Source organism: Pogoniulus pusillus, chromosome 7, assembly GCF_015220805.1.
Source record: "Pogoniulus pusillus isolate bPogPus1 chromosome 7, bPogPus1.pri, whole genome shotgun sequence".
Taxonomy (NCBI): domain Eukaryota; kingdom Metazoa; phylum Chordata; class Aves; order Piciformes; family Lybiidae; genus Pogoniulus; species Pogoniulus pusillus.
Window position 1 is genome coordinate 1611143 of NC_087270.1, and position 141027 is coordinate 1752169.

A 141027-nucleotide genomic window follows, 5' to 3' on the forward strand; every position below is an offset into this window, starting at 1 on the left:
GGAATTGATGGCAGGATTTCATGGCCAAACCAGCCTGGCTGCTGCTTTGCCAGAAGCTGCTTGGTGATGACACTTCATCTGCCCAGCCTGACCACTGCTGCTGCTGAGCTGTGAGTGCCAAGCCCATGTTGATGCTCCTTCTGTATTCCAACACTCTGACTGCAGAGATGTGCTGCTGGAAGCAGCATTCTGGGTATGCATACATATGCTGCTCGGGGTGGGCTGGCATGTTTGATCTTTATCTCCTGTAAGAGATCAAGAAGAAGAAATGCATAAAATGTACATTTCTAATTGGGTATGTTTTGGAATAGAGCAGCATTTACATGTGGCAAGCCCCCTGTGCTTTTCTGCTTCTGCTTGCTTTGTGAAATCCACGCTGCCATTGCTGTGTGGACATCACAGTGGTTGGATGACTCGGGTTGCTTCATGCATTTTTAATTTTTCTTCTTTTTAATGCCTTTTATCTAAAATTAAGTTCATTAAGCATGAGATTTCCCTTCGAAGGGAGAAACCAGGGGACATATTAAATAATAGTAAAAAAAAAAAAAAAATCTGTTCATAATTATGATGAAGTTCAAAAGCAAAAACCCAGCACCCCAATTAAACTCTGCTGTGAAGCATCTTGGAATGCAGGCAACAGGCTTTGGTCCTGGGCCTTCAAAACAACTTTAAAATGGTAACAACGTACAGTTTAAGAAAGCAAGCCTGCAGCTCCTGAAAGAAAGGCTTGAAAAATGAGAAGCTCTCCTTGCAGTGTCTGCTCGTTTGCTTCGTCTCACAGTTTGCAGTGTGGCGCTGGATGTTGCAGCAACTGGATGCTCAGGTGTAGGACCTGGGTGGGTGTGTGACCAAGCTGATGTCATGCCAGACAGCTAGACTCAAGCTAGACTTACCTGGAGGCTCTGATGTCTTCCTCACTGTGCAGGGGTTTCTGTGCCTGTTTGATTACAGGGAATTTTAGGTGAGGGCTCCTGTGTTCCCTCCCTTCAGTGCTGTTGAGCTGACTCAGCCTTGGCCAGAGAAATAACAAAGGTCTCTCTACACTTCCCAGTTTTTACTGCTCAGACTCCCTGTGTCCTGTGGGACCTTAGTCCTGCAGAGAAGTCCCTGTGGTGTGTGCTGGGCAAGTTGGTCAAGGGACATTCAGAAAGAAGGCAGGCTGTGGTGGACCACCAAGTAGGTTAAGGGGTTCCTCAGCAGTCCTCTAGCAGCATGTCAGAGGCTTATTTCCTTTGTGTACTGCAGGCTCTATGTCACCCAGGAAGACCTGCCTAGAATCACAGAATGGTTTGGGTTGGATGGCACCTTAAAGATCATCCAATTCCAACCCCCCTGCCATGGACAGGGACACCTTCCACTAGAAGAGGTTGATCAAAGCCTCATCCAACCTGGCCTTGAACCCTTACATGGAAAGGGCATCCATGACCTCCCTGGGCAACCTGTTCCAGTGTCTCCCCTCCCTCACTGTAAAGATTTTCTTTAATCTCCAGTCCAAATCTCCTCCAGCTTCAATCCATTCCCTCTCATACTATCAGTACAAGCCCTTGTAAGAAGTGCCTTCCAAGCTTTCTTGTAGGCTCCCTTCAGGTACTGGAAAGCTGCTCTAAGGTCTCCATGGAGCCTTCTCCAGGCTAAACAGCCCCAACTGTCTCAGCTTGTCCTGGTAAGGGAGAATCTCCAGCCCTTGGATCATCTTTGTGGCCTACTCTGGACCTGCTGAAGCAGTTCAGTGTCCTCCAGACCTAATGTCTGAACCCACCATTTGAGAGCTGGGTCATTGCTCCATGCTGTTTTCTTCTGCTAGTGTCCTAGCTGTGGTGATTCACCCTTCATGGTCCCAGTCATCTGCTAAATCTGAGTTCACCACTACATGACATCACTCCACAGACCATCACTGCATGATTTTTTGGTGAATGTCAGGCCAAGAAGTCTCTCTCACAGCCTGTGCTGCTCACTACCACTTCATCAAATCTCCCCTGCCTTTGAAGTTTTAAGCTCCTCCTGAGTAATTTTGGGTTCCTGACATCAGCCCACTTTACATCTCACATGACATGAGGCACCCATCAGCAGTCTTTGGTGCTTTCTGTTCCCTCAGTCCAGCTCTGATGCAGTCATGCAGCTCCTGACAGGTGACAGCTTCTGCTCAGGCAGTATCTCCCTTTTGGTGTTTCAGTGATAGCCAAGTTCCTCCAGAGCATTATTTATTGTACTCTCATTGTGCACAGGCTCATTAGATGCAAAATGTTCTGCCAGTCAAATTCATTCTGCTCCTTCACAGTTGTCACCCTGACAGCCCAAAGATGATGGCAGATAATGATGATGGACAGGGGGAGCATGATCAATACAGCTGTAACAGATTTCAATCAGCATGCCACTCATCTCTGGAAAACACCCTGAGGAAAAACTCCTGTTCTGCTGTGTGCAACCACTCAGCACGTGTCACATGCACGTTTCACTGAGGTGAAACCTTGGCTTGTGCCCCTCATATGGTGACACAAAACAAGTCAGCACAGAAGGGTCACCAAAAAATGCAGGGTGAGTGCTGTTACCTGGTGAGCTGAAAGAGAGCCTGCCTGGCTCTGAGACCCTGCAGAGAGAAACAGAATTGTTTGAGTTGGAAAAGCCCTCTAAGAACATCAAGTCCAACCATCAAGCTCGCACCACCACTGCCATTAAATTAAACCACATCCCAAAGTGCCACGTCCATACCTTTCTTGAACACTTCCAGGGATGGTGATTGCACCACCTTCCTGGGCAGCCAGTTCCAGTGCCTGACCACTCTTGCAGGAATGAAATTTTTCCTAATCTCCAACCTAAACCTCCCCTGGCACAATTTCAGGCCATTTCCTCTCATCCTATCATCCAATACCAGAAAGAAAAGACCAAACCCCACCTCACTCCAACCTCTTCTCAGGGAGTTGTAGAGAGCAATAAGGTCTCTCCTCAGCTGCCACTTCTCCAGACTAAACAATCCCAGTTCCCTCAGCTGCTCCTCCCCAGACCTGTTCTCTAGGTCCTTCACCACCTTTGTTGCCCTTCTTTGGACCTGCTCCAGCACTCAATGTCTTTATTGGAGTGCGAGGCCCAAAACTGAACTCAGTATTTGAGGTGTGGCCTCACCAGTACTGAGTACAGGGACACCTTCACTTCCCTGCTGCTGCTGGCTATACCGTTTCTGATCCAGGCTAGGATGCTGTTGGCCTTCTCTGCCACTTGAGCACACTGTTGGCTGTCCTCAGCACAGCTGAGGGAGCAGGGAACTGGGGAAGCCGATGGAGCTGCCAGGCACAAAGATCATGCTGAGGACCAAACACATCCCCCACTCCAAATCACACCTTACCCTGAAACCATCACTGCTAGCGAGGTTGTTTTTCTCTAGAACAGTGCAAAAGAAGGCTGTGTGTTTCTCAGAATCACAGAAAACAGCTGCCTGGAAGAGACCTCAAAGATCATCCAATCCAACCCTTGACACAGCACTGAAGGATCAATACCAAATCATGTCCCTAAGTGCCAAGTCCACAGGCTGCTTAAATACCTCTAGGGATGGTGAATCCATCAGTGCCCTGGGCAGATTATTCCAACGTTTGATGACCCTCTCTGTGAAGAAACCTTTCTCAGTTCACTGGTGCACACCTGCCTGCTCGGCTGCCTCTGCCCTGCCTATTTCCTTCCTCACCGTGCTGTGTTCTAGCAAGTACCGAAGGTTTCCAGATTAGAAGTTTCTGTGGCATGAGTTTTGCTTTAGGATATTTATAAAGGTTTGGGGTTTGTTTGGTTTAATTGACTTCTGAAGAAAGCGTTTACCAGAGTATCAATTGTTTTTTTCAGCACTTGTTTACCCAAGTAATTATGAGATAAGATGATCACACTCCATTTGCATTTGCTAGTGCTGCTGTCTTGTGTTTTCTTTGGCATTATCAGAATCAAACCCCACAACTGATTGCCCATAAGTACAAAAAAAATGCTAGTACTAAGCTGCCTCACTCCATGATAAACTCCAAGAGCAGAAGCTCCAAGATAGGGAACTTCAATTGGAGGATGTTTTGTTAAGGACCAGATAAAGGGCAATCTTCAGCCGATACCACAGATCTGGTGCCCACACCAAAGTTGCTGGGGAAATTTATTCAAGTCACAGACTTAATAAGAGGAGTGACAACAGAAAAAATGGCTTGACAACAGCTAAGTGAGGCTAAGAATAATGAGAAATACAATATTGGGTTAATTTGTCTTACAGCCAATTAGCAAGGCAGCAAAGGTTCCTCCCCCCTCCCCAAACTGGCAGCGGTGATTCAGTAAGCAGTGCAGAGATTCTGTCATTTTTGCTAATGATTCCCAGGCTGTTTTTGGTTCGTGTCCTTGCCCCCACGGCTGCCCTCCTAATGAAGTTGGTGTACAGTGGTAGGACACATCAGAGCACAACGTCTCCCCTGTGTTAATCCCCTTTAATACTCAAAGGTTTAATTCCATTTTAACAGCGGCCAGTGGCCAACTTAATGGTGTTTGCTTATGCACCGGGCACAGCGGTGGGACAGGGTTGCCTTCTGCTCCGTCTTGCCACTGCCAAGCACTGCACAGAGCAATTTTTATGCCTGCTGCTTCTGTCAATGTCCCTTCATCTTCTGCTGCTCTTCCACCCTCTTAATGTCTGCTAGCAGATCCCTCTCCTTCCCAAAGAGAAAAGGCACCTTCCAGAGAGCCAGCCCCTCACTCTGTCTCCAGACTCTGGAGACAGGCTTGCTGGAGCAGACAGCAGCCCTGCCCAGCAGCCCTGCCCTGCATCACCTTGTCCTGAGGCTTCTGTCTAAGCCATCCCAAGCTCTTTTTCACCTAGGGAAGTTTTCACACACAGCACTGAGAACAAGGACAACTTGGTGTAGCCTCAAACGTCAACCTGGTCTTAGGGTTTTCTGTTGCTATCATCAAGGAATGGTTTAGATGGGGAAGGACCTTTAAAGCTCATCTAGTCCAGCCCCCTGCACATTAAACAAGGACATATGCAACCAGAGCAGCTTCCTCTGAGCCCCAAATACCATCACCTGGAATGATTTCAGGGCTGGGGCATCTACCACCTCTCTGGGCAATCTGGGCCAGTGTGTCTCCACCCTCTGTGTAACAGATGTCTTCTTCTCTGTAGCCTGAATCTCCATCTTTTAGGGTAAAAACATCACTCCTGTCCTGTCACAACAGGCCCTGTCAAAGTCTGTCCCCATCTTCCTCATATGCCCTTTTAAGTGCTAAGAAGCTGCAGTAATGTCTCCCCGGATGCTTCATCTCTCCAAGCTGTACAACCTGAAAGAAGGTTGTAGCCAAATAGGGTTGGTCTCTTCGCTTGGGCAACCAGCAATGGAACAAGAGGATACAGTCTCAAGTTGTGCCAGGGCAGGCTGGACGTTAGGAGGAAGCTCTTCCAGAGAGGGTGGCTGGCATTAGAACAGGCTGCCCAGGGAGGTGGTGGAGTTGCCATCGCTGGAGGTGTTCAAGACAAGACTGGATGAGGCACTGTCCCGGGTTGAGGCTACAGAGTTAAAAGTTCTCTGGGGACTAGAAGGTTGTTACTCAATCCAATAATTCTGCTGTCTCCTTATAAACTCACGAGGTCAGTTCGCTCTTCTTTCCTCCTCCTCCTGCCCTGTGCCTGAGAGGAGCCACTTTATCAGACAGAACAGGTAAGCAGTAGGCCTGTTTTGGTGCCTGCAGAGGCACTGGGGTGGGGGGCAGGGAGGACTGGAGCAGTGGGGGGTATGAGTTATTTTGGGTTGGGGGAACAATCCAAGTGGGTTTGCCAGGGAGGCAGTAATCGCTTTATAATGTCTCGCTCTGTATCTCTCCCCAAATGTAATTCTGTGCTTTTGCTCCAGCTTCATGTGAGAGTCTAATTTCTGTCCCTAAAAGCCACGGCAGGCACTCAGTGCCACGGCCTGGCTGACTGGCAGGGCTGGGTGCTAGGTTGGACTGGATGATCCTGGAGGTCTCTTCCCACCTGGTCGACTCTAGGATTCTATGACCCCAACTCTCTCAGCCTGTCCCCACAGCTGAAGTGTTCCAGGCCTCGCATCACTGTTGTGGCCTCCTCCTGATGCGCTCCAGCACGTCCCTGTTGCGCACTGAGTGTGCCAGTGCTGAACGCAGCACGGCAGGCAGGGGCGCACCGCAGCAGCCTCCCGCAGCGCCCAAACCGCCCCAGCCCCGCCCCGCCGCAGCCCCGCCCCTCCCTCCCTCCCCGCCCCTCCCTCCCTCCCCGCCCCTCCCTCCCTCCCGCCCCGCCCCGCGCCTGCGCAGAGGCCGCCAAGGCGGCCCCGCCCCGCCCGCCCCTCACGTGACTGTCCCGCCCCGCCCCTGGGCGCTCGCTCCCCCCACAGTGCCCCGCGCTGCCCTTTGCCCCCGGAAGTGCTGCTGCCGCCGCTCCTCCTGAGAGCTGCGGCTCGGCCCCCGCGCCTGGCCGCCGCCCCGGCCCGCCATGGGCGTCCCGGCCTTCTTCCGCTGGCTCAGCCGCAAGTACCCCTCCATCATCGTCAACTGTGTGGAGGAGAAGGTAAAGCGCGCTTTTCTCCCCTCCGGGCGTCCTGTCCTGTGCCGGGCCGGGCCTGGACCCGCGCCCTGCCAGGGCCGCCCCGTGACTCCATGTGGGCTGTAGGCCAGGGGCGTCCCGGAGGCGAGTTAGGGCGGTCTGGAGAGCCTTACTCGCTGGGAGTTGGCGCCTGCCGTGCCGCTTCCAGACTCCTCCTTGGGCTCTCGGGATGCTTTCCCAGGGCTCTCGGGGGCCGGTTTGAGGACGAGGTGCTTTTAAACTCACCGAAAGTAGGCGGTGTTGCAGGGAAGTTAATTTCCCTGCTGGGCGAGGTTCAGCGGCTGGGGAGGAGTGCGGCTTTGGAGAAAGGAATCAGTCTGTTCCTACGATCTGTTAGTCTTCAGGAGTTGTATTCAAATACGGGCTCATTCTGGCGTGGTGGTCTCTGCCTCTGTGGTGTTTCAGGAAGAAAAAGTAGGTTTCAGCGGGGTGTTTGGTGAGCAGTAGGGCTTCTTCTGTGCTGTTTCTTGTGTCTGTGTATCTGCCTCATAATCCCTGCTTTTCAAAGACTTCTGTTGAGAATTGCAAGCTGCAACCAGCTTTAGCACTTGTTGAAAGCCGAAGTGAAGCTGTCCTGGAAAAAGTAAGGAAACGCAAGTGTAACGTGGGTCTGGCAACGTCTGTTTCTGTGGGATCACCCTGGGTGTAAGTTGATCGGCATGGAGATGCTACTTGTGATGTGGGCTCAGGAAAGCCGAAGGTGGTAATGAGACATTCGAGGTGAAACTGGGCTGTCCTTCATAGCTACACGGAGTTGATATAGGAACAAACCAGTGTTATGCTGTATGTATGGTCAGACCCTTCTTTGGCCTTTCCTTCCCCTAGCATTTGAATACCTCACAGTTCTATACTTTCTGCATCTTACTGTTGTCAGAATTTTCTTCTAGTCTAATCTTTCAAGGTGCCAGTAAAGTTGAAATGAGCTGGGCCAGCACCCTGTCAAGCTGAGTCTTGAAACTGTCCAGTGTAAGGGAATCTGCTACATCCCTTGGGAGATGATTTCAATGCCTAACTGTTCTCACGTTGAAACACTTTCTTCTGGAGTCCAATGAGAATCTCCCCAGCAGCAACTAATTTCCCCTTGTCTTTTCCATGGGACTCCTTGTACAAAGGGAGTCTCCATCCTCCTGGTAGCTACCCTTTATGTACCGGCCCGTGGTAATAAGGTCTCCCCTAAGCCTTCTCAAGGCTGAAAAAGCTCATTTCTCTCAGCCTTTCCTCAGGTGACAGGTCTTCCAGTCCTCTGAAATATTTGTGTCATCCTAAAGGACATGATGGGAGGTGGAATGGAGGTGTCTCCTTCAATGACAGCACAGGCATGTGCTGGATCTGAATAGATGCACCGTGGTAGCAGTGAACATGGCAAGTTGCTCTCCTCTTAGCTAAAGCTTTTCTGAGAAGACAAACTCCTGAGATCATGCTTCTCAAACTGTGTTTCCTATGTGCTTTTCCACATCATTTGTATCACTTTCTGTCACGTTGTACTGGCTGCATTCTGGTCTTTTTAGAATTCGATGGGTTTTCTAAGTTCATGCCCTTGTGCTTTGACTTTTACCTCTTGCCACTTCTTCTCCTTCCCTATGAGAGACTTTCCCCGTATTTGGGAAACAGTATTCTGGCAAAGATGGAGGTGTGTGGGCAAATTGGAGAAAATAAGGAGGGGAGAGCGTGTGGTTGAACTACTTACTGACACTGTTTTCTTTTGCCTGCCTTCAGCAGCAAGATTTCAGTGTATGTGTGGCAGGCAGAGCAGGTTTAGTGTTCAGTTCTTGTTACAGCTTTTCAGGGGCAGGCAGTGAAACAGAATCCCAGATTTGAATTAATCAAACATTGTTCAGTTTAAACTGTGAGTTGTTTCTCTGTGATTCTACTATGCTGTGGTTTCAGTTAGCCTCTCTCAGTATGATGTGTCACATGTGTTTTACCTGAGGCTGAGAGCAGTGGATTTTTTCACTCCAATGGGTAGATAAGATTTGAGGATTTATCTGCCTTGGGGAACTTAGAGAAGGAAAGTAAAAAGTGGTTTGTGGCTTTATGAGTGTAGCTTAACCACTCATATGAATGCTTACTCAAATCAGCTGTTGGCAGCCAGCAGTGGTCATTGTGGTCACTGTAGCAAACTCTTGGGTTCTTAGTGTTATCTCTGATCACCTTCTGGTGCTCTGGGCAGCCTGATGTCTTCAACTCACACTGGCTGATTTACTTTATTCCCTCAGTAACTATGAGGTGCAGTTCAGTTGTGATGTTTTCAAGCAGTGTCCTCATGAAGAGAATGCAGATAGAACTTTGACAATATAAAGCAGATTCTTTGGTATGGGTTTTTGGTTTTGCCTTACAAGTTTGTCCAAGTGTTTGTGGATACTGAATTAAAATTGATGGAACTTCAGCAGCAAATATATCCACAGTCTGTCACAATTAAATTTTCTCAAAGAGAAGACAGCTTTTTCATCACATTTATAAACATTCATCTATATATAATCAAATTGCTCTAATGTTTAGCTCAAATAAATGTTTGCATAGTCTTGATCCAACTGAGCTTGTGATTGTGTCCTTTTTTGTCTTCAATAATTGAGCTTGTAAGAGCCAGTGTGGGTTTTTTAATGAAAGGAAATGGAAGGGTACAACAAATTTTACTCTGCGCTGGTGAGACCTCACCTGGAGTACTGTGTCCAGCTCTGGAGCCCTCAATACTGGAAGGACATAGAACTGATTGAGCAGGTCCAGAAGAGGGCCACAAAAATGATCAGTGGGTTGGAGCACCTAAGCCTCAAAGACAGTCTGAGGGAGCTGGGGTTGCTCAGCCTGGAGAAGAGAAGGGCCCAGGGAGACCTAATAGCAGCCTTCCAGGACCTGAAGGGGGCATATAATAGGGATAGAGAGGGACAAAGGCCTTTGGTGATAGGACAAGGGGCAATGACTTCAAACTACAGAAGAGCAGATTTGGATTGGATGTTAGGAACAAGTTCTGCACCGTGATGGTGCTGGAACATTGCAGCAGGTTGCCCGGGGAGGTGGTTGTGGCCCCATACCTGGAGGTATTCAGGTTGAACCTCGACAGGGCCCTGAGCAACCTGATCTAGTTGAGGATGGCCCTGCTGACTGCAGGATGGATTAGATGACCTTTGGGGGTCCCTTCCAGCCCAAACCATTCTATGAAATTCCATCAGGCCAAGTTAGATTTAGGAATCTGAACTGTCAGATCTTGATACCCTCATCCAAACTGGTCTGTTCCAACCTCGGAGCACGTGGTGATTGCAGTAAGGACAGCACATGGATAAATCCTCTTCATTACAGCTTTTTTATATTCAGATCTGGTCATACATTTGAGAGCAAACTAGGACAGTAGGGAGAAGCTGTAGTTTGTCTTCCTGTAGATGAATTTAAACTTCTCTCACAATATAATGAGCTCTCTGTGTGTTTTAGGATTGCTACAAATCTATCTAATCAGAAGTTTTGTATCTCCTGGTGGCTTCTCATTGAAATATTAAAAAGTTGATCTTTGTTCTCTTACCTTGCTAGATTATTTCTTTTTTTTTTTTTCTTAAGTCTGACTTACCTTCTTCTTAAGCTGAGCAGGAAGAATAAGAGGGAGATCTCAAAGTTAATATAAAATCCAGGAGAGAATATTCTTAATCAAATTCATGCAAATTAATAATGCTACAACTAGAGTATCATATTTAAAGATCTGTTTTCAGTGGTTTCAAAAGAGGCTGTAGATTAAAAATGAACATTAAGTTATGTCACAGGAGATATCACTGCCAGATACTTAAACCTTTTTTAAAGCTGTTACATTAAAAACTTGATAGGTTTGTGAGGATGTGGTGGTGAAGTTGCTGACATAGCAGTATGCAGATGCCAGCTGAATGGCTTTTGAGGAGATCATGCTTATTTGGCTTTACCTTCAAGACTGAAAATAAGCTTGGTGATGAGGGCAGGTTTATTTTCTATATCACATAGTTATTGTAAGCCTTCTGAGTCACTGTTTGCTCTGGCAAGAGGTTTGATGGAAGATCAAGTAGAACACAAGGTGAATTTCTCATCTTATCTGATGTGGGGCAGAAGGAATGCTCCCTGTTAAAATTATAGGGCTTGGCTGCCCGGAGTGACCTTACTGTTATTTCACCACGAGCACAGTCAGACACAGGTATCATCTCCCAAGGGAGCGATGGATTCCCCTACATTGGTCAGTTTTAAGGCTCAGCTTGTCAGGGTGCTGGGCCATCTTGTTTCAACTACAGCACCTCCTAGCAAGGCTTGGTGTCCCTTCCAACCTGGCATTCAGCAATTCTGTGTGAACAGTGTGTGCACCTGACAATGTGTTTCTGCTAAAACCATGTGATTTTTGTGTATGTTTGTTCTAGAAGGTTCAGTAAAGGAAACAATCAGTAGCCAAGATTTTATCTGTCAGGATTTGATTCATTTGTATAAACAGTTTGGAGGCTGGAACTAAATGATCTTCAAGGTCCTTTCCAAGCCAAACCATTCTATGAAGCTATAAAACAGTCGGTTGCATTTGCTTTAAAGAAGAGAAATAGAGGGATTTAGTGTTCAGTTAGTTAAAAGTGATCTTAGGAAGTTGCCCTGAAAGAATTCTGTAAATGTGAAAAAAAGGAAATGTTGAATGCAGAGCTACTTTGCTTCAGAGGTTTTCATTTTCAGCTTTTAAGAGCAGGCTGAGTTCAGCTGCTTCTGCTACAGCTCTGAGCAGGAAAACTAAGCGAGTTGATGATGTGATCTCTAAGATTTGGATTTGGGTTTTTGCTTTTGCTGTGTTTTGATTTTTCCTTTTGAATCTGATAGTTTGAGCTCTGTGTTAGAGATGTGGAAAGTTTATTTCATGAGTAGTGGGCAGCGAGCCTGCATAGAAGTTAAGTGCTTGGTGTTGATTCATCAGCTAATGCGAAGCACCACGTGAATGAGAACCAGAAGTACCACATTTCCTTTTCTTGTCTCATGCAATCCTGTGGTCAAAGCTTTCCCATAATAACATAGTATTAATTTCTCCAAATTTCACTTTTTGCTGGGCTACTCAAGGGTACACTTCATGCCAACTTTGTGGTGTGTTACAACCCTTGAGCAGCTCATGTCTCGTCCATCACTGATGCTCTTGGTGTTTGACACAGTGATTTACATATTGGACAGGTAGCATTGGTTTGCCAGGTACAATATGAGGTTGCTTACAGTTTTCTTTACCTGGATAGTTACTTGTCACTGACATGCATAGAATACCATTGCATTACTTCTTTGTATTCACGGGTTGAGCTTGTGTAGCTCTTTTAAAGTGCTCAGGAATGTTGTAGTAGTACAGAAACAGAGGTGAGTCAGGGCAGTTTTGGTTTCACATTAAGTTTATCTGCACTATGGCCTGAGTTTAATGTTTGTTGGGCAGCAGCCTGGCAGTAGAGAAAGCATTGATGTAGAGAAAGAGCCAAAAGTTTATCATAGAATCAGCCAGATTGGAAGAGACCTCCAAGCTCATCTAGTCCAACCTATCACAGAGCCCTGTCCAATAAACCAGACCATGGCACTAAGTGCTTCATCCAGGCTTTTCTGGAACACCTCCAGGGATGGCTACTCCACCACCTCCCTGGGCAGCCCATTCCAATGCCAATCACTCTCCCTGGAAAGAACTTCCTCCTAACATCCAGCCTAGACCTCCCCAGCACAACTTGAGACTGTGTCCCCTTGTTCTGTTGCTGGGTGCCTGGCAGAAGAGCCCAGCCCCACCTGGCTACAGCCTCCCTTAAGTTAGCTGCAGACAGCACTGAGCTCTGCCCTGAGCTTCCTCTTCTGCAGGCTGCACACCCCAGCTCCTTCAGCCTCTCCTCACAGGGCTGTGCTCCTGGCCCCTCCCCAGCCTTGTTGCCCTTCTCCAAACACCTTCCCGCACCTCAACATCTCTCTTGAATGGAGCAGCCTAGAACTGGACACAGCACTCAAGGTGTAGCCTGACCAGTGCTGAGTACAGGGACAGAATAACCTCCCTTGTCCTACTGGCCACACTGTTCCTGATGCAGGCCAGGATGCCATTGACTCTCTTGGCCACCTGGGCACAAAGCTGGCTCATGTTCAGCTACTATCTGCCAGCACCCCCAGCTCCCTCTCTGCCTGCCTGCTCTCAGCCACTCTGGCCCCAGCCTGTAGTGCTGCTTGAGGTTGTTGTGGGCAGAGTGTAGAACCCTACACTTGTACTTGTTCAGTCTTATCCCACTGGCCTCTGCCCACCCATCCAGCCTGGCCAGGTCCCTCTGCAGGGCTCTCCTACCCTCCAGCAGCTCCACCCCTGCTTCTACCTTGGTGTCATCTGCAGACTTATGATGGACTCAGTTCCCTTGTCTAGATCATCAATAAAGATATTGAACAGGACTGGGCCCAGCGCTGATCCCTGGAGCACATCACCAGCTGCCAACTGGATGTGGCACCATTCCCCACCACTCTCTGGGCCCAGCCCTTCCTTGATCCAAGCCATGAGCTGCCAGCTGTGCTAGGAGCTTGTTGGGGCAGACAGTGTCAAAGGCTTTGCTGCAGTCCAGGTAGACTCCATCCACAGCCTGCCCCACATTCACCAGGCAGGAACCTGATCATAAAAGGAGATCACGTTGGTTAGGCAGGACCTGCCCTTCTTAACCCCATGCTGGCTGGGCTTGATCCCTTGGCCATCCCACAGGTACTGTGTGATGGCACTTGACCCGTTCCATGCCCTTGCCTGGCACTGAGGTCAGGCTGACAGGTCTGGAATTTCCTGGCTCCTCCCTCCATCCTTTCTTGTGGATGGCATCTCATTGGCAGCTGCCAGTCTTTGGGGACCTCTCCAGTGAGCCAGGACTGTTGATAAATGGTGGAGAGTGGCTTGGCCAGCTCATCTGCCAGCTCTCTCAGCACCCTAGCATGGATCCCATCTGGTCCCATGGACTTGTGAGGATCCAAGTTACTCAGCAGGTCCCTTACTGCTTCCTCCTGTATTACGGGAGGGGGCTACACTGGTCCCTGACTCCATCTGCCAGCTCAGGAGGCCACTTGTCCTGGAGACAACCTGTCCCACTATTGAAGATTGAGGCAAAGAAGGTGTTAAACACCTCTGCCTTTTGTTACTATAGTCCTCTCTGCATCTAACTGGAGGTTGTCCTTTCCCCTTCTTTTGCCATTAATATACTTATAGAAACATTTTTGTTCTCCTTACTAGCAGTGGCAGCCTAAGTTCTAAATGGGGTTTTACCTCTCATTTTTTATCTGCAAGACCTAGCAGCATCCTTGAACTCTTCCTGGGATGCCTCCCTTTTTTTCCAAGGGTGGTACATCCTCTTTTTTATCTTTAATTCCTTCAGAAGCTCCTCGCCCATCCAGTTACCTATTTTCAGAAGTGGAAGATGAGGAGCTGGTGTAATTTAGCATTTGACATATATCCACAGACTAACTCAGAGACAGGAGTTGTACAGTCCGGGGGTCTGAGCATTTCAGTGTCTTTAGTAGTCATGAGGAGCTGCAGTCAGGAAAGGCAGAGGTGCAGGTTTGTTTGGATGAGTCAGATCTGGGCAGCCAGGTGTCTAAAGCAGAGGAATTTGGATTCTTAGAGTCATAAAATGGCCGGGGTTGGAAGAGTCCAACTCCCCTGCCAGAGCAGGATCACTTAGGGAAGGTCACATATGAACACATTCAGACAGGTCTTGAATGTATCCAGAGAAGGAAATTCCACAACGTCTTGGGGCAGTGTGTTCCAGGGCTCCATCATCCTTACAGCAAGGAAGTTTTTCCTCATAGAATCATAGAATGGTTTAAGTTGGAAGGGACCTCAAAGATCATCTAGTTCCAACTCCCTGCCATGGATAGGGACACTTCCCACTAGAGGTGTCTCCTCCAGTGGGAACCTCCTGTGCAAACCAGTTTGTGAACATCTCAGTGTTTACTATGTGAGTGTAGGAAGCCATTTTAAAGGGACTCTTTCTGGTGTTCCAAGCTCTCTTTTAGCAGATTTCTTCTTAATCTTCTTGCTTATCTCATTGTAGCATCATATCATAGAATCAGTGTTAGGGATTGGAAGGGACCATCATATAAAAAACTTTGAAGTTCATTTGCTGAATACTAAAAGGATTAGTATGGTCCTGGCAGCAGAATAAATTAGTTTCTTGAATAATATGAGAATACTTTCTAGTCATCTTAGTTTGTAAACATCCTTAAAATCAAGCAGTGCTATTTTAATAGTGCAAGCATGCATCTTCAGGTGGTTATGTGAGGACCTCATTGCTGTCTTTATTTCTACTACCTTTGAAAAAGCAAACTTCTGTAAGTCTGTACATTAATATCTCTGTTGGTTATTTGTGATACTTCTCTAATCAAGTACTGAGATATTTGTTTCAACTGCATTCACAGGCCAAAGAGTGCAATGGTGTCAAGGCTCCCATTGATACCAGCAAACCTAACCCCAATGAAGTGGAGTTTGATAACCTGTACTTGGATATGAATGGTATCATTCACCCCTGTACACATCCAGAGGACAAGTAAGGCAGTTTTCTCTCTCTGTACAAATAGAATTTATTGGTGGCATTTCAGATGCTGAACTGAATGCTCTACATTTCAGGCCAGCACCCAAAAATGAAGATGAAATGATGGTTGCAATTTTTGAGTACATTGACAGGATCTTCAACATTGTACGGCCAAGACGACTTCTTTACATGGCTATAGATGGAGTAGTGAGTATTGATATTTTAGTTCCCACTAATGGCTCTTTATAGTTAGAGCAAGTGCCATCTGCAGGGACATCTGAGGCTGAAAGCTTGTTTTTTACTATCCCTGATCCTCATCTCCATGTTACATCAGGATCTAAGGAAAGACTTCTATTGATCCCACAGGAGGGCTGGAGAGGGACTTTGGAGGTCGCTTCCAACCCAACCTATTCTGTGATTTTGATACCTTTTATAGGCTCCACGTGCAAAAATGAATCAACAGCGGTCAAGAAGATTCAGAGCATCCAAGGAGGGCATGGAAGCTGCTGAAGAAAAGAAAAAAATAAGACAAGAAATTCTAGCAAAAGGTAGAACTGTGACCATATCTGAAGTTTTTCAAGTGAGAGTCATCTCTTGGGTTTGAATGCTCCATTCAGGTCTTCCTTAGTAGATATCTGTATTACTAGGAGGACTGGCAAGCCTTTCCTTTCCAAAGTTAAGAACTAAGATAAAATATTGCTTGCTGCTGCTTCTGTCTTTTGTCTGAAATGGATTTGTGTTGAGTACTCTTAATCCCTTTAGGAAAAAAAAACAGAACAGATGAGCAGAGATAAAGGTGGTAGTGGCAAACTAACCAGAGCTCTTCTGAAGGAAGTACAGATTTGTAGGGCTTGGTGAAAAGAGAGCTGGGGATTAAAAGGCAAGGATCAAATGAAAATACTGCTGTACAAGAGTAATGAACAGTGAGCAAGAGTAGTCTTTTGACAGTGGAAATTCTAAACTCGGTGAGGAAACAGAGTCAGTGCAACTTTCAGAGTGTAACAGTGACATGATTTGAGTGAAAGAAGTGTGTGTAGCTGAAGGGTACAGGCTGGGCTGGAGCAATTAGCTGTGGTGACTGTGAATGCTGTAGCCCAAGTGAGAGGGCCATTGTCTAACCTAGGCAGAGATTAAAGAGGGAGGACAAAGGTTTTTAACATGTTTTCCTGTAGCTTTTCTAGACTATGAAGACCCTTTATGAAGCTCAGAGATGAGAGAAGTTGGTGTAACCCTGTTTGTGAGCTCAGGTGAATAGATAGTGAAAGCACAGGGGAGAATATGTAAGAAAATAATTTTTCCTACTGATTTATTTCATTTAGCAAGCTTAGTTTCCTTGAGATTTCTTTCAGTCTTTTGACAGAACAGGCAGTGAAATCACTGTTCTGAGGTAACAGCATTTGTAAAGTTACTAACACCTTAAGATGGAGTTAATTTAGTGGTAAGAGCTGGTTTAGTTTTTCTGTTTTTATTTTGTCACTAATTTTCTGTAAGTGTTGATTTGCTATCAGGGGAGCCACCTGGGGTTTTTGTCATGTAAAAATGCTTTTAATGTTCCCTACTGATTTCCTTCTGTCGAATGGTTTTATTGCTCTAGGTGGCATTCTTCCTCCAGAAGAAGTGAAGGAGAGATTTGACAGCAACTGCATTACCCCAGTAAGTAATCTTGCACTTCAACTAGCAATTGCCAGCATCTGAATGAAGGTTTAATTTATTTTCCTTCCTTTCCTTTTTTGTTAGGGAACTGAGTTTATGGACAATCTTGCTAAGTGTCTCCGCTATTACATCGCTGACCGTTTGAACAGTGACCCAGGCTGGAAGAATTTGACAGTAAGTTGCACAGTTAGACACTTGAGGAAAATTAAGGTGCTCTATTAGGCTGGGTTGGGGTATGATTGAAGAGTATAAATTTACCAGATTTGTCTCATCTTCTGGCACTGTGCTTTTGTTAATAATGGACCAGCTGGCATGTTCTGCTGGGACCTCAGAGCTGACATTTCATCCTAATAACCCAATCTAACAGCACCATTTGTTTTTATTTCCTTGAAGAGATCTGATAGTAGGAGCCACAATTTGATATAATGGGAGACAGATTTAGGAATATCTTTTCTTTCAGGGAAAAGTCTCAAGATATAATCTATATGTATTCTTTTCACCATTTCTTTTTCTACTTGTTTGCTACCTCAGGTAGGTTGCGTTTTCTCTCTTACTCCCAACAGTGAAGGTCAGTCGATAACAGGCAACAGAAATAACAAGCATCAGCTTTCTTTTCTTTCTGGACTTGGCAGTTCTCCCATTCCTCAACCACTCCACTCTCACTCAGTTTTGTTTCTGACAACCCTATGTTTGCCCTATACAGGAGGACAGAGCAGGCACTGCTTTCAGGTGCACCTATCTGGTTTGTTTTCTGCAAGTTAACTGCTAGCGTGGGTGAAATACAGGACAGCTGACTCTGCTTATTTAGCTCCATCAGACATCAGTTTTATAAATGCCAATCTGGGCATCAGTGTAAGGAACTGTATAATGTGATCATGTAGTAGCCTACCTATGTGCTCAGAAGATACCAGTGCCTGAAAAGGGCCTACAAAAAAAAAGCTGGGAAGGAACTTTTTACAAGGACTTGCAGTGAGAGGATGAGAGGAAATGGATTGAAGCTTGAGGAGGGCAGATTAAGACTGGAGATTAGGAAGAAATTCTTTGCAGTAAGGGTGGTGAGACACTGCAGAGGTTACTGTGGGAGATTCTGGATGCTTCTTCCCTGGAGGAGTTCAAGGCTCAGTTGGGGAGGGCCTTGAGCAGCCTGGACTAATGCAACATGTCCCTGCCTGTGGCAAGGGATTGGAACTAAATGATATTTAACGTCCCTTCTGACCCATACTATTCAGTGAATCTATGAAGATCAACAGGGGAGTGGGCACATGTCTGCTTTCTCTCTTAGTTCTCTGGGGAGAATTTTGATTGCCTTGATGATAATTTATCAAGAGACTTCAAGTGTTAATTAATGACCTGATGATTTTATTGCTATTTGGATCAATGTCAGCTTCATCCTAGAATTAGTAGAGCAGCATGAAGGTCTGTTCATTGGTTCCAAACTCTTTTTAACCATCGTATTTTAATTAAAACTACAAATTAGGATTTCAGGTAGTGATAATTCAGATAAAATATTCAGTGTATAAACTACTTTATTTTGTATTTTAACTGTGGCAGCATAAATTCTTGAAATGTTTTGCAGGTTATTTTGTCTGATGCTAGTGCCCCTGGTGAAGGTGAACATAAAATCATGGATTACATTAGAAGACAAAGAGGTAAAATCCAAGTAAACATGAAAGGTTTTGTATTAAATTAAGATGTGGTCAGTAATAAATTATTATACATCACTTTGACTAAATGTAATTTTCTTTTTGTATAGCTCAACCAAACCATGATCCAAACACTCATCACTGTCTGTGTGGGGCTGATGGTGAGTTCTCTTACTAACGATTATGTCTTATAAGGCTTTCTTGTGCAAGGCTGCATCAAGAGCATTGTGGCCAACAGGTCAGGAGAGGCAAGTCTTTGCTCTTGACAGACCCCACGTCAAATGCTGCATCCAGTTCTGGTGTCCCCATTGTAGGAATGACATAGAACTGTTGGAATGAGTCCAGAGAAGGGCCACAAGGGCCAGAGCATTTCTGCTGTGAGGATAGGCTGAGGGAGCTGAGCTGGGGATGTTCAGCCTCGACTCTAGTGGAGACCTTGCCTTCCAATACCTGGAGGGAACCTTACAGGAAGGCTGGTGAGGGACTTTTCGTGAGTGTGTCTAGAGACAGGACAAGGGGGGGTGGTTTTAGGTTGAGGGGAGAGTAAGTTTAGAGTGGCTCTGAGGAAGAAGTCCTTTGGTACAAGGGTAGTGGGACTCTGGAATAGGTTGCTCAGAGAGATTGTGGGTGCTTTGTCTGAAGGTGTTCAAGGCCAGGTTGGCTGAAGCCTTGTGCAACTAAATCTATTGCAGGGAGGTAGGAGTAGGTGAGCTTTAAGTTCCCTTCAACTCAAGCTATTTTGTGTTTGAGTTAGGCTCTGGTTCTTAGGCTTTAACCTGGTTTTGGGTCAATAATCCAGTGTGTGTGTGTGGTTAGTTTTGGGAAGCTCTGTGTCACATCTGGGGAAAGATCCAGCACTGCCCGTAGCTGAAGGGCTGACTTTTGCCAGGTAGCCTGTGAGTAAGCACACCTGTATGCTTACAGTTGCTTAAGGTAGAATGTGCTTTGCTCTGAAACTTCTTGCTTTCTAAAAGCAAAGTTAAGTAATTATTATCCTTCATTATATTTTATTCTTCTCTTTTGATTGGTAGCTGACCTGATTATGCTTGGATTGGCTACACATGAACCAAACTTCACAATCATTAGGGAAGAGTTTAAACCAAACAAACCCAGGCCGTGTGCTCTTTGCAACCAGTTGGGTCATGAGGTTAAGGATTGCCAAGGTTTGCCCAGAGAAAAACAAGGAAAGGTAAGAATTCTTCCTTGTTCTGGAATTTTTTTTGTCTCTGAACTTTGTTTTAATGAGATCTTCAAATTTTTCTTGCTGTTGGTTTTGGCTGAAACAATGCACATTTTATTACTGGAATTTCCTAGCTTTCCTCTTCTGTTAGTAAGTGCAAACTGCAGCACATAAATACTATGCCAGGCCTAACATCCTCACTTGTGGGGTTTAGTGAGTTGTTTTCACTGGCAAGAGAAAGTGATGAGTAACTTAACAGACACACAAAGCAGCAAAATTGATGTCTGTAGATGAAAAAATTAACATGAGCCAGCATGTTCAATTGGGTTTTGGCAGCCCAGAAGGCAGCCATGTGCTGGACTGCATCAAAAGCAGTGTGACCAGAAAGATGAGGGAGGTGATTCTCCTGCTCTGCTCTTGTGAGACCCTACCTTGAATATAGTGTCCAGTTCTGGTGCCCCCAGCATAAGAAGGATATGAAATTGCTGGAGAGGTTCTAGAGGGCTGGAGAACATCCCCTATGGGGACGTGCCGAGAGAGTTGTGGCTGTTCAGCCTTGAGAAGAGAAGGCTCTGGGGAGGCCAAATAGTGGCCTTTCAGTATCTGAAGGGAGCCTACAAGAAAGCTGGGGGGGAACATTTTACAAGGGCTTGCAGAGACAAAATGAGAGGGGATGGACTAAAGCTTGAGAAGGATAGATTTAAACTAGAGATGAGAAAAAAATTCTTTCTAGTGAGGGTGGTGAGACACTGGAATAGGTTGCTTGGGAAGGTTGTGTCCCCTCCCTGGAGGTGTTCAAATCCAGGTTGGATGAGCCTTGAGCAACTTGCTTTAGTGGACGATGTCCCCACCCATGCCAAGGTGTTGAAACTGGATGATCTTCAAGGTCCCTTCCAACCTAAACCAGCCTGTGAACTTAACAGACACACGGAGCAGCAAACTGCTTGCATGGCATAGGAACTAGAGAAGCTGAACTTGTCCATCCCTTAACTCCTCAAAGGAAGCCTTTGAACTTGTTCTGGAGAAATTTTGAGGTGAGCCTGAACGCAGCTCTTCCCTTTTCTTCCAGCACGATCAATTTGCTGACACTCTGCCCATTGCCGAGCAAGAATTCATCTTCATCCGATTGTGTGTTCTGCGAGAGGTATATTGAAGCAGTTTCTTTCTGCTTTAGATAAATGATATTTAACACAATGCTTTATAGTTTCAAACCCCACACCTGCTGCTTTCTGACCTTCTTTCGTGTGTGCATTGCAGTATTTGGAAAGAGAACTCACCATGGCCAGCTTGCCTTTCACTTTTGACTTCGAAAGAAGTGTCGACGACTGGGTCTTCATGTGCTTCTTTGTGGGAAATGACTTTCTTCCCCATCTGCCGTCTTTGGAGATCAGGTAGGTGACAGTAGATGTGGTGTTCTCCTGCAGGCCTACCTGCTGTGGTGTGAAGGCTGAGAGGGGATCTGATCAGTGTCTACAAATATCTGAGGGGTGGCTGTCAAGTGGATGAGGCCAATCTTTTTCAATTGTCAGCAGCGATAAGACAAGGAGCAATGGATACAAACTGGAATAGAGACTGTTGCACCTCAACACGAGGAGAAACTTCTTTACAGTGAGGGTGACTGAGCTCTGGAGCAGGTTGCCCAGAGAGGTTGTGGAGTCTCCTCTGGAGACCTTCAGAACTCTCCTGGGTGCATTCCTGTGCGGACTACCCTAAGTGATACTGCCTTGGCAGAGGGGTTGGACTGGATGATCTCTGGAGGTCCCTTCCAACCTCTAAGGTTCTGAGATTCTATGAAATAGTAACCATCTCCTGGCCTTTTTCTCTTTGTTTTTAGGGAAGGAGCAATTGATCGCTTGGTTAACATCTATAAAAACGTGGTGCACAAAACTGGGGTAAAGTTACTTTTTGTTTTGCCTTTCCCTTAATGATAGCTGGGTGTTTGCTACCAAAAAATGGACTTGTTTTTTCAACTCTCTATTTTCTGATTTGCAGGGCTACCTGACAGAAAGTGGTTTTGTCAACCTGCAGCGGGTCCAGATGATCATGCTAGCTGTTGGAGAAGTTGAAGATAGTATTTTCAAAAAGAGAAAAGATGATGATGTAAATTTTTCTTCTTACATTCTTGGAGTTTGGTTTTAATCCTTTGCATTGCTCTCATGCTGTGACACTCCTTGAAGAGAATGAAAAACAACCTTTTTTTTTGTTATATTCTCTCAGTAGTCCTGGGTGTCCCCTCCTTGGAGGTGTTCACGGTCAGGTTGGATGAGGCCTTGAGCAACTTGGGCTAGTGGAACTGGTCCCTGTCTGTGGCGGTGGTGTTGAAACTAGATGATCTTTAAGGTCCCTTCCAAGCCAAACCATTCCATGATTCTATCCTATTGCATGCTTCCAGTTGATTTTCTTTTCCTGGAATGCAAGACCTGTTTTTCTGATTGCTATCCCAAGTAAGAGTAAAATGAAAAGTCTGTGAGTTCTGCTACTGCCTGCAGCTTCTTCAGTAGCTGCTAGGACAACTTAATTGTTTTAGAGTTTCCTGCAACCTATGGAAATGCAAGCCATGAGCAGGGCTGAAATACTCGAGGTGATCCTGCTCTGGCAGCGGGGTTGAACTGGCTGATGTTTGGAGATCTCTTCCAACTCTGTTACATTCTTGCATTGCAGTACCTCCCTGCCACGGGTAATATATCTGTACACTGACCTTTTAATCTGTCTCAGCAGTCTGTGCAGCTTTCTTGCAGGTATATTCCAGTTTATTCATTAAGCAGAGAGCATAAAGCACCTTGTGAATGAAGGAGCAGTTTTGTGTTTCCAGTCAAAAAATACTGTGCCAGAGCAGTCTAAATCATAAAAATGTTTTGTTTGCTCTAGCCTGAACTTTTGTGAACTGGAAAAAACAATTTGATGATCAGATTTTCAGTTTCCATGGCCCAAGAATAAGAAGTAACTCATTATATTATCTTACCAGTACCTCCCAAAATTTTTGGGCTTTAATTACACAGCTACTTTTTTTTTTCCCTTAGAGAGTTTCAAGATAGAGTAGAGAATTTTATCCCATTTCTATTTACAAATACAAGAACTGAGCTCTGTCTTATTCAGAACACTGCATAAAAACATTATGGCCTTCTGCTCAGTGGAGGATTATAATGAAATGTTTTTCCATGGAATCTGTGGATAGCTGATTTCTTTTTTCTCTTTATTCTCTATTTAGGATAACTTTAAAAGACGACAAAAAGAGAAAAAAAAAAGAATGAAGGTAAGTTAATTCCTTTCACTGTGCAGAAAACTAGCAAGAGCTAAATGTGCACTAGAACTTTTGGCAGATGTGTTGGCTGAGACTGCAGTTGTAATTGTGGCATTTTTGGCCTGTGTAGACTATTTTTGTTTTGTGGGTTTTTTTGCCATGGTTTTTTGCAGATTGGAACTTTGAAAGAAGGTTTCTCATAAGGGAAAGGAGGAGAAGTGTGAATGTTATGAATGGTAGCCCTGAGTTTTAGCCTTCAAAAGTGCTTAAATCTGTACTTCCATGATTATTTGGTGATGCTTCAGCATGGTCGCTGTTACAGGAATAGTTTTGTCCACGCGTTGATAAAAGTCTCCTCAGCCTCCCTTGATATCAATCCAGGCTGGAGGATGACAACACTGAGAGCATCCCTGTGGAAAAGGACTTGGGGTTGCTGGTGGATGAGAAGCTGGATATGAGCCAGCAATGTGCATTTGCAGGCCAGAAGGCCAATGGCAGCCTGGTCTGCGTCGGAAGAAGTGTACCCAGCAGTGGAGAGAGGTGATTCTACTACTCTGCTCTGGTGAGACCTCACCTGGAGTACTGTGTCTAGCTATGCAAACCCCAACACAAGAAGAACATGGACCTGCTGGAGTGGGTCCAAGGGAGAGACACAAATATCAGAGGGCTGAACACTTCTTTTGTGAGGACAGGCTGAAGGAATTGGGGCTGTTCAGCTTGGAGAAGAGAAGGCTCTAGGGAGAACTTTGACCTACACATTTCAGTATCTGAAAGGGACCTACAGGAAGGCTGGGGAAAGACTGTTTAGAAAGGCTTGTAGTGATAGGATGAGGTGCAGTGGTTTGAAATTAGAGAAGAGCTGATGTAGATCGGATGTTAGGAACAAGTTCTGCACCATGAGGATGATGGAGCACTGAAACAGGTTGCCCAGGGAGGTAGCTGAGGCCTCATCCCTGGAGATACTCAAGGCTAGGCTCACCAAAGCTCTGAGCAGTCTGATCTAGTGGAGGATGTCCCTGCTGACCGCAGGGGGATTGGACTGGATGACCTTTGAGGGTCCTTTCCAACCCAAACCATTCCATGAAATCTCACTTCACCAAAACCTGCCATTCAGCCCACATAGAAAGAACATGCAGAAATTAGTTTGGATTGTTTTTAAGAGAGTGTAAACATTTCTAGGGATATTAGGGTCTCACTTGTGTCATCTTGTGTCTGGTTGACATTGTTAAACATGAGTAATTGAAGCTAAACTCTGTAAATTATTCCTGCTTTCTAGAACATGCTCATCTGAAAGCGGTGAGAGCACATCATCACACTGCTGTGGAGATTACACAGCTTTGCCAGTAGTCTTGTCTCTGTTTATCTTTTAGAGGGATCATCCTTCTTTTATTCCTGGTGGACAATTTTCCCCTCAAGCTCTGGGAAATCGATCTAGCCCTCAGGCAATCAGTAACCCTAGACAAGCTGCCTTTGAGATGAGGATGCATGACAGACAGAATCCTGTAAGTAGATGTTCAAAGGTATTTACCCACAGAAGGAGAAATGATTACACCCTTTGTTAATCTGGATGCCTTTTTCTCTGCCCCATCAAGTTTTCTTGAAAAGCAGGCACTAAAAATGATATTTTTTGAGGAAGTGGCTTTTAATAACCAATTTTTGTGAGGTTACTTGGATAAAACTGTGTTCTTTAATGTTATGATGTTGCTTGTTAAAAAAGTCTCACAAGGCAAGTGTGAGGTAAATGCATCCTAGTCAGATATGGTGACTCTTCTGTCCACACTGGTTTGGTCCTTAGGGAGTCAGGTTCAGGAACTTCCTCAGTAGGCTTGCAAGAGACACAGAGTGCCTGAGCTGGGGGTCATTTAATGTTCCCTTTGGCATATAGGCATAGGTATCTGTATTTTGGCACCTATGTGCTTGCCATCTGCTTTTACTTTTCAGAACATTGCTTTTCACTGGGAAGAGGAGAAGCTTGAGTGAAGTTTTTGGAAAGAGTTTAGAAAATGAGAGAAAAGTGGCAATAAAACAAGTGCTGTATTAGGAATCATGATTGTTAATTACAATTAGGACAAATATTTTCTTTCTGGGTGTACATCTTCATACAAACAGTGAACAAATTTAAGGTCTTTTCAGTCATAAAGATTTGTGATGTGTCTCTTGAGCTGAAATAAATGCAGTGTAATTTTTAAAGTATAATTTCTGCTATTCTTCCCTTTTAATCTTGAAACTTTTTTGTGTGGGCTAAGCAAATCAGTTCTTGTACAGAATGAGAGGATTTTCTTTTAGGCTCTATAGTGTTAAAATAGATATATATAAAAATGGTTTAAAAGTTGTGAAGAAACCTAAATAGGTTGGACTCAATGATCCTAGAGGTCTTTTCCAACTGGTTAATTCTGTGGTTCTGCAATATTTCTGCCAATTCTGATTTCCAAGCTGTGTTTACAGGCTGAGGTATCTGGAGTTGTTCAGCCTGGAGAAGAGAAGGCTCCTAGCAGACCTAGGAGGGGCCTTCCAGTACGTGAAGGAGGCCTACAGGAAAGCTGGGGAAGGTCTGTTTAGAAGAAATTGTAGTGATAGGACAGGGAACAATGTTTTCAAATCAGAGAAGAGCAGATTTAGATTGGATGTTAGGAGTATGTTCTTTTCCATGAAGGTGGTGGGTCTGGTGAAGAGAAGACTTAGAGGAGATCTAATCACTGTTTATAAATATGGGGGCTGGGAGTCAAGAGGGAGATCAGTTATGCCCTGTAATAAGACAAGGGGCAGTAGGTTATAAACTACAGCACAGGAAGTTCCACCTCAACATGAGGAAGAGTTTCTTTACAGTGAGGGTCACAGAGCTCTGGAAGAGGCTCCCCAGAGAGGTTGTGGAGTCTCCTTCTCTGGAGACTTTACAGTCCTGTCTGGATCCTTTCCTGTGTGACCTGAGCTGGATTCTGTGGTCCTGCTCAGGCAGGGGAATTGGTCTCAATGATCTCTGAAAGTCACTTCCAATGCCTAACATCCTGTGAGGCTGTGACACTGCAACAGGTTGCCCTGGGAGGTGGTGAAAGCTCCATCCCTGGAGATACTCAAGATCAGTCTCAACAAGGCTCTGGGTAACCTGATTTTAGTGGAGGATGTCCCTGCTTGCTGCAAGGGGATTTGATTTGGATAATATTTGGAGGTCCCTTCCAAGTCAACCCATTTTATGATTCTCTATGTGTTTTCCACTGTTGCTATGAAGTTAAGCTGTTACATAAGCTGCAGGACTAGAGAAACAGTTTCATTCCAACATGGGAACATAGCAATTGGAAATCTCTAATAAAAACACATGTTTTATCAGTTTATGCCATATTGTGTTTTGCACCTTTTTTCTTCTCAAGCACCACAAACTTTTTTCCTGCCTTTTGATGCAAAAATACCTTCTTTTCTTCTGCTACTTGACTTAATAGATCAAGGATTGCATAGCTTGTGCCTTGAGGTTTTTGGGGGAGCTAGGAATAATGCATGTGATTATCACAAAGCTGTTAATTCTAACTTGAATTCAAGATGTCTAACAAATCCTTTCCCCTCCCTATTTAATCTGTAATAATTCTGACCCTAGACAACTCCATCTCCAAACACCAGCTTCACTTCCGACGGCAGCCCATCCCCGGCAGGAGGAATTAAGCGGAAAGCTGAAGACAGTGACAGTGAACCTGAGCCAGAGGATAATATCAGGTGAAGCTATTTTTTGTAGCACTTGGTTAGCAAATTGCTGAAATAGATGCAGTCTAATTAATGTCATTTAGCTTAGAGCAGAAGCGCCTTCAGATGCTTTTCTATGATCTTTTTATCCACCGGTAATTAATATGGAGAGTTAGAATATTCAGCAAATTCCAGTGAGATGTGTAAGCTATAGCTGTTAAATCTAAGTATCTAGATTAGTATGCGTGGAGGTTTTCATCCTCCAAGCCACTACTCCCTTTGAGACCAAGCACTAGATTGGCTAGACAGCCACTGTTCAGCTTTTGATTATGTGAGCTGAATGCTATTGGTTTGCAGTCGAATTTTTGAGCTGTTTAACCCATAAAATTCAGTTACCTTCACATGTGCACGTGATTTATCTTCACTATCACAATATGCTTTCCCCAGTAATTTGGTTTTTGGGTTTCTTTTTAGCAGGCCCTGGTTTTGTCTGTGATAAGTTCTTTAAATGGCTTAAGATGGCTGAAGCCTGGATGATTAAGGGATAGGCATTTTGTGGGAATTAACTGCCAGTCAATTATCAGTGAACCTGCATTTAGCAAAGGTGTAAATCAAGCTATTGCTCCATAAGTCAAGGGTGAGGGCCCTTAGTATTTTTTATTCAAGGTTCTGCCCTGATAAATGCAAGCAGTAGGATTTTGTTTCTGTAGAGTTAGAGTATGTAAGCGGGCCTGAGAAAACAAGGGTTAGCCAAGGAGAATCACATGAGATTGAGTAAGGCCAAGTACAAGGTCCTGCTCCTATTTCAGGGCAACCCTCATTATCAATACAGACTGGGGGATGATGAAATTGAGAGCAGCCCTTCAGAAAATAACTTGGGAGTACTGGGGGTGAAAAGGTGGATGTGAGCCAGCAGTGTGCACTTGCTGCCCAGAAGGCAAATTCCTTCCTGGGCTGCATTGAAAGAAGTGAGGCCAGCAGATTGAGAGGTGATTCTTACACTCTGCTCTGGTGAGTCCTCACCTGGGGTACTGTGTCCAGCTGTGAGATGCTCAACACAGAAGGGACATGGACCTGCTGAAGTGGGTCTAGAGAAGGGCCACAAAGGTGATCAGAGGGCTGGAGCAGCTCTCCTGTGAAGACAGACTGAAAGAGTTGGGGCTGTTCAGCCCAGAGAAGAGAAGGCTTCAGGGAGACCTTAGAGCTACATTTCATTAGCTGAAGGGGACCTACAAGGAGGCTCTGGAAGGGCTGTTTAGAAGGGCTTGGAGTGATAGGATGAGATGCAGTGGTTTGCAACTGGAGCAGAAGATTTAGGTTGGACATCAGGAGGAAGTTCTTGACAAAGAGAGTGGTGAAATACTGGAGCAGGGAGGTAGCTGAGGCCTCATCCCTGGAGACCTTCAAGATCAGCCTTGAAGTATTCCTGAGCAGCCAGGTTTAGTTGGTGTCCTTGCTACCTCCAGGGGAGTTGGATAAGATGACCTTTGAGGGTCCTTTCTGACCTGATGCAATCTCTACATCTGTAAATTGTGAAGTACTGATCAGTAGTGTCCAGCACTGTCACCTAGCCTGTCGCATCTTCCAAGATCGCCTATTTGAGTTCTCATTTCTTACCTTCTTCCCATTATGCACAGATCTGAAGGGATTGATTTTTCCATTGGTGGTGTTGTGATGTTGTTGGTTTGGTTTGCTTTAATCAAGCAGGCAAAAATTTTATCTAAAATCAAGATAAATTTTCATGCTGTAGCAACTGATGTGAGTGTACCACAGTACCAATAGTTTTGACAGGGTTGGTATTGTCCAGCAAAAGGAAGTGCTACGTTTGTCCACAGTTATTTAAGCTCTTTTGTAGCTCAGAATTTTTACTCAGATCCTTTTCTGTGTGGAAAATTATTTTATTCTCATTGTAAGTAAACCCAAATGCATAATTGCCCTGCAGCCAGCAAAGCTGTGTGCAAAGCTATGCTCTGTATTTGGAAAAACTTTAGAACAAACAGTTTTAGTCAGCTAGCAGATTGAGTTTTGTTCTCTTACAGAAAGGGTTCCTGAAATGTATGCAAGTGTCTAGCTGCCAGGGAGCTCCCAGGGTCAGATGCTCATAGGCTGCAGATGTTCTTGACTCCTTCAAGACTTCAACACAAGTAGCTCTGTCTTTGTTTTGTCCTGGCTTTCTCAAATCTTAAAAACATCTCTCAGTTTCTCAACCTCCTGATCACTTGGAATAATCTTCAAACGAGCTCAGGTCAGGTTTAGAAAGTAGCTCTGTACTGGACAACTAGCTAAAAGCAGATTCTGACAAGTGTCAGTTTAAGGTGACCTCACAGGTGACTGGTGCTTCAGATTCTGCATGGAATTTAAAGTGGTCACAGACTTTGTGGAACAGGAGCTTATGTGCTGTGCTCATCAATGCCAAGCTTTCAATTGTTAACATTAAAGTTCTAATTAAAAAAAATCACTATAAAGAGGTGATCTGATTTAAGCAGCTTCTAAATCAAATTTGTAGCTTGCTTTAGTTCACTTGAGTACCAAAATGCCTGTGAACTTTGGTTAAAATGTGTACACTATGGTGACTAATAGGTTTAAACTAAAAGTAAACAAAACCCACATCAAAGCCAACCAAATAACCTAAACCCAACCCAAATAGTTCTTTTGAGGAAGCCAGTTCTGAAGCTTATCATGACTGAACTTAATGTTAAGTAGAGCTTAATAATTCCATTACTTAAGCTACCATTTCAGATGGCAGTCTCTGAACTGAACTAGAATTTCTCTTAAAATTTCATCATGTCTGATAAGAGTAACAACTTGAAGTTTGATGTGCTTATTAATAATTTCTTGCTTGTGGGTCAGCTGTCTCCTCAAAATGGACATGGAACAACAGGGAACAGAGCAAATGTGGTGAGCAAATAAAACATCCAAGGAAGGAGAGCTCTAGAGTTTGTAGGCTGCAATTCCTGTTGCTGCCTGTGGCCACCACAGCTGTACTCATGGAATCGTAGAATGGTTTGAGTTGGAAGGGACTTTAAAGATGCCTCATGCCTTGTCATTTTGTCAAGGAGCCTACAGTCTGTGCTTAACTTATATTCTTCACAGAATCTTTGTTCATGAAATGTGGCACAACAAAGCACATTATTCACTTTCTCCCTGACCTCCTCCAGTTGAGCCAAAGTATTCAGGTGCTTGTCAGTCAAAGATGAGCAAGCAGTTGTTACCCCTGCCCCATCTGTAGACAGACATAAGGGGAAGCTGTGTACAGTGAGGATAAATGGTGTCTGAGATGGCTTTCTTGACTCCAGTATTCATCTCTGGCATTGGACATCTGTGTAAAAGGGAGCTTGTCTGACGCAAGTCAGCAAGCACATGGTTCCTGAGTCTCAGTTCTGCTAGTAATCATAGCTTGTCTGAACAGCAGCACAAGAGAATCTAACTGCTGCTGATTATTTGTTTGCTTCCTTCTTCCTCCGAGTAGCAGGGAAACTAGACCACTTTTCTGCTTGAGAGGGGTGTTAAGAATAAAGGAATGAACTAATGAACTTGATGTGAGAAGATATTCCAGTGAGAAAAAGATTTTGACCTGCGGTAGGTAAAACAGAATAAGGAAGGGGAAGGATATGTTTACTTGTTAGTGGTTGGAAGAGTTAAAGAGCAAAGTTCAAATGGCAAATTTGGTAGTAAATTCCTGATGAGAAAGAAGAGATTGCCCAACTAGGAACAACACTGTTCTGAAAAACCCTGACAACAGCAGACATGGATTGGAAAATTTACTCTGCTCCTAACAAAGCCTTTGAAGATGTTTCTGAGGCTGGTAGCTTCACACTTTCATCTGTATTTGCTGTGATGCCAATCATCAAATGTTATTCTCCTGCACTTGACTGCCAGTTTTTATGCTTTCATTTAAATTGTATCAAAATGGGAATTGAAGTGGCAAGTGACTTTGGCTTAGATTTGAATGCAGATGTGTCAGGGTGCATATATTAACATGTATTGACATCTATTTGTGGTGGTGTGGGCTTTTTTTTCCTGCAGGTTATGGGAAGCAGGTTGGAAACAGCGCTACTACAAAAACAAATTTGATGTTGATGCATCTGATGAGAAATTCCGTCGCAAAGTTGTGCAGTCCTATGTGGAAGGGCTTTGCTGGGTTCTCAGATATTATTATCAGGTACTTCAAAATTTCTCCTCTGAGATTGCGGTTCTCTTTTGTGTCTGCACCCTGTTTTATTTAAGCTGACAGTAATCGTCCCTTGCTTGGGTCTTATTTCAAAAGCAGTGAGGTTGCTTTTAAGCCTTTTGCAAGGCTTTTTACAGGGTGCCTTGCAAGCTCCTCCTAGAGAAACTGACATGTTATGGCCTAGAGAGGTCATTTGTGTGGTGGGTGGAGAACTGGCTGAAAGGCCTTACCGAGAGGTTGGCAATAAATAGTTCTCTCTTAACCTGGCAACCAGTCACAAGTGGGGTCCCCCAGGGATTGATGCTCGGCCCAGCACTGTTCAGTATCTTCCTATGTCATCTGGTGCATGAAGGGCACTTCAATGAAGTTTGCTGGTGACACCAAAATGAGTGGGGAGGTTAACACTCCAAAAAGGAGAGCCATCCTCCAGGAAGACCTGGACAGGCCAAATGAATGGGCTAGCAAGAATCTTATGAAGTTCAGTGGGAACACATGTAGGGTCTTGCACCTTGGAATACATAACCCAGGAGTGCAGCTCAAACCGGGATCCACCTGACTGGAGAGCAGCCCTGTGGAAAGGGACCTGGGTGTCTTGGTGGGTAACAGGTTCAGCATGAGTGAACAGCGTGTTGCTGCAGCAGCAAAGAAAGCTAGCAGGATGCTGGACTGCATCAACAAGAACATTACCAGCAGAGATGAAGAAGTCATTGTCCCATTCTTCTCAGCACTTGCAAGCCACACCTGAAGCACTGTCTGCAGTTTTGGTCCCTTTTGTACAAAAGATGTGGACAGGCTGGAAAGTGTCCAGAGAAGAGCCATGAGAAGGATGAGAGGACTGGAAGCCCTGCTGTGTGAGGAAAGACTGAGAGAGATGGTTTTGTTCAGTCTTGAGAAGAGAAGGATTAGGGCAGACCTTATTAGCATGGACCAGTACATAAAGGGTGACTGCCAGGAGGATGGAGACTCTCTTTTAATAAGGAGTCGCAAGGAAAAGACAAGGAGTGGTGGATACAAGTTACTCCTGGGCACATTCCCATTGGACTCTAGAATAAAATGTTTCCCCATGAGAACAGCTAGTCTGGAATAATTTCCTAAGGGAAGCAGTGGATTCCACCACATTGCTGTTGTTGGGGTGCTGGGCTAGTTCATTTCAACTACATTATCAGCTAGAAAGGTTGGAGCAGATGATCCTTGGGATCCCTTCCAACCTGTCCCTCTGTGATTCCATGAAGGTATCCACTCAGCATGTGTCCATTCTGTGTGACACTCAAGGTTTGAATGCAGTTTTTGTTTCTCACGTACAGTCACAGCATTTGTTAGCTTATTCAGGGCTGATGCCTACTTTTCCTTTGCAGTAGGTAGCCATGCAGAGTGAAATTGCAGATGACTAAATGAGTGAACAAAGGACAAAGCCTGCAAGATGCTAGTAAGAATTCGAAAGGAACAGAGTTGTCATTCTCCTCCATAGATTGTAATGATGTTCTATGAAGTGTATTGTGATTGAAGTAATATGTGTCTGATTTAAATCTTTTGATAATTGAGATGTCAGATTGGCAAGAGATTATTTAGGCATTGGGGTTTGTTGCACTGATGGTTAATAACTATCTCCGTGCTCTGAAGACAAAGTAAGATAAATCTTGTGTGTGACCTGGGAGCAGAATGTGCTCAGGTTGCTGAAGTCGATCTCTCTCAGCAGGCTTTGTCACTTGAACACTGTAGAATAAAAAGGGGGTATGTCTGTGTGCTGTCCCCCCTTCCCCATTAATTAGTTGAATTTGGGATCCAACTTCCCTGTTAATAGTGGATGAAAATTGGGTTAAAGGTTTTCAAGTCTGTTGCAGTTGATCTGCAGGGGATCTGAGGTCTCTGCATCCCTGAGTAGCTCCCTTAGCAAAGGGCCTGTGTAACCTGGGCACCTTCATAAGTGAAAATTCCAGTGATTCACAAGTTGCTTCAGGTTGGAAGGGACCCTGAAAGGTCATCTTATCCAACACCTCCAACTGCATCAGGCTTCCTAGGGCAACATGAACTTCGATCATGAAAGATCTCCAGGGATAGGGCCTCAACCACATCTCTAGACAACCTGTTTGGGTGTTTTGCCACTTTATGTAAAGAATTACGTGGAGTTAAGGTGTGTTGTAAGCAAACCATGTCCCTGTTAACCATGGCAAGGTTTGTTCCTAGAGCTCTGTGTACCCATCTGCCTCCAAGGTGTCTAAATGGATTTAGCTGGAAAACTGTCAATGTGGCTGCAAAATTCTGTGTTTTAAGTAAGACTTCAGCTTAAAGAGAGAGAGTTAAGGCAAAACTGAGATCATGTTGATGAAATGACCAAACTGTTTATACTCATTTGAAGTACTTGAAGGGAGCCTACAAGAAAGCTGGGAAGGAACTTTTGACAAGGGCTTGCAGTGATAGGATAAGAGGGGAATGGATCAAAGCTTGAGGAGGGCAGATTGAGACTGGATATTAGAAAGAAATTTTGTTTAGTAAGGGTGATGAGACACTGGAACAGGTTGCCCAGGGAGGCTGTGGATGCCTCATCCCTGGAAGTGTTAAAGGCCAGGCTGGGTGAGGCGCTGAGCAACCTGGTCTAGTGGAAGGTGTCCCTGTCCATGACAGGGGAGTTGGAACTAGATGATCTTTAAGATCCCTTCTGACCCAAACCATTCTGTGAGTGTGAATATTGTGAAGTTATATTTGTTTTTTATCCAAATAAGTGTATGTGGGTTATGTGTTCATTGCTGTGTGATTGGTGACTGGCCTTGTGCAGACATCGCTGTGTGCTTTTCACACTGTTCCAGCTGGAGCTCGGTTTGCAGATGCCAATTCTGTGGCTTTAAATGTATAGGAGCTCCAAGAGAGGCATAGAGCAAACCTAACTCCATATGGGCAAGTCCCTCTGCAGCGCTCACCAGTTTGGCTGGTAAAAAACCCACTTCAGTTATTGAGGTTTATGTAGGTGAGTCCTTGTCCTTTGGAGTTTGTAGATGTTCTGGCTGAAGTGACTGAGGCATACAGAAGTGGTAGATGATTTCAGTTGCAAAGAAAATAGATCAGTGAGGTTAACAACAGCTTAAGGCAGAATCCTAGGACTCTCAAGAAAATTGAGGAGGAGTGCCACGAAGACCTCATGGAAAAGTTGCTGTGCAGAACATATTTTCTGGTTTAGAAGTGTTCCAAGAAAGAAACTTGGTGGAAGTACACAGATATTTAGATGTTCAGTACAGAGTCTAGTTGGAAGCCTGTACCCACTGAGTCCTTCAAGGGCTGGTGCTGGGATCAGTATTACTCAATATATTTCTCAGTGACCTGGATGGAGGCATAGAGTGCACTGTCAGCAGGTTTGCTTATGACACCAAATGGGGAGCAGTGACTGACACCCCCTCAGGCTGTGCTGCCGTTCAGTGAGACTTGGACAGGCTGGAGAGTTGGGTGGGCAGAAATTCAATGAAGTACAAGGACAGGTGTAGAGTTTTGCATCTGAGAAGGAACAACCGCATGGACCAGTATAGGCTGGAGAGCAGTGTAGGGGAAAGAGACCTAGGGATCCGGGTGGACAGAAGGATGATCATGACCCAGCAATGTGCACTGGTGGTCAAGAAGGCCAATGGTATCCTGGGGTATATTAGAAGGGGTATGGTTAGTAGGTCAAGAGAGGTTCTCCTCTCCCACACTACTCTGCCCTGGTAAGGCCTCATCTGGAATCTTGTGCCCATTTCTGGGCTACTCAGTTCAGGGAGCACCTGAGGGAAGTGCTTCAAAAAGTCCAGCACAGAGCCACAGAGGATGAAGGAAGTGGAATATCTGCCTTCTGAGAACAGGCTGAGGGAGCTGGGGCTCTTTAACCTGGGGAAGAGGAGCCTGAGGGCTGCCCTCATCCGTGTTGATAAAGATGTGCAGGGTGGTGTCAGGAGGATGGAGCTAGGTCTGCTCGGGGATACAGGACAAGAGGCACTGGGGGCAAGCTGGAGCAGAGGAAGTTCCACATGAACCTAAGGAAGAACTTTTTCATTGTAAGAGTGACAGAGCTCTGGAGCAGGCTGCCCAGAGTGGTTGTAGAGTCTCCTTTTCTGGACCTAATCAAAACATGCCTGGATATGTTCCTGTGTGACCTACTCTGTTCTGGCAGGATGGTTGGATTGGGTGATCTTTCAAGGTCCCTTCCAGCCCCTAACATCCTGTGATCCTGTGATGTTTAGGTTTTGGTGTTGCTGTTTTGCCTCACATTCAGATTGCTCAAGAAGGCGTCAGTAAGCCTCTCTCTAGGCCTTCTGCAAATTGCAGACTTAAACCAAAATTAAATACTTGCACACTCTACTGTTCACCCTGGTATGGCAGAGCTGTGTAAGCAAGATGCTGCAACCTGCAGGATGTGAGCAGTCTGTATCAGTGTGGAGCAGCAATCAAATGGAGTCCTGCCCATATGGAAGTTAGATTGGGAAGCTATTGGGCTGGGTGGTTTTAAAATAGGTTTGCTTGAGGGGCTTTTGGCTACCCATTGACACCTTATGCACAAAACTTCTGACAGAATGCATTATGTGCTTTTCTGTTCTTACAAAAAGCTAACACTGCAAAGCATGTTCAGTGGTGGAGACATCTGCTTGGAGTGGGGGAAAAAAAAACCAAAACAGAAAGAAAAATAAAAAAGATTAATCCACCTGGCTTTTGAAACATACTGAAACCATCTGAAGAATTGCATCTAATAATTATAGTCTCTGTAATTTTATACCAAAAATATCACTGGAGGAGCCTCATTGACATTTACTTGTTCAACATTGGAAGTCAAAATAGGAGGGCTTTGTTTCGAGTGGTGCTGCTAAGAAAAATAGCTGAGGAGGGGAAAACTTGACTTAGACCTTCCTTTACAAAGTGCATTGTGTTCTGATGTGTTTTGAGTTTGCTTTATTTTCTCCTTTTGGAGGGTTATTTTGCCTCTTTCAAGTGAAGGCACTTTAGATTTCCCAACATTCAACAAAGAAGAATAAGAGAGGGGGAAACAAAATGCTACTCAAAGCTTGGATTTGTGCTGATATTGAATGGAGAAGTGACAACTAAAACCAGAATACTTTTTAACCTGCACCAAATACCATTCACACTTTCACACCTTCTGGAGTGTGTCATATCATGGTTCTCTGATACCCCGTATCACACTACCACAGGTTACATTGGATTGGAAGGGATCCTTGAAGGTCATCTTGTCCAACATAGCTGCAGTAAGCAGGGATGCTTCCAACTACGTCAGGATGCTCAGGGCCACATGAAGTCTAATCTTGAAGGTCTCCAGGGATGGGGCCACAACTACAACCCTGGACCACCTCTTCTAGTATTTCACGACTCATATTGTAAAGAACTTCCTCCTCCTGTCCAGCCTGAACCTACCCTGCTCCAGTTTCAAACCATTATCCCTCATCCTATCACTACAGGCCCTTCTAAACAGTTCTCTGTCCTTCCTGTAGGTGCCCTTCAGATATTGAAATGTAGTTATAATGTCCAGGCTGAAGAGCTCCAGTTCTTTCAGAGAGTCATCCCAAGTTAGTGGTGCACTGCAAAGCACTAGTGCAGATTGCCTGCCCATAGAAAAATGCTTCTCTTCCTGAAACCCTCTGTAATGGCTCTCCATTTGGTGTGGTTCTGACCAGCAGAATGAGGGAATGCTCTGCTCTCCTGTGACCCACCTGGATTACTGCATCCAGTTCTGGTGCCCTCAACATAAGAAGGACAGAACTGCTGGAGTGAGTGCAGAGGAGGCCACAAAAATGATCAGAGGGACTGAAGCACCTTCCCTATGGGGACAGACTGTGAGAGTTGGGGTTGTTCAGCCTGGAGAAGAGTCAGGGGAGACCTTAGGCCTTATAGTAGCCTTCAAGTACTTGAAGCAGGGTTACAAGAAAACTGGGAAAGGACTCTTGTCAAGGGTGGTTGTGATAGGATGGGAAGGAAGGGATTGAAGCTTGAGGAGAGCAGATTTAGCCTGGAGATTAGGAAGAAATTCTTTACACTGAGAGTGATGAGACACTGGAACAGGTTGCCCAGGGAGGTTGTGTATGCCCCCTTTCTGGAGGTGTTGAAGACCAGGCTGCATGAAGCCTTGAGCAACCTGGGCTAGTGGGAGGTATCCTTGCCCAGGGCAGGGAGATTGGAACTGGATGATCTTCAGGTTCCCGTGATGATGCCAGTGGCCTGTGAACTCACTCCAATTTGGCCATGAAAAGCCAAATCCCCCACTGAAGGCCAGAGCAGCTTTAAAGACATGCACTCTTCTGTAGTGGGAATCCTTTTTTTTAATTCTTTTGTCCTGCTGGCCTGAGTGGTCTCATCTTCAGTGACTGGGCTGTAAGACTTACTGTTTTCTTGTCCTTTTCTGATTTGTCTGCTCTCATTTCTCTCCTAGGGCTGTGCTTCCTGGAACTGGTATTACCCTTTTCACTATGCTCCGTTTGCCTCTGACTTTGAGGGTATTGCAGACATGCCTTCAGATTTTGAGAAGGGCTCCAAACCGGTAGGGCATCTTTCCTCTGTTGATGATTTAACAGCTTCTTAGAAGTGTCCTACATCTCCTTGTTTCATTTCAACAGTTTAAGCCTCTTGAACAACTTATGGGAGTATTTCCAGCCGCAAGTGGAAATTTTCTGCCACCAACGTGGAGGAAACTCATGACAGATCCAGTAAGAATCCTTGTTTTCCTCTCTGTAAGGTTGTGATGTCTTGCAGTTGTGTGAGCATGACTTACTACTGCTTACTTCAGGCAGAAAAGTGATGGGGACCAGGAGGAGATGGTTTGGGTAGGTTGCAGAGATTCTTTGAGATTCAAAGATCCTTGAAAGTGATTCTCTGATTTCAGCTGTTTCAGTGAGAAACGTTACTTTGTGACTCTCTTACACTTGAGGAAGATTGTTTACTGCTCTTCAGAAACCTTGCAAAACTTAACTGGGGAGCAGATACCTTAACCCAGTTATCTGTAATTATACACAACAAAGAACTGCTGAAGTGAGTCCAGAGGAGGGCCACAAAGATGATCCAAGGGCTGGAGCATCTATGATATGAGGATAGACTGAGGGAGCTGGGGATGTTCTGCATGGAGAAGACTCTCAGGGGATATTATAGCTACTTTCCAATACCTGAAGGGATCCTACAGGAATATTGGAGAGGGACTTTTCATGAAGGTGTCTAGCAACAGGACAGGGGGGAATGGTTTGGAGAGAGTAGGTTTAGACTGGATCTTAGGAGGAAGCTCTTCAGTATGACGGTGGTGAGACACTGGAACAGGTTGCCCGGAGAGGTTGTGGATGCCTCCTCCCTGGGAGTGTTCAAGGCTAGGATGGATGAGGCCTTGAGCAGATGAGAGGTGTCCCTGCCTGTGGTGGGGAGGTTGGAGTAGATGATATCTAAGTTCCCTTCCAGTATGAGCCATTCTATGATTGATTCTACAATTCTGTCCTGCTTAATTTCTTGTTTTGATACCATGAGTAGTGGAAGTGCCCTACCACACTTTGCATTTAAATGGCTTTTCAGAAACCATGTTAAGGCCCTTTGCATCCTCTTTAGCTGTATTTGCTCACCCTCTGTGCTGTACAGCACGAGATGATATTCTGAATCAATTTCATAATTGACTCTTAATGATTTACTTTTTATTTTCTAAACTGCAGGAATCAAGCATAATTGACTTCTACCCTGAAGACTTTGCTATTGATTTAAATGGGAAGAAATATGCTTGGCAAGGTGAAGTTTCAACTTTCTTTTGGGTTTTTTTGAGCTGTAGTAGCCTGACCTTAGTCAACCTATGTGAAAACAGGAAGAAAATGGGAGATTATCATAGTGAGATAATGACACAAAGTCACACAGGCAACTTGTGGTGCTTGATGTGGGGGAGAAGTATCTTGCAGCAGGTGTATTTTGGAAAAGAAATTAGGAGGAAGAACAAATTATGGTCCAGTAACTGCTTTAGGATTGGCAGTGATTATTAGCAATTTCAGCAGTCATTCTAGATTTTTTTTTAAGTTGTCCTGAACTAGATTAATAATTTGTTTCTATTTTTATCAGCCTTTACTGTGTAATTACCTTTTGTCCCCTTTGCATTTAATTAATGGATCTTTCTCTGTTCAATCAGTGGCTCATTAGTACCTTGTGAAAAATGCTTTGGGAAATACAGAAATACTTGGATGCATACAAAGAGTGAAAAACCAGCTGCAGTGTTTCATACAGCTGCTTCTTTCTTTAGAGAAGGATAATTGTAAAGGCCTGTCAAATTTTGAGGCTGATTACACTGTTTAGCCAATAGTGCCACATCTCAGTTGTAGCTGTAATTAGCTGGGCACAAAATAGAACACAGGGTATTAGAGAGGTGATTCTGCCCCTCTGTTTTGGTGAGACCTCATCTGGGGCACTGTGTCCAGCTGTGGGATTCCCAACATGAGACACATGGACCTGTAGTCCACAGAGGAGGACTACAAAGATGCTCAGAGGGCTGGACCAGCTCTGCTGTGAGGACTGTTCAGCCTGGAGAAGAGAAGGCTCCAGAGAGACCTTAGAGCTACATTTCAATATCTGACGTATAGCTACAGGTAGAGGAAGGAGGGGGAAGAACTCTTTAGAAGGGTCTGTAGTGGTAGGATGAGAGGTTTGAAAATGGAGTATGGGAGATTTAAGTTGGACATCAGGGGAAGGTTCTTTACAATGAGAGTGGTGAAGTACTGAAAGAGGTTTCCCAAGGACATGGTTGAGGCCCTACTCCTGGAGACCTTCAAGATCAGCCTTGAAGTATCCCTGGGCATCCTGATGTAGTTGGAGGTGTCCCTGCTGCCTGCAGTGATGTTGGATAAGACGACCTTTGAGGGTCCTTTCCAGCCCAATGCAGTCTGTGAATCCTGCTCATGAATGAGGCAGATGTGCAGGTTGCTGCAGGCCTGTGCCTACCCAGGACTGGAGAGGAGTATGAGGATGGAGGGGTGCTTGGAGACAAGTTTCCTTTTCATCCTGCACCAGCACTGAGCTATTCTGTGATACAACCCTGAAAACTTAAGGTTTTCTCTGCCTGGTGCCACAGTTGTTTCTCGAGTCTGTTAGAACTTTCTGTGGTAGTGTCTTTATTTTTTGTTCCAACATGTGTGAGGGGAAAAAATAACAACTCATGCTTTGGTTTTATTAGGTGTTGCCTTATTGCCATTTGTTGATGAGCGGCGCCTTAGAGCTGCCCTGGAAGAAGTCTACCCTGACCTTACTCCTGAAGAAAGTAAGAATTACAATTTGATTTACCTTGAAAGACCACAGTACAACAGACATTTGATTCTTGAAGTTGTGGCAGGCAGTAGCCTTTTCTCCATGGATGGTGCTGGTGATTAGAATGATCCTTGGCTTTGATTTTGTAGTTCTTTCACTTTTCTTTTACTCAAGTAGACCTGCAGAAGACTTAACCTGAAAATTAGATGGCAGCTTAATGGTATGAAAAGCTTCTACCAGTACATACTATAAAAATAATTATGAATTACTATATTGCCATCAGAAGAACAAACTATTTCCAAGCTAGAGTTGAAGGTAAACCTTGACAGGTATATTGGCTGTTCTGACCTGCAGCTGGCTGTGTCCAGTTAGGATATGTGAAGCTTCTTGTTTGACTTAGATAAGCAAAAGGATGTGTTTCTTTCTCCATTGTACAAAAAATCATAGCTGGTTCTTGTAGGGAGACTGCTGTGAGATGTATTGGGTTTTGGGGAGTTTTATTTTGTTGGGTTTTGGTTTTGGGGTTTTTTTTTTGTTTTATTTTCGTGTTGGTTTGGTGTTCTGTTTTGTTTTTTTACCCAGCCTGTTTGTATTTTCAACATGACTCAGTTCTAAATTCACCATTCCTCCTGTTAAGCACAAGATACAACTTGTTTTCACTGTCTGCCAACTACCCTTGTGACCAATGACAGCTTGCTCTAGGCAGACACCCTTTCTTTCCAGCCACTCTCCAAGAATGTTGAAAGCATTCTCCTAAGTGACAGTGGAGCTTTTCTTTTGTGGAGGTGCCAACAAGACAGTGTGCTGGTGTGCTGTATTTCTTCCTTCCTTCTCTCTGCTGAGCTCTCACTCTGTTCTCTTCATCTCTTCTAGGCAGAAGAAACAGCCTTGGTGGTGATGTTCTCTTTGTTGGTAAACACCATCCTCTTTGTGACTTTATTGTAGAACAGTACAAGACCAAAAATACAGAGGTAGGTTGCACTTTGTTCTTAAGGGGTTGTGTGTAAATGCTGAAAGTGGAAGTCCAAGGGAGTGCTTCAGATGTGTAATTATTTTTTCCACAGCCAGTGGATATGCCCCCAGAGCTGTGCCATGGAATCCAGGGAAAGCTTACACTGAATGACAATGCTGTTCTTCCAGATCAGTGAGTATGAGCTTGATGCTAAAGGACCTCTCCTTCTACTATGTCTGCATTTAAATGAAAGTGTCTTTGTGCCTACAACAAGAAACCTAAAACTGACAAGGCAACATGTTTGGTTCTGAGGCTAAACACCTTTTCCATAAGGTTACATAGGAAGTAGCCTCATCTAGTTGGAGATGTCCCTGATGACTGCAAGGGGGTAGGACAAGATGACCTTTGAGGGTCCCTTCCAATCTAATGCAGTCTGTGAGGTATCTATTAGCACCAGCATATGCACAAAAAAGCAGTATATTTCAGAACTAGGCTTTTAAAGCAGCATCAGCAAACTTTAAAGCACTCCTAAAGTGTGTGGGTTTAATTGCTGATGAATTTTTGTTTGGCATTGCATCTATGGAAGCTGACTCATATTTAACAGTGCTTGAACTTTAGTAGGCAGATACTTTTAATATATAACTGTAATATATGTTATATCTTGATTATTATATTACAACAATGTGTTATTATGTTGTTATTATTATAGTATTACAACTTCACTATTATAGTAACATTATCTTCTAACTTTTGTATAGTAGAAGTGGCCTTGTTCACTAAAGCTATGTTGGCTTAGCCTCTTTGCTGTTGTGTAAATGTTAATTTAATGCAGTCTGCACTTGAAGTAGTGCCTGGTGTTTAAAAGAACAAACCAACAATCATTTTTTCATGCTTCTTTAAAAATCTTAATTTCATTGAAGAAAAATCCAGCTAGAGACACATTCTGCTGTTTTCCATATAGTCTGTGGCACAGACTTCAGAACTGCTAGCAGCCAGACATACAAAAATGCTAATATTTATTGTTTTCTAGATAATGTCTGCAGTTTGAGATGTTATCAATGTGATCTTCACATTGTGCAGTATGCATTCATTTGTCTACCTTTGCTTGGAGGCATAAGCAGGTGTTCAGTAACTCATTTGTGTTAAATGCACAGTCTGAGTTTGTTGGACAGATAATGTATCCTAGGTCACACTCACTAATATACACTTCTCTATTCTTGTCGTGGTTTGTGAACAATATGAGCAAGTCAGAGCTGTCATTGGAGTAGCACCGCAGGAAAAAGAAAACTTGGGGTGTTTTCTTCCTTAGGGCATTAGAAAATGGGGTTGGTTTGTTTGTTTCTTTTTTTACTTGAAGTAGTTTGCTAGGGATTCTGTGAAGGTGAGCAGGATTTGGATTGCTACTTCAAAAGAAGTCTGTCTTTGAAAACATTTGGCTCAAACTCAGTGCCAGCACATTGTACAGTTTCTGACCTCGTTGTGAAATGTGAGTCCGTAATCCTGCTCTAGCAGGGGGGTTGGACTAGATGATCCTTTGAGGTCCCTTTCAGCCCCTGACGTTCTGTGATTTTGAAGAAGCTGAGCAAAGAAATTTGGTTTCTAAGTGTCATTTTCTCAAGCATGTTGTTCGTCTGCATGAATGGAAGAGGAAGAGTTTTCTGGAGGGAAGCAGGAAAGCATTAAGATGTAACTGCCTGTCAGCCTATTAAATCTCGTAGAAAGGAGACTCATTAAGTGTTGCATAAAACACCCACCAGATTTGTTTTTTACTTCAAAGACTTTTCCTTCTTAGCAGAGCAGTTTTGTGTCCTCAGTGTATGCACTTGTGTCTGTCTGTTTTTTCCCTGCCCTCTTAAAACCTGTTGGCTTGCTACAAGCACACCCTGGCAGTACGTAGAGGTTGACAAGGTGCATGGTACTCAAGTTTGTAAAGAGGCTGCTGGGCAGTGGGAAGTGTGTGAACCCACTGTTCAACACCAGAGAATCCACAGATCAGCCACAAAAGGAATAGCTTTCAGAAATAAGGATTCAGTAGTTCCAGTGCTTACAGGAGTGTTTGGTTTAGGGGAAAGGCAGGTTAATTTTTAAATCCCTCTTCTGGCATGCAGGCTTGGTTGACAGAGAAACAAGAGTGGTAACAACAGAGAAAGTAGAGCAAATAGTGAGAAATATAATGGTTTGACAGAGGTTTTTCTCTTTTACCAGGACGGTGATGTCTCCTGTTCCAATGCTGCGTGATCTAACTCAAAATTCTGCAGTCAGGTCAGTAAACTCTGGGCTTTAATGCAGTACCACACAAAATACAGCAATCGAACCTCAGTCTGTTTTGTGTCATTGAATGTGCAGCAGAATCCATCTCTTAGTAAAACTGAAGGTTTTACTTGAGGCTTCTCTGGTTTTCTGTAAGAGCTGAATCCCAGGTACGATGTTGTAACATACCCAGGGCTTGGGTATGTGTGGTTAAACAGAGAATGCCTAGCAGTGTACCCTGCAGGCTTGTCCAAAATGGTCATTTCACTCTGTTGGAACATCTGGGTCTTTGGCAAACAAAGAGCCACACCTACAGAGCTTGAAGTCTGTATCAAGCCTTTTAAGTACATTCAAATGTTCATAAAAGCAAGCCTCCCAGACAGAACTGGGTGTTGAGTGAAAGCCCTCCAGCTGTGGAGTTTTGTCTCTTGGTTTTTTATCAATTTTTATTCCTAGCAATTCCCGCAGCATGCCTGAGAATATAAAGTTTCTTGTCGTTAAGAAGTAAAGGAGTAATTTGGCTTGAGTGTAATGTTTGGGAGAATGATAAGAAACTTCATAATGAATAATAAAAACCAACAATGCAGACTCTCCAAGAGTAACTTTTGTGGTCACAGTAGATGTTAATTACTCTTGCACTGGACCATACGTTTGTGTTGTGGGTTTTATGTCATTCTCGTGTGCGTAGCGCTGGATCCTTTCACTTCTTGAGCCACATAAGACACTTGAAATGCTGAGAACCACCTCTGATCTGTCTGCGTCATTTTTTTGCCTCCACCGAGGAGGTGTGGCTTGGTTCAGCTAGAACTGTCTGTGGGCAGTAACGAGTGCCAGGTTGTGGCTTGTCAGGATGTTGTAGAAAGGATGTTCTGAAATGGGGATTTAGTTACTCTTGAGTGATGAGTTAAAGGTAGTTTGTGGCTTTTCATCTGCCACTGACAGGGGAGTTGAATTGTTTTTAGGCTTCTATCCCTTTCTCCACTGCAAGGATTTTTCTTCCTGTCTTTCGAGGTAGTATGAGCAGTCATGATTCTGCTCTTCAGTTCCTGTGACTTCAACTGGATATTTCCAAAGAGCCATTATTCTCTTTCCTTTGAGCCTCATTCATTCTCTGTGCTGAACAGCAGATGCATTTCAGCTGGAAGAGCGAGATGGTTCTGTTTAGCTGTTTGTTTTTGTCTTTCCTGGCCTATGAGGACAGGCTGAGGGAGCTGGGGCTGGTCAGCCTGAAGACTCTGTGGGAGACCTTGTAGTTACTTTCCAATACTTGAAGGGAACCTACAGGAAGGCTGGAGGGGGACTTGTCATAAGAGTGTTTAGTGATAGGACAAGGGGGAATGGTTTTGAGCTGAAAGAGAGTAGGATTAGACTGGATCTTAGGAAGGAATTCTTCAGTATGCAGGGGGTGAAACTCTGGAATAGGCCACCCAGAGAAGCTGTGTGTGCTTCCTTTCTGGAGGTGTTCAAGGCCAGGTTGAATGAGGCCTCGAGCAACCAAGAATAGTTGAAAGGTGTGCCTGCCCATGGCAGAAGGGTTGGAGTAGAAGATCTATAAGGACCCTTCCAACCTAAGCCATTCTGTGGTATCAAATGGTAGGTAGTGAGAGAACAAGTGGGTTAGTGCTGTGTACTTCAAACGTGTGCCTGGTGGGACCTACCTGAGACCTGGATACTTAAGTCAGGAGTTTGGAATTACTAGGAGGGTGGATGAATTTTCCTAGAGCAAACCCAAACTGCTGTGTGATGTACTAGCAGGAATTAAGCTTTCAGCCGCTTTTTGCTCTATTATTCTTCAGTTTGTCTAAAACTGAGGTTCTTCCTGTCTGTGCTGTGGTGGCCTGTGAACTTAATCAAGTGTAATCAGTGCTCTGACTGGAAGATTTGTACTCAAGGGTGTGCAGAAGGTACTTTAATTATCATACATGGTTTTCTAGACATTAAACTTTCTTTTGACGGGCTGTTGATACATAGGAGGAACAAGGTCACCCTTTGGAAAATGGAGACATCCAAGTCCAATATATGGCCAGTGTATCCACATGTGGGTTCTTGAAACGTTCATTTTACTGTTGTGTGCATCACTGTTAATAAAGCAGCTTTAGTCTTAATTATCAAGCAAAACTAATACTCAATTATTGTCTCTTAGTATCTCTTTCAAAGATCCACAGTTCGATGAAGACTTTGTTTTCAAGGCTGTGGTGTTACCTGGTGCAAAGTAAGTAGCAGTTTCTGTTTTCTTTTCTTTCTGTAACCTAAGTATTTGCTCTGATAAATATTTATGGAACTATTTTTAATGTTAAGGAAACCTACTCCAGTTCTGAAGCCAGGAGACTGGGAGAAAACCAACAATGACGGCAGGCCGTGGAGGCCACAGCTGGGTTTTAACCGAGACAGAAAACCAGTCCATTTGGACCAGTCAGCCTTCAGAACCTTAGGGTAAGACTGCTGTCACTGCTGGCTTTGCAGAGGTGACTCTGCTCCTTTATTCCTTTTTTTAAAATAAATCAAGACCAAAGGTGATGGGGATGGACTGGCAGAGATTCAGTGCTGTCATTCTGTGATGGAACCTTTGGCAAGTGATATTTAAGTTCTGTATTGATGAAGACTCTGTATTAGGGTGATTTTGCTGCCCCATTTACTCTGCTCTCGTGAGACCACCCCCTGCAGTACTGTGTGCAGTTCTGGAGCCCCCAAAACAAGCAGGACATGGAACTGTTTGAGCCAGTCCAGAGGAGGCCACCAAGTTGCTCAGAGAGATGGAGCAGCTCTGCTATGAGGACAATGAGAGCTGGGGCTCTACAGCCTGGAGAAGAGAAGGCTTCCAGGAGACCTTGTAGTGGCCTTCCAGTATCTGAAGGGAGCTGCAGAAGGTCTGGGGAGGGACTGTTTACAAGGTCTTGTAATGACAGGGTAAGGAGTAGTGGGTTTAAACTGGATGAGAGGAGGTTTAAATTGCATGTTAGGAAGAAGTTCTTCAGAGTGAGGATGGTGAGACACTGGCACAGGTTGCCCAGTGAGGTTGTGGCTGCTCCCTCCCTGGAGGTGTTCAAGGCCAGCTTGGATGAGCCTTTGAGCAACCTGTTCTAGTGGGAGGTGTCCCTGCCTACAGCAAGGGGTTGGAACTGACTGAGCTTCGAGGTCCCTTCCAATCTAAACCATTCCATGTTTCTGTACTGAAGTTCAGTATTGATGAAGACTCTGTATTAGGTGATTTTGCTGCCATATCTTGCCTCCTCCAAGTTTGGTTTCACTGACTTCTGTTGGGTTTTTACAAGTCGTTTGATGGCTGTTTGGCTGAAGTGCAGAAGGTACAATGAGATTACACACAAGTGATAATGAAAAGGAAGGCCCCAAGGCTGGTCTGGCTCTAGGGTGAGCAGCAGCAAGGCATGCTGGGAGTTGGGAGCAGCTCAAGAGTGGGGGGCACAAAGCATGCTGGGAGTTGGAGTTGGCTCCAGAGTGGGCCATGGGACCTGCTCTGGAGTTAAAAAGCAGCTCTAGATTGGGCCCTGGGGCCTGCTGGGAGGTGTACATAAAAACCCAACTGCCCAAAAAGAGAGCAGGGAGGTTTGGAGCAGATGACCTCTGGAGATGCCTTCCAATTCAACCCATTCTATGATTATGAAGATGACAATAATGTCTTTTCTGCTTTTAAAAGAAGGCCTTAAGGCCCTTGTTCGAATCCCTGCTGTTACACCCTACAATCCACTTGGTTCAGCATTTTTCAGGGCATTGTCACACTCAGTTTTTATTGAGTCTCCACATAATGTCCTGCAGCACTGCAGTGTAAAATGCTGCTGAGTGCAGGGTAAGAGAATGAAGTGGGCTTATGTATTCTAGATAAATGGAAATTCCTTTCCTTAGTGGAAAAGGCAAGGAGCCACACCTCGAGCAAGGCCAAGAGGTAGGGTATTTGAAAGGAGGTAATCTTGCTAGCAAGGAAAAGTAAATTGTGAGCAACTGAACACTAGGGTCTCTTTAGGAAGCAAAAATACCTTCTTCATTTTCTGACTCTGAAGGAGCTGGAAGAAGAAAAAGCAGCAGTCTTTCCTCCATTTTTGTGTTGGAAAGTGAATTCTTCTGCACTTGTCAGCCATCTTCTGTTCTCATATGTCACAGGCTGAAAATGAGAAAGTGTAGCTGGGTTACTATGTCTCCTTAAATCTCTGCCCAGGGTGACAGTATCACACAGTATCCCAGTATCATCAGGGTTGGAAGAGACCTCACAGATCATCAAGTCCAACCCTTTACCACAGAGCTCAAGGCCAGACCATGGCACCAAGTGCCACGTCCAGTCCTGCCTTGAACAGCCCCAGGGACGGCGACTCCACCACCTCCCCGGGCAGCCCATTCCAGTGTCCAATGACTCTCTCAGGGAAGAACTTTCTCCTCACCTCCAGCCTAAATCTCCCCTGGCACAGCCTGAGGCTGTGTCCTCTTGTTCTGGTGCTGGCCACCTGAGAGAAGAGAGCAACCTCCTCCTGGCCACAACCTCCCCTCAGGTAGTTGTAGACAACAATAAGGTCTGCCCTGAGCCTCCTCTTCTCCAGGCTAACCAATCCCAGCTCCCTCAGCCTCTCCTCGTAGGGCTGTGCTCAAGGCCTCTCCCCAGCCTCGTCGCCCTTCTCTGGACACGCTCAAGCATCTCAATGTCCCTTCTAAACTGGGGGGCCCAGAACTGAACACAGCACTCAAGGTGTGGTCTAACCAGTGCAGAGTACAGGGGCAGAATGACCTCCCTGCTCCTGCTGACCACACCATTCCTGATGCAGGCCAGGATGCCACTGGCTCTCTTGGCCACCTGGGCACACTGCTGGCTCATGTTCAGGTGGGTATCAATCAGCACCCCCAGATCCCTCTCTGTCTGGCTGCTCTCCAGCCACTCCAACCCCAGCCTGTATCTCTGCATGGGGTTGTTGTGGCCAAAGTGCAGCACCCTGCACTTGGAGCTATTGAAGCCATCCCCTTGGACTCTGCCCATCTGTGCAGGCGGTCAAGGTCCTGCTGCAGAGCCCTTCTGCCCTCCAACCCAGCCACATCTGCCCCCAGCTTGGTGTCATCTGCACACTTGCTGATGACTGACTCCATGCCCTCATCCAGATCATCTATGAAGATGTTAAAGAGGATGGGGCCCAGCACTGATCCCTGAGGGACACCACTAGTGACAGCTGCCAGCTGGATGTGGCACCATTCACCACCACTCTCTGGGTCCGGCCCTCCAGCCAGTTCCTAACCCAGCACAGAGTGTTGCCATCCAAGCCATGGGCTGACAGCTTAGCCAGCAGTTTGCTGTGGGGGACAGTGTCAAAGGCCTTGCTGAAGTCCAGATAGACCACATCCACAGGCCTCCCCACATCCACCAAGCAGTCACCTGATCATAGAAGGAGATCAGGTTAGAAAGGCAGGATCTGCCCTTCCTAAACCCATGCTGGCTGGACCTGAGGCCTTTGCCATCCCTCAGGTGCACCCTTATCACCCCTAAGATAACCTGCTCCATCAGTTTCCCTGGCACTGAGAAACTGATGCCACAAGCATCAGAGTCCTAACATGAATGTAGTAGCACAGAGGAAAACCAGCCAGGGCCTGGCAGATGTGGATGTGTCTCTGTAAGCCAGCTCTTGTGCTGCAGTGGAGAAGGCTGAGACATTCCATGACTGGAGAGCAGCTGTGCTGTGAGGTGGAGTTGATACAAACACCCTATTCTTTTTCTTTCTCCTTTCTTCTATGTAACAGGCATACGATGCCAAGGGACAGAGGGATGCCAGGAATGTATGCCAATACAGTGCCCCTTGGAAGCTACGGGAGCCCATACGCCAGGCCGCTTATGGGTGGGCAGCAGCAGATTCCAAAACTCCTCTCAAGTAAGTGGTTCTGCTTCCTACATGTCCCGGGTTCAAAAGGATCACACTTTCCTCTTTGTTGCACTACCACAGACTAAAAATGGATGCAGGCATCCATGTTCATTAGCCTTGTGTTGCCCTTCTCTTTTAGGCTTCCTTGAGGAAATTACTGTGGTGAAATATACTAAACGTTTATCAATACTGATGTCAATATCAATCCAGATTGAGGGATGATGAATTGTGAACTGCCCAGCAGAAACTGACTTGGGAGTACTGGGAGCAGCTGGACATGAGCCAGCAATGGGCACTTGCAGCCCAGAAGGACAATGGCATCAACAGAGGTGGTTCTGCCACTCACCCAGGAGGTGGTGGAGTCACCATCCCTGGAGGCATTTAGAAGACTGGATGAGGCACTTAGTGCTGTGGTTTAGTTAATTAAAAGGGTTAGGTGATAAGTTGGACTTGATGATCCTAGAGGTCTTTTCCAACCTGGTTAATTCTGTGATTCTCTCCTCGCCTCTGATGGCACCTCAGTTGGAGTACTGTGTCCAGCTGTGGGACATTCTCAGCACAAGAGGGTCCAGAGGAGGGCCACAAAGATGATCAGAGGGCTGAAGCACCTCTCTTATGAAGGCAGGCTGGAAGAATTTGGGCTGTTCAGCCTGGAGAAGAGAGGGCTCCAGAAAGACCTTATAGTAGCCTTTCAATACCTGAAGGAGACCTACAGGAAGGCTGGGGAAGGACTGTTTAGAAGGGTTTGTAGAGGTAGGACAAGGGACAATGGTTTGAAACTGGAGCAGAGGAGATTTAGGTTGGACATCAGGAGGAAGCTCTTGACAGTGAGAGTGGTGAAATACTTGACCAGGTTGCCCAAGGATGTGGTTGAGTCCCTGTCTGCAGAAACATTCAGGATCAGCCTTGATATGTCCCTGAGGAGCCTGGTCTAGTTGGAGATGTCCTTGCTGACTGCATGGACAAGATGACCTTTAAGAGTCCCTTTCAGTCCAGTGCAACCTGTGTATCTATATTTACGTGCCTCTAAGTGGGATATTTTGGATACTGCACCCAGGATTCAAATGCTGTTTGTGTAAGGGTTCATACTATCTGTTACCCAGAACGTATTCAGTGTGTGACTGAATCTCAGTGTCACCAGCATCAGCAGACTCATTACAGATGTGGTGCTTTGTGGTTGAAGAGAACAAGAGAAGGATGCTGACCATAGAAAATAATGCATGAGGCATGGTGGCAGGTCAGCAGAGATTGTAGGACTGACAGGAGGGAGTCCAACAAGGCCTACAAAGGTGAGGAGGGTTAGGAGACTGGAGCACCTCTCTTCCAAGGAGAGGCTGAAACACGTGGTGATGCTGTGACAGAAGAGCTACGATTGGAAACACAGATAGAACTGAAATTGCTAATTCACAATCCTATGTCAGATTCCCCTGCCTGTGTAGTGTTGCAACTCCAGACAGAGGTGGTTGGAGATGGCCAGGAAGTCAAGGATGCCACTGCTATTGGCTTGGCAAACAAGTGGGTCACTGGAAGTGACAAGATGAATCCTGTGTGGCTTAGTGGAATTGCTTGTGCAAAGGGCTTCAAAAAAAAAAAGAAAGATGCTAGATGCTCTTGTCTCTTGGCTGTGATTTGGAGCTGCATTTCTATAATGATGGGATAGAGACAAGAAATTTGGCTAAACTGCCTGAAATGGTGCTGGAAGTAAGAAGCTCTTGCTGTTCAGCTGAATTCTTGCAGTGCTGAATTATGTAAGTGTTTGAAGCTTCAACAGCTGACAGATAAAGCTTGAGTTCCAACATTTTATCACAGATGGAAGACCAGGTTACTTCATAGTGAAGCTGTCAGCCTTTTCCTACCTGCAGTTTTACTGAGAATAAATACTTGTGATGGCCACTCTCAATTAGACTTACTGGCCAGCCCCAAAGTAAATGAAGTGTGGTTGAGTGGTGGGTGCCGAAGCTTTATTGTAGAGGAATCAGATTGAAGTGGAGAGATGGATCAAATATGAGAGCCTGGAGGCTATGATTAGAGGAAAACAAGGGGGATTTTTGAACAAAAAACATGATCTAGAGAGAAAAGTGTGGGGAATGGGAAAGCAGAGCCACCAGAGAAATACCAAATTTTTCATTAATCTCCAGAAAGAGAAAGCCTGTGTGGTTTTGGGGCTAGAAAAAGTATTTGTGAGCCCACTATTCAAATTCTTTGAAGGTTTGGTCTTGGCACTTTGTGGGAAATGCTTGTTTCAAAGCAGTTTTCTCTGCCTGACATGCATAGAGCTGATCTTGCCAATTAGGTACTTAGAAAGCTCTCATCCTCATGGCATCTGAGCACCTTGTGTTGTATAGGAGGCACTCCACATGCAAATATGCCCCAGTGCCATCGTTCTTTCAAATTGAGGAGGCTTGAATCCACTGATCAATATGAAATCCCAGTCCATCTGTTGGCCTCAGAAGAGCTGTCTGGTGGCTTTCTTCCACATGTCCCTTCCTTACCCTCAAATTGCTTTAGGCATCTCCAGTTGCTGTTCTGCAGGTGTGCCTGGCAAATCTCAACACAAGGTTTTGGGTGTTTTGTTGGGGTTTTTTGTCTTCTTTTTTTTTTTCCCCTTTGGCACCCTCCTTATGCTGCTTTTCCCGTTAGACAGAGGCTAATGGGAAGATGGTGTGCTGCTCCTGTTCCTGCAGCAAAAAGAGGTGACAGGTTAGCCTGCTGGTCCCTTCAGCCACCATAGAATCATAGAATCAACCAGGTTGGAAGAGACCTCTAAGATCATCCAGTCCAACCTATCACCCAGCCCTATCCAATCAACCAGACCATGGCACTAAGTGCCACATCCAGGCTTTTCTTGAAGACCCCCAGGGACGGTGCCTCCACCACCTCCCTGGGCAGCCCATTCCAATGCCAATCACTCTCTCTGTGAAGAACTTCTTCCTAACATCCAGCCTAGACCTACCCTGGCACAACTTGAGACTGTGTCCCCTTGTTCTATTGCTGGTTGCCTGGGAGAAGAGGCCACCCCCCACCTGGCTACAATGCCCCTTCAGGTAGTTGTAGACAGTAATAAGATCACCCCTGAGCCTCCTCTTCTCCAGGCTAAACAGGCCGAGCTCCCTCAATCTCTCCTCATAGGATTTGTGCTCCAGGCCCCTCACCAGCTTTGTTGCCCTTCTCTGGACATGTTCCAGCACCTCAACATCTTTCTTGAATTGAGGGGCCCAGCAGCAGTTATCTTGCAAAAGGCAGTGCAGGGACTGTGTGCCTGCTGTTACTCTGAGGCTCTTCATCCCACAGTGGAGAAGATGGCTTCTGGCACTCTCCATTTTTGTGGCACACCACAGTGCAACAGGCTGCAAATGTCTTCTTTGTCAGTTAATATTTTTTAGTTCCTCTAATACTAACATACCAATCTGTCCCGAGAGATTAGTTTTAGACTCTAATTAACTTCTGAGTTAAAATGACTGCAATGTGAAGGCTTGACAACCAACAACAGCAGCAGCTGACTCAGTGCCAACTGGCCACATGTGTCTTAACCCCTCTCTTACCAGGCAGAGATCCTGGTTCATAGATTCATAGAATGGTTTGGTTTGGAAGGGACCGCAAAAGATCATCTAGTTCCAACACCTCTGCTATGGGCAAGGACACCTTCCACTAGGCCAGATTTCTCAAGGCCTCATCCAACCTGCTCTTCCAGCATCTCCAGGAAGGGGACATCCACCAACTCCCTGGGCAACCTGTTCCAGTGTCTTACCATTCTCACTGGAAAGAATTTCTTCCTGATCTCCGGTCTACCTCTGGCCTCCTCAAGCTTCAATCCATTCCCTCTCATCCTATTACAAGTCCTTGTCAAAAGTAATTTTCCAGCTTTCTTGTAGGCCCCTTTCAGGTACCGTGAGGCCACTATAAGGTCTCTCCAGTGCCACCTTTTCTCCAGGTAAGAGGGTTAAACTATTGCTGAAACATCTTGTTAGAAGAATCTTGCCTCCCTCAAGTGTCACAGCCCAAGATTTCTGCTGAAATCAGTCTTTCTGACATCTGTGCTGAAGGGAGGCTTTGCAAGTGGCGCCACACCTGGACACTGTAAAACATCCTGGAATATGGATTGTGTGGGTTGAACATGGAGCAAACTTGTCAAGATAGGAGCAGGCCAGCAACTCTGTGAACCTCACTGCACTGGGTGGTGGTCATCTGTTTGATCAGGAGCCATCTGCATGAACAGCTGAAACATTAATAACAGATATTAGGATGAAATTATTTACAGTAAAGGTAGTGAGATACTGGAACAGGTTGCTCAGGGAGGTCATGGATTCCTCCTTCCCTGGAGGTTTTCAAGGCCAGGTTGGATGAAGCCTTGAGCAACCTGGTGTAGTGAGAGGTGTCCCTGCCATGGCAGGGGGCTTGTAACTTAGATGATCTAAATTTAAGGTCCCTTTCCAACCCCCAAACCATTTTATGAATCTATGAAGCAGTGTGTTTGCTCTGATGGAAATTTGAGGTCAGAAATGAGCAAATTTCACCCAGCATCTAGAAGTACTAAAAAACGTTCCTGGATCTGACAGCACAGCTCTCTTCTTGCCTTTTGTAGTTCTTCCCTTCAGTTCAAGCACAAATGTCTCTGTCAAAGCAGATAGAATCATAGAATGGTTTTGGTTGGAAGGGACCTCAAAGATCATCTAGTTCCACCCCTTCTGCCATAGGCAAGGACACCTCCCACTAGAACAGGTCACTCAAAGCCTCATCCAGCCTGGTCTTGGACACCTTCAGGGAGGGAGCAGCCACAACCTCCCTGGGCAACCCATTCCGGTGTTGCACCACTCTCACTGGAAAGAATTTCTTCTCAGATCTCTTCAATTGGGAAATAAAGTTGTAATGAGAAGGCCTAGCCTCAGTTTTCTTAATGGTCCAAGTTATCTCTTGTGTCACCAACTGTGTAATTGAGAGCAGCTGTATGCTGTGGTATGATTGGATTAGAAAGTATCTGGAAGTCACCATCCTGAAGAACTAAAGCTGATGTGCTTAAAAAATCCCCATTTTGTGAGATAGATGCAAAGCAACTTTTGCTTTTTATGGATGATGTTTTTGTAATAATGACTAAGTGAAATTAGACTCTAGAAGGGCAATGTGGTCAACCCAAGTGCCATCTCTCCTTCAAGAGCCTGCTGTGGGCGTTCCTTACTGTTGTTCTCTGATTTGACTTTGATGTACCAATTTTCAGCTGATGAATAATTGTCTGTGCTGATAACTTGGGGAGTCAAGTGCAGCGTGGCAGTACTCTGTGAATGGCATATTTGGTTTCTGCAGCGCAGGGGATCTGATTTCTGACTTTTCCAGTCAGTAAACTTGTCAATTAGCTGCATTTGAAAAAGTGATTTTGATTAGTGCAATCAGTAAACACAAAAATCTCGTCTTTGATTGCCACACTGATTAGATAAATTGTTACTCGAGGAGCTGCTGTAGAAAGCAGTTTATTTGGCCTTATAGCTCTAGGAAATGCCCAAGTTTTGAAGACTGAAGAAAATACTAATTGTCATTTCTTCTCCTGGTTTGTTTTTGTTGGGGTTTTTTGTCCCTTTTTGAAGTGCAATTCACAGCTCCAAGCTTTCTCCCTTCAAAGATTGTTCTTCTGTCAGAGCCATACAAATGAATAGTAATAAGGTGGCTTTAAATGGCGATTTCATTAAACTCTTTTCATAAACTGTTCCCTAGAGCTGCAAAAAAAAGATGTGGTTTACAGCAAGAGAGCTGGGGCCTTTCTTTTTCAGCTGCAAAGAATGCGATTAAGTAGGACACATGTTTTTAACTAACCTTTAAGCAGGGGTCTGTATGACTGGGAAATGCTCTACCAGGGTGAGACCAGCATCACCTCGCTTGATTTCTCACTAGAGCACCCTTTGACCTTGGCAGTGGGATGGAAAATGCAGTCATAAACTTCAATTAGAATGTGAGGCTCTGACCAGGGAGGAATGAGCTGTATTAGTCTGTATAATTGTCCTGATATTTGGGGGTCTTGCCTAGCTCAGTGTGTGCAGAGGAGAGGGCTGGGGGAAGCATCACCATTATTCTCAGTGGAAAATGGGATGTTTTTATGGAAGGTTGTGTCTCCTAGCAAGCAGAAGAACTGAGATACGCTTAGGTGACCTGCAAATCTGGTTGTGGTGACAGAGGCAAAACCCAGCCCTCATCCCAGTGTCTGCACATGTTTGGAGCTACAGATGGAGAGGCGGTGAACATCCCAGTTTGCTGATGATACCACTCTGGGAGGAGTGGTTGACAGGCCAGAAGGCTGCACTGCTGCTATCCAACCTGAGAGCTGAGAGGAGAGAAATTCAAATGAAATTCTCTAAGGGCAAGTCCCAGTCCTGCATCTGGGAAGGAGCAGCCCCGTGGATCAGTACAGCTTGAGTACTGACCTGTTGGAGAGTAACTCTGAGGAAAAGGACCTGGGAGTCCTTGTAGACAGTAGGATGGGCATGAGCCAGCAATGTGCTGCTGTGGCCAAGAAGGCCAAAGGCATCCTGGGATGCATTCAGAGGAGTATGGCCAGTAGGTTAAGGGAGGTTTTCTTTCCCCTCTCTTCTGCATTGGTGAGACCTCGTCTGCAGTAACGTGTCCAGTTCTGGGCAGTTGAACTGGCAGCACTAGAGGGAGGCCTGGGTTTTCTTGTTGCACTAATCAAGAGCAAACCCCCCACCACTGAAGCAGGCCCAGCCTGTTCGTGAATGTAAAAGTCCCTGTGGTTGGCAGACTGAAAGTGCCACATACACCTCTTCAGTCCTTGTGATGCTTTAGACTAGCAGTGCATGTAAACAGGTAGAGCTTATCATGAGCATCCATTGGTGTGTATATCTCTGTGTGTGTATTTCACAGAATCACTGAATGCCAGGTTGGAAGGGACCCCAAAGATTACCTGCTCCAACCTTTCTAGGTGGTAGTGGAGTTGAAATGAGCTGGTCCAGCATCCTGTCAAGCTGAATCTTGAAACTGAGCAGTTTAGGCAAATCCATTGCTTGCCTTTGGTGATGTTTCCAATCTCTGTTCTCAGGCTGAAACATTTTTCACCTGGAGTCCAATGAGAGTCTCCCCATGAGTAACTCTTACCCATCACCTCTTTTCCATGTGACTCCTTTGTCATCCTGGTAGCCATCCTTTATGTACTGGCCCATGGTAATAAAGTCTCCCCTAAGCCTTCTCTTCATAAGACTGAGAAGCCTCTGGGGAGACCTTAGAGCAGCCTTCCATTACCTGAAAGGGCCCTACAAGAAGTTGGGGAAGAACTTTTTACAAGGGCATGCAGGGATCAGATGAGAAGGGAATGGATTGAAGCTTGAGGAGAGCAGATTTAGACTGGAGAATAAGAAATTCTTTAAGTTTGGTGAGACATTGGAACAAATTGTACAGGGAGGCTGTGGATGCTCTCTCCCTGTTGATGTTAAAGGCGACCTGGGCTAGTGGAAGGTGCCCCTGTCTGTGACAGAGGCATTGCAGCTAGATGATCTTCAAGGTGCATTCCCACCCAAACCATTCTGTAAGGACTAAGTTCTCTCAGCCTTTCCTGGTCTGGCAGGGCATGTATGTTTGGGGCAGGAGTGTACATGTAACGTTCAGTCTAGAAATTAAATGTAGCTCAGGCTGCTGCTGGGCTGGGTTAGCTCTGCCCAGAGGATGCCTGGGTGAGAACAAGGAGCTGCTGCTAGGGATCAGAATTTATTTCCCCTGATGTAAAGGATGTTCTCTTCAGTGGGGGCTGCTTGTATCCTCCCCTGCATGCTCAAGTGCTGCCCTGGAAGGTTTCTATGGGGCTCAGATGGTTGCAGCCTGCAGACCATCCAGACTGAGTTAGGAGAGAGGCACAGATTTTTTCTCTGTGGGTGTTTTTTTTTTTCCTTTCAAATTCTTGCAAAGCCTTAGCATCCTTGCAATGTTGGCAGTTTAACAGGACACTGCTGTCCCATCACAGCACATTATTAGACAACTTCTGGAACCAGCTGTTGAAATTAGGTCACACTTGAACACCATTCAGAAGAATCAAAGGTGTCACTGAAACTGAAGCTTTTGATTGATGCACAATTCAAGTGTTTGGGCCAGGCTGGGGGGAGCTATTGATTAGCTGTTTCTTTTATCCTGTTTACTGCCCAGTTTATTTGGAAGGACAACACCCCTTTAATTGTGGGGTCTGTTAAAGCAACGTTGTTACTGCCACATCTTTGTGAGGAGTCGATTTGGGTAGGAGAAACAATTGAGAAGTGGGTGGTCCTCCTCCTTGCTGCTTCCTACAACTGCAGTGCTGAATCTCTGGCCAAATTCTTAGCCAGAAAGGCTTTACTACAATCTGGTGACTGATCTCTGAGAGATCATGAATCAATTATTTTTTATTGTCATAGCATTGTTGTATTATTACTGTCCAAGTTAACTTGTAAAATATTTTTTGATGTCTTTAAATGTAACCTGGATGTAACTTTGCATTTGCATTGGTGACTGATTTCTGAGAGATCATTAATAGATTTAAACAATAATTAATAATAATAATATATTGTTATATTTTATTGTTATTGTCTAGGTTACCTTATGAAATATTTTTTACTGTCTTCAAATATAACCTGAATGTAGCTACGCTTGCAGTCTGATGTCTGATCTCTGAGAGATCATTGATAGATTTTTATGATGATGATAATAACAATATATTGTTAAATTTTATTATGTTATTATTGTCTAGATTAATTTATGAGTTATTATTTACTATCTGTAAATACAACCTGGATGTAATTCTGTATTTTGCAGTCTGGTGACTGACCTCAGAGATCATTAATAAGTTATTATTGTTATTACTGCTATGGTATTTAATTGTTTTATTATTGTCTGGGTTAACTTTTAAAATATTTAATACCTTTAAGTGTAACCTGAATGTAACTTTATGTAATATAAGCTATAATTTTTAGTTTATATTTATTTATAGATACTTGTTTCGTAGTATAGAGAATATAATTGTATTAATTCTACTTACAAACATAACCTTTATATTTCTATAAATATAATATTATATTTCTATAAATATATTCGTTTATATAATATAGCTATTTATTTGAAGGTGAAGGAAGTGGAGCTATTTGCTTTATCACTTGGTCTGGACATCCTTTTAGCTTGCTTTATAGAATAACTCAGCCTAATCAGAGGGGAACATGCACATAATTTGACTATTTATTGCTCACAAAGATGGTGTGTGGTGATGATGACACAGCAGTGTGTGTATATTTTTGGTGTGTGTATATTTTTTGTGTGTGAAGCAGAGTGCTTGAAGAACTTGGAAGAAGTATATGCATTAAATGAAGTCTTCAGTTGTTATGGTGACAGACATGGGGCTGCATTTTTAAAAACTCAAGAGAAGAGCCCAAGCACTGACCAGTGCTACTTGCAGCATTTAAAACCCATTCTTCTGACTTGAAGCTTAGCAAAACAAAACAAAAAGAAGTCACCTTTTTCTTAATTAATCTTGAGCTTGCTACTACTGCTGGCCACAGGGACTCTACCAAAATCAGCAGCAGTAACCCAGGGCACGGTGAATTGTGTTTGGTGATGCATAATCCAGTTTGAGCTTGTCTGTTTAAAACAAGTTCTCAGGCACCTCCAAGAGTAAGCAGAGCACGGTTCTTTAAGGAGCTTTGCTCTTTTTAATGCTAACATTTTTGTTTACTCTCTAGATCTTAGACCCCAGGAGGCTTGGCGAGGTCCTACACCCTTGTTTCCACAGACTCCACAAAGGTAAGTTGGGGAGGATGAAGTTGGGTAAAACATGGCCAGGAGGATGTACTTGGTTCTGCCAAGCTTCACAACTGGCTTTTTAATTTGGGTTTTTGTGTTTGTGTTTTGGTTTTTTCTCTCTTTGGTTTTGGTTGTGTCTTTTCCCCCTTTGTTTTAGTTTGGTTGGGTCTCCCCCCCACCCCCTTTGTTTTTGTTTGTTTGCTGTTTGTTTTTTCCTCCTCTTCACTTTTGGTTGTGTTTTGTTTCTTTTTTTCCTCCTCTGTTTTTGGTTGTTGAGCTTTTTCCCTTTTATTTTGGTTGGGTTTTTTTTCTCTTTATTTTTAAGTTGTGGGGTTTTTTTTTTCTTTCCTTTTTTCTTTCCTCTTTTCCTCACTGGTTTGTTTTTTTTTTTTGTTTGTTTGTTTCTCGTGGTTTTTTTTTTAGTTTTGTTTCTTAATCCTTTTCATCTTAAAAATCTTTTTTCTTTGCTTTTTTTAACTCCTATTTTTTTCTCTTTGTATCGAACTTTGCTGTTTAAATTTATTGCAACTGCACTGTCCAGCAGGTGTTTTAAAGTTAATTAATGTTCATGATTTATTTATATTTTGTGAGTGCACCATGTTTATCCCTTAAAAGGCTTGAGTACTTTGTATTAAAAAAAAAAAAGGCAAAAACACTTTCCATTAAAACTCAGACTTCAAAATTAACTTTACTGTTGGTGCTTTGGTACCGTTCTTGGTTCTTTGGCCTTTATCTTATTGAAGCTTTTGAGATGCTATGAAATTGAACACAGAGAGCTTAAAACTGCATTAGATTTTGGACAGGCTAAACAAATTTCTTTTTAAGGAGGGCTGTGGAGCTTAATGAGGCATAACTAATGGTGTTCCACTTTTATCATTCCTGTGCCGCAACCGCAGCATTAGTACAGACCAGCCATTGATTCTTGCTACAAACCTCTTGAAGTCCTAATCAGCTTCTTTGGTACAAGTTTTTCAGGCCTGACAAGCCTATTGTAGGGCAGTGTCATTGTAGGTCAGTAGTTATTAGTTGCCACTGAAAACAGTTTCTTTAACTACTTAAGGCTGAACTGAATTAAATGCAGAAGGGACTCAGGGAAGGATTATGGAATCCGCAGTCCAATAAGTGCCATCGAATAGAAGGAATGTGACATGGTTTGATAATAAGGGATGTTTTACGTGCCTTCCTTCATTGATAGGTTGTACATCCTTAAGTCAGATGGACTTTATACCTGGGAAAGCCATGAATAATGATATTTATTTGTATTTATGGAGGAAGCAGAGCCTGTGCGAGGTCTTGGAAGTTTCTCTTTTGAGGCACAACTTTTTTTTGTTTTTCTTTCATGGTTTTATTTGCAACTGTTAACCATTGAAAATATGAGCTTTGGGGGAATTTATTGAGCCCTCTGTAGGTTCCATGGCAACCATTTTGATCCCTGTTGAAATAAGTCCGGCTTCCTTATCCTGTGCCACATCTCGATGGAATATTGCATTCATCTTGCTTGACAAACTTTAATGTGACTTTGTCCATGGGAGTTGCTATTCCCACACCTTTTAAACTCATTTTATATAGCACTATTTTTTGTGAAATACTGCTACAGGGCTGCAGGTGGTCATTATTTGTACAGTGCTGTTCTTGAATCCTGTTTACCAGGCTGTTTAGTTTTGCTAAGCAGAAGAATTTGTCATTGCATGTACAAACAATTTCTTTCAGCCAGGAGTTGTGTTTGTTTCTCACTTAAAACACATGTTTAGTTATTTTTTATTTACTAACTAACTCTCAAGTCAGAATCCTATCACAAGGTAGTGTTCTTGGTTTGCACTGGTATTTTCAGAAGTGACCACGTATTGCCCAGGTGTTTCAAATCGTTTTTGCAGGTGAGATAGTGTTTGTCATTCTACCTAACCTGCCAGCTGCTGTTGTGTGAGTGGCAGCACTCTTCTGCGCCAAAACTGAAGGCAATTGGTGTCCCCTGAGGTGACTTTCAATTGAAGATGTATTACCCTCACCTAGGAAATAAACTTTAGAGATCTTTAGAGAATGCTGTAGGAGATTTTGAGTCTCTAGGGCCTGGAGAATAAATCTTACGAGGAGCTGGGGCTGTTTGGTTTGAGAAGGAGGAGGCTGAAGGTATCCTGGCTTGTATTAAACATGCTGTGACCAGCAGAAGCAGGAAGCTGACTGTCTCCTTGTACTCAGCTCTGATGAAGCCACACCTTGAGTACTGTGTTCAGTTTTGGGCATTGCAAAACAAGAGAGATGTGGAGGTGCTGGAACGGGTCCAGAGGAGGGCATTGAAGCTGGGAAAGGGCTGGAGAATAAATCTAATGAGGAGAGACTGAGGGAGCTGGGGATGGTTAGTGTGAAAAGAGGGGAGACCTCGTTGCTGTCTACAGCTGCCTGAAGGGGCATTGTGGAGAGGCTGCTGCTGGGCTCTTCCCACAGGTAATTGGAGATAGAACAAGGGGGAATGGCCTCAAGCTGAGGCTGAGGAGGTTTAGATTGGACATTGGGAAGAAGTTTTTCAGGGAGAGAGTGGTCAGGGACTGGAATGAGCTGCCCAGGGAGGTGCTGGAGTCACCCAGCCTGGCTGTGTTTAAGGGTGGTTTGGATGTGGTGCTTGGGGCTGTGGTTTAAGGTGAATCTTGTAGAGTAGGGTTCTAGGTTGGACTTGGTGCTCCTGAGGGGCTTTTCCAACCCAATGTTCCTGTGATTCTGTGATAGTGTATTTACAACGCTTCCTCCCTCTGGTGATCTGCTGTGCCTTGAGTGGTGTGTGAAAACCACTAACTTGTGAGTTCCAGTGCTGAGGAGAAGCAATTTTGCCGTGTTCTTGGAAAGTGTTTGGTTTAGGAAGCCAATCAACAGATGCTTAGAGCCAGTGTTGACTTAGTGGCCATGCAGAGATAGAACCATAAAATCCTAGAATCATTTTGGTTGGAAAATACCTCTAAGAGCATTGAGTCCAACCATCAGCCTAGGACAACCATGGCCATTAAACCGTGTCCCAGAGTGTCACATCCACATGGTTCTTGAACACCTCCAAGGATGGTGATCGTTGAGTCCAACCATTCTCTAACTCTACCAAGTCTGATGCTAAACCATGTTCCTCAACACTACACCTCTCTGTCTTTGAAACATCTTCAGGGAGAGTGATTCAACCACCTCCCTAGGTATCCTGTTCCAATGTTTTGAGGATCCTTGCAGTGAGGAAGTTTCTTCTAGTATCAAACTTAGACCTCCTCTGGTGCAACATGGAGATTTAAGCAAAAGTTTGAAAAGAAACATAGAGAGGTTTGGTCCATGGTAAAATGGCTGAATCTGTTGACCTGAAATCTCCCACAGAGGTTTTTAGTTTCCTGGTTAATTCCTTGGGAGCTGTGAGGTTCCTGCTGCCCCCTGGGCTGTCTTTGCTTGCCAGTGCAGTTCTGGGAGTGAAGAATCTTTGCTCTCCAGCACCTCTGCCACTGAGAAGAAAGTAATTGCAAGAAGGGCCACCCCCTGCTCCAGCCTTTTCAGGTGAAGTGGTTTGCAGGAGATTGTGGTACCCTTGATTTCCAGCATCAAGCAAGGGATGAACAAGGAACTCTGCCCCTGCCAGGAAAGCAAATCCTTTTGTTTAATCTTCTCTGGAAAGATATTTCCAAAGAGCCTGAGGTTGCAGCACAGAAATGTTTTGCTGTATTAAGTTTCCTGAAACTGTATTTTAGCTATCCCTGATTTAGTTTGGTCATAAGTTATTGCAGCTCTGGACAGTGCATTTGAGTAACTCATGTTCCAAGTAGCACAACTCTTCTTTGTCACTCTTTGCTGCATACAAATTTCCACCCTCAGGTAACTTGCACCACCAGTTAATAGTGGCACTAGATGAACATGAGGTCAAGTGCTATAAGGACTTGAATTTCTTGTTTGCCAGGCAAAAATCTGATTTTTTTTGTTTTATCCTCTAGCATATATATGGGTTCTAACTGAAAATCACCATATTCACTCTTTCACAGGTCCTCAGAGCAAAAAATGCCCCAACATTGTAGTGATGTTTGTGCTAATGTATTGAAATTAAGTATCCCAACTTTTCACTAATCACAAAATCACAGAATTGTTTTGGCTGGAAAAGTCCTCTGAGATCACTGAGTCCAACCATTGACCTAACACTAGCATGGCCATCAAACCATGCCCCAAAGTGCCATGTCAATGCATTTCTTGAACACCTTCAAGGATGGTGACACCACCACTGTACTGGTTAACCTTTTCCACCTCCCTGGATTCCAGATCAGCACTTTAATAAAATAAGAAGTTGAAATTCTTTGCCAAGTGCTTATGAATGTCAAATGAAATTGGTGTGGAACTCCCATTCCAGGCAGGTAGGAAGTGTTAGCTTGTGGTCATTGGGATCACAGATGACAGGATGTTTATTACAAGCAGCCTTATAGAGGCAGTGACTGTTGATGGAAATCCTACAGCTGGGGTAATTTACATAATTCTGTGTGGTTTTCCTCAAGGCTGAGCAGTGTATTCTTGCTGGAGGATGCTGTTGTCTGGGAATAATGGGAAGAAAAAACATTAGTACTCTAAAGAATATCATACTTAGAATAGTGATGTTGGAGTGTTTGGTCCCTGAAAGTGTAATATGCCTTTAGTTTAAATCCAGTATTGCTCCTCCTAAGCAATCATTTGGGTAACATTGTACATTTCTAGGCTTACCTCTGAAGGTAGAGTTAAAACCACACAGTTCAGTCGTATCACTGCTCAGATTTAGTGCATTGACTGCACATCACCATTTACCGGTTGGATACTTATCAGGTAAAGCTCATATTTTATACACAAGAATGAAGTTAGTTCCTTTCTGGAGGTGAGAGGAGTCTTCATTGCCTTTCTGTATCGTAAAATGGTTTGGGTTGGAAGGGATCACCAAAGTTCATCTACTTCCTCCTCCCCTGCGGTCAGCAGGAACATGCTTCACTAGATCAGGTTGCTCAGAGCCTTGTTGAGCCTGACTTTGAATAGCTCCAGGTATGGGGCCTGAAGTGTACCCCTGGGCAACCTGTTCAGTAAGTTCAGGTAGGTCTCAATCTGTCCAGGTCAAGCAACTTCAGTGTGTAACCAAAGGCCATTTGCATCCAAACCCAGGAAGCCTTCAATTTCAGAATTCCCCTTTTCAGTAATTTTAATCTTAATGTACTTCGATTCCTATTTTGCCTCTGCCCCAGCTGGCAAAGTGTGTGTTTAAGTCCTCCCTCTCCTGCCACCATTTCCTCAGTTGCTCAAAGCTCAATTTGTCCAACACGCTACAGCTGCTGAGTTCTCCCTTTCTCATGAGAGTCCTCCATCCTTCCTGGTGTTTGAAAGAACATCTTTCAGCCCCTGGGCAGGGTTACTCCTCCAAGGCTGAAATACCATCACTTTAATCCAGCAAATCTAGGCAGTAAGTTTGAGTTCAGCAGTGCCACAGGTAGAAATGAGCTGCAACACTCATGCTTTCTGCTATTCCCTGCCTCTCAACAGCCTGACTGCACACCCTTCAACTGATTCTCTCTTAAACAGGGGTCAGAGAAGATTAACCGTCTCAACCATCCAGTGGGTTGGGGTTGTTTTTTCCCTTTTACAACAGTATATTGTACTGCAAAACACAACCACTATGAATTCTGTAAGGAACTGTGCACTACAGCCGTGCTCAGCTTTAAAGACCAGATCATGGCAATAGCATTTTTCTAAATATTTTTAATCAAACAATGATTGGCTGCATTATACCTGTTGCTTTTATAATTGTAACCTTAGAATAGGTACTTGAAGGCAATTAAAACATTTCTTGCTGTCAGTAATCTGGCAAACTAGGTTATAATGGAGGTTGAATTTATGTTCCCATATAAACTGTACACCAAATGTCAGTCAGTCCATGCCAATTAGTGCTTATGTTGCTAGGTCACCGTGGTCAATTGAAAACAGCATCAATAGAACTTGAAAAGGTTTCTTCCTGATCAGACCTTCTGACATATTGAGCAGAATAATGGATGGGAAAAAGCAGCCAAGGCCCCTACCCTAGATTCAGAATACTCGCCATAAGAATTCATTTGCAACCTGCAATTAACTAGAAAGAATGGACTCCCAGAAAGAGTCTGGACATTTAGAAAAGAAAGCCTCATTCTGCCCGTGTCCCACATGTTTACACTCTGGATGGTGTGTTACATTTAGCTCACTCGGGGATATCTGGGGTTTAATCTGCCTTCACCGGTGCTGCTCAGTAAACTGGCAAATTTGTCCCCGAAATAAAAGAAGGAAGGAATCCCTCCAAGGGATGCAAAAAGTTTCTGATTTGCAAAACTGAATTTGCTGCCTGTGGTGGTATCTGGTTCTGTAGCTCTCAAGCTGTGATGAGGGAAGCGGTAAGTGAATATGGCCTTTTGGGCAGAGAATCTTGGCAGATCTTATCCCTTCCCTGACAGTAGCACCACAGGCAGTGGATGTGATGGTGTCAGACTGTGGGACAAATCAGATCGTTTATCATGCAAGAGTATGGAAATGTGGTGGTTGTGGTGTGGTGAATTTAGCTCTGGGAGCTAAATTCATGCTGCAGTGTGTTTCTTCTTTGCAGAACTGCTGGGGCCGCTCCTCTTCTTGCCTGGAACCGCATGATGCAATCCCCAAACCAGTATCCACCAAACCAGTACCAGGGGCTAGGCGGACCCATGGGTTACCCACAGAGACCTGAAGATCGGATGGACAGGGGAAGACAGGTATGGAGACACTGCCCCATTTTGCATGTTTTGTTCTCCTCCTGAGTCAAGCTTCCTTCGTGTGTGGCTGTGAAGAGTGCATACAGTGTAGGGAAGTGTTTCTTACCCTAGAACTGATGTCACCAAGGATAGCCCTGACATAAGCTTCACAGCCTTGTCCACCCCCTCCATGTGAGAAAAGGCCTGTGCCATGACCATGCCACCACTTAAAACTGAATCAAGTGTGCTGCCAAGTCAAAACACACAGAGAAAGCATTATATGAAGGCAAGTATTTCAACCAGAGTCACCTCCAGCCACACATTTTAGGGGTACAAGGGTTTCTCCCCACTGTGTTTAAAATATAGGTGCTTACAACTTCATCTGTTTTTCACCTCTAGTGTTTATTAGTTCTTAGCTGAAAAACTACTTAAATGCAAGTGTTAGCTTCTGGTAGGCAGTGAAATAAACACATCTGTGAAAATAGCTTTGTGCAGTTAAATGAAATCAAGTGATGGTGATAAGAAAACCTCATCTAAAATTAGAGGTGACTTAGTCATCAGTTCATGAAAATGCCACAGAATGAAAATGCTTCTTGAAAACAGCAAAGGATTCTGCTTAGGTGATTGTTTGGTTTTGTGTGTGTGCTGTTAGTGAAAACATGATCTGCATACACTTTTGTACTAGATATGCAAATATTTATGGTGCCTTACTTAGCTTAAAGAACATTTCAGATGCTTGTATTAAACCTCAAGTTATGGTGCTGTTTGGGTAAGTTAGAACTCGACTGTGGGAAAGGTTAGTGACCACTGCTGGGGAAAGAGGAGGAATCAGCTTGGTATCAGCGCTATTTCCAGGTCCTCTGTGTGGAAACTAAGGCACAAATTGGTAGAAATGCACCTCCTGTTCAGTATTTCTTAGAAATGCCTTCAAGGCAAGTAATTTTTTGGTGTATGGTTGTAGTTTTCCTTTCTGCTCCCCTGCCTAGTGCAGAGCCTGTTGTGTCACCAGCACAGTCTGTTTCGGGGTTAGGTTGCTGGGGCTGTTTCTCCATGCTGTTGACAGCAGAGAATCATTTTCATGTGGGTATAAATTTTGTGTGCTCATTGGACTATTGCTTACGTACCAGGGGCTGCAAGTACAACCCATTGGAACTGTAGCATGTGTGAAAGCCTTCTTGCAACATATTTACCACTTCCCTGATTCTTCGTCCATTTTCTGTTTCCCTTTTCTGTACAGAGTGGGAGGCTCAGGTAGCGTAGCAGTCACAGCCACTTCTGCACCGTGGTATTGTTTTGGTGCAGGAGTTTGGAGGCAGCTAACACAATAAAAACATGCACTAGCAACCCAAATTGGGACGAGAAGAGCCTCTGGCCTTTGCAAGGAAGGTTTTTTTTACAGTACCTTGTGCTTTCTGTGTCTGATTCAGGACTGAAGCCCAGCAGAAACAGCCTGTGAGCTGCTAATACCACTCTCAGCATTGTCTGCCGACAGCAGGATTACAGGGTGCTGCTGAAAAGCTCTATAGCCAGCGAGCAGTCTGCCTCAGTGCTCCCAACTCTTAAACCCTGGTTAGCAGTGGGCAGACTCTCTGCTTCCACCCCCCCAGCTCCCACCCTCAAGCATTTTTAGTATACTGGAGGCTTTTGAGACTGAAGTAGGGATTGCCTGTAGCTCGTTCTGTTGTCACATTGATGTTGCAGTAAGAAGCAGAAGAAAAAAGGGACAAGTATGCCACCATGCACACTTCTTCCAACTATAGTGGGGAAGCATGACCAGTACAAATCTTTACAGGACTGGTTTTGGCTGTAAGCAAAACTACACAGTGTGGGTTATGATCACGCTAGGCTTAATGCCCTCATTAAGTGGGGAATAATAGTAGCAGTGAGATTCAAATGCTGGCTGTGCTGCACAACTAGTCCCCAGTGTGTTTTTAGGTGTATTTCAGACTTGGATGAGGGTTATTGATAGCATCAGTTTTCAAAACTTTCATTTTGTCTTGCACAGATCTCCTTGCACTGGAGATAAAGGAGTAAATGCATAATAACACTGATCTCTGTCAGTGGAGGATTTTGATGCTGGATGTTATTTGATGAGAGCTGGTAAATAGGTGCTTGAAAGAAATGTCGTCCTGCTCCTGTGTCCTAGCTGGTGCAGGTGTCCCTGCCCATGGCAGTGGAGGTTAGCACTAGATGATCTTCAGGATTCCTTCCAACCCAAACCATTCTGTGAATTGCTTTGCTGTGCTTAAACTAGTCCATTCCTGACCTTAAGTCTTCACGTGAGACAGCTACACTTGGGATCCTGAGGGTAAGCTGAGGAAAGTTACAGTGTGGGCTCAAGGGAAACGAAAACATATTCCCTGGTAGTTCACCTTTGGAAAGCCACCTCCTAACTAGAGGGTTCTCACGGCATTGCATGCATCTCCAAGCCTGGCAGGGACAGGAAGCCTCTGCCCTCACAGCTCTCTGTCTCTTTGCCACCTGGGTGGTTACAGAGAAGCTGTGGCAACAGCACAGTCTTTAGTTCACCTCGTGAAACCAAGTTAGAAGTGGGGGGTGGTGATGGTTTAATGTGTGTTCACATCCATGATGGTTATTAAGGACAGCTCTTTCAGCTCAGGTGGATTTCCTTTAAAATGTCCTTTGCATTTCTGTTGTTTTCTGACTGGCTTTTATCTCTCTTTAATTTTTTTATTTGGGTTTGGTTCGTTGGAGGTTTTTTTGTTTGTTTTCAAATGAACTTTCCAATGTCATTATTTCCTGGGAGCCGACAGCGCTGGAGTAAAATTAGAAGCTACCTTAAAGGGTTTAGGATGCGAAACCAATAATTGAATTTCACGTTGCTGCCTGTAAATTTCAAAGCTTTAAAGCCTTGAAAAGGGATTCAAGTGGAAGTGGTGACACATAGCAGCATAAATAATTATCTTTGCTCCCTTTCACCTCTGAATTCTTTTTTTACAGCGCACAGAACATGGTCTGAAGAGGTTAATAAAACCCCTGCTACGAAGTGCTTACAAAATTAATGCAACTGCCATGGATAGGGGCTGTTCTCTGGCAGTGGGTCCAGAGAACTGAAGAATAAACTTCATTCTCTTAGGACAATTTTCTGTCAGTCTGTTGTAGCATGCACCCCAATATCCAGATAAATATCTTGTGAAGCTGTCACATCTCTCACTATGCAGGGATTGCTGCTGCTTTTGTAACTGGACCTTTTTTTGCCAAGAGATGTAGTCTGTTTGTTTCCATTTTTTATTGACAGCAATCAAACCTGAAACCAAGCATAAAGAAAATCAGAGACTAACGAACTGGTTTCTGCTCAGAAGCACTTTCTAGGTTGCCTGGCATGAGCAGGCTGCAGCAAACCCTCCCCAATGAAGGTTTACTCACTTTCATCCCCCTTAGGACAGGGCAAAGATGGATTTCCCCCTGAAAGGAAGAAAAAGGGAAGCCACTCTTATCCTGCCCACCAAAAAACTCCAAATAAGCAGCAGACAAAAGCCCTAGAGCCGTCGTTAGTGCATCCTGTTTAATTAGCTGCCTGGTCGCTGCACTATATCCCATTCTGAATGCATTTTATATGTTTCATGGGATCTCTGACAGATTTTTTTCCCCCTCTGGATAGCTGATGTACAGAGTGCCTCATCTAGATTGAAATGTCAGAATTTACCTACCAGGGAGTCATTTCCAAGATCAGATTTGGACATCTTTTTCCTGTAATTTAAAACGAGTACTGAAAGATGCTGCTTCTGCAACAAATACTTTGCTGCAAAATAATATATAGACTTTTTTTTTTATCCTTCAAAGACTAATCTTGTAAATATATCTGCCTGACCTTAGCTTAAAACGAAAGGAAAAAAGCTGCTAGTGGAGGGAAGTAAAAATTAAAACAACAGACATGCTTGTTAATCCTACATCTTGCAGCGATATTCCAGTCCACAAAAATTACCTTTGTCTCATCACTGTTAGTGAAGTGTGTGTGTTTATGTACTGCAAAGTCTCTGTTTCTTTGGGAATTAACAATTCTCTTCTCGAATCTGCCCTTCAGAGGTGTGTGTGTGTACATACACAGATATTTGGCTCTAATATTTTGTACATCTCTGCTTCCCGTGTTGCTGGGAGCGGGGAACACAGAGGTACTGCAGTTTGGATGTTAACTCATCCCCTAAGCGCTGTCTTTTGGTGGATTTAGTCCCGGTTTGGAGACATTGCTCCTATCCCCTGGTACAGCTGGGAGGTGGGGATGATGCTGAGCACAGAAGTGCTCTCCTTCAGCGGGAGGTTACAGGCTGTTTTGAGACAGGGGCTGCAAACACCACCCAGAGCAGGTCAGCCCCAGCCCGCCATCCCTTCCTGCACCAAGGGTGTATTGTTCCGTTTCCGTGTGGCGCCCACAGCTCCCTCAACGTGTTTACTGTGATGTTAATCCAAAAAATAAACCCTTGCTTTTGTTTCTTTGCAGGCATACGGCCCTGGGAGGCCCTACCCTCTGCCACCTCCCTCAGGAAGATACAGCTGGAATTAGCTCCTCTTGGATTTTTTTTGTTTGTTTTTTTTAAGTCTAGAAAATATTTGGGCTTTTTTTTTTTTCTTTTTGTTCTTTTATTATTTGGGGGAGAAGACAACAACAAAACATGAAATCCTTTAAAAAATAATCTCTGTAGTTTTTAAACCCTGATACCTGTTTTAAATGTGCACATTTCTTACTGATTATTCTTTCTAGGCGGGGGTTATGTGGCTCGGAGAAGAGCGTATGGCAAAATCCAAGTCAGCTAGACTCGCTGATTTGCCCGCGAGGCAGTTGGTGAGGCAGGAGTGCTGTCTGTCTTTAATATGTGTGCAACCTCTGCTGAGCTCCAGACATCCTTTCCTTCACCCAGAAGAGCCCAGGGACACTTATGAGTTTGGAAGAACACCTCAAAACCAGGATTGTGCCCACTCCTGGGTCCAGTCCCAGCGGACAGCCTGTGGAGCACAGCGTGTGAAGACAACGCTGTCAGTACTCCTGCTTGGATGCTCCTCGCATTCCTCACAGAGAGAGAGATTATTTTGGACTCTGAAGCAAAGCATTTCAACTTTTCTAACTGGTGCCTGTTTTTGACTGGGTTTATTGTAATTGTAAGATAAGCAGGGGCAGTGTGTTTTGTCTGTTTTGATATATAATTTAAACCAGCCGTGGAGTCCAGAGTTTCCATTCCTTTTTAGCACTCTTTCTAGGGCTTTTTCCATGTCAGTGTACCAAATCACTAAATATTTTTATTTGCTTTATAAAAGTGGCTTTTGAAATTCTGACCAGTAGCAGGTGCTTTATTTCCCCCCATCCCTCCTCCAAAACGCGTTGTTATAAATGTGTGTACGCAGATACAAGACATTAATTTTGGGGGAATTAATCTTACAAAAATACTTAAAATCTTTGTTTAATCTAAAGGGAAAAAAAAAAGACAAAAGCACTCGAGTGAATGAGCAGTGCTGAAGCTGCTACTGGACCAACTTTTCCTTGGGCTGCCAATAAAACCTCTTTTCCTTGTGCCGCACTTGGACTTTTCCCTTATGGAGGTGCTTATTTTATACATGAGTGAACACCGGGGCTTGAAGAAGGAGGTTACAAGGCATGGTGGTTTTTCAGCCCCTACCCTCCAGAGCCCAGATGTTAATTGCCAGCAACAAGGGGGACCAGACTGGGGTAACCTTGGGAGAAAGAAATCATGAAACTAGATTCATTATTTTCAAGTGATTGAGGGTGGAGCAGAATCTTTCATTGTAATGCTAAAGAGTTGCCATCCTGCCCGGAGCTGGGAACTGCCACCAGCCCTTGCCAACAGCCTTCTCCCTTGGCTGGGGAAATATTTGAGTCTCGGAAAAAGTAATTTTGCTTTTTCTGAGCAGAACAAAAAGTGAATTTTCATGCAAATGCAAGGGTTGAGTGCGGGACTGGAGGAAGAAGCCGTGTGGTTCATCCTCATACTTCTGAGGATGAGCCTGGGGTGCTGGTGGGCTTTTATCCCTGCTCCCGGTGTTAGGGGTATAAAAATGGGGATGGATAAACATTCTGAGACTGCAGTGTGCTTGTTGCTGTAGAATACCACTAGCCCAGGCAGCAAGCTATGAGCCCCAGCTGGCTGGTGCTCCCAAACAGCACTGGGACCCAGATCCTCAAAGCAATACTTGGAGCACCGTGCTTGGACAGGAGCTTTGATTGCTCTGCTCCACCGCGAAGGGATAGGAAGCTGAGCCTGATTGTGGAGCATCACCTCTCCCTGGGCCGTCTGTATTTCCCTGCTCAGGCTACATCCCCGTGTACCCTATCATCCAGAGCCACTGAGGTATCTGAGGATGGCCCTTGGGAGCAGGATACCTGCGTGAAGTTGTGAAGCTGCTCGATCTCTATATGTGTACTTTGCTGGCTGGAGCTGATTCTGATGCTCTTGGGGGTTGTAGCTTCAACCCTTCTCAAGGTTCATCCCCATCCTGCCATCCGCCGTGAAAGCGGGGATAGACTTAAGGGTCCCTACACATTACCCCGGGAGGCTAATGGTCCGAGTCACTCCCTTCGCAGCCCCGGGGTTGTTCCCTGAAATGGGTTGTTTTCCACGGCAGAATCGTTCCTGCACGGCACGGCCCAGCCCTCGAGGCTGGGCAAGCCGGAGGGGCTGGGGTTCAGCGGATCCATCCCGAGGGTGGCAGAGGAGGAGGGAGATGGAATGAAATCTGGAGGAAGTGGAAAAACGAGAGGGTTGGCGTCCAGGGGCAGTCAAACCGCATCCGTAGGTAGAATGAGAAGGAAAGAGCTAAGTCGTGAGAACAACGTTTCCTTTTATTGTAAAAAAAAAAAAAAGGGGGGGGGGGGGGGGGGGGGGGGGGGGGGGGGCGGGATGCCGAAAACTTCCGATAAGCGTTTCCTCGGGAATTCCCTCCGGGATTTAACAGGCGGGGGGACAGACCCCGCTGCCCTGATCCGTCCCGCCGCTTCCCGACGCCGTTCTTCCATCCTCTACGAGGGGCCCGATCCCCTCCTTTCCCGGAAGGGAACCGCTGTCCAGTCCCGGGAATCCCGGGAATCTCCATCGTCTCCGCTGCTCTTCGGATGTTCAGACAAGTGCCGGCGTTTGCGGCGGGGGCGCAGGGCGCGCATCGTGCCCGTACATTCATTTACTAAGCAATAATTAACGATAACGATAAAACCAGTTTTCCCCCTTGAATTTGCGTATCGGCGTCCGAGAGCTCCTCTGCCAAAACTCCCTCCGCCGCTGCCAGCCTTGGATTTGGTTTATTTCGGTTTATTTTCTTGCTCCGGCCGCTCCCCGTCCTCCAAAAGGCAGCGGCCGCCCGCCCCGCTCGCCGCCTCCTCAACCTTGAGTTACAATTCAATTTACCTTCAATCAAACAATAATGAAATTGCACTTCAGGGGCACCCTTATAAAATTAATTCTGCTGAGATAAGTTGCACTTCAGAAGATTTATTGTTTGCCTTCAACGGGACTGTAAGGTGTATGGGACCCGACCTGCCTCTGGGTTTGGCTGCCCGCAGGAGACTTGAGGCCGGAGCGGGTCGCTCCCCGCCCCCAGCACCCCCACTGTACCCTCCTGGGTCTTCCCACACCCCGCTGGGCCGGCCAGACGCCCCATCGGCATGCCTTTCCCGGGCGAGCCTCCTCAGGAAGGTAGACGGGACACGGAGCCACGGACACGCGTGTGCATACACGCACACATGCACACGTCCATGCACACACTTACACACACACACACGAAAGTGGCGGCACAGCCTCACGCCCACACGTGGCCACGCTCCCACGCCGCGGCTCTGCCTTCGGGTCCAAGCTTCAAAAATGCCCGGAAAGTAAAAATCAAAATCACGAAGAGAGGCCAGAGGGCCGGAGGAGGGTGGGGGTGAGGCGCGGACCCACAGGCCGCTGTCGGGGCTCCCCGCAGACACCTCACCGGGCCGGGTTAAGCGTCGGGACCAGTCCTGGAGAGCGAGAGTGACGCCGGGGCAGGGGTGGGGAGGACACACGGACAGACAGAAGGATTATTACCATGTCCTGCCGTAGAGCAGGTTGGGGCTGACCATGCCGCCGTTGTAATCGACGCCGGACGAGTCCATTTGGGCCAGGGCGGGCACCTGGCCGTGCAGCGCCGGCGGGCTGGGCGAGAGCTCCTCCAGGTCGGCTGCTTGTCCCAGCGAGCCGGGATGCGGGTGGGCAGCGGCGGGGGGAGCGGCGGCGGGCAGCGACGCGGCTGAGGAGGGGGCCGGGGGCGGCGGGGCGGGCTGTCCTGGGGCCGGGGTGCCTGCTCCCGGCGGCGGGCAGGGTTTGCCGTCCTTCACTAGCACGGGTACGGCTACGCGGCGCGGAGAGTGCTGCTGGCAGAGGCCGCTACTGCCGTCGGGGTGCAGCTGCTGGGCGGCTGCCTTGTCCTTGGCCTGGCGTTTCATCTTGTAGCGATGGTTCTGGAACCATATCTTCACCTGGGTGGGGGTGAGGTGGATCAGGCTGGCCAGGTGCTCCCGCTCCGGCGCCGACAGGTATTTCTGCTGCTTGAAACGGCGCTCCAGCTCGTAGACCTGCGCCTGGGAGAAGAGCACCCTCCTCTTCCTCCTCGGGGCTGTGTGAAGCGGCACGATGGCCTTGGCACCCTCGGCGATGCCGCTCAGGCCGCCCATCCCGGCCACGTTCATCCCTGCTGACGGGCCCATGAATCTGGAGACTGAGTGGAACAAGCGACTCAGTGCCTGCTGCCGCCCCGTCGGGGACAGTGGTTCCTCCACCCGCCCCTCGCCCACCTCTCACCCACTGCCCCTCGCCCGCACTTACTGCTGGAATAGCGAGGGTCACCGCCGGCTCCGTACCAGCCGCCTCCCGCCGCTGCTCCGCTGCGCATCCCCTCAGGGTAGGCGGGCAGCTCACCCATGTTGGCCAATCCGCCGTTGCAGTAGCCCCCGACGGCACCGTGCGGGAACTGGGAGACGCCGTGGGGCATGTGGTAAGCGGTTGCCCCGGTGGTACCGGCCACGACGTGCTGCGGGACGGCTGCGGCTGCGGCCGGGGGCACTGGCGGCTGGCGATAAGGCCCTAGGGGCGCGCCCAGCCCGCCCGCCCCGTCCATGCTGCCGAACTTCTTGTAGCTCTCTTCCATCGGGCTCAGGATGTCGGTCACCGAGAAGGGCGTCGTGTGCTTGGGGCTAAGCGACATGGCGCGGCGGGGAGGGACGTGCCGGGATGGGGGAGCCGGGGCCGGGCGATGCCGCCGGCACCGGCGAGCCGTCCGCGGGCGAGGCGCGGCACGGCGGCCACCAGCCGCGGCCGCCGGTATCTCGCCGTTTCTTTTAGCCCGGCGCCGGGTTTACGCCAGACACGGGGGGGCGGAGCGAACAGGACCGGCGGGGGAGAGCGGCGGCGGGCAGCCCCGTCCCCTCCCCGCCTCCTGCCGCCCTCGCCGGCCCCCTCCTCCCCGGCCATTGTCCTGCGCCCGCCGGACGCCTCTTAAGCCCGGCCGCCCCAGGGCAGGTCAGGAGCGGCTCCGAGCGGCCATGAGCCCCGCTGCCCTCGCCCGTAAGTACTTGCCCGCTCCCCTCCTCCCCAAATAAACTTCCCCCGGGGCAGTGCGACGACTGCGGCGCAGAGCGCAGCCCCGACAGCTCGGTCCCGACGGCAAAAGACAGGGAAATCCCTCTCTCGGCCTGTTTCCTGAGGGCGGGCAAGCTCCGGCCGCTTACGGCGGCGGGACGAAGCTCCGGGACCACCATTCCCCGAGGCCGTCGCCCTCGGAAGCACTCCCGACGAGGTTCGGGCCCGGGTAGGCACGACCACTGTGCCAGGTGCCCTTTCTGGGAGGATGCTTAGTTGGCGGTTTGGTTTTATGGTTTTGGGGGGGTCGTTGTTCGTTCGTTTGTTGATTTTGAGACGACGGAACGGTCCTTAGGGGCTGCCCGTGACCCCAGCCGAAGGCCGAGTCGGACGAGGCGTGCTCTTCCCCGGCTACGGTGGGGGCCCGTGCCCGTAGCGGGAGCAGTTACCGGGGTCAACTTCTGCCCGTCCACCGCCGAGACGGAGGCAGATGACAGTCCTTTGCAGGCTGAGAAAAAGGGCACAGCCGCCAAACGTTCTCTCTGTCCCTCCAGGGCACAGAGAGACCGTATGGAGAAGTGTCTGGGGGTCCAGGGGATGCTGCGGGCCGTCCCTTGCTCTCATTCTGAACCGGGGCGATTCGATGGGCGGCAGGGGTGTGCCGACCCCGATCTCGGTGCTTTGCGAAGATGCAGGCGCTCCGGCTATACATCGCGCTACGTGCGTACTCGGAGGCACAGCTGCGAGCCGCGGGTGCCCTGGGGTGCCAGCCCCCCCGCCCCAGGGACTGCTGCACCCATCGACGCACCGCCTTCGGGGGTTCGGTCAGGGACGGGACAGCAGCAGAACTGAGGTTTCCCTACCAATAGAGCAAACTCGGTGGGAGCGACGAGCAGCGTCGGCGCCGCACTCCTCCGGTGTACATCTCTTCCCCGAGGGGCACCTGCTGCCCTCATGCTCTGTGCCGGGAGGGTCTGAGGTCTATTTTAGGGAGCAGAGAGTGTCCCACACCTCTGGTCCGGACCCTTTCCCGAACCCCTTATGGTTTTGACCACTAGGCAAAGCACCTCCAGCTTGGATTATCAAAGACAGCTAAAAGATAGCAAACCAAAGAGAGGACACTTGTGCTGAAGTTTCGGCCTCTCCTCGCCAAAAGCTGAAGACCCCTGGTGCAGGGTAGCAGTGAAACAGACTTCTGCATGTGCCGCTGCTTTTGTTCAGCTCCTCCAAACTTCCACTCCCCACCAATTTTACCTGCATGGCTTTATCCAGATGCAGAATTCATTCTGCAGTTCAGACAGAATTCCTGGTGCTTGGATTTTTTTTTTTTCCTGTGCCGTTTTCACTCCTCTTTCTTCAAACCCCCCATTTTTAACCCACTCCATCACTGTCTGCCCTTGGGAGCGTCACAGAGGGCCTGCTGCTACACCTCTCACCATGCTCCATCCCTGTAGCTGGAGATGACTAGCGAGTGACAGCCTCCTACCCATCATGTCACCCTGGGTGGGGAGCACAAATCTCTGCCCTCTCATTCTTGAGGTACAGAATCCTGCAGCACAGGTCCAGGAATCCCAAGCCTACCTACCCGGGGATTTCCAGTTGCTAGCACTGCTGAGCATCCACTGATCTCAGTTCTTCGTTAGAATCTTCCTCAAAGGCTGAGAGTTACACTCGTTTGGAGTTGTTTTTGTTTTAATTTTTCTTTTTGTTTATTTGGTTTTTGGGGGGGTTGTGATTTAAAAAAAAAAAGTTTTATTTTTATTTTATATTTGTTTTTCTGAAGAGAGTTTTCTGTCCCTTTCTGAAAGTCACAATCCAGGAAGGAGCTGCTGAAAACTTCATCCTCCCCAGATTTTTGGCTGTGCTTTTGTCATCAGAGCGTCACTCCAGGTGATGTGGAATAGGGTCTTGAATTTCCCCAGCCAGTTGGGAGGCTGGAGGGGTACTCTTCGAGAGAGCTTCCCTGGGGTTACCATGGACCCCGCGGCAGCCTCGGGTCTATGCGGGGGAGGCCCCCGGGAGGCACCTGGATGGATGGAGATCGGCTAGGAGAGGCGGTGAGGGGCGGTCCTGCTCTGGGTAGGAGAGATGCTGCTCCCGGGGGCCTTGGGATGGTTCCCCAGCAAACTGTCAGGGCAGGGAGGAGGTTTAAGATCTCTCTGAGCCTCGGAGCTGCTTTGGAGACAAAACAGACGGGAAAAAAACGAAGGGACAAACGTGACTGGCCATGTATGTGCCTGTGAGACTAGCAGAAGTGACCTGGGCTTTGGGGGTCTGTCACAAACCAGGTGGGCCACAAAGACTCAAACAATCGGCCTGGTTCCAGGCTCTGCATGTTGAACTGGGGGATCTTGCACACAAACAAGGGGTTTGCTCAGCAGGAGAGCTGCCGGGGAAAGGGTGAGCTGGCAGGAAAACAACCCAGAACATCACAGACAAGACCCAGCTCCTGCTTGGGGAGCTGACATAAGGAGTGATGCAGAGTGTCTCGGCAGTGACAGGACCGGGGATATGGGTTCTCTCAGGGCTGTGGTAGGTCTTCAGGGTGCAACAGGCATTGAGACATTTCCTGCGCCTCCGAAGACCCCGGGGGACAGAAACTACTTCTCCTTACGACCCCTCATAAATCAAAGGGGAAGCGCAGCCCTGGAGGGGAGCTGAAATGCATGCAACCATCAGAATTCCACACTTTGATTTTGCACTAAAAGACCCCAGAATTTCCTCCACAGCAGTGTCAGGATTTTGTTTTGTTGTTCTTTATAAAAAACATGATATTGTGAGGAATGCTTTTCTTCAATCAGATATTGTTGCTTCCCTGAAACAGAGCCTTTTGGCGGGGTCAGGAGCAAATATTTGCTCCTCGTCGATGGGAAGCATCACGCTGATTTTCCTGCTTTGCTCCAGCAAAAAGCCAACGTGCTCCTTTTTGTGTCAGTTAAACTTCAGTGGTCTGATGGGGAGGAGATCACAGTATCACAGTATCACCAAGGTTGGAAGAGACCTCACAGATCATCAAGTCCAACCCTTTACCACAGTGCCCAAGGCTAGACCATGGCACCAAGTGCCACATCCAACCTTGCCTTGAACTGCCCCAGGGACGACGACTCATATTCCATCTCGTTAGAACACGCTGGACTGGTGGTAAAGAAAATCCTGTTGGTATGGCAAATGTTCCACCAAAAAGAACAACAACAACAACAACAACAAAAATCCCTTGAAATCATCCTTGTTTACAGAACTCTGTATTTTTTTCCTGACTTAATCAGTCATTACCTGCAAGTGCCAGATAAAACCACACCATGTCCTTCCACGGCTTGGGAGGATCAAGCTGCACATTTCAATCAAAGTAATTTCAAAAGCAGATTTACAGAGACACAAAAGCAATAAAGCCAACGGTGATGGGGAAGAACCTCCCGAGAAGTCAGAATGTTAGGTCTTAATTTTATTTTAACAACACCCGCCCCCCCCCCCCCCCCCCCCCCCCCCCCCCTAGATTCTTTCCCTGGCTTCTTGCCCATTCTCCTTTCACCAAAGGTCACCTGAGGTGCTTTCAGTGTGGGGGGGGGGGTGCAGATGCGATTTCAGAGATCAGTTTGGCTTCCAGCTAATAATGACATCTTTTGGCGGCGCGGCTCATTTCCGCACGCAGGTTGTTCTTGCCGTGCCTATTACGGTGAAGATATTGACCTTGGGGAGGCACAATTGACACAGAGATAGAGGCTGATTCTTTTTTGCTGTTGTTTTTGGGGGGGGAGGGAGGGGACGGATGGACGACTGCTTTTCAATAGCCCAGTATAAATGCTAATTCATTTCGCTGACAGCTTGCCTAAAAGCAATAGTTTCTTCTAAATCATCAGCGATCGCCGCTCATTGCCCAGCCCCGGTGTTGCGATCGCAGTTGATGGCAGTTTGCCTTGATTCGTCTCTCACCAATAATTTGCAGAGATTAAAAGGGGTCTTGGAAATGGAGGCTTGAAGAATTGCTTTCTAAAGACAGCCTTAGATTGGAAAAGGAACCTGGGGGTTTCCAGTGCGCTCCGAAATCATTGCCACGTAAACCCCAGACTTAGTAGTTTTAAGTGATGCTAAATGGCCTCGCTCCCGAGGAGGGGAAGATAAAGAGATCTCTGCTGCTGCTGCAGATGTTGGCTTCGCTGCTCCTGTCTGGGAGGATACACATCTCCCTTTCCAGGGGAAATCGAGCACTTCACAAGTAATTGTGGGCAGGAATTAATGGCCGAGGTGTTTGCTCAAGGGGGTTGGTGCTTGCTGGCAGAGGTGCCTGAGAGATGTTCTCACAGGTCCTTTTGTTTATTTGTTTTTTGGGTGTGGGGGGGGCTACTATACCAAACAAAGTCAGTGGCAGGGGTGTCACTCTCACTGCGCCTGACATTTGCCCTCCCTTGGGGTTCCCTTCATCACACACAATGACTGCTCCCATCAGTCACCACTTCAGATATTGTTTTTCCTTGTGCCTGTAGGTTTTCCTTGTGCTGTTTTTTGGTTTTTTTTTTTGGTTTTTTTTTTTTTTTTGGGGGGGGGGGGGGGGGGGGGCGGAAGTCCCTGACCACACAGACTTCTTAAATCCTTTCCAGAAAGTTCTGCTTGCTAGGGGCATACTTTTGTTTTCCTAAGGAGCCTGTCTCATAGAATCATAGAATTGTTTTGGTTGGAAAAGACTTCTAAGAAGGTTGAGTCCAATCATGGACCTAACACCACTGTGGGCAGGGTGTCTGTAGTGCCCCACAGATGCTGCATGTTGGGCTAGAATCTTCTCCTAAGCTTCTAACCATCCATCCCATTGCTTGCTCCTCCCAGGAGGTGCATGAGGACATCTCTCCCTGTGTCTGTCCTGTCCTCACTCACGGCTTGGGGCAGGTCCCATTACCTGTCTGAGTGCTGACTGTGCCCTTTAGGGTTCATCCTTCCTCTGTCCGTCCCTGGTGCCCAGGCACAAGGATGCTGTGTTTGAATGCATTCTATAGTCACAGAATCACAGCATACCAGGTTGTAAGGGACCCCGGGGATCATCTGCTCCAACCTTTCTCGGGGATGGTGGAGTTGAAATGAGCTGCCCCAGCACCCTGACAAGCTAAGGCTTAAACCCCACATAACAGGAATCCACTGCTTCCCTTGGCAGATGATGCCAATCTCTGACTGTTCTTATGGGGAAACCTTTTCTTCTAGAAATTCCTTTCACATTTTCTTCCAGACAGCTGGAGGAGATGTGAAGCAGCACAGGAGACCTCCAGAAACACCCCGAGCTTGGCAAGGAGTGCAGCTATCACCTGAGATCAATCCTTGACCCTGTTAATGAGGGTCACATTGATTTCACCCAGCACCAGTTGTGTGCTCAGTGACTCTCTTGGGTCTGGGTTAGGCGATGTCAGCAGTTACCTCCACAAAACATCTTTTGCAGTTGTGGGAGTAGTGGCAAGATTTTACCTCCCAGTGTGTTTTACACATTAACAGGCTGCTGTCAGCTCCTGATGCTTCCATTTCTTGCCTGTTTTTCATACCCTACTGTAGCAGGAATCACTCAGATGTGGGCTGTTATTGGGAATATTGATTGACTCCTGAGAGATTTATGAAGCCCCAAGGGTAGGTGAGATGCTGCTTAGAAGCTGACATGAGTTTTGCCCTGTTTCTGCTATGCCTGGCACAGGGCTTGGGTGGCAGCTTCTGTGGCCACAGGAGGACAAGGTAGCTTTCCCCTTGCTTGTGGAAGGGGTTGTTTTCAGCTGTAAAGATCTCAGGTAGATGCCTTGTACCCTTAGATATGGCTATGGAAGGTTTTTGGCAAGAGAAACATGGTGGTGTGTGGTGGTATGAGCAGATTTGGCTCCTCTGGGGTTCTCAGGTCCTCCCAGATAGGTGAAATTTACAACTGCTCGACGGGAGATTGTAGTGAGGTGGGGGTCAGTCTCTTTTCTCTAATATTAGCTCATAGAATGAGAGGAAATGGCCTGAAATTGTGATAAGAAAGAATTAGGTCTGCTCTCGTGAGACCTCACCTGGGGTACTGTGTGCAGTTCTGGAGCTCCCAACACAAAGACATGGCACTGTTGGGGGCAGTCCAGAGGAGGCCACCATAAGATGCTCAGAGGGATGGAGCAGCTCTGCTATGATGACAGGCTGAGAGAGTTGGGGCTTTGCAGCCTGGAGAAGGCTTCCAGGAGACCTTGGAGTGGCCTTCCAGTATCTGAAGGGGGCTACAGGAGGGCTGGGAGGGACTATTGACAAGGTCTTGTAATGACAGGATAAGGAGGAATGGGTTTAAACTGGCAGAGAGGAGATTGAAAGTGGATGTTAGGGATAAGGTCTTTGCAGTGAGGGTGCTGAGACACTGGCACAGGCTGCCCAGAGAGGTTGTGGCTGCTCCCTCCCTTCAGGTGTTCAAAGCCAGGTTGGATGAAGCCTTGAGCAACCTGTTCTAGTGGGAGGTGTCCCTGCCTAAGGTGGGGTGTTGGAACTGGCTGAGCTTTGAGGTCCCTTCCAACCTAAACCATTCTATCATTAGAAAAAACTTCTTTGCTACAAGAGTGGTCAGGCACTGGAACAGGCTGCCTGGGAAGGTGGTGGTGTCACCATGCCTGGAGGAGTTCCAGAAGCTGCGTGGCCATGGCGCTTTGGGACATGGTTTAATGGCCATGGTGGTGTTAGGTCAGTGGTTGGCCTCAATGATCTTAGAGGTGTTTTTCCAGCAGGAACAGTGATTCTATGAGATACCCAAGGGCTGCTTTGAACGTTTCCCTAATTAGCGAGGCAGCAGGCAGCACCCCAGTGCTATGTGGCAGTGCCATCTCCTCAGACAGCAGAATGTAAATATTTATTTGGCATCCCAGCCCTTTCTGTGAGGTTCACTGAACCCTGCTCTGCCGCTGGCTAGCAGCAGGCTAGTGTTGCTGTGGGCTTCTTTGTGCTGCACCACAGCCTCCTAGCCAACTTCCCCTTGCCCCTTTGTTGACGCCGTCTTCTTTTATGCCATATTGTTTTCCCTTCCTCTTTAATTAGTAGTGTTGAATAATGAGGCTGGCTTCCCTGCTTGCCACACTGTGTGGGGCTCAGTGATTTCTCCATGAGTAAAACCTGGGCTCCTGAGTTCCTGCTCAGGTTATTTTCTGTTGCTCTTTAAATGTTTGGGGTTTTTTTGTCTCCTCCTAACGGCTTCTGGCTTTGGAAGAGGAGCCCTTTCACACGGGACACATCTATCTCCCCTCCAGATGTTCCTAGCACTGGCAGAGGGACTATCCAACCTTTTCCTGCGTCTCAGCAGCCAAATGCATGCAGAGTGTTCTGGGGCTTGTGCTGCTATCTGTGGCAGTGGGGTGAATTGTAAATGATGACTTGCCAGTGCTGCTCTGTCACCCTAAAGAGACCTTTCTGAGGATGTGGAGGACCCTCCAGCCCATGTGGCTTCTTCCCTCTGTTAAGTATTTTGCTAGTTTAATACCAATAATTTGTCTCCTCATATCCCTCCTCTTCTTCCTCCCTGGATACTCTTTCCCTAGAGGTGCTCAAGAAGAGGTTGGATGAGGCCATGAGCAACCTGGTCTAGTGGAAGGTGTCCCTGCCCATGGCAGGGGGGTTGGAACGAGGTAATCTTTGAGGTCCCTTCCAACACAAAGCACTTAATGAATCTGTGAATCCTGTGCACAGAATTGAGATGAGCTCTTTCTTAGGTCTGCCACCGCTGCTGGTTTGCTGAACTCCCACTCATGGTTTGTACTGGTGCTTGCTGTAGATACTGGGACATTGCTTGCCCAAGGGTTTCATAGCCATGTGAGGCTTTCTCTAGAGGACAAACTCTTCTGGAGCCCCAGGGGGCCCTTAGGTACTCGTTTCTATGCCCCAGGCCACGTTGCAAAGAGTTTATTTAGGAAATGGCACCAAAGGGTGATTTGTAACAGAGGGTTAAAGAGCCAGTGGTGGTTTGTATCCAGCCTGGAGGGCAGGAGGAGGAATTAATCTTCAGACTCAGAGCAGGTGTTTGCCAGCACACAGGTTTTCTTTTGGAAAGGGAAGGAGAGATGGAAAAGCCCCTCCATTCAGAGAATGTTAGGGGCTGGAAGGGACCTCAAAAGATCATCCAGTCAGACCTTCTGGCCAGAGCAGGACCACCTCTTGTTTTCTTTTTAGCAGGCCAGTTTTCATTGTCATTATTTTGATTATCCCACTTCTCCCCTATCTCCTTTCTTTTCCCTCCATCTTCCTACTCTTTTCCTCTCCATCTCACAGTATCACAGTACCACAGTATCACCAAGGTTGGAAGAGACCTCACAGATCATCAAGTCCAACCCTTTACCAGAGAGCTCAAGGCTAGACCATGGCACCAAGTGCCACCTTCCACCTTCCTCCTCTTTTCCTCTTCATCTCCTTCCTTTTCCCCCATCTTCCCCTCTTTAGCTCCATCATTTTTCTCTGCCTCCTTTCAGCACCCCCTCCCCTTTTCCACTCTCTCTGGCCCTTTCCTACCCCTCACTGCATTTGCCCCTTTTATCCTCTTAATCAGAACACCTGGGTGCTGTTGGAGTCTCCTCTCACCCCAAGTGTGACCCCTTTGCCCTCCCTGCCCACTCCCCTTTATAACTGATCTGAGGAAAAACAAGCCCTAAACTTGCCCAACTGGGTGGAGGGATCCTCCTACTATCATCACTCATGAGCCCCCATAGTGCATACTGGGTGAATGGGAGTGGGATCAAAGGCTGTGGGGCCTGGTGGTCCCCAGGTTAGGCAGGATGGAGAGTTGGTGGCCATGCTAATGTCACCCTTGGGTGCTGGCTGGGACTCCTTGCTTAGGCTGAGCTCCTCTATGGTGAGTTGGCCTCCTTATATCAGCACAGGGTCAAGGCGACTCTTTGGCTTAGATTTGGGTACAGCATGAGGCAATTGTAAAGTAAAAGAGACCTCCTGAAGGATGTTCTCAGTTACCTTTTGAAGTCAGAATTATATTCCAACAATTAGAAGTAACCATAGTTACTTGGAGCCCTGGCTCTGGGGGGCTGTGCAGACCATGGTGTCAAGCAGGAGAAAGCACCTCTTTTGGAGGAGGACTTTTTGTGCAAGCCTTGTGGGCAAGGAGTTGTCTGATGGGACCTGACATGGAGAAATGTTTTGCTCTCCAGTGACATGGAGAGTGAAGGAAGCTGGTCTGGTAGTGATAGGATGAGAGGGAATGGACTGAAGCTTGAGGAGGACAGATTTAGACTGGAAATTAGGGAGAAATCCTTTACAGTGAGGGTACTGTGATGCTGAAACAGATTGTCCAGGCATGATGTGGATACTTCCCTCCCTGGGGGGTGTTTAAGGCCAGGCTGGATGAGGCCTCAAGCAGCTTGGGCTAGTGAATGGTATCGGCCTTGGAACTACATGGTCCAACCCAAACCGTTCTATGAGTCTGTGGTCTGTGTGGCTTAGCTCATCTCTGTGGGTGCTGGTATGAAATGGCACTCAGCTGTGAAGCTGGGCTTTGAGGGTGTTTGTCCCTCTGCCAGCTCCCTGCAAAGGCGAGGGGGGGCTCATCTTGATGAACTGAATCATAGAATCATAGACTCATAGAATCAGCCAGGTTGGAAGAGACCTCCAAGCTCATCCAGTCCAACCTAGCACCCAGCCCTAGCCAGTCAACCAGACCATGGCACTAAGTGCCTCATCCAGGCTTTTCTTGAAGACCCCCAGGGACGGTGCCTCCACCACCTCCCTGGGCAGCCCATTCCAATGCCAATCACTCTCTCTGTGAAGAACTTCTTCCTAACATCCAGCCTAGACCTACCCTGGCACAACTTGAGGCTGTGTCCCCTTGTTCTATTGCTGGTTGCCTGGGAGAAGAGGCCACCCCCCACCTGGCTACAATGTCCCTTCAGGTAGTTGTAGACAGTAATAAGATCACCTCTGAGCCTCCTCTTCTCCAGGCTGCACACCCCCAGCTCCCTCAGCCTCTCCTCATAGGATTTGTGCTCCAGGCCCCTCACCAGCTTTGTTGCCCTTCTCTGGACATGTTCCAGCACCTCAACATCTCTCTTGAATTGAGGGGCCCAGAACTGAACACAGCACTCAAGGTGTGGCCTGCCCAGTGCTGAGCACAGGGGCAGAATAACCTCCCTTGTCCTACTGGCCACACTGCTCCTGATGCAGGCCAGGATGCCATTGGCTCTCTTGGCCACCTGGGCACACTGCTGGCTCATCTTCAGCCTACTGTCTATCAGTACCCCCAGGTCCCTTTCCTCCTGGCTGCTCTCCAGCCACTCAGTCCCCAGCCTATAGTGCTGCTTGGGGTTGTTGTGGCCAAAGTGTAGAACCCTGCACTTGGCCTTGTTCAATCTCATCCCATTGGCCTCTGCCCACCCATCCAGCCTGGCCAGGTCCCTCTGCAGGGCTCTCCTACCTTCCAACAGATCAACACCTGCTCCTAGCTTGGTGTCATCTGCAAACTTACTGATGCTGGACTCAATGCCCTCGTCCAGGTCATCAATAAAGATATTGAACAGGACTGGGCCCAGCACTGATCCTTGGGGAACACCACTTGTGACTGGCTGCCAACTGGATGTGGCACCATTCACCACCACTCTCTGAGCTCTGCCATCCAGCCAGTACTTGATCCAGCACAGAGTGAATCTGTCCAAAAGTGAAGGGGAGCTGAAGAGCAGCTTCTGCTCATCCTACCTAGGAGAGCACATGGCAATTTCCACAGGGCATTGTGGCTATAAGGTTGGGGAGATGAAGTCATCGCTGACTGTCAAAAGCAAAGGGTATAAATAGTTTCCCCTCTCTCCCTCTGTGTGCTTACCCTGGAGGGGTGGACATGGTGGGGTTTGCATGCAGTAGGGACCAGGCATGGCAGAGCTTTCCTGCTTGGATAGACCTGGGGGAGCTGTGATTTAGTAGCCAGCTTTGTTGCTGGATCACATTGTAAAGGGTACCTGAGTTGGCATGTGAGATGCTCCCATACCAGCCATCTTTTTTGGTTTGGCTGCCTGTGGCTTCTGTGTGCAGGTCCTCAGAGTGACTGACACTGGGCAGTTACTGGTAGAAATGCTCCCTGCAGTGGAAGGACTGCAATACACAGTATGGGAGAGCAAATACTCTCAAGAAGTCAGAAGAGGGTAATGGAGCTACCAGAAAGAGTTTTCTAATGAAAAAACAACCCAACCATATCTGGGCTTTCTCTTTTAATGAAGTTACCCTGAGGGAAGCCAATGTTCTTCTGATGACTCTTCTCCTCCCCCTCTACTCTGCCCTGGTGAGACAACATCTTCAGTGTTGTGTCCAGTTCTGGGCTCTGCAGTAGTCTTCTCAGGACAGGAATATACTGGAGAGTGTCCAAGGGAGGCTATGAGGATGATGAAGGGCCTGGAACGTCTGCATGGTTATGAAAGGCTGAGAGACCTGGGGCTGTTCAGCCTGGAAAAGAGAAGACTGAGAGATCTTTTTAATGGTTATCAATATCTGAAGGGTGAGTGTCAAGAGGGGGCCAGGCTCATCTCAGTGGTGGCAAGGGATGCAAGCTGGAAGGCAGGAAGCTCCAGCTCAGCATGAGGAAAAACTTCCTTGCTCTGAGGCTGCTGGAGACCTGGAGCAGGCTGCCCTGAGAGGCTGTGGAGCCTCCTTCTCTGGAGACTTTCAGGGCCCAACCAGATGTGTTCCTGTGTGCCCTGCCCTAGGTGGTGTTGCTTTGGCAGAGGGGTTGGCCTCATTAATCTTCAGAGGTCTGTTCCACTCTTTGCCATTCTATGACTCTACAGCATTTGCTGTCAGCAGTCAAGAGACAGCTAATTAACTGGACTGAGGGTGGGGATGAACTTTGTCTTCTGGACTGAGCAGAGCTGGGCTGGCACAGGAGAGGATGTCTGATGGTGTGGTGCTCGTTGGTATTTGGCTGGGAGAGGGAGTCTCTGTGCCCTGGTGGCCTCCTTTCTCTGCACTTCTTTGTTACCAGAGGTGTCTTCAGGCTGCCCTGTGCAGCCTGGGGGGTGGTCCAGGCTGTCAGACAGTTTGTGTGGTGCGAGTGGGGGGGTTTCAGACCTTGTGAAGGTCCACAAATTGCAGGGGAGACTCAGTGAGATGTTTTTCTAACTGGGATGTAGGTGAGCAAGGCTGTTGGGCACTTCAGGCTGCACCTAGTGCTGTTGGGCCACTCTGATGCCCCCAGAGCATCTGGGTACTCTGCAGATAGGTACCAGCTTGCTCTTGTTGGGTGCCTAGCAGCATCCCCAGCTGCTGGAATAGCTGGTCAGCCACCTTGTCACATAGCTATTCGCTGCTGTGCCACCCTGCCTTGCTCAGCTAGGATTGTCAGCTTGGTTCCAACACCCTGTAAAGAGTTAAGCTCTCGTGGAGGGCAGACAAAGGCCTAAATTTGATTTATACATCCAATATGTTTCTAGCTTAACATCTTGTGGCTCTCAGTCCTTGTGGACGTTTTTGGGACAGTCTGATGCAGAGGTGCTCTGAACCCAGGACAGCAGAATGATCCAGGGCTGGAAGCAAAAGGCTGGTTAAGACTGAGTTAAGAGGAGTTGGTGAAGCTGGTTTTATGAATGCTGCTAAACTGAAGGAGACCTAGCTCTGCACACAAATGGTACCAGGAGTGCACCTCCCAGACTCCCTCCATTAAAATCCCTATTGCTGTAGCTACCTTTGACTAGATGCTGGCTGCCTAGGTCCAGCTGACATGCTGGAGAGAAGGGATGCCACCTGGAGGGACTTGGACAGTCTGAGAGGTGGACCCAAGCCAACCTCATAAAGTTCAGCAAGGCCAAGTGCAAGGTCCTACACCTGGGCTGGGCAATTCACAGCACAAATGTAGGCTGGGCTAGGAATGGCTCAAGAGCAGTCTCAAGGACAACTTGGGGATGCCAGCTGATGGAAGAACTCACCAGGAGCTGACAATGATCACTGGCAGCCAAGCAGGCAGCTGTGTGCTGGCTGCACCCAAGGCAGGGAGAGCAGCAGCACAGGGAGGCGATTCTGCCCCTCTACTCTGCTCTGCTGAGACCCCACCTGGAGAATTGCATCCAGTGCTGGTGATCCCAACATAAGAGGGACATGGAACTGCTGGAGTGGGTCCAGAGGAGGCCATGAAGATGATCAGAGGGCTGGAGAACCTCCCCTGTGGGGAGAGGCTGAGAGTTGGGACTGTTCAGCCTGGAGAAGAGAGGACTCCAGGGAGACCTTAGAGCAGCCTTCCAATATCTGAAGGAGCCCTACAAAAAAGCTGGGGAGGGACTCTTTACAAGGGTTTGTAGTGATAGGATGAGATGGAATGGATTGAAGCTTGAGGAGGGCAGCTTTATGCTGGAGATTAGAAAGGAATTCTTTCTAGTGAGGGTGGGGAGACACTGGCACAGGTTACCCAGGGAGATTATGAATGCCCTCTCCCTGGAAGCGTTCAAGGCCAGGGCTTAAGCAACCTGGGCTAGTGGAAGGTGTTCCTGTATATGGCAGAGAGGCTGGAACTAAATGATCTTTAAGGTCCCTTCCAATACAAAGCACTCTATGAATCCTAAGCTGTGGCACAGGAAAATGACCTTTGAGATCTGGAAGACTGTGGAGGGGTGAGTGTCCTATTGATACCTTCCTAGCTTCTGGGCCAGGCTATTGCACCCTAAAGAGTGGGATGCCCAGGCTGAGCTCCATGCTGTGTGGTACCCTCATGACTGGTGAATAAAACTCAGCCATTATTTTGACGTTTCCAGCTATGGGAGACAGCACTTTGAAGGAAAAAAAACACAAACCAAGCAACCAAACCTTGGAAATGTCACATCATTGAAGTGCTGAAACATGCTATCTGTGGGCCAGGAATGTTAAAACACTGGAATCAAAGGGAAGAGAAGTTTGGTGCTTGAATAAAGCATCCAAGCAATGCTGAAGAGGTGCTGGCCTCTTGCAGATTGTGTTAATAAAAGATTTCATGAGGTTAAGAAAAGAGAGAACTTAACTTAAGCACCTTCTCCTCTCTGCTGTGTGCTTTCTCATCCCCAAGGCTATCCTCTCTTTCATACCCTGGGTTACTGCTCCAACTCATTGTTTCCTTCCCTTGCTGCTGCATGTGCTGAGCAGGCTATGACCTGCCAGTGTCACAGGTTCCCGGTGGTGGTTGTCACCATGGAATTGCAGCCTGCAAAGCCACAGTGGCATTTTAAAAAAGGAGAAAAGACACAAAAATCAGCGTTGCATTTCACAAGCAGCACAGATGGCAGCGATGGCACCACTGCCCGGGATGCTCTAGAGGCTGGTGCCTGGTGGAGTGCCTTCATTTAGCTGTTTGCTCTTTACCCTTGAAGATCACAGAACCACAGAAACATTCTGGTTGGTGAAGCCCCTCAGGATCACCAAGTCCAACAGGTGACTCTACAAGGTTCACCCTAAATCGTATCCCCAAGCACCACATCTCAGCACTGGTTAGACCTCACCTTGAGTGCTGTGTTCAGTTCTGGGCCCCCCAGTTTAGGAGGGACATTGAGATGCTTGAGCGTGTCCAGAGAAGGGCAACGAGGCTGGGGAGAGGCCTTGAGCACAGCCCTACGAGGAGAGGCTGAGGGAGCTGGCATTGGTTAGCCTGGAGAAGAGGAGGCTCAGGGGAGACCTCATTGCTGTCTACACCTACCTGAGGGGAGGTTGTGGCCAGGAGGAGGTTGCTCTCTTCTCTCAGGTGGCCAGCACCAGAACGAGAGGACACAGCCTCAGGCTGTGCCAGGGGAGATTTAGGCTGGAGGTGAGGAGAAAGTTCTTCACTGAGAGAGTCATTGGACACTGGAATGGGCTGCCCGGGGAGGTGGTGGAGTCGCCGTCCCTGGAGCTGTTCAAGGCAGGACTGGACGTGGCACTTGGTGCCATGGTCTGGCCTTGAGCTCTGTGGTAAAGGGTTGGACTTGATGATCTGTGAGGTCTCTTCCAACCCTGATGATACTGTGATACTGTGACACTGTGTGTGATACATCCAAATGACCTTTAAACACATCCAGGGTTGGTGGCTCCACCACCTCCCTGGGCAGCTTATTCCAATGCCTGACCACTCTTGCTGGGGAAAAAAACCATTCCTGATATCTAGTCTAAACCTGCCCAGTCACAGCTTGAGGCCATTCCCTCATGTTCTATCCCTAATTACTTCTGAGAACAGACTGGCAGCAACCTCTTCACCACGTCCTTTCAGGTAGCTGTAGACAGTGATGTCCTGCAGGTGGGTGGGAGCTGTGGGGGTGAGCACCACATGGGAGAGGATCCATGGACATCTATAAGCTCCCTCCTCTTTTTTCTTTTCTGCAGGAGCCTGCTCTACTCCAGACCCCCAGGGACATTGAAGGTGAGACTTCTTTGAGCTCCAGGGTCATTTTTTACAGTGGGAACCATGTCTGAGCTTCTCCATCATGCCTTGTTGGGCTGGTCCTGAGCCAATGGCAGGATAGGAGGTCTCCTGTGCAGACCTGTCCTTTGCTGAGCTCCAACAATCTTCCCAGTGCCTGTACTGGACATGTCTGCTGAAGGAGCCAGGGGAGGGCTGTCTTCTCAAAGGAGTTCCTTAGGTTTTTGCTCTTGTCCAGAGCTAATCTTGGTGATTTCTCTTTGTTTTTTTCACTCACATTGCACACCTGGTGTAAGGCACAGGCTTGGCCCATGTCTAAACCTCCTCCTGTGGTGCTGGCCCATGGGGAGCTGGTAACTGAGTGCTGATTGATGGGGTGGGGTTGGATTGTTGCCTCCCATAGGAGGCTTTTGAAGGCCTCAAGTGTAATCAGGGGCTGTGTCTTCACATCCAGCCAGTGTGAGCTGGGAACTGTGGTGTGAGAGACTCTGAGAAGCTGATGTCCACTGTCATGACTGTGTTGAATAGAATTACAGAAGCAGTGTCCTGATGGATGGGGAGGAAAGGTAGGACAGATGGAAAGTGAGACACCAGAACAGGTTGCCCAGGGAGGTTGTTAGAAGCCCCATCTCTGGAAGTTTTTAAGGCCAGGGATGGGGGATCTGAGCAGCCTGATCTAGTGTGAGGTGTCAAATGAAGAAAGATGTTGAGGTGCTTGAATGTGTCCAAGAAAGGCACCAAGGCTGGTGAGGGGGCTGGAGCACAGCCCTGTGAGGAGAGGCTGAGGGAGCTGGGGGTGTGCAGAGCAGGTTTAGACTGGATGTTAGGAAGAAGCTCTCCATGGAAAGAGTGATTGGCTTTGGAATGGGCTGCCCGGGGCAGGGGGGCTGAAGGCATTTAAGAGGAGGCTGGATGAGGCACTTAGTGCCATGGGTTAGTTAATTAGAAGGTGTTAGGTGATAGGTTAGACTTGACGATCTCAAAGGTCTTTTCCAGCCTGGCTAATTCTGTCATTCAATGTCTATGCCTGTGGCAGGGGAGTTTGGAGCTGGATGACCCTTGAGTATGCTTCCAGTCCTGACATGCCTGATTCTGTGATTCTGTGACCTTATCACTTTGGAGAACACTGGGATTTCAAGCTGAGCCCTGGGACCTCAATGCAGAGTCTGTGATAGCGTAGAGATAGCTGCCTGGCATGAGTTCCCTCCTTGGAGCAGGATGGTGGACAGCATGAAGGTGGGAGATGATGGGTGGGCTATTCCCCATTCCTCTGTGATTCTGGCTGGGCTTACTGCTGAGCAGTGTCCATTTGAGGCCCCATTGTGTGGTCCTTGGCATGTGAAATCTCCCCAGACATCCCTACCAGGGCAGCTTGGCACAGCAGTCGTGTGCTGGTGTAGAGGTCCTGTTGCTTGAATATTGATAGCACCTTGGCCATGTTCATTCTAGCATTAAACTGCTAATTAATTATGACATTTGTGCTACTTCATTTTTCACTGGGAATCTGCAGAACCTGGCAGGCAGTTAATTAGCTCTCTCTATGCAAAGGATACTAAGAAAAAAATAATTGCTTGAGGAATCATCATCGTGTTCTTTCAGAAAGGTCTTACCTGCGAGCTGGCTTAAAGCGTGCTGGATTTGCACTTTGAAAGATGCCTCTGTCAAAGGCCAATCCTTTGGAAGAGAGATTTGAAGGAAAAGGTTATCTGGGAGATGTGACTCAGTGGGTGTTATTTAGTGCTTCTAAGTCCAAGGGAAATCAATTATCTAAACAGCCCCCGTTTTGGAATGGAGTTCTTTATTCCTTTTTAAACATGTACTCATCTTTGTGTTGATGTGTGCAGCTAGCAGACCAGAGACTGCAGGAGGAGAACTGTCCCCATCCCCCCCCCAGGCTGCTGGCAGCTCTTGTCTGGAAGGTGAGGGTCTTCTATCAGGCTCTTTATTGAAACCCCACAATCTTTGAAAGAATGAGCTGTGGGGGGATGGTGTTTGCAAGCATCCTCTGTCTTCATGCACCTGTTCTTCTCTTCCCAAATGTATCCTGACCTCCTGAGCAGGCAAATCACAGTCTCACAGTATCATCGGGGTTGGAAGAGACCTCACAGATCATCAAGTCCAACCCTTTAGCACAGAGCTCAAGGCCAGACCATGGCACCAAGTGCCACGTCCAGTCCTGCCTTGAACAGCTCCAGGGACGGCGACTCCACCACCTCCCCGGGCAGCCCATTCCAGTGTCCAAAAATCTAAGCCCCCCAAAGGATTCAGTGATGTGGCTGAAAGTGCTTGCAGGGTGATGGTTACAGAGTCTCTTGCCTGTAAGTTTGTCCATTCCTTCGGATCATAGAACCATAGAATGGTTTAGCTTGGAAGGGACCTCAAAGCTCAGCCAGTTCCAGTCCCCTGCCATAGACAGGGACACCTCCCACTAGAACAGGTCACTCAAGGCCTCATCCAACCTGGCTTTGAACATCTTCAGGGAGGGAGCAGTCACAACCTCTCTGGGCAACCTGTGCCAGTGTCTCACCACCCTCACTGCAAACAACTTCTTCCTAACAGCCACTTTCAATCTCCCCTCTGCCAGTTTAAAACTATTACTCGTTGTCCTGTCATTACAAGACCTTGTCAATAGTCCCTCCCCAGCCCTCCTGTAGCCCCCTTCAGGTACTGGAAGGCCACTCCAAAGTCTCCACAAAGCCTTCTCTTCTCCAGGCTGCAGAGCCCCAACTCTTTCAGCCTGTCCTCACAGCAGAGCTGCTGCAGCCCTCTCAGCATCTTTGTGGCCCACCTCCAATGCCCTTCTTTGCCTCAATCTTCAATAGTGGGACAGGTTGTCTCCAGGACAAGTGGCCTCCTGAGCTGGCAGATGGAGTCAGGGACCAGTGTAGCCCCCTCTAATCCAGGAGGAAGCAGTAAGGGACCTGCTGAGTAACTTGGATCCTCACAAGTCCATGGGACCAGATGGGATCCATGCTAGGGTGCTGAGAGAGCTGGCAGATGAGCTGGCCAAGCCACTCTCCACCATTTATCAACAGTCCTGGCTCACTGGAGAGGTCCCCAGAGACTGGCAGCTACCAATGTGATGCCATCCACAAGAAAGGATGGAGGGACAAGCCAGGAAATTCCAGACCTGTCAGCCTGACCTCAGTGCCAGGCAAGGGCATGGAACAGGTCAAGTGCCATCACACAGCACCTATGGGATGGCCAAGGGATCAGGCCAAGTCAGCATGGGGTTTGGAAGGGCAGGTCCTGCCTGAACAACCTGATCTCCTTTTATGATCAGGTTCCTGCCTGGTGAATGTGGGGCAGGCTGTGGATGGAGTCTACCTGGACTTCAGCAAAGCCTTTGACACTGTCTGCCCCAACAAGCTCCTAGCACAGCTGGCAGCTCATGGCTTGGACAGATTCACTCTGGTATGGGTCAAGAAGTGGCTGGAGGGCTGGACCCAGAGAGTGGTGGTGAATGGTGCCACATCCAGCTGGCAGACAGTTACTGGTGGTGTTCCCCAAAGATCAGTGCTGGGCACAGTCCTGTTCAATATCTTTATTGATGATCTGGAGCAGGGGATTGAGTCCAGCATCAGTAAGTTTGCAGATGACACCAAGCTAGGAGCAGGTGTGGATCTGTTGGAGGGTAGGAGAGCCCTGCAGAGGGATCTTGCCAGGCTGGATGGGTGGGCAGAGGCCAATGGGATGAGATTGAACAAGGCCAAGGGCAGGGTTCTACACTTTGGCCACAACAAGCTCAAGTAGCACTACAGGCTGGGGCCAGAGTGGCTGAGAGCAGCCAGGCAGAGAGGGAGCCTGGGGGTGCTGGTAGGGAGTAGCTGAAGCTGAGGCAGCAGTGGCCAGGTGGGCAGCAGAGCCAATGGCATCCTGGCCTGCATCAGGAGCAGTGTGGGCAGCAGGACAAGGGAGGTTCTTCTTCCCCTGTGCTCAGCACTGGGCAGGCCACACCTTGAGTGCTGTGTCCAGTTCTGGGCTCCTGAATTGAAGAGAGATGTTGAGGTGCTGGAAGGTGTCCAGAGAAGGGCAGCAAGGTTGGGGAGGGACCTGGAGCACAGCCCTGTGAGGAGAGGCTGAGGGAGCAGGGGGTGTACAGCCTGCAGCAGAGGAGGCTCAGGGCAGAGCTCATTGCTGTCTACAGCTACCTGGAGGGAGGCTGTAGCCAGGTGGGGTTGGGCTCTTCTGCCAGGCACCCAGCAACAGAACAAGGGGACACAGTCTGAAGTTGTGCCAGGGGAGGTCTAGGCTGGATGTTAGGAAGAAGTTCTTCACAGAGAGAGTGATTGGCATTGGAATGGGCTGCCCAGGGAGGTGGTTGAGCTGCTGTCCCTGGAAGTGTTCAAGAAAAGCTTGGATGAGGCACTTAGTGCCATGGTCTGGTTGATTGGCTAGGGCTGGGTGCTAGGTTGGACTGGATGATCTTGGTGGTCTCTTCCAACCGGGTTGATTCTATGATTCTTTCTTGTGTTGGGGGCTCCAGACCTGCACACAGGGCTCCAGATGGGGTTTGAGGAGAGCAGAGCCAAGGGGCAGAATTCCCTCCCATTCCCTGCTGGCCACTCTGCTCTTGCTGCAACCCAGCACAGGGCTGCTGTCTGGGCTGCACTCACACTGCTGTCTCACGTTGAGCTTTTCATCAACTGAGACCCTCAAGGCATTTTCCTCAGGGCTGCTCTCAGCCATTCACCACCCAACCTGTATTTGTGCTTGGATGAGATCACCCTTGAGGGTCATTTCCAACCCAGTGCAGTCTGTGACTCTTACTGCTTCGGGGAGGCTGTCTCCCTGGGCAGGTCCTTCAGCTTGGCAGCACATTCGAGGGGTGAGGAACCTGGTGAAGCTGCTGCCCTGATTTCTCCCATCATTGCTGCTGGAAATGCAGCTCCTTTTTGGTCTCAACCACCACCACGTTGGGCATTGCTCTGTGTATTTTCTGGCTTCTTCCATGCCAAGATGTATTGAAACCATCTTATACGCAATCTGTAACTACTGTGGGCTCCTTGGGATGAGGACCAGGTTTTCATTGGTGGGAGGGGGGAACAAAGCCAACCAGGGAAACAGAATAATGAAAGTGCTGTTTGTGCCTGCAGGGATAAACAGGTATTTTCTTAAACAGATTGAAACCTGCAGCGGGTGTGCTTGCCCTCAGCACTCCCTGGGAGAAACTTGTTTTATTAGCAGATAGCTACACGTCGAGGTTACAGATGGAGCATTACAGTAATGGAGTTGACATCTATATAATGGAGTTGACATTTTATTGAAAAGGGATAGAAAAACCCACCTTAACAAACGGTTCCCCTCCTTCCCCCTTCCTTTATTTCCTTATTTTGCTCTCATCAATTGCAGTAAGCCACACAAACTTGGAACAGCTGCCGGCACTGGCGGTGTCATAAAATCTCCTACAGCAATAGGTGCTTCAGGAATGGTGGTGGGACTAATCAGCCCCGCCACAGACTTGAACTCTGCTTGAGAAATCAAGGCAATAGGCTTCTTCAACAGCAAATCCTAACAATTTGAATCAATTCTTGGCAGCTCGTTCTCGTTATTAATTGTTAGGCGCAGTCTCGGCTTCCAGCCTGTGTTAGGTGCTTTTAGCAAGTTCAGGTTCCTCTTCTGGAGGACAATGATTCGTTTCTCAACTGGTTAATAGAACCACAGAATCAGTCAGGGTTGGAAGGGACTACAGGGACCGTCTAGTTCCAATGCCTCTGCCGTGGGCAAGGACACCTCACACTAGATCAGGCTGGCCACAGCCTCATCCAGCCTGGCCTTGAACACCTCCAGGCATGAGGCTTCCACCACCTCCCTGAGCAACCCCTTCCAGGCTCTCACCACCCTCATGCCGAAGAACTTTTTTGTAACATCCACTCTGAACCTACCCTCTTCTAGCTTGGGTCCATTCACCCCAGTCCTATCATTTCCTGACATGCTAAAGTCTCTCCCCAGCTTTCTTGTAGCCCCCTTAAGATACTGAAAGGCCACAATGAAGTCACCTGGGAGCCTTCTCCTCCCCAGACTGAACAGCCCCAACCCCCTCAGCCTCTTCTCATAGGAGAGGTGCTCCAGTGGATTTTGCTTTCCTGAGGTTGCTGGTTGGAATCTTGGCATCCACAGATTCTAATATCATGAATATTGAAAGGAGCCTCTGGAGATCCTCTAGCCCAACACCTCTGCAGGTCACCCAGGACTGTGCCCAGACATGTTAGGAATTTTCTTCAGAGAGGATACAAGCCCTACGAGGAGAGGCTGAGGGAGCTGGGGTTGGTTAGCCTGGAGAAGAGGAGGCTCAGGGGTGACCTTGCTGCTGTCTGCAACTACCTGAGGGGTGGTTGTGGCCAGGAGGAGGTTGCTCTCTTCTCTCAGGTGGCCAGCACCAGAACAAGAGGACACAGCCTCAGGCTGTGCCAGGGGAAATTTAGGCTGGAGATGAGGAGAAAGTTCTTCCCTGAGAGAGTCATTGGACACTGGAATGGGCTGCCCGGGGAGGTGGTGGAGTCGCCGTCCCTGGAGCTGTTCAAGGCAGGACTGGACGTGGCACTTGGTGCCATGGTCTGGCCTTGAGCTCTGTGGTAAAGGGTTGGACTTGTTGCTCTGTGAGGTCTCTTCCAACCTTGGTGATACTGGGATACTGTGATACAGCACAGCCTGTTGGAGCAGCCTGGTCCAGTGCTCTGGCACCCTCACAGGGAAGAAATCTTTCTTCATGTTCAAATGGAACTTCCTGGGTACCAATTTGTGCACATCAGACCTCGTCTTGTGTCCTCTCACTGGAAAGAGTCTAGCCCCACCCTCTCATGTCCCGTTCCCCCCCCCCCCCCGCCTTAGATCTTGATCAGCACTGAGAAGATCCCTCTTCAGTCTGCTCACAGGATCACAGAACTGTCCAGGTTGGAAAAGACCTCTAAGATTGAGTCAAACCTATCACTTAATCCTTCTAACTAAACCATGGCACTAAGTGCTTCCTCCAGCCTCCATGAGCTCCAGGTCCTTTCCTTGTCCCAGAGATGTTCCCTTACCCTTATGTTTCTAGCCCTCTGAATGCATCAGTTTTGTCTTGCATCGGGCTGGAGTGCAAAGAAAATTTGCTAGAAGAAGTTTGAGATAAGAGGGACTAAAAAAAAAAGCTCATTTGGCTCATAGAGATGAAAACAGCAGAGCAAGATGCCAGCTGGACTGCAAAAAACTGAGTGGAAGCACAAAAGCAACTTCAGTATTTGAGTGCAGGACAGAACTTGACAGTGCTGGATTTATAGTTGGACCAGGTAATCTTTTAAGGTCTTTCCCAACCTAAATGATTCACAGATTGCATTGGTTTGGAAGGGACTCTCAAAGGTCATTTTGTCCAATGCCACTGCAGCCAGCAGTGACACCTACAACAACATCAGGCTGCCCAGAGACACATCTGATCTTCAGTGTCTCGAGGGACAGGGCCTCAACTACACACCTGAGCAACCTGTTCCAGTGTTTCACCACTCTCACTGTGCAGAGCTTCCTCCTGATGTCCAACCTAAATCTCCCCTGCCCCCGTTTAAAACCATTGCTACTCATCCTATCACTACAGGCCCTTCTAAACTGTCCCTCCCCAGCCTTCCTGTAGGTCCCCTTCAGGTATTCAAATGTAGTTAGGTTCCGTGATTCTGACTATGGATGAAGTATTGCTCATGTCCAGAAATGAAGATGATGCACAGTCGTCCCTCTGGCTGCATCAGCCTAGTTTTCACTTGTTTTGGGTGTAGCAAAAGAGCTGTTCAGGAAAAAAAAACCCCAAAAAGCTCTTTGCTCCCAAAATGCTTTTCAGAAGTGAAATCTTTTTAATTAACCAAACCTGCAAGTCCTTTGCTGGCTTCTGCTCTTTACTCTGTATGCCATAATTTAAGTAACACATGTCCCTTTTTTTTAAGCTCCTGAGAACTTGGGTTACCACAGCCCCTTGACATTTGTATTTCTAATGTAACAGTCAAATGCTAAAATACAGAGATTACATTTGGATCAACACGTTTGGTTCTCAAACCCTGAAAAGTAATTATCTTTTCTCATCTACGACACAGTGGAAATATTATTATATAAACCCTTAGCAGCTCTATTGTCTGAATGTTGACCAGGGGCACCACTTGCAGTGTCATCTGCTGCTTCTCACAAGTTTTTCCATAGCTAGAGGCTTTCCTGGGTGCTGTAGGTGATCTTTGTGCAGGAGCAGCAATGTGCCCTTGTAGCCAAAAGAGCCAGTGGCATTCTGGGGTCCATCAAGAAAAGCGTGGCTGGCAGGGGTAGGGAGGTTCTTCTCCCACTCTGCTCTGCACTGCTGAGACCACGCTTGGAAATCTGTGTCGGGTTTTGGGCTCCCCAGGTCAAGAGAGACAGGGACCTGCTGGAGAGAGTCCAGCAGAGAGCCAGGAGGATGACTGAGGGACTTGAGCATCTCCACTATGGAGAGAGACTGAGAGCCCTGGGGCTGTTTAGTCTGGAGAAGAGAAGGCTGAGAGTGGATCTGATCAATGTGTACAAATCTCTGAGGGGTGGGTGTCAAGTGCCTGGGGCCAAGCTCTTTTTGGTGGGCAGCAGCAATAAGCAAAGGAACAGCAGCTACAAACTGGAACAGAGAAGAGTTCAGCTCAAGATGAGGAGAAACTTCTTTCCAGTGAGGGTGTCCTGGAGCAGGCTGCCCAGAGAGGTTGTGGAGTCTCCTCCTCTGAAGACTTTCAAAACTCACTTGGATACACTCCTGTGAGGACTTGTCTAGGAGATGCTGCCTTGGCAGGCAGTTGGACTTGATGTCTGGAGGTCCCTTCCAACCTCTGGAGTTCTATGGTTCTGTGAACCACAACATCTGAGGTGCACAGCTCCTCCTTGCAGGTCTTAATTGGGTCAGGCATAGAGAAGTCTTCATGAAGCACTAAGGCTCTCAAGACTTCTTGGCTGGACATGTAGCTAATGTCTGCTTAGCTCTATTCCTGACACCTAATCTATGGAGAACTTGTCAGAGCTGTGAAGCTGAGCTATGCTCATTAGGACACCCTGGGGTGCCAGGTGCGAGACTTGATCCTAGATGGAGCTGCTTCTTGACCTGCTGAATTCAGAACCACACTTTGGAGAGGCCATTAAACCTTGCAAGAGCTTCTTGCAGAGTCACCTAAAGTGGAGCGAAGGCAATTAACTGTGTGGTGAGGCTGGAGCCATTCCTAGTCTGTCTGCAAGGTGTTGATGATATGAGGAGCAGCCTGTCCCAAACTGAGCTGGAGCCCAGGTGCACTCAGCCATCATGAGCCTAACACATAGAATCACAGCACTGTTTGGATTGGAAAAGCTCTCTAAGGTCATTGAGTCCAAGGCCGCCATGGACATTGTAATGGTTATGGGTGTCACCTGCTCCCCACCCCCCCCAAGGATTCACCCAGACTAAACTCAGCTGGCTGGAAGTTAGGGAATGAAGCTGTCTATATTTACAGCTTAGCACACTTTACAAGCATATATTTTTAGAGATATTTACAACTCTATACAGTAATATGTAAGTTAAAAGTAATACAGAAATGCACGACCCCTCCCAGCAGTCAGAGTGCTTGGGAGGGGCTCCCGACTACCCCTCCACCTTCTTTCCACCCTTTCCATTATCTCAGGATCTCTCTTACATGCAGGGTGAGCTGGAAAGTTCATCAAGGGTTGTTAGAAGCAGAATGATTAGTTGGAAAATGTGCAGGTTCAGGCAGAAGAGTTAATATGGCAATGGCCAGGCAGAGACTGTCTTATCTTTGTGTCCTTGATTTTATATGTCTAAGCAAAACCTATGAGTGAAACAGGCATCATTATTGTTTTATTTTCACAGCCAATAATCTAATTGCTCTCATTAAAATATTCCACTTAGCTTCAAACCAGCACAGCCATTAAACCGTGTCCTATGTCCACACATTTCAACAGCCCTGGGGATGGTGACTCCACATCAGAGCTCCAAAATCTTGCTCTAGGCTGTGAGTAGCTTTTTGTATTTCCATACATAAGCAGTATTTGAGTTCCTGAGCCATAGCCCAAGTGAGCAAGCAGGAAATCTGTCACTGATCCCTTGCTGTCCTCTTGCATGGACAAACATTTTCCTCAGCAATCACAGCCATTGCTTGTGCACACCAGAGTCACAAGACTAATCTTAAACATGGGTTGAAGTTCTGTCTGTGCAAGGTTTGACCCAGTTCTGTGCTTCTAAGCACTGCTGTGCAGTGCTGGTTTTTGTGATGCTTGCACAAAGGTCTTGGACTTCATGATGCATTTGCAATAGATGGAAGTGATGGATAAATAATTCAGATGACTTGCCAAAGATGTTCTCTTTCCTCTGAATTACTGCTGGGGGATGAGATGCTGGTTTCAGTTCTCCTGGTTGGACTGGGATTCCTCAGAGTTGTGGAGGTATGGATCACTGCTGGTTTGAAATGTACTTGCCCAAACACAAATATTTCTGAACTACAGAATGATAGAATGGTTTGGGTTGGAAGTGACCTTAACGATCATCTAGTTCCAACCCCACTGCCATGGTCAGGGACACCTTCTACAAGACCAAGTTGCTCAAGGCCTCAAAGCATGTCAAAATATTCTTTGGCTTCAAGGTCTGGCATATTCCAGCCAATGTGATTTCTACCACATAGCTATGACACTATGAGCATGGAAATCTGGTGAGGGTTTTGTCCCAGTAGTGATCTACCACCCATTTCCAAAGTGAGGTGTGACAGGGCTCTGGGCAACCTGATTTAGATGCCCCTGTTTACTGCAGAGGGGGTTGAATTAGATGACCTTTGGAGGTCCCTTCCAACCCAGACCATTCTGTGATTCAGTAGTGCAACATACAGCTGAGACTTTAAAATGTGATGGTGATCAATAGAAACCAAGGACTCGAGGTTTCTAAGAAAGGCATTGAACCTGCTTGAAACCCTGGAGTCATGAAGCTGGAAATTCAGACCCTCCATGACTGTGTTCCCATGGCCTTGTAAGAAGCAGGGATAAGTGTATGGATCCTTGTTAGCACCTACTGATGCACAGGAGTGATGATTAAGGCTGCTCCCATCAACGGTGTGCTGCTCCAGGGCTTGCCAAGCATGCAGCAGGTGCTGTCCTTGGGTTCTGTTCAATAAGTGGTTGGGGGCTGTCCTCCACAGAGAAGACATTCACAGTGCTAAGGCATAGGTGTGATATTGATGCAGACCACTCTGGGGTCCAGTCAGCATTTTGAGCATCAGCCTGGAAGGCTCCTTGGGCAGCTCTGTATCATCCTGTGCTGCAGCTGGACCATCAGAATGATGGTGGGACAGCAGGACTGCTATGTATTGTTGGGGGCAACCAGCCCTGGAAGCCGCATCCTGACTGAAGGGGTAGGTACCGCTTAACACCAAGGCAAATGCTGCCTGCCTTGTTCTCTTGCATTAGTCTGAAACTGAAATCCCTGGGGAAAAACTATGGTCATGTCTCTAGGGAGGGGACCTCATGTGAGAGTTATCCAGTCCAAAGAGCACTCTGAGCCTGTGTGCTGCCCCAGACAGGTAGCTGGGACTGGGTGTGCTGGGCATTTGCCAAGAGCACCCAGACTGAGAAACTGATGGTGTTAACTGGTAGTCTCCTTCAGAACTGAGAAGCAAAAGAGTTTTAGACCTCTAGTAGGTTGAGTGAGGTTCTTCTGCCCCTCTGCTCTGCCATGGTGAGGCCACATCTGGAGTACTGTGTCCAGTTCTGGGCCCCCCAGCTCAGGAGGGACATAGAACTGCTTAAGAACTGCCACAACAAGCTCCTGGCCAATCTGGCAGCTCGTGGCCTGGACTGATTCACTCTGTGCTGGGTCAAGATCTGGCTGGAAGGCTGAGCCCAGAGAGTGGTGGTGAATGGTGCCACATCCAGTTGGCAGACAGTTACTAGTGGTGTTCCCCAAGGATCAGTGCTGGGCCCAGTCCTCTTCAACATAGAATCATAGAATCATAGAATCAACCAGGTTGGAAGAGACCTCCAAGATCATCCAGGCCAACCTAGCACCCAGCCCTATCCAATCAACCAGACCATGGCATTCAGTGCCTCATCCAGGCTTTTCTTGAATACCTCCAGGGATGGCTACTCCACCACCTCCCTGGGCAGCCCATTCAAATGCCAATCACTCTCTCTGTGGAGAACTTCTTCCTAACATCCAGCCTAGACCTATCCTGGCACAACTTGAGACTGTGTCCCCTTGTTCTATTGCTGGTTGCCTGGGAGAAGAGGCCACCCCCCACCTGGCTACAATGTCCCTTCAGGTAGTTGTAGACAGCAATAAGATCACCCCTGAGCCTCCTCTTCTCCAGGCTAAACACCCCCAGCTCCCTCAACCTCTCCTCATAGGGTTTGTGCTCCAGGCCCCTCACCAGCTTTGTTGCCCTTCTCTGGACATGTTCCAGCACCTCAACATCTTTCTTGAATTGAGGAGCCCAGAACTGGACACAGCACTCAAGGTGTGGCCTGACCAGTGCTGAGTACAGGGGCAGAATAACCTCCCTTGTCCTGCTGGCCACACTGTGGCAGGCCAGGATGCCATTGGCTCTCTTGGCCACCTGGGCACACTGCTGGCTCATCTTCAGCTACTATCTATCAGTACCCCCAGGTCCCTTTCCTCCTGGCTGCTCTCCAGCCACTCAGTCCAACCTCCCTGCCAGAGCAGGATCACCTAGAGCAGATCACACAGGTTTTGAATATCTTCAGAGAGGGGACACAGTCTCAAGTTGTGCCAGGGTAGGTCTAGGCTGGATGTTAGGAAGAAGTTCTTCACAGAGAGAGTGATTGGCATTGGAATGGGCTGCCCAGGGAGGTGGTGGAGGCACCGTCCCTGGGGGTCTTCAAGAAAAGCCTGGATGTGGCACTTAGTGCCATGGTCTGGTTGATTGGATAGGGCTGGGTGCTAGGTTGGACTGGATGAGCTTGGAGGTCTCTTCCAACCTGGTTGATTCTATGATTCTATGATTCTATGACTGGATGATTTTTCAAGGTCCCTCCCAGCTCCTGTCATTCTGTGATTCTGTGAACTTCCTAATTTACAGGAAGAGGAACGCTTCCAGCCCTGCACCTCCAGACTTCAGCTGCTGTCCAGCACATCCTGTGCTAGCCTCTTATTTCCCATTTTAAAATGGTGGTTAAATTTCACTGGGTTCCTGGTAAATCCAGCTGGGATTCAGATGCTGCTGCTCTGCCTGCCAATTCCACCCATGCTTTCTGGAGGTGAACTCTTTCACTTCAGATGTGAAAGGGCCTCGAAGGAAAGTAGAAAAGAGGCTTTGCTGGTGGCTGAGCTAGCAAGCACTGCCTGACTCTCTGGGTGTCTGGCTCTTCACTTCAGTTTCTGCAGAACAGGGCTGTGATCAAGGCCCACCAAGTATACTCCAGAAAGCATTTGATGGAGGGAAATTGTGCGAGTTGATAAAGAAGTCGATAGTGGTGTGTCTGAAGTGGAACTTAAGCTAACTGCTAGAAAACACTTTGAAAAGCACTGACCACAATTAAGCACTTAATCAGGAGAGAGCTGCAATTTTCTGAGGCTCAAAGTACAAAAATCCTGAAGTGCAGATGCAGAGATATGAAGGCAAATGTCTCTTTGGCAATTAGGATCCATTCTGCTCAGAGGCTGGAAATGGTATCATTGAATTACTCTTTGTTGCACAGTTGATACACTGAGTTATCTAAAATGTAAACCATTGTGCCTAGAATGCCACTCAATGAGTAAAGCAGCTTCTCCTGCTCGTCTGTTACTCAGCAGACTAGTTTCAGATGGTATCTACTTCCCTGTCTTCAAAATAACATTTCAGTGGCATAGACTCGTAGAATGGTAGGGATTGGAAGGGACCTTAGAAGATCCCAGCGCCAAATCCCTCTGCCAAAGCAGGATCACCTAGGACAGGTCGTGCAGGAATGTATCCAGATGGCTCTTGAAAGTCTCTCCAGAAAAGGACACTCCACAACTTCTCTGGGCAGCCTGCTCCAGGTTCCATAACCTTTACTGTAAAGAATTCTCCCTCACGCTGTCTGTGTTCCAGTTTGTATCCACTGCCCCTCGCCCTATCACAGGACACCACTGAGATTGGTCCTTACTTCTTGACACCCACCATTCAGATATTTATAAACATTGATGAGATCTCCTCTCAGTCTTCTTTATTTTCCAGACTAAACAGCCCCAGGTCTCTTTTTTTCCCTTCCCTCCCAGCGACGGTTGGAGGGACCTGTGCAAACATGCCAAGGATGAAGAAGTTTGCAGGAATTTTTCTATCAGCATGTAGATGAGATGCCTACCCCAGAGCTGATGTACAGACCCCCTGAAGAAGGTGATGTTGACCACAGGATGTCAGAGGTTGGAAGGGACCCAAAGACATCATTGAGTCCAACCCCTCTGCCAGAGTAGGACCATACAATCTAGCTCAGGGCACACAGGAACACATCCAGACAGGCCTTGAAGGGCTCCAGAGAAGGAGACTCCACAGCCTCTCTGGGCAGCCTGTGCCAGTGCTCTGGGACCCTCACAGTCAAGAAGTTCCCCTGTGTGTTGAGCTGGAACCTCCTGTGCTGCAGCTTCCATCCATTGCTGCTTGTCCTATCCCAGGGAGCAGTGAGCAGAGCCTGTCCCCCTCCTCCTGACCCCCAGCCCTCAGATAGTTATAGACATTGATTAAATCCCCTCTCAGTCTTCTCTTCTCCAGACTACACAGCCCCAGGTCCCTCAGCCTCTCCTCATCAGGCAGTGCTCCAGTCCCCTCATCATCCTCATAGCCCTCCACAGGACCCTCTCCAGCAGATCTCTGTCCCTCTTCAACTGGGCAGCCCAAAACTGAATGTAGTACTGAAGATGAGGTCTGACCAGGGCAGAGTAGAGGGGCAGGAGAACCTCCCTTGATCTGCTGCACACACTCTTCTCAATACACCCCAGGATCCCATTGGGCCTCTTGGCCAGCAGGGCACATTGCTGTGCCATGGATGTTCTCTCCCAGCACTCCCAAGTCCCTCTCCACAGGGCTGTTCTCCAGCAGTCACCTCCTAACCTCTTCTGGAGCAGTTTATTATTCCTCCCCAGGTGCAGGACTCTGCACTTGTCCTTAATGCACCTCATTTGCTTCCTCTGTGCCCAGCTCTCAATCTGTGCAGGTCTCAACTGGATGGCAACACAGCCTGCAGCTGGTTCACCCATGCCTCCCAGTTTGGTGTCACAAGCAAACTTGCTGAGCAGGCTCTGTCTGTCTGTCCCCTCATCAAGTCATTGATTAAGATGTTGAGCAACACTGGAACCAGTACTGATCCCTAGGGGATCCACTGGTCACAGCTCTCCAGCTGGACCTAGCACCATTGATCACCACTCTTTGAACTCTATCTTGTAACCAGTTCCTAATCCTCCTCACTGCCTGCTCTTCCATCCCACACTTCCTGAGCTTGCTCACGAGGATGTCATGGGAGATGGTGTCAAAGGCCTTGGTAAGGTCAAGGTAGACTACATCCACTGGTCTCCCTGAATCTACCCATTCAGTTAGGGCACCACAGAATGCTATCAGGTTAGTCAAGCATTTTCCTTTGCTAAATCCCATGGAATAAAGTGCTGGGACATCTGCACCACTGTTTTCTTGCACTTATTTGGAGGCTGGGCCATCCTCTGTGCTTCACCCAAGAGATGGGTGTGGGTTGACTTGGGTTGACTTTCTCCCTCTTTTATCAGGTGTACATCTATGCAACGTGGTGGCTGATTGTCCAAGCCATGGGGGAGGAAATCAAATCTTCATCCATATAGTGCTGAGAGGTTGGAGGAGAAGCTTGGAGGAGGTGCAGTCTTTTAACACATGATCCCTTCTGGGAGTGCAGGTAAAGGTGTGGTGGCTATTGAGCACCACTGGAATCCAGCAATCCTTGAACTCCTCATGGATCATTCCAGATCACACAGTAAAGGAAGGGGAGCCTGTGTGAGGGCCTCCTAGCTTGTAGTTTTGGAGAGTCTAGGCTGCTGTGGCATGTCAAGGTGTTGTCTTGCTCCATGGCCTCAAGTAGTGCCAGGAGAGGTTTAGGTTGGACAATAGGACAAAATTCCTTCCCTGAAAAGGTTGCTAAGCCCAGAGCAATGATGGGATTGCCATCTCTGGGGGGACGTAGATGATGTGTAGATATGATGCCAAGGGACATGGCTTAGTAGTGATCTGGCAGTGTTGGGTTTTGGGTTGGACTTGCTGATTGTAAAGATCTTTTGCAACCAAAACAATGCTCCAACAAGCTAATGTGTGTATCTTACAGGAGTACACCAGTGACGTGCTAGAAGGAGGGGTCCTAGCCTCTGTGGGTGGCTGCAGTCAAGATTGCAGGCTTGACTTCTCGTTTGAGAACCCTCTTTGGTGGAAAACGGAGCCAGTTCTAGGAAGAAGAGAAACTATCCAGAGTGCTTCTTAGGCACGCAAGTGTCATCAGAAGGAGCCTGCCTGCAAGCCCACCTGGGCAGGAGGTGGAGAGAAGGTAAATTCATGCTGCTGCAGACCTGACGTCAAACATCATAGTCCTCTGGTTAACAGGAGAGGGTGATAGGATGCCTTCAAGTGGCACCAGAATGCTGTCATGGGTAGGTCAGTCACGGCCATGTGTGGGCTATAATGGTGGAGGACAGCACCCTGCAAGTGCGCTGATGCTATCAGACAAGGTAAGTGCTGACGCTGGTTGGGAGGGGAGAAGTGGCTTGCTACAGTGGCTTCAGTGTTCACCCCTCCCTTGTCACATCCATAGCTGGCATCTACTAATGCTGGACACATGGAGGGAAACGGCTGTGCTAAAGATGTGTTGCCTCCTCCTCAGATCACTCTGTGTTTTAATGCCCTTGTGGGGAGGGTTGTGGTGTTTTGCAGTACAAGTGCTACCTGCCCACCTGGGTGTTGGTAGCAAGTCACAGTGGGGAGCCAGAGAGGTGGCTGCAGGACACTGGTCAGCAGCGATGTGTAGGATGACCATGAAGGTACATTCCCTTTGCTCAGATTTGATTTCGCTCCCCAAGCAGCCATGGCAGTGACAGAACTGCTGCAAAGCCCAACTCTCTTGTGCAAGTGTCTCTGCTTGTATCCTCCATGACCCCAGCATGTTGATAGTAGATCTGCCATGAGTACTGCTGGAAGTGCTTTGTACTGCAACTGCTGCTGTTTCCACTTGTGTTTACTCTTGATTACAGATGACATTGTGGAGTTTGACTGTTGGATTTTTTTTTTTCTCTTTTACACCTGTGCCTAGTCAGAACTCCTTGTTGCATCTCCAAGTGCCAATAAACGTGAAGCCCACGTCCATCAGTTGCTTCTTGTAGCTTGTCTTCTTTTGAGAGCTCAATTCCTGAAGTCAAAGTGAATCTTTCCCCTGCTTTCAGTGCATGTCAAGTCAAGCTCTCCTTTAAACTGAGATGACAGGCACTGCCTTTGAGTGCTGTACACCTGGTATGATGGGACCCTTATCCATCTCAGGGCCCTGAAGAGCTGTTTGAATAATGACAGGGAAATCATCCTAACCAAATTCAGATGAAGCCCTCATACCACACCACATCTTGTGTTTTGTTTCGGGAGGAGTGCAGACAAAACCGGGACTACTACAACTCCAAGCTGCCTCTTAGAGCTGTGTAGAGCAGGTGTATTTTTGTGTAGGCAGCTTAAGAGGTGGGAGTAGACTCAAGCAGAGGCATATTACTTAGTCAAGATGTGAGAAGGTTTGATAACATGGCGAGCCAGTCACATGAGTTTTTAGCTACTTCATTGTGGCGTTTGCTTCCAGAGCTTCAGTGCTACACTAACGCACCCATAGAGGCGTCAAGGGCAGCTTTTATCCCCTGGTGACAACCACACTGCAGCCAGATGAAATGATATCAATCTCTTCTTACGCACAATGATGCCAAAACAAAGAGTGTGTTCTGATTAAGAGGCAACCCAAACAGAAGCAGGCATCCTGTGGGCTGAAACAAGCAATCTTGGGTTGCACAACTCAAGATAACCATCAAATGTATGGTAACTTAGTTTGACTGTATCTGGATGGCACATGAATGATTGATGAAAACTAGAAAGGCTGTTGTTTGCCTTTGAAATCAAGTTGGGGGGAAAAAAAAGTAGAAACGGAGTATTTGGGAACTTAATTACTGTTTGCATGGGTCGGGTGAGAGATTCCCACACTTCAGCACTGTCCCGGGTGGTGAGTAGTAGTAGAAGCAGATAGAAGAGCATTAGTGGGATCTCCTCCAGTCCAGCTCTGTAAATGGCATCATAAATTCATAGACCAGGCTGGAAGAGACCTTCAAGTTCATCCAGTCCAACCTATCACTCAGCCCTGGCCAATCAACCAGACCATGGCACTAAGTGCCCCAGCCAGGCTTGGCTTCAACACCTCCAGCCACACAGACTCCACCACCTCCCTGGGCAACCCATTCCAATGCCAATCTCTGGCAAGAACTTCCTCCTAACATCCAGCCTAAACCTGCCTTGGCACAACTTCAGACTGTGTCCCCTTGTTTTGCTGCTGGTTGCCTGGGAGAAGGGCCCAACCCCACCTGGCTACAGCCTCCCTTCAGGTAGCTGCAGACAGCAATGAGATCTGCCCTTAGCCTCCTCTTCTGCAGGCTGCACACCCCCAGCTCCCTCAGCCTCTCCTCACAGGGCTCTGCTCCAGGTCCCTCCCCAACCTTGCTGCCCTGCTCTGGGCATCTTCCAGCACCTCAACATCTCTCTTGAATAGAGGAGCCCACAGCTGGACACAGGACTCAAGGTGTGGCCTGCCCAGTGCTGAGCACAGGGGCAGAAGAACCTCCCTTGTCCTGCTGCCCACACTGCTCCTGAGCCAGCCCAGGATGCCATTGGCTCTGCTGCCCACCTGGGCACTGCTGCCTCAGCTTCAGCTACTCCCTACCAGCACCCCCAGGCTCCCTCTCTGCCTGGCTGCTCTCAGTCACTCTGTCCCCAGCCTGTAGTGCTGCTTGGGGTTGTTGTGGCCAAAGTGCAGAACCCTGCACTTGGCCTTGTTCAGTCTCATCCCATTGGCCTCTGCCCACCCATCCAGCCTGTCCAGGTCCCTCTGCAGGGCTCTCCTACCCTCCAACAGCTCCACACCTGCTCCACACCAGCTTGGGGTCATCTGCAAACTTACTGATGCTGGACTCAGTCCCCTGGTCTAGATCATCAATGAAGATATTGAACAGGACTGTGCCCAGCACTGTCCCCTGAGGGACAATGATACTTGTGCTGTGTCTAGCAAAGCTGTCTAAACAACTGATTCTCACTCTCAGGGGGACATCTCTGCATCTTGGACAAGTCCTGAAGCTCCAGGACCTCTCTTTTGGAAAGTAACATGAATACGTGCCCAGCTCTTTCTCCATCCTTTTTGTAGGCTAGAAGCATCCAAGCTAAGGAGATGTAACAGCTTTGACACTGTCAGTGTTTGGAAGCCATGAAGAGCTGCATTCTTCCAAAACCCTGGCAGATACTTGCATCCCACCAAACAAACTCAGAACAGTCATAGAATGCAAGCCAAAGGCACTGTGTAGAGTTGGTTACACCCCTCCACTACTAGCTCTTGGAGAGCTGGAGGAAGCTGGTTTTACTCATGCCCCTGGACAGGGGTTGCTGTATAAGGCAACAATTCTCTGGAGTAGGATTGAATGAGATGCTTCTTATGAAGGAGGGGACCATTTTGCCCTAATTGCTCTTTAATATGTTCTACATCTTTTAAGAAAGATGTTTTGAAGATGGATGTTGGGATCAATATAGACACAGTCTCTATCCTGAGAAGATTTGTTTACCCTCTTCTTGTGATGCTAAGAGCCATGGTAAGAGCTTCAACCATCAGTGACAGCAAAGAAACCAGCTTGTGAGGGTGAACTCAAGCCATGCTCTGCTTTGCTGTTGCTCTGGATGAGGATCAAGTTCTTCAACTCCTCTTTGGCTGAGGAACCTTCCAAAACCCAGAGGAGTGCTGCCTTCTACCTTTACCTGAGTGAGTAGAGGGTGGCATTGGGACTAAATATTTTCTGCTGCTTTGCACAGCCAAGTACCTCCTCAGAAGATGCAATGACCTAAAGAGTCTTGGTGGTGCTATAGGTCCTTCACTTCTCCAAATATTTTGCTTCTGAAATGAAAATTTCTCTCCCATGAAACACTCTCAAATAACAACTGTGTGAATGAGAGTCGTGATGGTGGAGCTGTACTCACCTGATAAAATGCTCTTGGCCTGACTTAAGCCTGCATCTCCAGACAGAACCTCCAGCACCTCTCTCCATCCCTGTGTGCCAGGAGGTTGCCACCTCCACCATCAGCTTTGTGCTGGCTGGTGGCCACGTGTGTTCTGCCTGACTGATGAAGGGTGTTTGGCAGATAATGAGTCCTGACTGGTGTATGTGGTGTTATTTAAGAATAAGAAGGCAGCTCAAGCTGGGAAGCTGAAGATGTGACAAGGGGCAGATGTTGACACTCTACCTGAAGAATGGAGGGAAGTGTTGTGTATTTCCCTTGTGATGAAGCTGTGCTGCTCAGCTGCAGGGCACGCAGTGTGACCCAAGGCTCTGTGTGTCCTTACCAAGGAGAGGGTTGAAATGGAAGGGGTTGCCTGGCAGTGACCCCTCGCTATTGTAAGAGGCAGTAAACAAGATGAAGGCAGAACAGGGAAGGTGAGTAAACAGTCATTCTTAAAATAAACATCATACTTCTATTTGCCTGGGCCTCTGAAGGAGTGCAGTCACCAATGGGGAGGGCAGGAAGCATTACTTACTCCCAGGAAGCCATCCTGAATTATACAGAAAGCTGTGCAGGAGCTCTCCCAGAGCTGTGACCTGTGGTGGCTTGTGAAGGAGAGAGAGCACATCTGTAGCAATTTGCTCTCAGCAAAAGCAAGTGTTGTACCTCTGTGGGCTCTAAGACAGAGATGCTGGTTTCCACAAGCTGAAGATCTGACCTCGGTGGTAAAAGCAAGGAGACGCAGAACAAAAGCCTGTCTTTAACATACTTTAAAGTTCTTAACCCAGGTACAGAGCATGGATACACATGAAAAGGCAGCCTAAGAAATTTAATTTACTCAAAACCAAAATTGGGAGGGGGGGGGGGGGGGGGGGAGGCGTGGGAAATCCCAAACCTGCTTACTGCCAGGCTTCCACTTCACATCTGAGCTGGAAGGGGATAAAGTTTAAGAGTGACTGACTTTAGATACTTGCCTGCTGGTTTTAGCTGAATTGGGAAAGTCTAGACTAACTTGGGGAGAGGGAGTTCATGACAGTGATGATATGTTAGGCCAAATGGCTTGAAACCTGCCACTGGGTTCATTTCCAGGAGGAAAGGGACCTGGGGGTACTGATAGATAGTAGCTGAAGATGAGCCAGCAGTGTGCCCAGGTGGCCAAGAGAGCCAATGGCATCCTGGCCTGCATCAGGAGCAGTGTGGCCAGTAGGACAAGGGAGGTTATTCTGCCCCTGTGCTCAGCACTGGTCAGGCCACACCTTGAGTACTGTGTCCAGTTCTGGGCCCCTCAATTCAAGAAGGATGTTGAGGTGCTGGAAGGTGTCCAGAGAAGGGCAACAAAGCTGGTGAGGGGCCTGGAGCACAAATCCTATGAGGAGAGGCTGAGGGAGCTGGGGGTGTTTAGCCTGGAGAAGAGGAGGCTCAGGGGTGATCTTATTACTGTCTACAACTACCTGAAGGGACATTGTAGCCAGGTGGGGGGTGGCCTCTTCTCCCAGGCACCCAGCAATAGAACAAGGGGACACAGTCTCAAGTTGTGTCAGGGTAGGTCTAGGCTGGATGTTAGGAAGAAGTTCTTCCCAGAGAGAGTGATTGGCACTGGAATGGGCTGCCCAGGGAGGTGGTGGAGGCACCGTCCCTGGGGGTCTTCAAGAAAAGCCTGGATGAGGCACTTAGTGCCATGGTCTGGTTGATTGGATAGGGCTGGGTGCTAGGTTGGACTGGATGAGCTTGGAGGTCTCTTCCAACCTGGTTGATTCTATGACTTAGTGCTAGGATGCTGAGGGAAAAAGAGTTTCTCAAAGGCAAAAGTGTTCTTTACTGAGGTTAACAGACATATTCAGGCTTTGGTGAGCCTGGAAGCAACAGGCGTTGGACCTACATGTGTCAATATAGATGGAGCTTGATGTTCACATTTGTTTTGTTCTGGAGCAGATAGACCACTGCCATAACCCCTTTAAATCCCATCTGAAAAAGTATGTTTATGCTGAAAGAGAACAAGGTCATGACTTTGTGGGGACTGAGCTCAGAGGGTAAGTGCTGCTTTGCTGCTCACTTGTTCTAGAGTGAGTTTGGGCACACCAGATTCTGATAAAAAAAAAAGAAAGAAAGAAGTACTTAGTGTGAGAAGAATGGAAAAGAAGAAAAGAAAAAGTAATCACCAACACCTTGTGCTGCAAAAAGGCTGAATTCCTTTCAGCATTGCTGTTCTTCTGTTATTTGAGACCAGTTCTGCCATCCTTCTACGTGAACTGATTTATTTCCCCCCAAGTATTTATATTGAGGGGGAGAAGTGTCATCATCCCAGTACTTGGGCAGCACTCAGAGCAAGATACCTGCTGATGGTGCAGTTTGAGTGACCATACCTTCTTCCCTTCTCCTCTTCTCCTTCCCTCCTCGTGCTTCTTCATTGACTATGGGCTGGGTTTTATTTTGGCCTCATTCTTGCTTATTTCAAGAGCCAAAGAGCAAAAAGCTGTGGATGATTCTGCCACTATTATTTCCCAATATATGGAGCTTTAAGTGGCCTCCTTGAAGAGAGACAGATCAAGTGGCATCCTGAAAGATGCAGCAGACAGCTGCTATCCAAAATCACCACTAGTAATGCATTAAATTGTCTTTTGTGGTCAGTTTTCATCCAGCTGTTACCCAAGTCTGAAAAGGGACTATCAAAGGCAAGTTATGCATTTAGCCACTGTCTCAAAAAGCAGCCTGTAAGTGTGAGTCTTTCTTTTGACATTCAAAACTTATCATAGAATGGTTTAGGTTGGAAGAGACCTCAAAGCTCAGCCAATTCCAACCCCCTGCCATAGGCAGGGACAGCTCCCACTAGAACAGGTTGCTCAAGGCCTCATCCAACCTGGACTTCAATGCCTGCAGGGAGGGAGCAGCCACAACCTCCCTGGGCAACCTGTGCCTGTGTCTCACCACCCTCACTGCAAACAGCTTCTTCCTAACATCCAGTTTCAATCTCTTCTCTGCCACTTCAAACCCATTCCTCCTCATCCTGTCATTACAACACCTTGTCAATAGTCCCTCCCCAGCCCTCCTGTAGGCCCCTTTCAGATACTGCAAGGCCACTCCAAGGTGTCCTGGAAGCCTTCTCTTCTCCAAGCTGTTGAGCCCCAACTCTCTCAGCCTGTCCTCATAGCAGAGCTCCTGCGGCCCTCTGAGCATCTTGGTGGTCTCCTCTGGACTGGCTCCAACACTTCCATGTCCTGCTTGTGCTGGGGGCTCCAGAACTGTACACAGTAGAGTACTTCTGCCTTTGGAAATCAGTGGTAAGAATTGCATGAACCTAATGTGTTTTCACACCTGGAATTCTGTGTCGGGTTTTGGGCTCCCCAGGTCAAGAGAGACAGGGACCTGCTGGAGAGAGTCCAGCAGAGAGCCAGGAGGATGACTGAGGGACTTGAGCATCTCCACTATGGAGAGAGCCTGAGAGCCCTGGGGCTGTTTAGTCTGGAGAAGAGAAGGCTGAGAGGAGATCTGATCAATGTGTACAACTCTCTTGAGGGGTGGGTGTCAAGTGCCTGGGGCCAAGCTCTTTTTGGTAGTCAGCAGCAATAAGCCAAGGAGCAAGAGCTACAAACTGGAACAGAGAAGAGTTCAGCTCAAGATGAGGAGAAACTTCTTTCCAGTGAGGGTGCCAGAGCCCTGGAGCAGGCTGCCCGGAGAGATTGTGGAGTCAACTCTGGAGACTTTCAAAGCCTACCTGGATGCATTCCTATGCCAACTAACCTGGGGATCCTGCTTTGGCAGAGGGGTTGGACTCGATGACCTCTGGAGGTTTCTTCCACCTCCAATGTTCTGTGATTCTGTGATAAAACCATTCTTCCCTCCTCAGCCCATTTGGTGGGTTTCAATGACACGTTTGTGTGCTTGGAAACGTGTGCTTGGCTTTAGAGGGGCTTCAGACCACTAACATTGCTGTAAGTTGAGTGTGATGTAGGGTGAGATGACAGTGCTGGCCAACGTCCTCTATCCACTGGCAGTTTCAGAAGATCAGTTGAAGGAAAGGAGGACATCTTAGCTCTGCAAGATTCTGGCAAAGACAGGATTTCCCTCAAATATCTCTAATGTTTTCCTGGAAGTTGTCTGTAAGCCAGAGGGCAGGCTGGTGAAATGCCACTTGATATGGGCTCTGTGACAACTTCCAAAGTCACCAATAATTCCCTTTCCTTGATGGCACCTGAGCATGAAGGTGGCCTGGATCAGGAATAGCGCGACCAGCAGGACGAGGGCAGTCCTTCTGCCCATGTATGCAGCACTGGGCAGGCCACACCTTGAGTGCTGTGTCCAGTTCTGGGTCCCTCAGTTTAAGAAAGATGCTGAGGTGCTGGAAGGTGCCCATAGAACAGCAGCAAGGCTGGGGAGGGGCCTGGAGCACAGCCCTGTGAGGAGAGGCTGAGGGAGCTGGGGGTGTGCAGCCTGCAGAAGAGGAGGCTCAGGGCAGACCTCACTGCTCTCTGCAGCTACCTGAAGAGAGGCTGTAGCCAGGTGGGGTTGGGCTCTTCTGCCAGGCAACCAGCAACAGAACAAGGGGACACAGCCTCAAGCTGTGCCAAGGCAGGTTTAGGCTGGATGTTAGGAGGAAGTTCTTACCAGAGAGAGTGATTGGCATTGGAACAGGCTGCCCAGGGAATTCATAGTCAACCAGGTTGGAAGAGAACTCCAAGATCATCCAGACCAGTGTATCACCCAGTCCTATGCAATCACCTAGACCATGTAACTAAGTGCCTCATCCAGTCTTTCCTTGAACACCTCCATCCCTGGAGGTGTTTAAGAGGAGGCTGGATGAGGCTTGGTGCCGCAGTTCAGTTCATTAGAAGGGTTAGGTGATAGGGATAGGCTGGGCTCGGTGATTTCCAACCTGCTTGATTCTGTGAAGGTGATGATCTGACAGGCAGCTGCTGCCTCCTTACACCTGGGAGGAAGGCAGTGTGGGAATTGCCAGAATCTTTAGATACCTGTGGGGTATGTTGAGCTCTCTGTGCATCTCAGCAAAACTGAGGACACCTCCCTTCTAGGGCAAAGCAGAAGCTGCATAGGCTCACCTTGCAGGCTGTGGTTCAGTCAAGGGGGCATTGGGACTGTTGCTGGCCTTGTTTTACCCTGTAGATAGGGTGCCAAGTCCTTCTCTGTGGTGTAGCAGAGGACAGAAGCTGATCTGAACCTTGTACAGAGGACAGGAGAGGTTTGCATCAAGTATATCGAAGCTGAGTTACTTGGTCTCTACCTGGGTAATGAATCATGTGTGTGTTTGTCTTTTTTAGGAGTTGGTGACTTTTCAGGATTTTGTTGGACAATTTACCTGAAGAGCTGGGAAAAACAATATCTGAATAAGGAAAGAGCTGGGAAGCTCCATGACTGGGCAAGTTTTCCAGGGGTTGTTTATTTTTCCTTGACAGCCTTGGACAACAAGAGATGAACTCTTCCTGTAAATATCTTTCCCACAAGATGTGTTCCCATATGGAGAAATGCTCTCCTCTGTGCTGTCTGCAACCAGTGACTTCATCAACAGTGTGACTGCAGGGCAGGGGACTGGGAGACACAGCCCCTGCCACCATCTCAGGGATGCCAATGAAATAACAGCCCAGGGAAGAGGCAGGGAAGACAGATTTAGACTGGAGACTAAGAAGAAATTCTTGACAGTGAGGATGGAGAGACACTGGGACAGGTTGTCCAGATAGGCTGTGGATGGCCTCTCCCTGGCTGTGTTCAAGGCCAGGTTGGATGAAGCCTTGAGTGACCTGGTTTAGAGGGAGGGGTCCCTGCCCATGGCAGAGGGGTTGGAACTTTATGATCTTTAAGGTCTCTTCCAGCCCAAACAATTCTATGATTCTATGAATCCCAGGAAGCTTAGTGTCTCAGTACAGAGATTGAAAAGGATCCTGCACATGCACATTTAAATCCTGTCCTTTCTTTAAACAGTTGGAATAATTGAGCCTGATTGGCCAGAGCTGAGCTGTGGTGGTGATAATACAATCTCACACCATTTTATTTGGAGCAGCTTTGCTTGCAGGCTTTATCTCACAGGTAACTTTCCCCCTGAAATAATGCTAAACCTCATGAAACACAGCAGATCTCTGTGCTCTATCAAGGGACTCTGTTTAAGTGAATGTGCAATGCTTCCAGGCAAGGTTTTGTGAGCTCTCAGATTTTCACATTGCATTTTGAACGTTTGCTGTTGATAGTGTTGAGAAGAGTTCTACCAGTTAAATCCCAAATATGTGAGTAGAGCTAGAGCCTGTTATATCCACTCCCCCCCACCCCTTACACCAGATCGTTCAAACCTTATGTGTGTCAAACAATAAAATATGTCAAACAATAAAAACCATTAAAGATGAAAATGGAGGTGTGGGAATTCATGATTTCCTGAGAGGATTTACTCTTCAGCTTTGCAGGCCACTGTGTGAGAGCCTGCCCTGGCCCATACCTACCTTCTCCTGTCTGTCACACCACATCCTCTGAAGGTCCTGCTCTCCCTTCATGGCAGAAGAAGAGGAAACAGCCTTGAGATGCACCAGGGAAGGTTTATGTTGGACATGAGGAATAATTTCTTCCCCTAAAGTATTGTCAAGCCCCAGAATAGGTTGCCCAGGGTGGTGGGGGTATCCCCATCCCTGGAGGGAACCAAAAGACATGTAGAAGTGGTGCTGAGAGACATGGCTCAGTGGTAATCTGGAAATGCTGGGTTTACAGTTGGAGTCAGTGATCTTAAAGGTCCCTTCCAACCTAAACAATTCTATGACTGATTCCATAGAATGTCCCTGCAGCACCTTGAGGCAACTGCACATTAGTGCTGACCTTTTATCCACGAGACAGACTTTTGTGGTTGGCCAGAGAGCATGTGGTCAACCTGGGAGCCTGCATGGGGAGAGAATGCTGCACCCAAGCTATAACTCACCTCTCAGCCTTAAATCTCTTCCCCCCCCCCCCCCCCCCCCCCCGCTTTTGTCTCCCCAGTCAAAATCTTGTTCAGAGCACCTAAAACATCTCAGGTGCTCTGAACCTGATGATCATTCAAATGTTTTGGCAGAGACCAACCTGTCCCAGCTGTGGGTATGGCCAGGGAGGTAGGAAGTGGGGTAGGGGTGACCCAAAGGTTATCCAGTCTCCTAGGCTAGCTGGAGTGGGCGACATAAGGAAATCTGGAGCAGTGAGCTGGTGTTGAAAGTCACTTCTGAAAACTTTTGGGATGGAAAGTGGGGTGAAAGTCACCTTTCTGGTAAGGTCCAAACACCCAGGAGCAGCAGCAGAACAGTGGCACCCCAGGTGAGTTACAGCCACCAGGCCAGCTTTGTCTGCAAAGCCACTGCAGCAGCTGTGTGAGATGGGAGCAGGGCTGAGTGGGGAAGGAGCATGGGTGGGTGCATCTCTGTTACTGGACAGTGAGGTCTTCACCCCAAGGGCCCTGGTCACTCAGCACTAGTGTGTGTGTATGTGTGTAGAGAAGGACACAAAACCAGAGAAGAGGTAGGATTGGTGATTCTTTAAAACGTGAAATATCATTAACTAATGAAACAGAAAATTTGCCATCATTGGGTGGTGACTCTGCTGCACCAAACTCGTGCTGTCTGTTGAATTAAATGCAAAATCTAGAGATGCATCACCTGGTGAGAAATAAGCACAGAGTGGAGGAACCTGTGAAGACACGTAAATCTTTCTAGAGCCTGGAAATGGGTTATCTCCTGGGGAAGTGACAGAGAGCTCTGGGTTGGAGCATGCTTGTTGAGCTGGACCCCAGAGAGGATGGCATCAGGTCAGGCTGTGATCCAGCAGGGCTGTAGGCTCATCGTGGACAGTATCAGGCTGTTATTCTCCCATCTTACTTAAACCAGGGCTTTAGCTGTAGGTCCTGAGTCATTTCCTAATAGAGTCAGCCTAGAGAGGTCACTGTAAGGGGAGTAAGCACCACAGTGCTGCTCTGGGAAATAAGGACTGGTGCGTTCCCAAAGGGTTTTTTTCCCTTTTGTCACAGAGCTGCTCTAATTTCCTTGATGTGAGCTTTAACCTATGCTCAGACACTTTCAAATGCCATAAATGGGGACAAAATTGTAGCTGGGACTCTCAGAATGTGAGTGTTGGTATTCTTTTAAAGATCGAGTAGCACAAAGAGCGTAAGGAGCATCCCTGTGGCTATTGCAGTGCCATGGGCTATGTGATGGTGAGGAACCACATGCTGCCCAAAGCACTTTTGAGTTTGATTGTTCACCAAAATGTATGTCCTTGAGTACCCACCTGCTATGCTTAGGCACCTTCATCAGCTTCAAGGGTGTGATCAGCATTCAAAGGCAGTAAGGCCATGGTAACCATCCCTGTGGCTGCCAACAGTGGCTTCATGCAAAGGTGGAAAGAGATGGAGTGCTGAGAAGAAGCCGTGTATGCACTGTCACTTGTGCTCTCTGCAATGCTGAGATATCCTCACTGGTTAATTTCTTCTGGTATGGCTGATGCTCATAATTACCTGAAACCAAGCTCTGTCTAGCATTTGGAGATGCACTGTTTACCCAAAAGAGGGGTTCTTAGGCCTTGAGGATCTGCTTGCCCCCTGGGATGGCTGAGAACAGAAGAGACAGTAGTACCATTGGTGTGAGTAGCAAGAGTCCCGACTTCGGTGGTGTCTTCCCCAACTAAGGATTACGGGACAGGTATTTTCATACCATGACTTCACAGCTTGAGCTCTGTATTGTTGATGACTTAGGACCCATGGGTGTAGGCCCACAGGTGCTCCTTCTACCAGCAGAGAGGGGCAGGATGGTAGCGTTAACAGAAAGGTAACTCACAGCCATCAGCCTGCTCCCCATCCATCCGCCTGATCCATCCGTCTTGCCTGCCGTGGCACCCAGTGGATGTGAGAAGCCCTTCCCCACGGCGTGACGCTATGAGCAGGCTCCCTGCCACTGTCGGGACCCTTCCAGGGCCCAGGGAAAACGCCGATCCCGGGGTGGGGCGGAGGAAGCCCCGATGGCGCGTCCCTTATCCGGCAGCGCCGCCCCGCGGCAGCCCCGACCGAAAGGGGGGTCTGGGGCTGGTTCCCATCGTCTCGGCTCCACCGGCGTGCCCCCCTCTCCCTCCCTCCATTCATCCATCCCTGTTCCCGGGGCGGGGGGAGCGCGGGGGGTGGCGGAGCCCTTGGCTGGGCTGCGCGGGGCTCTGCTGCCTCCCTGCGGCCGCACCGCCGGAGATTGGGCGGGGGGTGCGGCTATAAAATGCATCCCTCCTGCTGCAAGAAAGCCCAAACAACCACCCCAAAACAAGAAATCCCTAAACCATGGTGGGTTTGGTTTTGTTTGGGTTGGTTGGTTGGTTTGTTTTTGTGGAGAGATATCGGCGGACTGCTGGGCTAGGGGTGGCGGCTGCGGGGGTTGGTTTGTAGGTGCGGGGCTAAAGGGGTGCAGGATAAGGGAAGATGATGCAGTGATAACAAGAGGTGATGCGGAGAGAGCATCAGTCCTGACGCCAAAAGTGCACATTTCCCGGATTGTACCCCGGGGGACCCTCTGTGTTCGTTGTGTTCCATCCTTCCCTCCACACTCCCTCCCCCCGACACACACTTCCAGCCCTTCCCCACCGGCCCCTTAATAAACACCGCCGAGAATTGCCCTTATACTCGGTAAATATTGGATTAGCTTTTCATTGACCGGCTCTCTTGAAAAGACCCGAAAAATCCACACCGGTTCCTAACTAAGCCAAACAGTCAATAGGTGACGAAAGTAAGTTATTTCCAGGGCTTAAGAGGGCTTCCAGCTCATTATCGGGATAGCTGAGGCGCCTAAGGAGTTCCTGCCCTACAAGAGGGTGGAGGAAGGGGAAAGAGGAACAAAAATGGGGAGAAAAAAATGAAAGGAAAGGGAGCAGAGCTCTGGGAGCTGAGATGAAGCTCGGCTCGGCTTCTCGCTCGCACAGAGCAAACGCTTGTGCTCCAAATCGCGACCGACAGGGCATATCGCCACCCGCACCTGGCGGGAGAGTCTCGAAGCTCACAAGACGTAGCAGCAGAAGACACCAAGATCAAGGGGACCAGCGGCAAGGCAAAGCGGGACGGGGCTACTGCCAAAACTGCAGCAAGAGGGATACTGGGGAGGGGAAGGTGGAAGTGCCGGACCTCCCCCCCACAAACGGAAGCCTCGACCCTGAACTGCGGGCCCATTCTGACTCCGATCAGCGCAATGGGTACTGAGAATGCCAAGGGTGGGGGGTGCCAGGAGCTCCCTACCCAAATTTTTGTTTTTCTTTTATGCTTTTCTTTTCATTTTCTTTTCTATTCTTTTATTTTCTGTTCCTGTTGTCTTTTTTTTTTTTCATTCTTTTTGCTTTTGTTTCTGTAGTCATTTTAAAAGTCTTTTTTTCATCATTCTTCTTTTTCTCTTTTTATTTATATTTAAGTTTGGCCGTTGCCTCCCATTTCCATCTTCCCTCCTCCCCCCTTTCTTTTTCACTTTTCCTTTTCCCATTTTCTTTCGTATTATTATTTTCTCGTATTTCCTTTTTCTTTTTTCTTTTTCTTCCCCCCCCCTTTATCTTTTCCTTCTTTTTCTTTTTAATTTTGTTTTTCTTGCCCCCTTCTTCTTTTTCTCCTTTTCTTCTTTCGTTGCTTTCTTTTAATTTTTTTCCTGTTCTTTTTCATTCATTTAAGCTTCCCTTTCTCCCTCTCCCTCTCTGATACTTTGCCTCCCACAACATGTAGCTACAAGAAAGACTCATTTCTCCCAGGACAGAAGCGGGACGTGCCAGCCCTCTGCACGGTACGGCCGGGCCGCGCAGGGACCCAGCCTGCATCCCATTACCGGCCCTGAATGCCGCCTTGTTCTGATGCCCACCCCGGACAGCGCGACTAGAGCCGGGCAGTGGTGGCCAGGGATGGGCAGGGATGGGCAGGACGAACAGGGATGAGCAAGGGTGGCTAGATTAGGTAGGGATGGAAAGGGGTGATCAGGATGGGCAAGGAGGGCAGGATGAACAGAAAGAGATGCACGGGCAAAGCAGGAGCTGCAGGATCTTGTGTTTTACAAGGGAGATGCTCTTGGGTCTTGTGGCGGGGGGGGGGGGGGGGGGGGGGGGGAAGTCTAATTTCCTGTGAAATGAGAGAGAAACTTGTCGGGGGACTGGGAGAAGAGGAAGGCCTCTGTTAGTCTTCAAAGAGAGAAGGACAGGGAGGGAGAGAAAGAAAGAGGGATTCTTTTCCCCTTGTTCCCCCCTCTTTTTTTTTTCCTTTTTTTTTCCTCTCTCTCTCTCTTTTTTTTTTTTTTCCAGAATAGATATAGCACGAATTTTTAATTCGTCTTCTTTTCACAGACAACAATGCTGGGTTTGAAAGCTGGGCACAATTTGGGTTTTGTGAGGAGTCCTCCGGCCCAGCTGGCCATATGGGATACAACATGTAGGACACGCCGAACAATGAGCCCGAGTGACAGCCCGAACAAAACGCGGAGGACACTGCTCCCTGACTCCGGGATGGACTGCCTCCCGCACACCAATTGAATGGCCCTAAAAAGGGGGGGGGGGGGGGGGGGGGGGGGGAGAGGCAAGGCACAGGGAGGGGGCCCCTCCCTAAGACTGTCTCTCCTTTTTTTTTTTTTTTTTCTTTCCTTCTCCCCGCCCCGGCCCAGCCCTGGCTGCTTTCGCCTCCATCTCTTTAATATGCACGCCTCTAACATGCTCACCTCCCTGCCTCCCCCATTGTGCTGTTTTGTGAAGTCTACTGTATATTGTGCAAAGATAGACTGCCCAGCAGCATGGGAGATATAAGGCCACGGAGGTTAGGGCCACACAACTGGTTTTATAGACTTAACAGAGCCTGGGGGGAAAAGGGGAAAAACGAAAAAGGAAAAGTGTCAATTTTTCCTCCTGGCCCACTCCTAGCCCGCACGGTGGGAATAGTGAGAGGAAAAACTGAGAATGCCCGGGCACGTTCCGCAGTTGGGGACCCCAGAGAGTGGAAAGCCGACGTGGAGAGTCGGTTCTTCTGTTGACTCAGCCGTTTCTGCCCCGGTGAATCAACAGGGGATGCTCCGCCGGTGCTCAGGGTCCGCGCCAGGAAGCAAAGCAGAAACTTCCCCGTCTCCGGTGGCTCAACCGCGGGGAAGAATGAACAAGAAAATATGTGGAGTCGGGGTAGGGGGCAGGGGGTTGGAGTAATACAGAGGAAAAGGGAAAAAAATCTGCAGCCGCAGCGGAGAGGCTATTCGGTCAGTACCCATCGTCTCTCAGGTTCGGGCGTTGAGCTGAACCAGCCTGGCATGGCTCGGCCCCGCTCAGCCTCGGCAGGACGGGGCGGGCGCTGCGCTGGCCCAATCACACCGCGCAACCTCCCCTTTCTCTATTTTGGATTTTGGGTTTTTAAAAAGCATCTTTATCGGCCTAAAAGAGGTAGAGGAGATAAGGGAGCACCTTGGTGACCCCAATCCCACTCCAAGCCGAAACCAGCCCTAGCTTCACCCTGTCTGGGCCCGGCCCCTACCTTATCCTAGCTGAGCCTTCCAGTTTCTCCTCGCCTCTCTCTTCTTCCATTTTTCTCCTTTTTTTTTTTTTTTTTTTTTTTTTTTTTTGGGGGGGGGGGGGCAGGGTGGGTGCCCCAGTTGTTAACTCTTTCCCCGACCCGCGGCGCATCCCCGAGGCTGAACTCGAAATACTACATCGTCGTCCCTTCAGTATAAACGGCCCCAGCCTGGGCAGGGGGACGTCAAGGTGATGCTGGTATCCCAAACTCCGCAGCCCAGCTGCACAGGGCGGGGAAGGTATAAAAACATAATCCTAGATATAAAATAGTTCTCTCTTTCTTATCCATCACCTCCCCCACTCGACACCACCACCCCCCCCGGCCAACTCGCTTTTCGTCATCTGCGGAGTAGCCAGGCTGAAATCTGCTGCCCCGAAAAATAAGCCATTTTCCCCTCAAAAAAGTTGGGGAAACGCCAGGCGAGATGGGGAGATGTGTGGGTTATTAAGGCCCGACTCGGCCGTGTCCGCCCTGGGGGGGTTCCCCTGACCCGAACATCGAGCTGAATCCGACTGAACACCGTCAGGGAGTGCGGAGAACCGGCGGCGGGCACCGATCAGACGAACAAACTTGGTTTGTTGTTATTATGATTCCCTTTTTCTTTTCTTGTCTTTTGAAATATATATCCACATACATATATATTTCCCCCTCTGTCTTCCCCTCCCCCCCCCCCCCCCCCCCCCCCCCCCCCCCCCCCCCCCCCCCCCCCCCCCCCCCCCCCCCCCCCCCCCCCCCCCCCCCCCCCCCCCCCCCCCCCCCCCCCCTTTTTATTTTAAATTAAAATATCGGCAGCCTGGCTTTGGACTCAACGACCTCCTGGTCCCGGGGAGCACAACGCGTTTAATCCCCGTGTTTTCTACTTTGCCAGTGGTTCCCCGGGAATAGTTGTGCAATATCCTCACCCCTACCCCCTAAAAAAACCAAACCAAAACAAAACTAATTCCAAATGAACGCTCCGGCTGCTCCTCGCGGTAGCGATAATCGCGACGAGGTAGAAAAACACACCCCATAATTGTTGTCGAGGAGGTTACGAGCGGCCGAAAATCATCCGAAAAAGAGGTTAAATGGAATTCTCCGAGCCCCGGGGTTACTCGGCCGCGCTGCGGGCGCAAGCCCTGTCCCTACAAAACCACAGGAGCATCGCGGGGAGGGGGTTTATTCTTTATTATTATTTTTGTTTTTAATTCTGAAGATCCCTCCCTCCCCCCTCTCCCTGGTTTTTTTTTTTTTCTTTTTAATTTTTTTTTTTTAATTTTAGTTGTAGGTAGACAGGACCACTCTGAATGGCGCAAAAATTTTCTGTAAACAATGACGCACAAAAACACCTCCCCTCCCTTCCCTCCCTCCCCCCGCTTCCCCCCTAAATGAAATCGAGACCCCACCAAAAAAATTGTTTGGAAGGGAAAATAGACGGGAGAGGAAAAAAAACCCCATAATAATATTAATAGCAATAATAATAATAATAATAATAATAGCTTTCCCCCTCCACTGCTTCCCCCGCAGTTTGGGTTGTGTTTTTTTTTTTTAGGGGGGGGAGCATCAGTCTGTTTCTTTCTCTCTCTCTCTTTATTATTTGTGGATTTTTCTCCTTTTTCTTTCTTGTGTGTGTGGGGGGGTAGTGTGTGCGTGTCTGCGGTCTCCCCTCCAGCCTTCACCAAGTCCACTGCTGAGCTTGTACCAAATGGTGTGCTGTGGGATACTGGGGGTTGCTGGTAGCGCTGTACTGGGCGTTGTATTGCATATGCTGTAGAGACTGGGCGCTATAGGCGGAGAAAGGGATTCCCGTCTGGAAAGTCGCCGCTGCCAAGTCCTGAGCTTTGAGCGTGTGGCAGGGCTTGCCGTCCCTGACTAAGACCGGCACGGCCACCCGCCGCGGGGAGGGAAGAGGAGTCACTTCCATACCTTTCTCAGCCCGGGCCCTCTTCATCTTGTAGCGATGGTTCTGGAACCAGATTTTCACCTGGGTGGGGGTGAGGCGGATCAGGCTGGCCAGATGCTCCCGCTCCGGCGCCGACAGGTACCTCTGCTGCCGGAACCTCCGCTCCAGCTCGTAGGTCTGTGCCTTGGAGAACAGCACTCTCCTCTTCCTCTTCTTCCCCGCGTCCCCACCACCCGACGCTTCCTTCTCGTTGTCAGGAGATTCGTCGGCCGACGGCTCCGGGGATTTGGCCGAGGTGTCCTGGCCGCCGCCGCCCGTCAGTCCATGCACTGCGGGGAGAGTTCCGTTAGCGACGGGCGTCCGTTCTTCCTCTCCCGCCGCCTCTGCACCCTCCCTTCATCCCACTCGCGCCTCCACATCCCCCCTCTCCGCATCCCTCCCGCATCTACCTCGCCGTTCCCCGCAGCTCGGCACGGGTCAGAGCGGTTCTTCCCCACCCTGGGGAAGGGATGGAGGCACCAATGGGGGCTCAGTCAGCCGTGGCGACTGGCAAATCCCCCCTCTCTCGCCCCGTCGCCGCCTGGGGAAGCCTCCCGCAGGCGCGGGGCCTCTGGTCGCGGTGGTGTCCCGTTGCCGGTACTCACGGGAGTATTGGATGCCCTCGGCGCTCGCCAGCCAACGCGTGTAGGGATTATCGCTATTATCATAGAAAGGGTTCTTCAAAGGCAGCGCCTGAACAGTGTCCAAAGGGGTTTGTCCCAAAACTCCTGCTTTCTTGGGCGGCTCCGGCGCCTCGCTCTCCTCTTCGCCTCCCTCCGCGGCCGAACCGTCCTCATCGTTGGTGTCGGGAAGATCCAAAATGTCCTTCACCGAAAAACCCGTCTTTGTGTTGGTCAGAGACATGTTCCGGCTATAATTTAGGCTGGAAAGTTGGAGAAGCAGCTTCGCCAATCCGCCGTGTCACAGGCAGTCCCACTGCGCACGGCAGGCTGCGGCGGGGGGTGGGTGGGGGGGACTGGGGCGAAAGGTGGGGGGAAATATAATAATGGGGATTTATAGAAAAATAACCGGGGGGAGGTCGTGCCAAAGAAGTGGCCGAGCCCCGGCCGCAGCAGTAGCGATGGTTTGTAGGAGTTTGTTCTGCCACGGAGCGGGGGGGTGGTGGTAGTGGTGGTGGTGGTGGGGTGTGTGTGTGGGGCAATTCAGAGAGTGGGAGCAGCAGCTGGTTTCAGAAATAGTTTGTAACTCCAAGGGGAAAGGGGGAAAGACACGCCAAACCCAACCTAAACAATAACAACAACAATTAAAAAAAAAAAAAAAAAAAAAAAAAGAGGGGGGTGGTGTGTTTAAAAAAAAAAAAAAAAAAGGTTAAAAAATCACTTCTGGATCTTGTCTGAGCCCCTCAAACCCGCGCCTGCCGCTGGAAAAACCCGAGCCATTGCTGGAGCGAACAGTCCATATAAGGCTGGTCCCCACACATGAACCTGCCGAGAGGAGGGAGAAAAAAAAACACATTAGACCCGGGAAAGGTTGGCCACGTGTGGGCGGGTCCTGGAAGTCAAGTGGATGAAGACAGTGTTTGCAGATGTGAAATTGCGGGTTTTGGGCGAGCTCCGAGCTTCCACCATTGGTGATGAGTGGTATAACGTGTCAGTTAATTACCGGCGTGGGGAGGGCCCTTCCGCGCGTGTGTCTGTGTGTGTGGTAGCCGGGGAGGGAGGCTGCGGTCCCCCCCCCCCCTTTTTTTTTTTTGTTTTGTTAAACACATTATTTACATACAAAGAGCTTCACACCAGCCCCGTATTCCTCACCCTTCGGAGTGTTTTCCACCTTGAAAAGCGGGGAGGGAAAAAAAAATCCCAAACTCGATTATGTGTGCGTGTGGGGGGATGATAAGGAGGGAGGGATGTTGCTTGCGCGGTTTCCCACCCCTCCCGCGCATCCTGCGCGCCCACGCGTAGCCCGGACAGCGATCTTTTTGCGCGCGGACGAGCTCCAAGCCCCGTGCGGGACCGCAAACGGCTCAGATGGCAAGAGACCAACTTATCTAAACCGCCTAGGTCAATATTTTGGTTGAGGCTTAGGGATGAACGCTGGAAATTAAACAGCAAGTAATTGATTCTAGTTTGCTCCGAAATTAACCGAACTGGCAGAACGCGATCGTCAGTCACGACCCGGGCAGATCCAAGAGGTGATTACTTTTAGGGAGGGGGCTTTATTTGAAGAGGTCTCATTGATTTTGCCTCCTTCTAGGGGAATAAACCCCACCCGCTTAGTTAATTTAACGGGCTGGTGCCCAACAGACTTTCTGATATGACTGAACTAATTTCTTTAATTTACTTTTTTTTTTTCTTTTTTTTTTTTTTTTTTTCCTTCCAGGATGTGGGGTAGGAGAAGGATGAAATAGGAATTGCTTTCCCGATCAGGCGTTTTGGAAGGTCGGATCAGCAGGTGTTACTCACAAGGAGCCGGCAGCCGCGAAGCCCCGCAGCATCCCTGGCTGCAGGGCCTGGCGGAATGGCAGCGGAGGCTCCGGCTGCCCTACGCGGGGCTACAGATCGTTTCCCTCCTCTACTTTCCCCCTCTCTATTTCTCTACCACTAACTTTTATTTCGATTTTCCTCCTTTCCTACTGCTCCTGCACTCGCCGAGGACCCTTGGCTGTGCTCAACCTCACCGGACACAGCCTGGACCTTCCCTTTTCCCACTCCTTTTCCCTTTTCTCCTTTTTCTCCTTTTTCTCCTCCCTTCCCCCTTCTCCTTTCCTTCCTTCCTTCCTTCCTTCCTTCCTTCCTTCCTTCCTTCCTTCCTTCCTTCCTTCCTTCCTTCCTTCCTTCCTTCCTTCCTTCCTTCCTTCCTTCCTTCCTTCCTTCCTTCCTTCCTTCCTTCCTTCCTTCCTTCTCCCTTCCTTCCTTCCTTCCTTCCTTCCTTCCTTCCTTCCTTCCTTCCTTCCTTCCTTCCTTCCTTCCTTCCTTCCTTCCTTCCTTCCTTCCTTCCTTCCTTCCTTTCTTCCTTCCTTCCCCCTTCTCCTTTTTATCCTTTTCCTTCCCCTTCCCATTTATATCCTCTTCCTTTCCTCTTTCTATTCTCTTCCTTTCCCTAACAGCCCCGCAGTCAAATCCCGGCCCGGGACAGTCTTATACACGCCGATGATGGTTTGTGGCTGGTGGGGCCTCTACAATCTGGGAAGGGGCTTCTCACCAACACCACCTTTATTTCTGGGACAGAAAAGTTGCCCGAGTTTCTCTTCCAGAAGGAGAGAGCGAGAAGGGGGCTGCTACTGATAGCGAGAAGAGGAGGAAGCCGGTTCCTCAATCATCCTCATCAATGTATTTGCACCTTCCCCTCCTCTCACTCCCCGCTCGCCCCATCTTTCCTCCCCCAGCCCCCATCCTGCCTCCCATAAAGTATGTGATGTGGCTGACAATGCCCAGGGATTTTTTTCAACACCCCCCCCCCCCCCCCTTTTTTTTTTTTTTTTAAGCGAGCCCCTGAGCACATCCTGGGTGGTCGGACCCGCGCAAACACAAATACAACCCTATGGCTAAGCTGGAAACAATGTCCGCAATGTAGACAAATGTCCGGCTTCTGTTGGAACCCTTTGTCTCGGCGCAGTTTTTGCATTTATTTCAGTGGCGAAATAATACGTGATTGACGCCCTCTTTCAATGCGTCCTAACTGTTGGGAATAAATCTGAGGTTGTTCCTAGTTGTCATGGTATTCAACCGCGCTCAATGGCTATCTCTTCATCCATTTCGGAGTCCTTCCTCGCTATCGAGGAGGGAACCCCTCAGGCTGAGACACTCCCGCCCAAGTCCCTGCTCCCCTTGCCCCGCGGGAGGGGCTCGGGATACGCACCGGGTACAGAGCTACTGTTTCCAGCAAATCTCGGGTTTATCCAGGGATTTATTCGTCACCCTCCACCATCCACCCTCCCTGCCCGGTGGATGGGCAGGATGGGATTTTAATTCCTTCCCTTAAAAAGAAAAAAAACACCAAACCCCAAAAAAAACCAAAACTGGAACAACAGCCACAATCGCGACAGTGATAGGACATTACAGCGACAGAACTTCTCGAATTAAAGAAGCCCTGCAGAAACCGAGCAGGGAGAGGAAATGGGCAGCGCATCCCCGGGGGCGTTGGAAGTCACCCGGACTTTAAATAATAACAGCAGCAATAATTCCCCCACATTACTCCAACCCAAAGCTACTGGCACATGCCACAACACATGCTCTTATCCTGCAAACGTAGGGTCCGACAGCAGCGGGGTACCCACGGTAGGTAGGGGGTGGGGCAGCTCGGTCTGGGGAAGGAGGATGCGGCCCGTAGGAGGGCCACTGGCTGGCTCGGGACAACGGCCTCCTGTAGGCATGCAAAGTGTCCCACCCACATCCATCGACGGACCATGGCTCCCTCTCTGGGGCCTGGCATAGGATGGGGCGGTGGGGGGATCCTACGTTACGGGCCGAGACCACTTTCGCTTAGCACCGAGTGAGCAGCTTAGGACGCAGTGACGTCAGCGGTGGGGGGTGACGTAAGAGCCACTCGGGACCTTTGACGTCAGGAGGGGTTGCGGGGCCGGTGGCGTGCCCGAAACTGCGCCGCCGGGGAGGCGGAACCCGATCTCGGCGGCCATCGCGGCAGAGCCGAGTGAGAGGGAGACTCTCCTCATCAGTCTTCGTGCCACCCCACCTGGAGCCCGTTGCCTCCTACGCTCCAGCGTTAAGACCAAGAGCTGTCAGGGCAGGAGGGACCCGGTGAAGCATCAGGCTCCCCTTGCCCCCAGCCCCATTCACCGGGGTTATTTTCACAAGCCCCCCGAGAAGCCGTCGGAGCGGTCCGTGGAGTCAGGCTGAGTGCCTGCACTCCAGGAGCAGTGCTTCTGAGAGCGAGGGGAGCAAGCTTACCTGTTTGCTTTCGCAGGCAGCTTTAACGCTCCCCTGTCTGTGTGCGTGTGTGTGTCCCTCCCTGAGCTGCTTGGGCAGTCTCCTCCCCACCCCGGGCTGATTTTAGCGACATTAAAGCCTTTTTTTTTTTTTTTTTTTGGAGACACTCAGTAGGGATACAAGAGCCGTTCTGAGCATCTCCCTGTGCCACAGAGAGATTGGTAGTGGTGGGGACACCTCAAAGCGGCCCAGAGTTTGGAAGGATTTGCCTCTCATTCTGAACACACAAAACATCTCGGAGAGTGGGGGGCAGACGAAACGGGGTACCCCCCACACGCAGGCGTCCCATGGGCGGGGTTTGTAAACGGCGAAGTGCCTTCGCTGGCTCCATCGCGGTTTCTGTTCCCCGCAAAAAGCCGGATCCCCTCCCTCTGATTTAAGCCACCTAAGTCCCTCACTTCATCCTCTTCGCTGCCGAGCGACGTAATGTAGCTCTATTATAAATATAGCATATACATAAATGAATTAGGGGGTGTTTGGCACGAGCCCTCCTCTATTCTCCCCCTCCCTGCGCTGCTCGCTCGCCCTGACCTCTAACCCATCCCGCATCGCCTCTCCGATAACAGCCGTCAAGTGGATTACTTTATTGTCTGATTAGAGCAGAGGTGCGAGCTATTGTTTTCCCTCACTCCAGACCACAAATAAACAAACAGAAAAGGTACCGCTGGGTGCGGATCAGCTAAGCCCACACAAAGGCTTTGTCAGGGGAACAGGTTTGTTTTATCTCTCAAGCTGCACTTGAAATAAATAGGGAAAGGGAAGCGAAGCTCCTAGTAATCGTTATTAGGAGCTTCACCTCGGGACCATCCCTGGTAAGAAACACGCTCTTTGTTTTAAAGTGTGGTGGGGGGAAAGGAGAGCCGCGTTTCTATAGAGAACATCTTTTGTTGGCCACAACCCCCCCATACCAACCCAAACATACGAAAATTAAACTATGTATTCTAAAAATAACCTCTCTGAGCTGCTCACGGAGGTATCTAAACAGCATTTTCCCAGCTCCGAAGTGGCAGCTTCTCAGAGCTGCTGCCTACTCGGCTCCGGTTCGGAGGCGAGGGAAGGTGAGCGGGGCCGAGGGACCCTCGCCTAGCACAGGCATCCCGGCCCCGGCGATGTGGGAGACAGGGTGAGAAAAATCGTGTTTCCTGAAACCGGGGGGAATTATCAGAGCTCTCTGAGTGCTGCATCGTCATCAAGAACTTGAGGTGCAGGGTTTGGAGTTTCTGCTGGGTGAAATCCACAGTTTTTACTGCTGGAAAAATGGTATTGATAAAGGTGTTAAGGATGTTTTGGGGGTCGCAAGTAGTTGGGGGAGGAGATAGAGGAAAGAAAGAAAGAAAGAAAGAAAGAAAGAGAGAGAGACGGAAAGAAAGAAAGAAAGAAAGAAAGAAAGAAAGAAAGAAAGAAAGAAAGAAAGAAAGAAAGAGAAAGAGAAAAGAAAGAAGTGAGGAAGAGAAGAAGGAAAGAAAAATAAGAAAATAAAGAAGGAAAGAAAAAAACAAAGAAGGAAAAAGGGGAAAAGAAAAAAAAAGATAAAAAAATAAGGAAAAGGGGGAAATTAAAAAAAGGAGGGGAAAAGGGGGAAAGAAAAAGGGGAGAAAAAAGACAGGGGAGGAGACAGAGATAAAAAGAAAAGGAAAGAAATGAATAAGGAAAAGGGGGAAAGAAAAAAAAAGAAGAAAAAGGGGAGAAGAAGGAAGAAAAATGGGGAAAGAAAAGGAGAAAATAGAACAGAAAAAAAAAACCAAAAAACCAAAACAAAACAAAACCAAAAAACCGAGAAGAAAAGGCGGAAGATACCCCGACACACAGATAGAGAGCCGACATCAGCCTTCCCTATGGATGCTCAAGAGAAAGCCCCTGCCACCCTCAAAATCCCGTCACCGGCCTGCCTTTCTCCCGCAGACAATTAAATCTTCACCAGGACATAGGAATCTAAATGAGCTTTCCTATTCTCACGATTACTCTATCTCCTTCCTCCTGAAGCTTCAAAGACGGGGAAATCTTTCCAATTCAGCGATACGACTTAAAAATCAGAAGATCCCGATCTGGCCTGCCCCCCGGCCACCCTCCCGAGGTGGCGAATTGTGATAGAAATTGGGATTTTTATTAAAAATAAAATTTGCGGCCCCCTCCTCCTCCCTGGGGGCTGCCGGGGTTATGTCAGAGCCGGAGGGCACATGTTAGGGCTTTGATAAATGCACTTTAATGAGATCTTTGAAAATATTGCCCATAGTGGAAGAGGCAGTTTGGGGAGGGGAGCACAAAGCCAGCAGCCCGCTGCCCCCGCAGCCCGACCCTGCTATTTATTTGTCTTATTTAATTCCCTCCCCTCTCCAAATCCTGTCCCGGGGCCTCCCTTCCCTTTCCACTCTATTATAAACTGTTTTATTTGACGGGCAAACGTTTCGAACCCTCCGGCTGTATTCGTTCCCTTTCTCTCTGATAATTGAACGTGTCGCAATGAGATTAAGCTTTGTCCGAACTGTTTCTCCTTGGGAAAGGGAGATCCCGAGCCGTTTGCCCCAGAGGCGATGGGAATGGGGGAGGACTTGAGGCTGGGGGCACTTTTCTTATCTGAATTCACTTCTCTCGCTCGCCCGCACAACATGGAGTGGCTTAGCAGTGGATGCCTGTCGCGAGTGGGCATCCACGATAAGCCTCTGAGGAAGACTCAGGGATGCCGGGGATCCTCCGAAGAAGACTCCGTAATACCGGCGATCTCCCGAGGAAGGCACCGGAGCAAGGAGGATGGGGTCAGGCTCCTCGTTTTCTGTGCTCCTCGTTTCGGGAGAAAGACGGAAAAAGATTTATCCAGGGTGGGGAGGACGCAAACCAAAGTCTTGGTCCCGAGTGAAGGAGCACACATGTGGCTTGAGCACCCCTCGGCAAGAGAAAGAGTGCAGCGGGAGGGAGTGGAGCTACGGGGCGCGGCGGGCAGAGCCTGGACCAGAGGCCGGAGCCATTCCCGGTCCTCTGGCGTACTCTGCCGTCGCAGCCGAGAAGTGTCCCGCCACCGGGGCAGGGTTGAGGGGGGTGGGGGTGTGTGAGGGTAGGCACCCCCTGCTCCCCTCCTCCCTGGTCCAGGCGGGGCCGCGCATCCCTGGCTACGACCGGGCTCTCGTCCGGGGGCGGGCCGGACCGTCGGTGCTGCGCCGTCGGGGCAAGGGGCCTCTCCCCGCGCTTTGCTCAGCATCAACATCTACCTGACACCCTCTAGTCCCCAGGCTCCTTCCCACCTGCTGCTCCGTGATTTCCCCTCCCCCTTTTTCTTTTTTCCAGAGGACCCCCCCCGCCGCCTCCCTCCCCATCTCGGCGGGGCTCACCTGGGGCCTGGAGGGCGGGGTGGTCTTTAGGAGCGGGCGGGGGGGCGCTGAGCCCGGCCCCGGTGGCTCCGCGCCTCTCGCATTGTCTCGGTGGTTGTGCCGGGCGGCCGGCTCCTTCCTGCCTTCCTCCTGCTCCGTTTTTACATCGCCCGGTCTGTTTGCTTTCCTCCCCGGCGGGTGACGCCAGGAGAAACACCGGCCATATGTTCCGCCGTCATAAATTGGTTATAAGCGCAAACACGTCGGTTCCTGGATGGCTCTTTTAAGCCTGCCCCGGCCTTGCCGCTGAGCCGGCCCCTCTTCCCCCGGGGGGCAGAGCCCTCCCCCTAGCCCTCCCCTCCATCCCCCTCCCGCTTCCCCAAAGATGCTGCTTTTCTGCCGGCGCAGGGACTCGGACCCTACCCAGCCCTGAGTTCTGCCCAAATCCTCCCACTGCCACCTCACTTCTTCACACCTCCCAGCCCGCAACTTGCCCCTGGCCCAGCTCTGTAACAAGCTCGCCCTCTATAAATCTCTCGGTAGCTAAGATGCTATAAACCCCAAACAGCCAGATGTGGCACGTTATTTATGTGTGGAAGCTCGTTTACATTAGATATGCTGAGCCAAGCTTTGATAGCAGGGGTTTGAGGGAGATGATTAGAGCTGGGTTGCCAGTGATGGCTCCAGCTGCAGCTGCAGCCCTCCAGCCTCTGCCCCATATTTTGGGGTTTCTTTTTTTTTTTTTTTTTTTTTTTTTTTTTATGCCAATTTTACCTATTTATGGTTGGGATTTTTAAGGGAAAGTGAAGAAAAGGTGATGGAGTGAGAGTGAGTGAGGCTGACGCTGCCTGACTTTAATCAAGCTGGGGATGGAAAGTGGTACCCTGGCTGCAGGAGGCCCCTTCAAAACGTGTGACCTGCAAATGTGGGCAAAAATATGATGTTGCAGTTGGCCAAAAGGGTTTTTTCTGGGCAGATTCACAGATTGCATCAGGTTGGAAGCCACCCTCAAAGGACGTCTTGTCCAAACCCCTTCCAGGCTGCAGAGACATCTCCGACTACAACAGGCTTTAAAGGGATGCACCAAGGCTGATCTTGAAGGTCTCCAGGGACAGGGCCTTAAGCACATCCCTGGGCAATCTGTTTCAGTATCTCACCACTCTCTTTGTCAAGAACTTCCTCCTTATGTCCAACCTTAATCTAATCTGCTCCAATTTCAAACCATAGGCCTTTGCTCTATCACTTCAAGCCCTTCTAAACAGTCCTTCTCCAGCCTTCCTGTAGATTCCCTTCAGATATTGAAATGTAGCTATAAGATTTCCCCTGAGCCTTCTCTTCTCCATCTCCCAAAGGACATGGTTTTGGTAGTCACCACCAGCGTAGCCCTAGTGAGTTTGTCCACACTGTTTGGCCTGGTGAAGTCATGAAGAATCAAGCCCCATGCAGTAAAAGGTTGTGTTGCTTCATTTTCAGACATTCACAGATATTTTTCAGACGTTTCAGTCATGCTTCAGGTATTTTCAGGAAAGGCTCCCCCCTCATGTCTCTCTTGCATGAAGTCCTCTTGAAGATGGGGATTGTTGGTGACTCCTGGGGATAGAGAGAAGGTCAGGGACCCTTCTCCATCTCACCTCATCTGAATTCTCTCCACCACCTGCTGCTAGAGAGACCTTGGACTCCTCTGTGAAAATCCCCAGGGCCCAGGACAGATATCTCTTAGCTAAATACCCCAGTTGCAGGCAGCTCTGACAGAGCTCCCTGCAGATAAAGTGATTGATCCTTACACTAATCAATAAAGATCTTGTTCTGAGCAATTAATAACTTGACCAAGCTCATTCTGTTTGAATAAAGAAGTGCCCAGATTGATGACTGGGGTGGGGGGAAGGGGGAAATTAGAGAGAAAATGAAAGTCCTGTGCCCCACATCAAAATACAAACAGAAGTAGTTAACTATCTACATACCTGTGGAGTCTTCAGCTTTCAGAATGAAAAATTCAGTCTGGATGTCCTGGACATGTCTTATCACATCCCCAAGTAAATGGGGGGGGGGGGGGGTCCGAGCTTGAGGTTCCATACATTCAGTTGTACATCTTTATAATGAACCTGTAAATGCATCACCCCTGCAGGTCCCTCTGAGGCAGAGCCTGCTGTGTCCTGGGGGGGGGAGTGTGGGGTGTGGGGTGTGTTTACCCCCTCCCCAGCATGCTCACAGCTCAGCAGGAGGAGGTGGAGCGTGTGAGAAAGGCAAGGATGCAACAGTTGGATTTGGAGCAGAATCAAAGGTGAGTAAACTGGGACTGGAGTAGAAAAGGAGGATGCTGATGGGAGCAGCCAGATGCGATGGAGCCCCCAGATGGTGGGAGTGGAGGTGGGGAGAGGGGAAGGGTGGTCTATAGCTACAAGAGTGACAAGCTGCCTCACTGTTTTGTTAACAAATCCATTCTAGATTTGTTACTGAAAGCAAACCTTTCTGGAGGGCTTTTGGGGTCCTGGTGCCTGTGTTCCACCACCCCCTAGGACTGCTGAAAGTCAAACCATTGGGCTGTGGATGGTGTGATCTCACATGGCCTTGTTTCTCTCAGCTGTGGAAATTAAGTCTATTGCTGAGGAAAAAAAAACAAACTGGGAAGTTTGGGAAGGTTTGTTTCACAGGTGGGGGAAGGTTTTAGACGTTTGTTTGCTTGTAGGATCACCAGGAAATGTTGCTTCAGGAAGAAAGGTGGAAGAGCTAAGCTCAGAATACCTTTCCTGTGTGGGTTTGTTCACTCTTGAAGATGCCCAATAGTTGTAAGGGGTTTGTCTGGGCAGACTGGGCTTTCAATTCAGGAGGATGAGTTGGGAAGAGCTAATGGATTCCTTCCAGTTCCAGGAAGAGAATAAATGACACTGGACCAGTAATAAGCTCAGCCCTGCCTCATGATCTGGCACCTTCTCCTCTGTCTGCAGCTCCATGGGACAGCAGACATCTCCTTTCCCCATCTGTCCCCATCACCCTCTCTCCCAGCACCCAACACACTGCCCGTTTTGAAGACAAAATCCTGATCCTGAAGTATCCTACTCAGAGTCTCTCTGACAGGTGGGTGTGCAATGTGGACACCCTGACTCTGGTTTGGAGGGCTGGGATGGGCTCCACCTTGTTACAGGGAGGTTATTTCCAAGTATTGACAGTCATAGCCTCAACTTCTCTTGTGCAGGGTCTCTTTGTGCCCCTGGTTCTGGACAGGATATTGAGTTACAGGTCTCCATGTGTTCCAGAGCACAGGAAAAGAGCTTTTCCTGTTTCAAGGCTTAGCCAACTTCTCAGCAGGCTCTTGCAGCTGCAGGGGTGGAGGAGCTCCTCCTGATCATTGCAAGGCACCAACCCTTAGCTACTGCTGGTGCAGATTTTGAGGCAGTTTTGGCTGCCTTGGCCCTGTTAATATCCCCTTTCAACGTTTCATGTGCATGATGCCCAGTGCCCCCAGGAGGCAATCACTGGCTTGATGCACTCAAAGCATGGCATCACCACAACATGAAGGATGGGCATGTGCTCCTACATGCTTATTCCTAGTCTTTTTGAGCCATCCCACATTATCCAGAGGATGGTTTGATGGTGTACTGGGGGAATAAAGGGGGGCTGAAGATATATAGGCTGCTTTCATGTAACCATGGCCTCTGGGGAGACTTCTTCTCAGGAGCTGTAGGCCCTAGAGAGTCTGGATGTCTCTGTCAGGTAAGCCCAGCCTGGGCTGGCTGCACAAACTGGGCCAGACATAAGCCCAAGCATTCTGCAGAGGTCCCAGAACTGTGGGACAATTCTTCTTGCAAATCAAAGGGAAATGCTAAAGGTGGTGCCTGGGTCTGGGCTGCTCAGGTGGGGTGAAATGAACACAGAACTTCAGGGGCTGAAGGATTGTATTTTCAATTTTCATACACACATGCCTGCTCCTCTCACAAATGTGAAGCAAGTCAAAGTGACCAGAAGTACCTTCTCCCCTGGAGAGGTCTGGGAAGGTGCCCATGGCACTGTGTGCCAGGACATAGAACCATGGAATGGTTTGAGTTGAAAATCATCTAATCCAACTATTCTGCCATGAGCAAGGACATCTGCAACTAAATCAGGCTGCTCAGAGCCTTGAATGACCTGGCCTGACCTGCAACGTTTCCAGGCATGAGGCATCTTCCACCTTTCTGGGTAACCTGGGCCAATGTCTCACTGCCTTCACTGTGAATTTTTTTCCCTTATGTCTAGTCTGAAGCTTCTCTCTTTTAGTCTAAAGCTCTTGTCCTGTCACAAATGTCATGTTTTGATGAAGAGGTTCTGTGAAGTCTGGGATCAGTTGTCCATTGCTCCAATCTGGATTGTGTTACGAATAAAGGAGATAATACATTCACCACCTGAACCTTTGGTGCTGGGGACAGTGGCACCCTGGAGGTGATTAAAAGGAGACAGGATGAGTCACTTAGTGCCATGGTTTAGTTAATTAGAAGGGTTAGGTGATAGGTTGGACTGAATGATCTTAGAGGTCTTTTCCAACCTGGTTAATTCTGTGATTCTGTGACTCTGAGATCACAGGCTCACAGGATGTCAGGGGTTGGAAGGGACTAAAAGAAATCATCGAGTACAGCCCCCCTGCCAGAGCAGGACCATGCAATCTAGCTCAGGTCACACAGAAACACATCCAGGCAGGCCTGGAAAGGCTCCACACAAGGAGACTCCACAGCCTCTCTGGGCAGCCTCTTCCAGTGCTCTGGGACCCTCACAGTCAAGAAGTTCCCCCTTGTGTTGAGCTGGAACCTCCTGTGCTGCAGCTTCCATCCATTGCTCCTTGTCCTATCGCAGGGAGCAGTGAGCAGAGCCTGTGTTGTCATGCCCCTCCTGACCCCCAGCCCTCAGATAGTTATAGACATTGATTAAATCCCCTCTCAGTCTTCTCTTCTCCAGACTACACAGCCCCAGGTCCCTCAGCCTCTCCTCATCAGGCAGTGATCCAGTCCCCTCAGCATCCTCGTAGATCTCTGCTTGGACCCTCTCCAGCAGATCTCTGTCCCTCTTCAACTGGGCAGCCCAAAACTGAATGTAGTACTGAAGATGAGGTCTGACCAGGGCAGAGTAGAGGGGCAGGAGAACCTCCCTTGATCTGCTGCACACACTCTTCTCAATACACCCCAGGATCCCATTGGCCACAAAGGCCACAAGGGCACATTGCTGTGCCATGGATGTTCTCTCCCAGCACTCCCAAGTCCCTCTCCACAGGGCTGCTCTCCAGCAGTCACCTCCCGACCTGTTCTGCTGCAGTTTATTATTCCTCCCCAGGTGCAGGACTCTGCACTGAGCACATCCCCATGCCTCTTTAACAACCCCCACTCATGGTGAGTCGGGTGACCGGTGTGTTTGAGGAGCCAGAAGAAGACAATCTGTGCTGGCAGAGCTGAGGCGTGTACACACCTGGGGTTAACAGATGGCCATGGGCTGGTCCTGTGGCTGAGCACACAGCACAATCTGGCTGCAGCAAAGCCTCATTCCTGGGACAGCAATTTTCTCTGGCTCTTGTCCATAGTATCTCTGGTGGCTGGAAGAAGGGAGGGGGAAGATGAACTCTATGGACAGGTAGATGTGGCTCACCACTTTCAGCCAGGCTTGATTTGGATTCTTTTCTTTTTTTTTTCCCTTGGGGTTGCAGTGGTGGGGTGAAGGAGCAAGTGTTGGTGGAACTTGGTGGGACATGGAGGTTGGTGCAGGTCTGATGGAGATACAGCAGCTTCAAGTCATGACATCTGTACTGAAACACTAGCCACGGGAGATGTAGTGTGCTAGTGGGGAGCAGAGGAGTCCTGTAGTGTAGGCAGTTTGGCACAACCTCTGGAGAATCCCTGAGGATACTGGGGGCTTTTCTTGGTCTTTGCAGTTTTCCCAATGTTTTTAAGTGAAGTTCTATGTCATAGAATCATAGAATCATCCAGGTTTGAAGAGACCTCCAAGCTCATCCAGCCCAACCTAGCACCCAGCAGCCCTAGCCAATCAACCAGACCATGGCACTAAGTGCCTCATCCAAGCTTTTCTTGAACACTTCCAGGGACAGCAGCTCCACCACCTCCCTGGGCAGCCCATTCCAATGCCAATCACTCTCTCTGGCAAGAACTTCCTCCTAACATCCAGCCCAGACCTCCCCTGGCACAACTTGAGACTGTGTCCCCTTCTTCTGTTGCTGGTTGCCTGGCAGAAGAGACCAACCCCACCTGGCTACAGCCTTCCTTCAGGTAGTTGTAGGCAGCAATGAGGTCTGCCCTGAGCCTCCTCTTCTTCAGGCTGCACACCCCCAGCTCCCTCAGCCTCTCCTCACAGGGCTCTGCTCCAGGCTCCTCACCAGCTTCTTTTTCCTTCTCTGGACACTTTTCAGTACCTCAACATCTCTTTTGACTTGAGTAGCCCAGAACTGGATGCAGCACTCAAGGTGTGGTCTGACCAGTGCTGTGTGCAGGGGCAGAAGAACCTCCCTTGTCCTGCCGGCCACACTATTTCTAATTCATGGCAGGATGCCATTGGTTCTCCTGGCCTCCTGGGCACACTGTGTCCATGGCAAGGAGGAGCTGTCAGCAACAAAAGCAGGAAAGGAATCTGCTGGTGATACTCATAATACTCCCATTCAGTGTGTTTTTTTCTCTCCTCTCTTACCAAATCTCATCTAGTCCCTTTCTCCATAGCTAATCCTGGTTCTCCTGTGTGCGCTCAGGTCTTTGGAGGATTTGCTGTTGTAACATTTGAGGAAGTATTTTGACAGAATCATAGAATCATACAATCAACCAGGTTGGAAGAGACCTCCAAGATCATCCAGTCCAACCTAGCACCCAGCCCTAGCCAATCAACCAGACCATGGCACTAAGTGCCTCATCCAGGCTTTTCTTGAAGACCCCCAGGGACGGTGCCTCCACCACCTCCCTGGGCAGCCCATTCCAATGCCAATCACTCTCTCTGGGAAGAACTTCTTCCTAACATCCAGCCTAGACCTACCCTGGCACAACTTGAGACTGTGTCCCATTGTTCTATTCCTGGTTTGGGTAGTGGTTTATTGGTCATGGTGGAGTCAGGTCAATGACTTGATGATCTTAGAGGTCTTTTCCAACCCAAACAACTCTCTGATTCATCCCTCAGCAGGCCTGCCATAAAAAATAGGCACCCATCTGTTCAAACTCACCTGAACAGGTGGGAAAGATGAGTCTTACCCAGGACAGTTTGTCCAGTTTTGCTAACCCCAAGCAGATTGGCTGGGGTACAGGAGTAGGTGTGAAACAACCAACACAGGTAGGGGAAAAAAAAAAAAGAACTCCAAGGGATAGAAAGTGACATTGATGCTGTAAACCCTGCAAGTGACATGGGAACCAACTGGGAAGCTGTAGATAAGAAGCATATCACGGGCGCCCCATCAATCACTCGTCCATCTCCAGGCACCCGGACCCTGGCTAGGAGCATGGTGGCTGCGGCGTCACTGTCAGCAGGGATCAGGGAGGCTGTTGGTGGGGCTGCTGCTGACACAGGTTGAGGTGCTGGCTGGCATCCAAGGAGAAATGGCTGGTAAGATGAGGGTGGCATCTCGGGAGATGCCCAGGGAGGATTTGACCTAATGTTATCCTCAGTATGTTGATGGAGATGGGATTTGCTTGCTACATACTCTGGGAGCTGCAACAAAATGCTGCTTAGCTCATTTTTCATCTGCCCTCTTAAGATTCATGGAATGGTCTAGGTTGGAAAGGATCTCTAAGATCATTCAGTTCCAACTCCCCTGTCATGGGCAAGGACTTCTATCAGCCCAGGTTGCTCGAGGCCTCATCCAACCCTAGCCTTGAACACCTCCAGGAAGGGGGTACTCATGACCTCCTTGGGCAACCTGTTCCAATGTCTCACCACCCTTAGTGTAAAGGATTTCTTTCTAGTATCCAGTCTCAATCTGCCCTTCTCAAGCTTCAATCCATTTTCATCACTTCCCAGCCATTTTTATCACTTCCCAGCCATTTTCATCACTTTTCA

General features: G+C 48.1%; 3 protein-coding genes across 4 annotated transcripts; 1 reads left to right on the forward strand and 2 right to left on the reverse strand.

Moving 5' to 3' along the window:
- The first annotated feature begins 6393 nt into the window (after positions 1–6393).
- On the forward strand, positions 6394–70866 carry XRN2 (5'-3' exoribonuclease 2). The gene is made up of 30 exons (XM_064145717.1): positions 6394–6532; positions 14936–15063; positions 15144–15255; positions 15485–15596; positions 16643–16701; positions 16786–16875; positions 18278–18350; positions 18455–18505; positions 19376–19533; positions 20594–20668; positions 20782–20915; positions 21359–21416; positions 21517–21624; positions 22733–22777; positions 24136–24267; positions 26352–26467; positions 30461–30596; positions 37000–37107; positions 37184–37273; positions 38255–38327; positions 39754–39837; positions 40698–40795; positions 40889–40968; positions 42982–43038; positions 45170–45238; positions 45325–45459; positions 48757–48884; positions 58568–58628; positions 65215–65356; positions 69795–70866. The coding sequence occupies exons 1-30, from the start codon at positions 6458–6460 to the stop codon at positions 69855–69857; spliced, it is 2850 nt and encodes a 949-aa protein (XP_064001787.1). The 5' UTR covers positions 6394–6457; the 3' UTR covers positions 69858–70866.
- Positions 70867–72203: 1337 nt separating this feature from the next.
- On the reverse strand, positions 72204–74566 carry NKX2-4 (NK2 homeobox 4). Of its 2 annotated transcripts, XM_064146754.1 has the most exons (3): positions 74143–74566; positions 73554–74035; positions 72204–73487 (listed from the first exon to the last, which is right to left on the reverse strand). In XM_064146754.1, the coding sequence occupies exons 1-3, from the start codon at positions 74519–74521 to the stop codon at positions 73362–73364; spliced, it is 987 nt and encodes a 328-aa protein (XP_064002824.1). In that variant the 5' UTR covers positions 74522–74566; the 3' UTR covers positions 72204–73361. The 2 variants fall into 2 exon arrangements, with proteins under 2 accessions (XP_064002824.1, XP_064002823.1); XM_064146753.1 differs by having other exon boundaries at positions 72204–74035.
- Positions 74567–124270: 49704 nt separating this feature from the next.
- Positions 124271–126090, reverse strand: NKX2-2 (NK2 homeobox 2). The gene is made up of 2 exons (XM_064145718.1): positions 125420–126090; positions 124271–125104 (listed from the first exon to the last, which is right to left on the reverse strand). The coding sequence occupies exons 1-2, from the start codon at positions 125676–125678 to the stop codon at positions 124548–124550; spliced, it is 816 nt and encodes a 271-aa protein (XP_064001788.1). The 5' UTR covers positions 125679–126090; the 3' UTR covers positions 124271–124547.
- Between the last annotated feature and the right edge of the window lie 14937 nt (positions 126091–141027).

Bases quoted from the DNA above. Each gene is read 5' to 3' on its own strand.
- XRN2 (XM_064145717.1), top strand. From the start codon at position 6,458: ATGGGCGTCCCGGCCTTCTTCCGCTGGCTCAGCCGCAAGTACCCCTCC. The intron at 18,506-19,375 runs GTGAGTTCTCTT...TTTGATTGGTAG, and splicing joins CTGTCTGTGTGGGGCTGATG to CTGACCTGATTATGCTTGGA. The intron at 40,969-42,981 runs GTGAGTATGAGC...CTCTTTTACCAG, and splicing joins AATGCTGTTCTTCCAGATCA to GACGGTGATGTCTCCTGTTC.
- NKX2-4 (XM_064146753.1), bottom strand. From the start codon at position 74,521: ATGTCGCTTAGCCCCAAGCACACGACGCCCTTCTCGGTGACCGACATC. The intron at 74,036-74,142 runs GTAAGTGCGGGC...TGTTCCACTCAG, and splicing joins TGACCCTCGCTATTCCAGCA to TCTCCAGATTCATGGGCCCG.
- NKX2-2 (XM_064145718.1), bottom strand. From the start codon at position 125,678: ATGTCTCTGACCAACACAAAGACGGGTTTTTCGGTGAAGGACATTTTG. The intron at 125,105-125,419 runs GTGAGTACCGGC...CTCTCCCCGCAG, and splicing joins CGAGGGCATCCAATACTCCC to TGCATGGACTGACGGGCGGC.